Genomic DNA, 141,917 nt, shown 5'->3' on the forward strand with positions numbered 1-141,917 from the left:
ACTTTCGAGAAGTTTGCTATTTAAAATCATCAAAATCTGTCCACAAATGGCTGAGATATGAGGAAAAAACCAGGACAACCTCGATTTTTGACCTATTTTTTACCTATATGGACAATATGGATATCTAATGATAGATATTTCAAGGACCTTTGCAATGACGTATATAAAACCTACAATGGGTCAAAATCAGAAAAAATATTTTTTAATCTGATTTTTTTTTTCACCAAAACTTTATTTTCGCTAAATACTAAAAAAAAAAATTAAATTAAAAAAAAAAAAAAAAACTCGAAAATTTTTTTTCCCAAAAAAATTAAAAAAATGCAAAAAAAAATAAATTTTGTTAACCTAAAAATATTTAAAATTTTTATTTTGAAGTATAAGATTCGGCACAGCTCTCTTACTTCTTTCAATTCAATTCTTTTAATTCAATTTTTTTTTTATTTAATTTGTAATTTGGAAGCTTTATTGGACAATTAATAATTTACAATGTTCCACTCTATTACTAAGTTCCACACAAAAAAGTTTCCATTATATTGTAAATCACTGTATCTAGAAATGACCAGTATTGAACATTTTCCAGAAATTAAACCAAAAAACGGTCAAAGGGCAAAATATTTACAACTTTTACAAAATTTCTCTAAGTGTAAACAAGTTTCAATGAACTTTTAGTTTATTCTCATTATTAAAACAAATCATGTACACATCTATTTTTATTATTATTATTACAAAATTCTACCCGTTAATTACTCAAATACATAATGTATTATGGATGTGTGTAATTAGCGTTTTATGCTAAATGTTATTACATTAAAATAAACTAAAATATGTATATATTTTTTTACATTTTACAGTTAAAAATCAAAAAATATTGAAATCATCATCAACAATCGAACAATCATCCATTCATTCATTGATAACCAAAGACCTCCAAATCGCATACATTACATCTACTATATTTAAATACATACAACCCATCCATCCATACATCCATACATTTAACCGCAATTATTAAATCATTCAGAAAATTTACAAAATGCATCATCATCCACATTCATTCGTACAATCAATTGCTCATATTAATGATTCTGGTACATTTGAATCTAGTTTTGAGGTTAAATACATACAATCGACACCGCAGCGTCAAAAGAATCAACGCCGCCCCAACGAATGCGAACGCGAGAATTTGCGACGTTTTGTTAGAGAGTTTGAGGAGTTGCAGGCCTGCAATAGCACTGCCAAATCCACTCCAAAGAAATTTAAAAGGTTCTACTACAATAACTGTATCAATATTGGTAACACGGATAGCAGGAGTTTGGCCCAAACGCCACAATGTCCCAGCGTTAATTTGGAGCAATATTTTCTGCCACCCACACCCTCAATATCTCCCTCGTCTAGTAGATCCTGTTCGCCAGTATCAGAATTCAACGATATGGGTTGTAAACCCTTGGCATGTTGTAATGACGTAGAACCCTCACATGACGATAGTCAACAACTGGCAAATGATGATGACCATGATGATGATGTTGCTAATAGTTCGACAGAATCTTCTTTTGATTTGCATCCGCCTTTGTTGCCCTCGTTTAATGTGACGCCACCAGCGGCAGCAAAACAACAGCAGCAACGAAATGCTGCCTACGAATTGGCTAGATTTTTACGTGGTTCATTTCATGTCAAACGCGCCAAGATAACACACTTACGTCGATCACTTAGTGATAATGAAAATTTACAAAACGCTGACTTACCCCCAGCACAATTGCGCACGTCAAAACCCAGCGAGATAAAGACAGAGACAAAGGCCAAAAAGAAAGTATTAGAGGATACAACAAATCAGAGAGCTAGAGGAAGTACTTCAAGTATTTGTGTAAGTATTTAATTGATTTTATTTTTTAAATTGAATTATAATTTTAAGTACTTACTAAGGATTAGTCTTCAACATAAATAAACCACGTGTTTGTAGTGCAATCTATTTTAAGTCACTGATAAATAATTATATTTTTATAATCAGCAACACCATTTCCGAAGATCAAACAATTGTATGTTGAAAATGTTATTGGGTGTATGACTTAAGAACGTGGGATTTTTTCGAAAATCCCGCATTTATATTTTCACAAAGTTGGCAGTCCTGCTTTTTTAATAATTATCTTCCAGTAATGCAATATAACCGAATTCACGCTCTCAGGTACGGAAATTTTGTGTATAACAGTATTTTCTATAGACAATTTTGTGTATAACTGAATTTTCTATAGAACATTTTGTGTATAACAATATTTTCAGCACTTTTTTTTAAATTCTCCATTCCTGAAATATTATTTCTTTAAGAATATCTTGAATACCCCTTATTTTCCCATACATTTTAAACAACATATTCATTACAACAGCAAGGTAATTCCCCCGTCCATATATGGTGCCTCAAAAGACCCGCTTTATATGGCCGTGCACAGCGTAGAAAGTGTTAAAGTAAATGTTTTTATATCATAAAATAAACGTACTTTTGGAATTTCTTTTGTCTTATCAATTTACTGAATCATACACATGTGCTGAGTTCCACTGTAGCAGCAATTGATTATTAAACTCTTCGGCATAGTAGCTACTCATTCTCTTTCTCAACTGTAGAGTTAACACAAACATTCCCAGCCATGAATGAATGAAGTTATTATAAAGTCAACAATAACAAAAACACTGATCTCAGCAATATTTTAATGGGACTCGCCCAAATAGGTTGTATCTACTAGAATGTCAAAATAATAATAATAAACAAAAATTTCTCACGTTCTCTTGATAATTTGAAATTGTCTTGCTCATATTTACTATATACACAAACAAACATTAAAGGTAAATCTTTAAAAAAGACAAATAAAAAATGCATCACATCAACAAATTTTGATTAATATTTATTATTTATATATGTATGTATGGATGTATCTACAAACATAGATACATTTGTATATACTTGAGTTTGTAAGTCAATTCTGAGTAAACTGCTCTTCTCTCTTGTAATGTTTTTTAACAGGGATGTTAATGTAAGTTATTAAAATGGTACTAAATGTCAGTTAAGGTACTTTTTTATGCCCTTAACTTTAAGTTTATCATTATGTTTGTAATTTGTATGTGCCACGCCTACTTTCAATTGTTTTCACCATAATTTCAATATTTTTTTTGTTTTTATATTGTAATTCCTTTTTGTAATTATTTTCCCACAATAAATTTTAAAAACGATTTACATACGAACATTTAAAAACCTAAATAATAAACTGTGATAAATATTCAATTAAGGAATCAGAAATTTTAAAGATTATAAAAAAATTTCGTGAGACAGGTACTGTAAATACTTAACAAGACAAGATTAGCTACTTAATAGCAAGAGAGTTTAAGAAATTGCCAAAAATTACTCCCAGGCAGGTTATCAATAATCTAAAATTAGTTCTCGAACTGTTAGTCGCAGGGTAAATGAGGCTGGTCTTGTTTGCTATATTCTTGTTTCCAAAAAACTACTGTTTTTATACAATTTATCAATGAACATTTAAACTGATAGAGACAGTCCAAAGAATACAGTTCTCTTTTCAGATGTACAGATATAACTTCTAACAACGTCTATCATCAACTAAACACCGACTGCAACCGTTGCCACGGTTCATGCACAGCGCCATCTTCCTTCCAGTAGCTTCATTAATGTTCTATTTCTACAATGATCAACTCAAAGCTTTTATTCAATGTTGTTGTTCCACAGATATGTTAACTGCTGTTAATCGGTCGGTAAACAACATTGTTCATAATTAGAAATCTCCAGAAATGGAAATGTTGCGAAACATGATGCAACTTGAAACCAGCCATTAGAAAACTTTGTATTTGAATTCAAATTTCGTAACAATATCATAAAATATGCTATGATTTTAATCGGATACATATCGATTTTAAAGGTTATGGTTATGTATCTATATGCTGTATCTATATGCTGGGCCTATCCAATGAGATACGTGTTTTGAAGTGGGCTGTCCAATCGGAAGATCACCATCCCATAAAACTCATATGGGAAATTGTAGACCGCAAAATGCGGACTCAAAATTATACCACAAACGAAGCTTTATCTGTTGCGGTTATAAAGAAAGGTCAATACTTCAAAGAAGACGATTCAAGAACTTGTCTCTGTGATAAGGGATATTCAACAAAAAATTAAAGAGCCAGACAATTTTTATAAAAATTGAACCTAAGTTTACATTGTATTGTCATTACCTTAAAACAGGCACGGATCATCCAGAGGAGGTGAATAGGAACCAAAACCGAAAAGTTTTCATATAAAAAAGGAATGAAATAAAAAAATGTAGAACGAATTTTAATTTAACCTTCGTGAGAAGGGTATATAGATATAAGTTTGTCATTCCGTTTCTAATTTCCACAATATAATTTTCCGACCCTATAAAGTATATATATTCTGGATCCTTAAAGATAGCGGAGTTGGTTAAGCCATGTCCGTCTGTCTGTACGTCTGTCTCTCTGTTGAAATCAATTTTCTGAAGACCCCAGATATATTCGGGATCCAAAGTTTCCTATTTAAAATCGGTCCAAAAATGGCTGAAATATGAGGAAAAACCAGGACAACCTAGATTTTTGACCTATATGTATCTGGATTACTATGTCATTAATATAGACAATGTGGATATCTAATGATAGATATTTCAAAGACCTTTGCAACGACGTATATAAGACCATAGTAAGTTGGACCTACAACGGGTCAAAATCGGAAAAAATATTTTTAAACCGATTTTTTTTTTCACCCAAAAAAAATTTAAAAAACAAAATAAAAATTTTTAAAATTTAAATTTAAAAAATTTTAAATAAATTGGAAAAAAAATTAAATAATTGGAAACAAAATTTTTGCAAAAAATAAAAAAACAACTTTGGAAAAAAAAATTTCGCTGAATATTAAAAAAAAATTGAAAAAACAAACAAAAATTTTTAAAATTTAAATTTAAAAAAAGAATTCGAAAAAAATTTTTTTTTCCAAAAAATGAAAAACTGCAAAAACAATTAATTTTGTTTACCTAAAAATATTTAAAATTTGTATTTTGAAATATAATTTGGTGAAGGGTATATAATATTCGGCACAGCCGAATATAGCTCTCTTACTTGTTTTTGGTTAATAAAGTATGTAAATAACCCCCTGTCTATACCTGATAATTAGTTATCATGATAAACGTCAAAATGGTTGTTAAGATAAAAAATTACTATTCTTTATTAATATTATTGCTTCGTTATTACAAAATTGTTAGTGCTTTTTCCCAGACAACTTTGTCTTGACAACAAACGTCATTAAATGTTATGATAAATATTTGTCAAGTATAGACAGGGAGTTAAATAAATTTCTTAAGATATTTTTTGGATTTGGAAAAGTGTCAGTGTCAATATAATCATAATTCCCCACAATCAAATATTCTCTCCCTACAACAATAATTTAAAAAAAAGTACTATACTTATAAAAAGTACCAATTCCATCAAAATAAAGGTACATATATGTACATTTTTTTAAAAAAAATGTACCATAATTAAAAATGTTACCTACCATCCCTCTTAAATGTCTCTCCATGTCTCTCTTTCTATGGGAATTTCAATTAATGGGCACTTTCAATTCACTACTAGTGCTCGTACTCTACCAGCCCGCAACGTTTAACTAGGGGAATGAATTTGTATATGAGTAAAAAATTTTACTCGTATATATGATGAATTTATATGTTTGACTTGAGGTTTTCAACATTTTGTTGAATCTATTTTCTTTTTCTTTCATTTGCAAAATTTCAGTTGTATTTTGAGCGTTGAAGTTGAAATTTTACACACAACAAACATGTCGAAATAGTGCGCAACTGATTTAAGAAATAATAATAATAAAAAACAAATTTCACAATAAAAATGTTACTTTGGCTTAATTGAAAGAAATTTAAGAAAATTAAATTAATAAAACTGGCGAGCAACAAACAAGCGGGTATTGGTTTAAACAAAGCAAAAAAAAATAATCGAAATCTAAATAAGTTTTGAATAAATTAAACTTTTAAAAATTTTGCATATACTAAAAAAAAAGTAAGAGCTTATAGAGTTATTGTTAATATGTGTATTAATTAAGTGTATGAAATTAAAAAAAAAAAACAAAACTAATTTGAATTCTTTACTGTCCCCAACACCATAAATAATAGTCACGTTTTCTCTTTTGCAATAAATACAACATGTATTAAGCTAAACTCCCCTTCAGACCCACTCACTCTACTTACTCTCCAGACCCCGCTTTTCTATACATTGTGAATTTGTAAAGTATTTTTATAAATGGTATGACAATAATAATGATTTTCGCTAAATTATATGTAATATATAAAAAGACTATGACTATTTTTTTGTTAATTGTTTATACATATATGTATGTCTGAACAATTATACAAAATTATTTGTTTTTTTAGATTGTAGTTGCAAATTGATTAGATTATATTAAAAATAAAAATTTCAAATATTAAAAACAGTGTTGAAAAATCTTATAAACCTTAACAAAATTTATATGGTATTAATTTCTATTTTAAAATGAAATGAAAAATACGTCTGTCTATTAAACTGAAGAAAGTTTTTTTTTATGTTTGATGAGTTTCACATTAAATTTGATGCCGGGGTGATGGGGGAAATATGGTGGTATTTTTACTTAGAAAAACATTGTAAAATGAAGAAACATTTTTGCACAGTGATCAGGAAAAGTGTGCACCCAGCTAAATAAAAACAAGTAAGAAAGTATGGTCGGTCAAGCCCGACCATATAATACCCTACACCAAGTAAATGAGTAAAAATATTTTTCTTTTAAAATATCAATAATTTATATTCGTGAGTGATTTTCGGAAGTGGGCCTTATATGGGAGCTATGACCAATTATGGACCGATCACCATAAAATTAGGTCGTGTGATTTATGTCTATATGAAAGTTATTTATGTTGAATTTTGTGTATATACCAACATTTTTAAGTGATTTACGCACGTTAAAGTGATTTTCGGAATCGGGTCTATATGGGAGCTATGACTAATTATGGACCGATCGTAACAAAATTTAGTGAGATGAATTTTGTATATATAAAACTTTTTTGGAGCGGAATTTGTAGAGATACATATATAAATTAAACATTTATGACCGATAATTTCCAATCTTCAAAATTGCGACCTGTACTCTGCGCACAAGGTTTACATGGACAACCAGCCAGACGGACGGACGGACATCGTTTAATCGACTCAGAAACTGATTCTAAGTCGATCGGTAAACTTTAAGGTGGGTGTTAGACCAATATTTTTGGGCGTTACACACATCTGCACAAACGCATTATACCCTCCCCATTATGGTGTTAATGAAATGAAAATATTAGGCTTCGTTTAAAAATTTAAATTTTGTAATATCATACCTTTTAAAGAGGTTTTTACATCAGTGATCATGGTTGTTTTTTTTTTTTTTTAAATTCAATTTCTTCTCGCAGATAAAAATCATGGTTGTGCTAAACGTGATCTAAAATAATCTGATAAGATTTATGATTGTAGTCCAAACATATTATGATCATTATTAGTATCACAAAATACCATATTATGATCAAATATTGGGGTGATATTCCATCATTTCTGAAGTATTCATATTAAGATCCAAATCAATCATAATATGATCCAAAGTAATCATATTATGATCCAAATTAATGAAATCATTTTATAATCCAAAATTACTGCATCTAATCTATCTGTGTAGAATAGTGTAGAAAACCTGTTCATAATTTTTTTAAAAAAATAGTAAAAATTTCAAGCATCAAGTTTTACGAACATTTAAAAACCAAAATAATAAACGATTTTAGTGCTGGATTGAAGCAAAAAACTATCTGTGATAAATATTGAATTAATAAATCAGAACTTTAAAAAATTATAAACAAATTTCGTGAGAAAGGTATTGACGAAACTCAACATTTGGGAGGAAAACCTCGTAAAACATAATTTCAATAATCTAAATTAGGAAATTACGGACTCAAAATTATACCTCGAAGTCTTATCAAAATATTACAATGAAGACGATTGACTCTTTAATTCGTTCAATGGATCGTCCTTGTGAAGCAGTAATAAAAAACAAAACATTTTTGAAAAATTAAAAATTAATCCATAGTTTTGTCAATACTTTTTAGGTTTTTGTATTCTATTTTCAGAATTTAATTATGTTCTGATTTTTTTGTTGTTAAAATTTTAGTATTTCCTTAATATATACTATTATTTACAAATTTAAATAAACATTTTTTAAGAATATTTTTGGATTGCGACCTAATAATTGAATATTTGAAAAAGTTTACATTGTTTTGTCAACTATTGTATATGTTCTATAGAAAAAAACTGTTATACAAAAATCTTTCTATAAAAAAATAGTTGATACTAATTTCCTTATAAAAAAACTGTTATACATTAATTTTTCCATAGAAAAAACTGTTATACACAAATTGTTCTATAGAAAAAAACTGTTATACAAAAATGTTTCTATAAAAAAAATAGTTTATACTAATTTCCTTATAAAGAAACTGTTATACATAAATTTTTCCATAGAAAAAACTGTTATACACAAATTGTTCTATAGAAAAAAACTGTTATACAAAAATGTTTCTATAAAAAAATAGTTTATACAAATTTCCTTGTAAAAAGACTGTTATACATAAATTTTTCTATAGAAAAAACTGTTATACACAAATTGTTCTATAGAAAAAAAACGGTTATACAAAAATGTTTCTATAAAAAAAATAGTTTATACTAATTTCCTTATAAAGAAACTGTTATACATAAATTTTTCTATAGAAAAAACTGTTATACACAAATTGTTCTATAGAAAAAAACTGTTATACAAAAATCTTTATATAAAAAAATAGTTGATACTAATTTCCTTATAAAAAAACTGTTATACATTAATTTTTCCATAGAAAAAACTGTTATACACAAATTGTTCTATAGAACAAAACTGTTATACAAAAATTCTTCTATAAAAAAATAGTTTATACTAATTTCCTTATAAAAAACTGTTATACATACATTTTTCTATAGAAAAAAAATGTTATACAAAAATGTTTCTATAAAAAAAATAGTTTATACTAATTTCCTTATAAAGAAACTGTTATACATAAATTTTTCCATAGAAAAAACTGTTATACACAAATTGTTCTATAGAAAAAAACTGTTATACACAAATGTTTCTAAAAAAAAATAGTTTATACTAATTTCCTTATAAAAAACTGTTATACACAAATTTTTCTATAGATAAAACTGTTTCACACAAATTTTTCTATAGAAAAAAACTGTTATACAAAAATGTTTCTATAAAAAAAATAGTTTATACTAATTTCCTTATAAAGAAACTGTTATACGTAAATTTTTCCATAGAAAAAACTGTTATACACAAATTGTTCTATAGAAAAAAACTGTTATACAAAAATGTTTCTATAACAAAAATAGTTTATACAAATTTCCTTGTAAAAAACTGTATTACATACATTTTTCTATAGAAAAAAACTGTTATACACAAATTGTTCTATAGAAAAAAAACTGTTATACAAAAATGTTTCTATAAAAAAAATAGTTGATACTAATTTCCTTATAAAAAAACTGTTATACATTAATTTTTCTATAGAAAAAACTATTATATACAAATTGTTCTATAGAAAAAACTGTTATACAAAAATCTTTCTATAAAAAAATAGTTGATATTAATTTCCTTATAAAAAAACTGTTATACATTAATTTTTCCATAGAAAAAACTGTTATACACAAATTGTTCTATAGAACAAAACTGTTATACAAAAATTTTTCTATAAAAAAATAGTTTATACTAATTTCCTTATAAAAAACTGTTATACATACATTTTTCTATAGAAAAAAATGTTATACAAAAATGTTTCTATAAAAAAAATAGTTTATACTAATTTCCTTATAAAGAAACTGTTATACATAAATTTTTCCATAGAAAAAACTGTTATACACAAATTGTTCTATAGAAAAAAACTGTTATACACAAATGTTTCTATAAAAAAATAGTTTATACTAATTTCCTTATAAAAAACTGTTATACACAAATTTTTCTATAGAAAAAACTGTTTCACACAAATTGTTCTATAGAAAAAACTGTTATACACAAATGTTTCTATAAAAAAATAGTTTATACTAATTTCCTTATAAAAAACTGTTATACATAAATTTTTCTATAGAAAAATCTGTTATACACAAATGTTTCTATAAAAGAATAGTTTATAATAATTTCCTTATAAAAAACTGTTATACATAAATTTTTCTATAGAAAAAACTGTTTCACACAAATTGTTCTATAGAAAAAAACTGTTATACAAAAATGTTTCTATAAAAAAAATAGTTTATACTAATTTGCTTATAAAAAACTGTTATACATAAATTTTTCTATAGAAAAAACTGTTATACACAAATTGTTTTATAGAAAAAAAAAACTGTTATACAAAAATGTTTCTATAAAACAAAATTTCCTTGTAAAATACTGTTATACATAAATTGTTCTATAGAAAAAAAACTGTTATACACACATTTTCTATAAAAAAAACTATTATAACCAAATTTTCCTATAGAAAAAACTGTTATACACAAAAAAAAATTTTAAAAACGCCAATTTCATAAAATTTTCAAAAAATATAAAACTTTGTGGTGCCTCTAAAACTATAAAAAATATTGTAATTTCACACAATAAAACAATTTTTTCTCAAGAAAAATAAAACAAAGTTCAAGAACTAAAAAAATTTGTCTAACCCCCATTAACTAAACTGTTTTAACCGACAATATAACTATTAGTTAACACATAACTAGACTTCGTGTTAATTTATGTATTTTTGTACTTTCATAGGTCAAAGGGTAAATAAAATTCGCTAAAACCGAATAAACTTAGAACTTTTACTTGTTGCTTTCAGATTAAACAATTTGTCAGTTAATTGTATGTCTCGTTATTGAGGCATAATTGAGTCATTTGATTTATTATGTTTTTTTCACTCTCTCTCTACCCGTATGTCTATCAGACTATTAGCCAGTCAGTCCCCGTTCTACATATAGGTTTACTTTTTTTTTTACACAAAAACCGTTTAGTTTGCAGTCATTCGCATCATTCAAAATCACAACGTGCAACACAAAATGCATCTTTCGTTTGTAGCTTGATTTTTAATTAATTTTGATTTAAATCTACTGCATTATTATTACATACTATATTTAAATTGTTCACTTCCTGCAACAACAACAACAAAAACAGAAAGATCTGAAAGTACGTATTCATACGTTTATTTTAAGTTCACAGCCAAAAAAAAAACAATAACAAAAAATGAAGAACGTATAAAGAAAACTGTTCAGATTGTTAACAATTATTTATGCAAATTTGTAAATGTCTGAAATTGAATTGATTTTAAATTGACACTTTATAAGATACGAGAGTATTTAACGATACACATTTAAACAAAACAACAACAGTACATACTGGGTATGTCATTGAAATTTAAATGAATACATAATTAATGACAAAAGTCATTTGTAAACAACACTTATGGATGTCATGCCAATATGTGATTAGTGGCGAGAAGTGAACATTTTTTGCGAGAGGAGTTTGAAAACTGTTAATGAAAAGTTACGATACGATGTTGGCGTTTAAAAAATATGTAGAACATTTTATAACAGTTTTAACAAACCTGTACAAATGTTATTGAATTGAAAAATATGATGAATTTAAAAGAGATTTTCATGCAGTCGTTGTTTATACAATGGAAACTTTTCCAAATATGTTAACCCTATTTTTTTAATAAAAAAAAAAAGTTATTTTCACTAATAAATTTTGACATAATATTTATTTCACTAAAAAATTTGAAATGAAAAGTAATAAAAAAATTATGTTTCAAATATATTTAGAATTTAAGATTCGTCACAGCCGAATATAGCTAGCTCTATTAGGCCTCTAATACACGGTTGTCATATTCTTACAAAGTTGTCAGAAAATATTCAATAAATGGTTAACAAACATATGTTTCAACGCAAGTTCTCATGGTTGTGTTAACCATTTTCTGAGCATGCTTCTGACAATCTGACAACCGTTGACTTTACTTGATTTTATCTTTATTAATAAATAAATATATAAAGTGAGTAAACACCACAAATTATTTTATTTTTTTTTTAAGATAATGAAAGTCCTAAAATCTATCCATCGATTACAATTTAAAAGTTTCGGTTTGTTGGAGATTGAGCTGAATAATAGATTCAAATCGGACTATAATGATTTTTATGATCTTAAAAAAATCACTGGTGTTTACTCACTTTTAAGGGTCTCTGTATATAAGGCCATACATAGTAAGTTGCACCTACAATTGCTCAAATCGGGAAAAATATTTTTAACCCGAATTATTTTTCATCAACAAAATTTTTTTTGTCATCAATGTTTTTCACTAATATTTTTTTTAAATTAAAAAAACAATTTTGAAAATAAAAATTTCAAAATTGTTCTCTCAAAAATAAATTTTTATAACAAAACAAAATTATTTTCACAAAATTTTTGTTTGCATCAAAAATGTTTATTTCAACAAAAATTGTTTTCAATATTTATTGTATTGTCACTCACTGTATATGTATTTTCTAAGTAACAGTAGAACTTACAACACATATTTAATTCATTGTGCAAAATCTTAAGTATCATTGAACTTAAATTACATATAAATATTGTACAAACATATTGAAATTCAAATTGTCTGAGGCTTTATTTGAAATACATCATATGTATGAACATTTACTAGAATAATGACGATATATCATACACGTGTGACCCTAAACCAACAATAATCTACAGAAAAAATCGAACAAATTGTAATATACAAAACTTAAAACAGAACTTAGAATTTATTAATTCAATTTGAGCTTAATTCAGAATTAAAAATGTCAGTAATTCATTCCATAAATCCATTCCCCAAAAAATTAATTCTTTAGCTTCATTCATAGACTTTTATTGTTGAATCAATTCATAATGGAATTACTTCATAATAGAATTCATTCAACATTTAAAGGATTAATTTTTTTTTAATTCAATCTAATCCAATTTTATTTTGCTTTTAATAATTTACAAAATGAATTGAGTCATTTCAATTGAAGACATTTTTAAACTTTAATAATTCAATAAGGAATTAGTTCTATAAAGAATGTATTCTCAAAGAAATGAATTCAAAACATTTGATGTATTAGGAAAACAAATTAATTTGTGCTGATTTCTTTAATGGAAAAGTCTATAATATTCTGTCAAAGCACCCTGTATTACAAAAGCTAATACATATTAGCATTAGTTTGTAGCAGCATTAATTTCCTCTGCGATCTTTTTATACAACAAATGCGTTTGTACTAGATACAAACAAAAAAAAAACAAGAAAATTACATACTATGTCTAGCCAATGAACAAATGATCTACATAAATACATATTTCAATAATTCAAATATATGTAAATGGCCGTTAACCGTATCTCATAAAAAAAAATATGTTTTGTCTACTTTGCAGACTCGTCTATTTCCCGGAAATACCTCACCATTTCGTCGTGTATGGGAACAATCGTCTTTGCGTACACCACGTTCCGATAAGTATGCTCTAAGTGGTGCTAAGCAAAAGAGTCCCGGCCTACGTTGTTCAGCTTCCATGATTGCATCGGAAAGTAATGTCTTTAACAATACAGCGTCGGATCCCAAACTATGTTCCATTATCAAATCAACGAGTGCTAATCAGAAAATGCCTATGCGTACACAATCGGAAAAGTTGATCTCCTCGCAAAGCAATGGCGTCAAGTCATGGGCCAATTCATTTGAACATTTGCTGCAAGAACCGGCGGCCTTGGCAACATTTGCTGAATTTTTAAAGTTGGAATTTTCCGCTGAAAATATCTATTTTTGGACAAGCTGTGAACGTTATCGCAATACGGAAAGTCTTAGCGAACGCCAAGCTCAGGCTAAACAAATATTTCAAAAATATTTAGCCAATGGCTGTCGAGAGCCCGTCAATTTGGATTCGCACACTCGGAATCTTAGTGAGGAAATGTTGAAAAATGCTGAACGCAATCTGTTTGTGGCCGCCCAAAAGCAAATATTTCATTTAATGAAATTTGATAGCTATCAAAGGTTTATACGTTCGGATTTGTATAAGAATTGTGTGCAGGCCGAGGAAAAAGATCAACCCTTACCGTATGGTGCTGAAAATTTGGATGTTTTATTGAAAACAAATTTTTTACAAAGTGCCTCACCAAAGGTAAATTCTTAAAAAACTTTAAGAAATAGTAATAGCTAAGTTTTTAACAAAATTTCTTTTTATTTTTAGTTAAAAAAATCGGCCAGCAACGCCGAAGAACGCCGACGTAAAATAATCTTACCTTGGCATCGTAAAACTAGAAGTAAATCTCGAGATCGTGTTGATCTCTTAAGTGAAGAACACAACACAGCTAATAACGATAATAACTCTTCCGATGGCAGTTCGAACGGTTTGAACACACTCTTAGTACCCTCCTCCAAACTAGCCTTACTCTCCTCTACACTACCTCCTCAAGCTAAACCTCCAAAGGAAAACTCTGATAGTCAAATACAAACTCTAAGATCTTCTCTACCCACTTCTCTAAAAGCTGTCGAAACCGGTTGTTCTCTATGCAGGGTTAAGTTTTGCGATGGTGCCACCACCATTGTACAGATAAAACCCAATGAGACCATACAACAATTGGTAGAACGTGTCTTGGAGAAACGTGGTCTACGCTACAAACTATACGATGTGGTCATTAAAGGCCACTCCCAAGCAATTGATTTACAGGCCTCAACGCAAGAGCTGGCCGGCGAGGAAGTGGAGATCGAACAGCGAGTTACGTTTAAACTCTATTTGCCCGATCCCAAAGTTATTTCAGTCAAAAGTAAACCAAAGAAATATTTACATGAAGTGGTGAGACCCATTTTGCAAAAATACAATTATGAGCTGGAAGCAGTCGATGTTTTGCGTCGTGATAGTCATGCAAAATTAGATTTAAGTCAACTGGTGACTGCAGCCGATGGTCTACGTTTGCAGATTGTTGTCCAGAAGAATGCTGAAGCGGGCAGTTTGGTGGACTATCAAAATGATAATATTTCTATGAAATGGTTAAAGTCCAAAGAATTGGCCAATGAAGTCGTGGCACGCAACGCCATGGGCAATAGTTTTCGCAATAATTTGCGCAGCTCGCAAAATAATTTAGATGCAATCACCAATAGTATTTTCAATGATATTATACAGGATAAAGCAAAGCCAGAATCTAAACTACAGCCGACAGATCAGTATTCCATAAAGGTAAGTTATTTTTTCATAAAGTACAAAGTTACGAATGAATTAATTCTTAAATCAAATTAAAAAAAAAAATTATTAACAATTCTAATAATTTTAAATTTTCAGTCTGATGAATGCGGTTCAGAAGCTTCCTCAATGTTTGGTACATTGAATAGCAAAAAAGATGCCCATCTCATGTCAATGATTCGACTGAAAAACAAACAATATGCGTCCAATAATCAGCAACATTCCACGGAAGCTAATATCTCTTCGAATAGCTCTCAAACTTCAAACGAATTTAATAAACCAATTATAGCCAAACTGAAAGCTGGTGTAAAATTGCAAGTTACCGAAAGAGTTGCAGAAAAACAAGGTTTGTTCAAAATATACAATAAAAAAATCAACATAATAGATAATTAACATAAATTCTTCTTAAATTATAGACGAACTACTCATGAGCTTAAAAACACGCTTGGATAATCAAATGTCGGGAGAGAATAATGATAATATTAATGAAAACGACCAAATGTCCGCCGTAAATCTACGACGAGTAAGAGCAAATTTAAGTCCAGTTAATAAGACAATTCCCACGGACGAACGTCCTCTAAGCCTAGAAAGACCCCAGCCCTTAGCTAGACATTCTTTTGGCAATAAATTGCCAATGAACAGAAATTCTAGCGAATCAACTAATCAGCATGAAACTGATACTACAACAAATGCAGCTAATAAAGGACCACCACCTTTACCACCAAAACCAAAGGTTCTACCAACTAAACCCTCTAATTGGGGTTTTAATATCTCTGACCAAACAACACTCCAATAGCATTACAATTTTTTATACCTTTTTATGTATGTATTGTATGTTTATTTATTTATATTTATAAATAATTTAAACCAAATAATCGTTATTTTGTATATAAAAAATGTTTTTTTTACGTTAAGCAATAAATATATGAAAAGTATTTAATACTATAAAGATTACTAAAGTGATGTTTTTACTATTTAATGTTTTCAAAAATTATAAACAAATATGCGAGGTAGTAGAATTGTCATTGTTTTATTTTTAAAATAAGATTGTTTTTAAAAGTTTTGTTTGTGTTTTAACCGCCATTTATTTTTACACAGCAAGTTGGCAAATCATTTGTTAATATTAGTTGGCAACGCATGCTTATGTTGATAATACTACCAGATGTCTTAACCAAACATATAAAGTAGAACAGATTGTACAGATCTGGCAGCACTTTATTATCTCTATCCATGGGCATCACTGGTTATAAGAAAAACTAAAAGTTCAAAAATAACGAGACGCGCCTCATTTTTTTTAACAAATCAACGCAAAAGTATTATTTTATAGTTAAATAATCGTAAACAATTGGTTATTACTGAAATGGAAACACCAAAACGTGTTATGCGTAATTTACATCTCACTAATGTGCAAGAACCCCAAACACCATTTAAAGTACCAGCTTCGCCACTCATGAAAAGTTTGGGCTATGGCACTGGTGTTAATGTTTACTATTTGGAACGTTCTCCGCGCTCTACTGGACAGTTACGTTCCCCTTGGGCAATTAAAAGAGTTTCAAAGCGCACTATAGCTGCGAACAAAGAGAATTCCAAACTTTTCAATGAGCGAATAGTTAAGGAGGCTGAAATTTTGCGCCAATTAAAACATCCAAATATTGTGGGCTTTCGGGCCATAAAGCAGGATGAGAATGATGGAGTTGAAACGCTAGCATTGGAATGTTGTAGTACATCATTGGGAATGTTATTGGAAAAACGTTTCGAAGATGATTTGGATGCTTTGCCCGCAATCCATATTAAAAAAATGATGAGTGATATTTCCAGTGCTTTGGATTATTTACATACTGAAGCGAAAATGCTGCACGGAGATTTAAAGTCGCATAATGTTTTGGTTAAAGGTGATTTTGAAATATGTAAACTTTGTGATTTTGGTGTAAGTTTGCCACTTAACAAGGGTGTTGTGAATTTCAACGAAAATCCTCAGCTTCACTACGTCGGAACAAATCTATGGTCTGCACCGGAAATCATTAGCGAAGAGGATGTTATTGACCATAAGGCTGAAATATTCAGTTTTGGCTTAATAATATATGAAACTATTTCTTTGGTACCACCGCATACCATCAATTTGGACGATACAAAGAGTGAAGTAGATTCAGATGCTGTAGATGAAGATGAGAAACCGGGAGACTTTACTCTTATGGAAATGGCTTACGGCACTAGACCTCCTTTACCCCAGGCATTTAGTCTAAGTAGTGATTATAACACTATAGTGGAGCTGTTTTATTTGTGTACAAATACTTGTCCTGACCATCGTCCATCGGCAAAGATTATTTATGATTCATTAAAAAAGTTGGGAGAAAATCAATAACTTTTTGTTCTTCAACAACAACATACATATATAAATCTTCTAATTTTTTTATTTTAACTGGTTAAATTCTGTATGTGTACCTAAGATTTTTATAAAATAAATATAATAATGCCGCAAAATATATAGAGTTTCAAACAACCTATTTCAATTACAGTAGTCAACATTTGTTCTCAATAAATAAACAAATATTTTCGCATTGGAACTTATTATTCGCCAGCTAAAAAATGCCATAAACATGACTGTTTTTGTGCTATATTTGCTTTACATTTACCAAAAATTTATTTAATTCAGATTAAATATCAATATACATATTCAAAAAAAATAATAATTTTACTTAAAACATACCCTTACTTTGTTTGAAAGAAGCGCCCGCCTTACGATTGTGATTAGCTCTAGACGACTTATGTGCCTCCTTTTTCTGACGATTACGTAAAACATCTTTTTCCTGGCCCTGACCTTTGCTACGACCCACCACGTCTTGGGGTTGCTGCTGTGGCACAACATTTCCTTTCTTGGACCATTTTGCCTGGCGCCTGGCTTCATAGCGAGCTCTTATATCTTCTGGATTTTCACAGAAATTTGCATTTTTATTGCGCTGATTGTCCGCCTGTTGACTAGCATCCTCCTCTTCACTTTCACTCTCCTCCGATTCATCGGCAACATTGGCCATTACATTTTTAAGATCTTTTGACTTCACCACACGTCTTTCAGTTTCTAGTAAAGCTTCATAACTATCATCATATTCATCGTTGTATTCGTCATCTTCTGGATCTCGTTCACTGACCATTGAATACTCCTGATAACGATGTTTTATGGCAGCCAAATCTCTTTTGTCGTCCAATAGTTGGGTGGCATTTTGAGGGGCATTGGGAAAACCTTTGCCTTGTTTTATAATGCACTGGGGATTATCCTGGGTCATTACATCATACTTATCACCATCATAAATATTAAAGTGTTTGACGCCAGTCTGTTCATAAACTTTATCTTGAAGATCGGGTGGTATATAAACTTCATTGAGATCGGCCTCGGCTAGATCAGGTGGCAAATTGTCTTCCAGTACAGCTGATATTGCTTCTTCGCTGGTGTCATAGCGTGATATAAGTCGTCTCACAAAACCAGTACCCAAATGAGGTAAACAATCTAAAACCATAGCAACTTCCAATTCCAAATCTCGTTCGGTTGATGGTTTGGTTTTATTTGCTGTTGGTTTAACTTCGACCATGGGTTCTGGTTGGCTAACGACATCATTGAAGTTTGCTAACTCTTGATTTGCTATTAAGTTCTGTAAATTGTTTATGGTTTCCTTACTCGAGGTTTCGGCTTCTTTTCGATAACCCTGCACAACAAAATTGGCTTTAAATGTGTCTCTAGAAAGTTAATTAAATAAAGCATTGAGTATTTGTTTAAATTTATAACAAGAGAGCTATATAAGGATGTGCCGAATAAAGCTCACTCATGGAGAAGGCCATAAAAAGTTAGAAATACATACAACTCCTCGCAGGCCTGTTTCAAGATCTCCATGTCCAAAGCCACTGAAAAGTGTCGCTCATAGTCTATAACAAATGTTTGTTCCGACAGGCACTCAGTTAATAAAGCAATAAATTCTTCCGTGGGCATTATACTGACTTTACTGAAATTTAAGTTTTATTAAAATAAAAACAATCAATTTTTTTGAATCTCTTTTAAACAACTTACGGTTTCGCCAACACAGCCTCCACATAGGAGTAAGAAATACTTCGAAATGCTTGCAGGAATTGCAAACGAGCCTGATTTAGCCACATTAAACTTTTGGCTGATTCGTTAATTGAATAAATATTTTTATACAGAAATGGCAAAGTATTGTCATAAAAATTGGCTATACTTTGGCCCAACTTAATTTCACCACACAATGTTCTAACAGAGGGACAAACATCCAGCAGAACACTTAAGGTAAAGGCACAATCCAAAGTGTACAGGGCCACATCATCAAAGGGTGTTTCACAATTATCATCGGGCAAACCACCACCTGCCCCCTCAAAACCTTCATTCTCCGTTTGAGTTTGAATGGAACGAAAAGCAGCCCGAAAGAAGTTTAATGCAGCAATTAAATCTTTTTTATAATTGGGTTCTATGCTCAGCAGAGTGTCAAATATTCTTTGCAATATGGCACCATTATCGGGAGTAGCATTACCCACAGCTACCAAAAGATCAAAGAGCATGGGAACAGAAATAAGAAAATTTTTATAGATTAATTCTCGCATATCATCCTTTTTCAGCCAAGAGTCAGCTGACTCTTTGGGTGTTAATAGCCGGCAAATAATACGCAATACCAAATTGAGTAAAGTCTCATAAAGGTCTTGCACATAGTCGCTTGGCGGCTCGGTGCAGATGTTTATATAAAATGGTGTGGCTTTTTGAAGGAACGAAACTACGCAGCCTAAAGCCGATTTCTGAAACACCATATAGGACCAGAATCTAAAAATAGAGATTTTTGCAATAATTTATGTTTTGTTAAATATTTTTTAACAAATTTCATACTCATAGTGTTTTAAGCTTAACAGAAACTCCAAATCATTTTTGAAATTGTCTGCCTCATGTTGCCATTCCTGTAAAGCGGCACCTGTTTTGTAATATCCTCCAGCTACCACCAAACTGGTGTAGTTAGAAAATATTGAGCGGGGAGCCCAGTGTTTGTCCTTAATATGAAATATGTAGTTATTAATCCCATACACTATTAAACAAATAAAAACTTACCAATGCACAAATATTCCTTTTTACTCCATCTTCGGCCACAACATGAAAATATAAATCCTTCAAAGATTTGTTTTCCAGATTCTGCAAAAAAGTTAAATTTTGTAACTCATACAAAAATTATAAACAAATTATCTTTACCTTAAATTCTTTTACTATATTTGTTGGCATATTGTAAAATTTAATTAGTTTTCCATTAAAATTGCTTAAATTGCAAAAATACAAATATTTTCTTTTATGTTATTTTATATGTTTAGTTGTCAATCGACGGTGTATTTTATTGAATTTCAATTACAACGACCGGCGACAAAATTTTAAAAATCAAACAGCAGCAATCTTATTTTAAATATAAAACAATGATGAAATACAACCATTTTTGGTTCTGTTTATTTTAGAAAATATTTTTATTTTAAATCCATTAATTACCAAGAAACTGTAATAAGTAATAAATTTTGATAGTTACGAACATAAAAATATCGAAACTGATGTTACATGGAGACGGTGATTATCTCAAGCGCCAAGTCGTTTCAGTTGTGTGTGTTTCTTTTGTAATTTTCTGTGGCGATAAAATTCCTTATCGTAAAAAATTATTATGGCAACAACTTCAAATATTCTAGTCATTGCCAGATCAAATTTTTAACAAATTGTTGTGAACAGCTGAAAGTGTTACATCCCGTAGAAGAGAAAAAAATCTAGAAATTGGAAAATTTTATCCAGAAAATATATTGTTCTGTGAAAATTAAATTAATTAACACTTTCCCAAGCTTGTCGACATTGTCAAAATTAAAACTAAACTAATAAAACTGGATAAAAGGAAGATGAGTGGCACACGTTTTGCCCGGACAGGGCGTTGCAGATTTCTGGTGTGTTTAGGTATTCTAGTTCTAATGGTAGGTATGGTGGCTATTTTTCACAGCTCTCAAGTGCAACTGGACGAGACACGAGAGCAACGTTTACACTGTGAGCAGCAACAGGAGGCTTTAAACGAACGTTTGACCAGTAAGCAAATGAAATAAAAGTTAAAAAAAATTAAATTTATATTAATTTAATTTACTGATTCCTTTAAAAGCTTTGGTGGAACAAAAGTACCATTTGGAAAGGAATCTAGAACGTGAACGCAATGAGCTATTGGAAACTAAGCGCAATTTGGAACAAAAAATCAAGGAGTTGGAGGAAAAATATCAAAAAGAAGAGGTCGAACAACAAATGAGTTATGATAAATTGAAACAAACCCACACTCTATTGCAAAGTGACCACAAACATTTAAAGGAGGAAACCCAAAAGGCCAATAAAGAACAATTGGATAATATTAATAGCTTGGAGAAGAAACTGCAGTCTATTAGATCTGAATTGCAAAAAGAAAAGTCCAATAAGTCGGGTGAACTTATTGAATTGAGGGTATGTATTGATTTCCTTAAGATGTTTTTTTACATTGATTTTTTTAGTAAAAATATGAAGTCCGAAATACTTTACAATTGGTTTTTAACTAAAAACTATTTCTCAGCAATAATTAAAATTTTAAACAAAAATAAATGTTTTACAATTTTTTTTAAAAAAACCTAAATTTATTCCGGAAAACACTTTTCACAAAAAACGAGTTTTTATTTTTTTTTAATACGGACGGCATTAAAAAAATAGTTCGCCCTTTAATAATGTGGAAATTACAAACGGAATGACAAACTTATGGAGAGGGGTATACAAATTGATTTTTACCAATAACCGGACTTTCAATAAAAAAAACCGTTAAGGTTTCATTTGCACAATCTAGTAGTATTATAACACATTTTTAATTTCTACAACCTTAAATATTTTTATTTTTCTAGGAAAAATACAATATTGTTGAAGTGGAAAACAAACGTTTGCACACTCGCATCAATGAATTGGAAGACATCGTTAAGGATTATCAGTCGCATTGTGAGTACAAGGCAAGGGACAATTCTCGCAAACCAGTAGCCCCAAAACCGGATATAACATTGGGCAACAACAATCCTAGTACTAGTGAAAAATCCTTTAAACATCAAGATTCTGTGAGTGAAGGCGTTTACCATATATCGTTAAACATTACTAATAATAATAAAGAGACTAAAACGCTTAATGGCCGTGGGGTGACCAGTAGTATTGAGCCATCAAATGCTCATGTAGGTGTTAAGGATAAGCTTATACTGCTACAAGAAACTACTAAAACATCATTACCATTGCAAAATCCATTAGATACTAACAATGATATTAGACCATTAACAGCTAAACATTTTAATGGTAGTCTTATATTAAATTCCGTTGAAAATTTTCAGATTGTACCCAAACCCATTAAACGTATAGCCGATGATGAACAGCAGCAGCAGGAAAAACCCAATCGTCAGTTGAGTCAGGAAAATGATAAAAATCAAGTAGCACCCTTGAGTGCGCCCAAAAACAAGGGCCAATTGGCTTCAACAGCCACATCAAAGTCCGAACAACAAGTGCAGGCAGCTTCACAGGTAAATGCCACCTCAGCAAATGTGAGAACGGCTCGAGGCAGTAGCACCAGTAGCAGCAATTCGCCGCCCTTGGCTTTGCCACCCAATCAACGTAAACTGCCCGAAAATGTTGCACCCATACCGGACAACTTTGAAGATTTATTACAAAAATCCAATAACGAGGCGCTTAAAAGCAATGATGATCCCTCACAGTTGGATGAAAATGGAAATCATGATTTTAATGAGAATAAAAATGGTGGCGGAGCTTTAAAATCAGCCAACAATAACAACAATTACGATTCAGGTGGTCATGAAATGAAGGATGCTTTGGGAGAAGGCGATTCAAATAATCTGCAACATGATGATGACATTAACAATTTCTTCGATACCGATCAAGAGCCCAAGGAGCACAATAAAAACAATAACAACAAGGATCTAAACGATGATAAAGACGACGATGGTGGTAATGATGACGATGATGGAGGTTTAGGCTTAGGAGCCGATAACGATGGTGGCGCTGCTGCGGGCGATATCGCTATCAAACACAATCAACAGCAGCAATTGCTAGATGATAGTCTTAAAAATGAGGTGGCCGATGATCAAGGCAAAGAATTTGGTGATGGTTTACGTTTAGATGAAGGTGCTATGGAAGAGGATGATGATGGTTTGTTAAAACTCTCAGAAAATTAAATCTTATTATGATTTGTATAACTTAATATAATTTATTGTTACAGATGATTATTCAAATCCGTCTCGTAAACAAGCTGGTGGTCAAGCCATACGCAATTAAAATTTTAATGGTTTAACTATATTTGTAAAACATAACTAACTACATTAAGTAAACTCTAGTATTGGGGTTTTGTGTGTGTAATTCAAGATAGATTTGGACAGGCTTAATTAACATTTAGCTATGAATGTTTTTTTTATGATGGAACGAACAAATGTTCCATCTGATTTTGTAGAGTTATTGGTATTACTTTTCTTGTTTTGAGAAATCTGTATTATGTGTTCAATATGAATCCAAATTTATCTTTACACGTGCCTAACTGGTTGGAGTTTTAAGTATTTTTTCTATTAGTTTTAAGATTTTTTTACTTATATATATTTTTTTAATTTCATTTTCTAAGTATGCATTCATGTAATTGTTCTAATCCTTTAGTTTTAAACATCAATTAAAATGATCGCTTTCATGTTGCATTAATTTCATTTATTTTACATCCTTTTTAGTTGATTACTGTGATAAATGTGAATTTTTGGAAAAAATACTTTTTGTGTAAAAAAAATAACAGTATAATTATTAATACAAGTGCATTAGAGCGTCTTTTGACAAAAAATAAATACGAAGGTAACGGAAGCTACTCCCTAATACGATTCGAAAGAAAACGTTCATTTTTATTTTTTAAAATACAATTTTAAAAAGGTACTATTTCATAAAGTACTTTTTTAAAATGTACATTTTCGATCTCTGTAAATGTACATTACCTTCTGTGGAAAGCTCTCTCGAATAAAACATTAAACATATAAATAATTAAGACGTTCTAACGCACATGTTGAAATATTTTTTTTAAAAAAAAAATCATACGAATTTTCACCACCATTTAACAGGAACTTAATGAATTTTTCTCATAAGAGTCTCGCAAAAAATTACGAACAAAATTATTTAATATTAAAGTATTTAAAAAATCATAAAAAAAACACGTACATACTAAAAATTTATAATCATTTGTATTAAAATTTTTGTTTATTTTTTTAAAAATTACAATGAAATTAAATAAAAATTCTATAAATGAAAAGAAGTAATAAAAAAGAATGCTTAAAACGATTTTTGTTTTATAAAAAGCACATATCAAACCATTTGGGATTTTCATTTATCATTTGCTCCCAAAAAAATTCGATAACTTTCATGCAATAAAATTTCTATTTAAAATAATAAACAAGAGCAAAAAACATGAAGCACACATGAAGCATAAGAAATTAATAGAACTAAACACAAAAGCAAGAATAGTTAATAAGTTAAATGAGATAAATATAAAGTAAAAAAAGAACATATAAAACTGCAGCAAAAATATAAGGGTGTGTTTCAAATCAGTGCTTATTGGGTATGAGCTATAATCCAGGGATGCATGAGCACCTGATCCAGGGGTAAACGATGTTGTGGATTTAAAACTAATAATTTTGATATGAAATGTGCCGCAGCCTTTGTAACATGATCCGGCAATTTATAATCCACTTTAATTATTTTCTTATACGTGTCATCATAATCTGTGGCCAAAAATGGAGCCCTTCCCACCAGCAACTCATAGCACAACACACCCAAACTCCAAAGATCCACGTTTTTTGTGTGCGGCTTACCTTGTACCATTTCGGGTGGCAAATAATCCAAAGTACCACACAGTGTTGTGCGCATAGAGTTGGGCTCATGAACCGACCAACCAAAATCGGCAATTTTCAAGTCGCCCTTATGGCCCAACAACAAATTTTCCGGTTTAATATCACGATGTATGACATCACGTTCATGTAGATACAGTAGAGCCGAAGCCAACGATTTTATATAAATCGCTGAATGTCGTTCATCGAAACGTTTCAAAGGCTGAGATTGCAGCTCTTTAAAGAGTGTACCTTTGGGTGCATACTCCAAAATCAAATAAATGCGTGCATCGTCATGAAAATAGCCGTAGAGTCGAAGTATATGAGGATGACGTAAATGTGACTGGATTTCAATTTCACGTCTTACTTGATGTTCTACATTGGATTCATGGATTTGTTGTTTGAATAGTACTTTAAGTGCCACCACAAATTTTGATTCTTTTTCACGGGCCAAATAAACATTTCCAAATTTGCCACGACCCAAAGGTCGTCCAATGTCGAAGTTATTTAGAGACCATATTTTCTTGGCATCTTTTTTAAGTTCTGGAAAAGAAATTAATCAGAAATGTGTTTATTATTGATACTAGGATCGCTATAGGAAGAAATCTAGATTATGGACGACAAGGAAAAAAACACATTGATATGATGGATTTGTTGAGATATGATATGTGTTATCAGATCGAACCATTTTTAATATCGTTTGAAAGCTTTTAGAAATAGCTTTAAAACATCCCAAATTATTAACACATTTGGACCAAATTCGATTTTTTAAATCTATTTTGTTTCAAAAATTACTGTAATAATGGTAAGTTTTATAATAATAATGCGATCACGAAAATCAAATTTTTCTTATTTTACTTCTACTGCGCGATTTATTGGTTACGCAAAACTGCTTACTTTTAATAGTCGCCCTTTTTGTTGGGGGTAATTCTGCCACAAAATCGGCGTCGCATACAAATTTGTGTATAAAATTTGCGCCCTTCAAAATTTTCAGAAAATTGGAGTTTCTTAAGATAATAAGATTTGAAAATTATATATTTATAGGATATATCCATAAATATAATATTTCTCTATGGTTATACCTACTAAAATATGCACTCAATGTGAAAAATACTGCCAACGGTGAACAAATTAGAAAACTCTGTGCTGAGTTCCATTTAAGAAAATAAATCATAGGTATAGCATTACAAAAATAAAATAATTCCAAACTACTTAACACAACATCTTACCAGTCTTATTTTCATTATTATTGTTATTATTACTAGCACCAGAAGTAGTTGCCTCTTTTTCCAGTTTCCTTTCTATATTCGCCGGCGCTTCCTTTATCGGTGGTTTAGCACTAGATTCTTTATTTTGAATTTTAGCCGCATTTGATGTTTGTGCTGGCGCCGACTCCTTTTTTGCTGCAGCACTATCCACAATTCTAGTTGAAGACAATGGCATCATGCTACGTTGAGAGGAGGCGCTAGGTTTAGCAGCAGCCGCTGTATGCAAAGTAGATTTTCCAGTATCTAGGGGCTTTATTTATTTCAAAAGATATTTTCACAATTTTTAAAACAAATACACCACAAAATAAATACCTTTTTCACAGCCATTTGTCCGGGACGCTGACTCCCGCCAACATGACTTTTTGCATTTTGTCCTGTCTGATGTTCGCTAGCTTTTGTATGATTTTCCTTGCCCCTAATAGGTATTGTGGGTTTTTTGTACATTTTTGCAATATAAGTTATTCATAAAATAGGTTCGAAAATATTTTATTATTCGTTCACGTAAAAGAAAAGTATCAAAAATCAGAAATCAAAAAAAGGAATGCTGAAAAAATACTTAAATGAACCGTTTGAATTTTTAAAACTGACGTGCGCGTGTATTAGTGAAATGCAATGGCAATGAAATGATGAACAAATTGGAAATGTCAAAAATGCAGCTCTAGAGAGAGAACAGTGATGATAACTACTTTAAAAACGAATGTGCAGACGTGAAAGCACTAAAAAGTGCAAAATTCATGTTTTACACATAAGAACTCGATTTGCCATAAATCCAGGTTTACGTTCATGTTTTTCCATACCTTACGTTTATCATAAAAACTACTAAAAGTTATAGCTTTGAGTCATTCTGTGGATTCAGTTATAAATTCCTTCTCAAAATGATACATGATGTTTCGATATCTTATTGCAATAAAGCCCTGTCTATACTTGACAAATATTTATCATAACAATTAATGACGTTTGTTTTCAGTACAAAGTTTCCTTGTCCTCACATGAATTTGTCGCGTGAGGATTACTCTTGCCAATGATATATTCTTTGTTAAGCAAAATATAACCCTAGATTCAATGTTTAATGTTTGGAGTTTTTTAGAAAAAAGTAAGTAAGTTAATAAAAAGTGAGTAGAGTGTATATTGTTTTATTCCATGGAGTTTTATGGAAACTTTTAGAAAAGTGTATGATAGAAAACATGCCAAATTAGTAATATTATTAATACATTTCATTTTTGTTGCTAAACATTATAAAAGGCGCATTAATGAATGTAGAAACCATGTATTTTTCACAATATATGGTAAAAAGTTGGAAAAAGTCTAAAATAGTCGAAAAAGTAAATTTAAAAAAGGTCTATAGTGCGAAATGTCGAATTTTCTTATATTACCAATAGTCGAAAGTTCGAAAAGTAGACCATATAAAAATCAAAAAAAGGCGAAAAGTCGACTTTTTGTTTCAACTATAGAAACCTAGGACACTGAAGACTGAAAAAATGCTGACAACACTGGTTTCAGTTGACGGCCAAGGTATATTTAATTAGGTGTACTTATTAGCCCAGTTGTTTACAACCCAACTGTCAAAATTTTGTTTATGTTTGATAAGATTGGAAAATGACAAAATTAAAAAAATTGTAAAAGAGATTAAAAAGTAAAAAATAATTTAAACTTTTTAACACGCATGTAAAAGTTTGACGAAATACAAATTTTTTAACAGTTGGGATTTTTAACAAAAACAAAATGCCTGTTGTTTTTGTATAGTTGTATTTCTTGTAGGGACGACGAGTACACCTCATGAATATACCTTCTTGACGGCTGATTGAAAAAAATCAGTTTCAGTTGACGGCTGATTTTTTTGCCAGCGGGTTTTCTGCACGGTTTTTTTTTGCTCGAAAAATATTGATTAAATTATAAAAACTAAAAACAAATGTGTTAAGGAAAGTAAATTGTGTTAAAATTATTAGAATTAAAGAAAGTCAATTAAGTGCAAAAAATAAAGAATTGCGAAAATTATAACCTATAAAACATACAATAACAACAACAATAATCAAGTAAGTTGACCGTCAAAAAACACAAAAAAAAAGTATAGGCACCTTTTTTGTCTTTTTGTTATATTCTTTTTTGTTTTTGTTTCATTGCAATTCTTTAAATTAATATAAATTATGATGCTTGGTTGATTCGGTTTATTTTTTAGGGAAAATAAGAGGCTTTTTTGTGTTGAAAAATGAAAACAAATTACGTAAATTGAAAAGAATAATAAGTAAGATAAGGCAGGGGAACACAGGAATATCATAGAACGATAAAAATGCTTGTTGCTTTTTTCATACTACTGCTCCATTGGGTTTAAAGTTAAATTACGATTAGTTCTTTTATATAAAACGATTTATTGATTTTTATATTAGGTACATGTGTTCGATTAAGGTTATTATTGTGGGTAATATCTACATTTTCCAGCAACTAGCATTAATTTAGGTGAACATTATCAGTTGCTGATTTAGATTACATATTTAGAAATTTGAAAAACTTCAAACTGGCATCTAGCTGTCTGTTTCAACAATAATTTGTTACCAGGAGTTCAATTGCTTATAGGTAGCTTTAAAATTTTATTTTGTTAAATATTTTCAATACTATTTATTCATTTAAGATAAAAATGCTAATACTGATTCTGTATATTGCGTAAACTTTTTTATTCAATTTCAAAAAGCTTGTTTTTTATCTAATTTTTTGTTTATTATGCATTAATTTAAATTTAGCAATAATTTACATTATGCATAGGTAGATATTTTTTTTATAATAGGTATAATTGTTAAAAATTCTGTTAAATAAAAATACAAATATTTCTTTTTTAATTTAATACCATGTAGGTATCTAATACACAAGAAACATTTTGCATTTATGGAATCTAATCGATTCTAAACAATTAATTTACTTGCATAATTTGTTAAATCGATGCATGGTCCGTTTTTCGGTTTTCAGCTTTTCTGTCAATTACAATTCGATTTACGTATAAAATCGATTTTTGGAAACAATCTGAAATCCAATTATATTTTTTGATAAAACGAATGTTACAGAAGTTTTAAATAAATTAAAGTCCATATTTAATCTTAAAATAGTTGGTGCATAATAAGATAAACACACAAAATAACTATTTAATAAAATTGACACATTTCTTCAAAAGGGTGTTAATTGAAAAACATTAATTTTCATGTTATTGAACGATTTTAAGTTTGTTTGTTTATCGCGAAAACTAATAAATAGTTTAGTTAATATTTATTTTCAAGCCTAAGCAACAATATGAAAATTGTAAATGTATTTTAGAACTTAGGTAACTTATTTCTTACAATTTTTAAAAAGTTTTCCAGAAAAATAAGAGTAGATATAACAGAGCTGTAATTTTTTGGCATTACAATAACTCATTAAAAATTAATCATTGTAAATACCCAGCAGTTCTGCATTTACTACTAATAAAGTTAATGTATACCTTTTAGAAAGTAATGTTTACTAATGTATGTATAATTACTTGGCTGACTCTTTGTAGTGCAGACTGTATTGATTACCTTATACATCCCTGATAATCTAGCATAAAGTCAATCGTCTCTATGTAATATAGGATGTAGTCACTAATTTTTTTTTTTTTTTTGAACTTTAGAAAGTATTTTAACCTCCAAAATTATTTTATTAGAGAGTCATATTGTTTCGTTTTTACCTTTTAAAAACGGTGGTTTATTTACTTTATTGTTGAATTGACCGATAATTATTTTATTATTTGCCTTAAAGAATTTCGAAAGCTTTGTATAATTCTCCAGACAAATAATAAAGTTCTTCAAGGACAAATAATAAAATTATTTTCAGTAAATTTAACAGTTTTTACGAAAAAGTCAATAGTACACAGCTATGTAAGGATTTTATAAAAAAAAACAAAGCTTTGCCACAGCTTTTGAATTTTCACTTCAGAACTGCACGTATATTATTCGCGTTGAGATTATCATCTTATTGATATCTATGTCTATCTACCATTAGATTTCTCTCCAGGGAATAAATTTAGACAACAATTACTTAATTCATATACAACTTCTAGTTTTGCTTTTAAATTTGAGCTTATATTATTGTGTTAAAATCATAAACTAACGCAAATGCAAGAAAATTGTCACATCAATTGAAAGTATAAATAATTTTTATATTAAAATGTGTAAATTAGCATTGAATAGTAAATAAACTATTTACACTTTAAATATAACTTGAATGAAATCATGTTGTTGAATATGCATACGATTTTTGTTGTTTATTGACTAATTAACAATAATATTTGTCAAAAAAGAAAGTAAATAATAATAAAACTGTTGCAAAATATTACTTTAGAAATTGAAGAATATGTTATACGTTAAATTCAAATTGATAATGTAATTTCGTAACAATTTAATACTAAAATTTTAATTTTGTACTAAAACTGTAATTTTGTACTAAAATTTTAATTTTGTACTAAAATTTCAAATTTTGTTTCAATTTGGTACTAAAATTACAATTTTGTGGAAAGAATGTTGTTTTTATCGATTTTAAAGACAAAAATCATCATATCAGAAAACAGTTTTTAACTCTTATAAAAATTATAACAATAAAAAAATTTATTATCTTAATTATAAATACAATGTTCATATGTATGTTTTAATTTCACTAATTAATTATCAGCAAACACCTATGATTACCAAAATTGTATATCAAGAAAGCACATCAAATCATATCCCATACCTGACATTTTCGAAAACCACTTAAGTTATGAAAATGTACATTATTGACATATTTATTTATTATGTATTTGATTTTACTTTTATTTTTATACACACTACAAACAAAAACAATAAAAATACAACTTTTCAATTGTAGATTAATTATTATAGTGTTTAAATTGTTCTTATCACATTTATTTTTGGTTCATATTTACATAGCTTATCACTGGCTCAATTAAACAATAATAATACAATAAAAGAAAATATCATTAAATTGAAATATTTAACATTTTTACAAATTAGTAACAAGTTTTGTTATTAAAAATATATTTAAAAATCATTACTATATTGGCTAATCTAATATGTGAAGATAATTATGGCACAAAAGATAAAAACTATTTCTAAATGAGATTTTTCAACTAATATTGGAATATAATTAATTTAAATTTAAACATTTTTATTTTAATTTATGTACGTTAATAAGAAAACTAGTTTGAACTAATTATTATGCTTATTAATAAAAAGTTTTATTTTCATAATTTTAATTAAACCTGTCTTTGTATATTTATTTGTCTTTCAGAAATGTCAACTCCACAACAAGCCCCAGCACAATTTTCGTAAGTATCAAATTTTACTTACGTATGTATATACGTATTATACACTTTGGATACACTTTTTTATATTGAGATTATTTTTTTTTATTTAAACACACGTGAGTGATTAAAACAATATAGGCTAATTTTTGTCATTGATTATTTGATATTTTTACTCGTCATTCCTTTCTTCAATTCTTTCTAATATTTACCTATACATATTTATACAAAAAAGTGTATGTACATTCAAAAAAATGTCTCCTAATTACGCAAGGTCAATGAATGTTGCTTATTATTTATCTGTATATTTATGCCCATAAATTTATTTAGATTTTCCTCAAGACTGATGCAGAAAATTATTATTAGTAAATAATGAAAATGGTAGGCAGTCATTTCAAATTGTAAATTTTGATTTCCAAATTATGATATCTTTATATCAACTTTGTACTAACATTTCAAGTTAGAACTAAAATTTAAATTTTAGACTTAAATTTTAATTTTATACTAAAACTGAAAATTTTATACTAAAAAATCATTTTTGTACTAAAATATCAATTTTATACAAAAATATCAATTTTATACAAAAATATCAATTTTATACAAAAATATCAATTTTATACAAAAATATCAATTTTATACTAAAATTTAAATTTTATACTAAAATAACAATTTTATACTATAATTTCAATGTTAAAGAAAAATTTAAATTTTATAGAAAAATTTAAATTTTGTAGAAAAATTTAAATTTTACTACAAAATTTAAATTTTTTATACTAAATTTTAAATTTTATACTAAAATTTCAATTTTGTTCTAAAATTTAAATTTTTTACAAAAATTTTGTTCTAAAATTTCAAATTTTTACTAAAATTTCAATTTTATAGCAAAATTTCAATTTTATTACTAAAATTTAAATTTTATAGAAAAATTTAAATTTTGTATAAAAATTTAAATTTTCTAATAATATTTCAATTTTGATCCAAAATTTAAATTTTATACTTAAATTTAAATTTTATACTAATATTACAATTTTAGAACAAAATTGAAATTTTACTACGAAATTTTAATTTTTTAAAAAATTTTTTTACTAAAATTTCAATATTATACTACAATTTAAATTATATACAAAAATTTAAATTATATACAAAAATTTAAATTTTATACAAAAATATCAATTTTATACTAAAATTTCAATTCTATACTAAAATTTCAATTTATACAAAAATTTTAATTTTATACTAAAATTTTAATTTTATACTAAAATTTTAATTTTATACTAAAATTTAAATTTTATAATAAAATGTCAATTTTATACACAAATTTTAATTATACTAAAATTTCAATTTTGTTAATATATTTAATTTTTGTACTAAAGTTTCAATTTTATACTAAAGTTTCAATTTTATACTAAAGTTTCAATTTTATACTAAGGTTTCAATTTTATACTAAAATTTCAATTTTATACTAAAATTTCAATTTTATACTAAAATTTCAATTTTATACTAAAATTTCAATTTTATACTAAAATTTCAATTTTATACTAAAATTTCAATTTTATACTAAAATTTTAATTTTATACAAAAATTTTAATTTTATACTAAAATTTTAATTTTATACAAAAATTTTAATTTTATACAAAAATTTTAATTTTATACTAAAATTTTATACTAAAATTTTAATTTTATACTAAAATTTCAATTTTATAATAAAATGTCAATTTTATACAAAAATTTTAATTATACTAAAATTTCAATTTTATATTAAAATTTCAATTTTGTTAATATATTTAATTTTTGTACTAAGTTTAAATTTTTTACTAAAATTTAAATATTTTTCTATTAAAAATTAAAATTTTTTACCAAAATAAGAATTATGTAACAAAATACCAATTTTGTACTAAAATTTTAGTTTTGTTTCAAAATTAAATTGATTTATAAAATTATTATTAGTTTTTATACAATACCATATTTATTATAAACTAAATAAAATAAGTTATTATTTTTAGCTAAAATTAATTTTATTTTACATTTAACCACAATCAAATCTATTATTTATTTGTGCTTAAATATTTGATTGATTGTGATTATATGCTTTTCCAACACATTATTAAATTAGTGAAATTATTTTTTATTTATATCTTTGTTAATTGAAACTAAAATAAATAAATGTCGAGCAATTGATCATGATGATGATCAAGTTCAAATACATACACAAAAATGTGCAATTAGAGGAAAATTAGTTGCTGTAGTTGAAATTCTTGAAAACTTGCCACCACCACCAATCACACAACAAGTAAAACAAAATTTTTTCGTTGACAAGTTCATTTAGGCGCTAAACTATTATTGAAAGAAATCGAAAATAAATTATTTAATTTTAAAACCGATTAAGGCACGCGTCTAATTGTTGATATATGTTGTCAACAGATGATTTCTATTATTTACATACAAATTTTAACAATGAACTATACTAAATATTTTTTTTTAATTTTTGTTTTAGTTTGCTTCCTAAGATCGTAAACGGTGGTATTGCCGGTATTATAGGCGTATCATGTGTATTTCCTTTGGATTTAGTTAAAACCCGTTTGCAAAATCAACAAGTCGGTCCAAATGGAGAAAAAATGTACAAAAATATGTAAGTGTTTAAATAAAATTTATTTTATTTAATTTTCTAAATTAAAAATTTTACGAATAATTTATAAATAAAGGTTCGATTGCTTCCGCAAAACATACCGTGCCGAAGGTTACTTTGGCATGTATCGCGGTTCTGGTGTCAATATCCTTTTGATCACACCCGAAAAAGCCATAAAATTGACCGCCAATGATTACTTCCGCCATAAACTCACTACTAAGGACGGTAAGCTGCCCGTTAGCAGTCAAATGGTTGCTGGTGGTTTGGCTGGTGCATTCCAAATTGTTGTTACCACACCTATGGAATTGTTGAAAATTCAAATGCAAGACGCGGGTCGTGTTGCAGCTCAAGCTAAATTGGCGGGTAAAACTGTCGAAAAGATTTCGGCCACCAAATTAGCTTCACAGTTGATAAAGGAAAAGGGAATATTTGGCTTGTACAAGGGTATTGGCGCTACCGGCTTAAGAGATGTTACCTTCTCCGTTGTATACTTCCCGCTATTTGCTACACTTAATGCATTGGGCCCCAGACGTAACGATGGCTCCGGTGAAGCTGTATTTTGGTAAGACTTTTTTAAAAACTGAAAACATGTTTGTAATTTCTTTTTTTAATATTTTTTTTCTTGTTTTATTTTGTTTTAAATTATAGGTGCTCTTTCCTCTCTGGTTTGGCAGCTGGTTCATTTGCTGCATTGTTTGTTAATCCATTCGATGTGGTTAAGACACGTTTACAGGCTATTAAAAAGGCTGATGGTGAAAAGGAATTCAAGGGTATTATGGATTGTATAACGTAAGTGTTTAAATTCTTATCATAAAATATAATTTGACATTTTCTCTGACTTTCCTCAAACAAGAGATTTTCGGAATTTCTAAATGAAAAAATTTTCAGCAAAAAAATATTTTTTTTCATTAAAAAAGATTCATGAAACATTTTCACAAAAAAACGAACTTGTTTATATAATTGTCTTTTAATTTAATTCTAGTAAAACCATGAAATACGAAGGACCCACTGCTTTCTTCAAAGGTGGCTTGTGTCGTATGATTGTTATCGCTCCTCTATTCGGTATCGCTCAAATGGTTTACTTTTTGGGAGTAGCTGAGGGTTTACTGGGTATGAACACACCCAAAAAGGAATAAACAAGAAGCAATTTATATTCTAATTTAAGAACCAATTTAACTGGAAACGAATGCATTTCCATTATGTGTCGTCCTAAATGTACATCGGAAATATAATAATGCTAATAAACTAATTAAATAGACGAATTGTTTTTAAAATGCCTAAAAATTTGCTCTCTTTTTATGTGAATGTATGTTGTTTGTATTTTGTTTATCATTATTTAAGTTATCTGTTTGGCTCAAAGTCAAAAGTATTGTGAAAATTAAACATTTCAATAAATTATAACATACTCTTATTTAAAAAATAAAATTATATCAGAAAAATGTTACAAACAATATAATTAATACGTGTATGTGTTATTTGAAACCAAAAACAAAATATCAGTTTCGTCGAAACTCATTTAAAAAAAAAGAAAACAAAAATCTTATACAAGACAATAAACCATTTTGATTAAACAAAAAAATCCTGAAAAACAACATGAATTTATTACAATTGAAACCATATAGAATTAAAATAAATATTTAAACCTAATTATCAAAGCTTGTATTTACTCCAATGAGTTGTTTGTTTTGTTTATTGATCGCAATTATATGGCACAATGTTCTTTTATATTATTATAAATTCTATATTATAGCCAAACAACAAAATGTATTTGAATTACATATACTAATTATGTTAAAAACAAAACAAACTGAAAAATATGTATTTATGTGGTGTATCATAGTTGTCAATTCATAGATTAAAGTAATAAACGTAATAAATAAACAACCTCAGATATTAACATGCTACCTAAAACAGTTTTAATATTTTTTTTTGCATTTTTTTCTTTTGTTAATTTATGTTTAAAATACATAGTTAAAATACTGTTAATTTCTTTCTATGTTCATATTCTTTAGGCCAATTTAATATGTTTATATTTTTCAATAATTTTATGGTATTTTTAAAGTAAAATCTCTAAGATATTTTCTTGTTTATAGTAAGTTTTAATTTTAAAATATTTTGCAAACTATTTAAAGATGCCAATGTTAAAAGAAATAAAAAACAAATATACACACATAAGTAAAACAAGGAATTTAAAATTAAATTGTGTTGATTTATTTAAAATTTTGTGTAGAAGAGATGTAACAAATGTAAGTTTTGGAAATGCGAACAGTAGATAAATTAAATACAAGTAATATTGAAAGACAATAACTGATGATAACGAATCGTATATACCCTTCACCAAAGTATACTTTAAGATTAATATTGAAAAAAAAAAATCACAAAGTCTGCTTTTACACACAGCAAGTTTACTTGAAGCAAGGCACTTCGATTCCCTTTTAAACATGCTCGTCTGTTTACACACAGCAAATCTGTGTTCAATTTTGTATGTCAAAACCTAATAGACGCCATAGTGAAAATGAGAAAAGTGAATTGAAGAGACTTGCCAGTACAAGCAAGTGTGTACCCCTCTTCTTTCTTCTTGCTCACTCTCTCCTATAAACTCAGACTTGCGGCAAGAAAACTTGCCCTGTGTAAAAGCAGACAAAGAAGATTTCAACATACAGACTGAATATATTTATACTTTACGGGGTCGCAAATGAAAAACACAGTTGGTGTTAAATCTAACAGCGCCTACGATTTACTGACTACACTGCAACTCGCTGCTACTATTTATATACACAGTTCCATCTTCTAGTAGTTTCATGAATTATCAAATGGAAAAGTGGTCAAAATAACCATACGGTTCGATAATACTTTTTTGAGAACTGTCATTTGCTTCATATCTGTGGTTATAAGGTTATACTTTGGTTATAAGTATGGAGCGATATATAAAAATAAAAAAAATATACAACAACTTTTGATTTGTAAATATTTTTACTTTATTAATAATTAAATCTCTAATTTAAATTCATACATTACAAGTCTTTTTCAAATTTATTGAGAACTATTCTTTAAAAAAGAAAAATAAAACAAACTCTCACATTATACACACAATTAATTTTCTTTTTAAAAGTTAAACAGTATTCTCGATTTCTTTTTTTTTGTTTTGAAATAATTTTTAAGTTGATATTATACTCTTATCACAACTAAAAGTTTTAAAATGTCAAAGGCCAACAAAAATATATATGTAGCTTAAATAATATCAGCCGGGCGACTAGTTGGCACATCACCAGTTGTACCACCTCCTAAGCCAGCTGTAGGATCGCCAGACATGTCAGCATAACGATTACGGGATAAACGCAACAATACAGAACGATACCATTCTAATAATATAGCTTTACGATAAGTAATTAAACCAATTTGTAAGATTAAGAAACCAATAATCGAAATAAAATTCAGATATTCCCATTCGAGCAGCAAGGCTGCTAACCAAACTAAATAAGATCTTACGCTTTCGGCCAACACAAGATTGGCTGACGAAGAGAAACGTATAATGCACAACGAAGTATAGCCGTACAGCAAAGTAGTCACTATAAACAAGCTCAAAGCCACTATAAGCCAAGGATTACTGCGCAATTGACTATAAACATCCATAAGATCATCAAAAACACCACGCGAACTATCATTAAAAGGTATTATGGGTGTTGGCAAGAAATTCATGCATATGCCCAGGAACATGGTGATTAGTATGCCAAATAATCCTTGCCAGCCAATGGCCTGCAAAATGGGTACACTACAAGCCTTTAAGTACTTCTCTTCGTACACCATGCGGCCAGCTTGAAATATGGAGGCACATATTATCATTAAATCACCAGACAGTACAGCATTTGCATTTATATGCGCCAAAGAATTCTGGTCATATACAACACGCTGCATATCGGTTGATATAATTATCGTAAGTCCACATATAATCGTAACAATGGCCGACCAATGACGTCCTATTAAAGTTTGATTCATGTGTATGGAACCAAGTAGTCCCACAAAAATGATAGAAGAACCTAAAACAAAATTAAAAAAGAAGAACTGTTAAACATTTATACTACCTATATAGATTATGGGTTAATAGTAAGTGATGTATGTATGTAAGTGTAATTGAACTCTTAAGTGATAAGGGAATCGTTGGTTATGAAGGCTAGTGTTTACATACAGTGGGATATATTATGAATTTTACACACAAAAAAAACAAAGATAATTGATGCCTTCGAATCGTACTATAATATATATAGTCGAATATTATTATACAAGCGAACACTTTTCTACGGTTCCATAAATTATACTAAAATTGTTCCTAAAAACTACTACGCTTTAGAGTTCGCCCGAAACCGGTTTTTTTAAGCCGAAATCCGAAAACCTTATATTCGGACAAAAAATCATTATTTGACCTAATCTGAAGCAAATCTTAACTTTTCAAAGGTACTATTAAGTTCTAGACACCGAAAATAACTCGTCCAAATAATCAAAATACCCAAATTGTGATTTATATTTTGTTATAATTTTTTTTACAATAAAATACAAGTTTTTGTATTCCATTAAAAACTTAACCTATTTTTTCTTTAAAATTACATAATATATTTTTTTCCTTTATAAAAGTTTCGTTCTCGTTATTATCCCAAGTTTAAACGAATATTAAATACTTGTATTAGGACGACATTTTGCCTAATTCTAAACCGAGTATTTGGCCCGACTCTAACTAATAGCAAAGCTTAGTTTATCATCAATATATAAAAATAATGCTAATATTGTTGAATGAATCTCACAGAAGAGGGAAAAAGTTTGAATAAATTATTATTTACAGTTTGTTGAATTTTATAATACGAATAAAAGAAGTACGTTTATAACTTTTTTGCCGCCTTCGAGTTCGTTATAAACATGTTAAACTACGTTATATACTTCGAAAATCGGTGTAAAAACTGATTATTTTTTACAGACAACCGAAAATAAACATGAATTTAGTCGAATTATAATTTACTAGTACACTAAAATTGAATAGTCTATCATGACCTGGATTCTTATCTGTTGCAAAATCAAGGCCGTAGAAAAATAACAATATTATACATAAAGACTTCTTCTAGACTGATTAATTTGGTAAGTATTCTAAGAATGATGTTCTAAATATATAACTTCTGTTAGCCCACTGTAATGTGAATAAATGTTTTCGCGAGATAAAAACAACTAAATAAACAATACTTACTTCTTATCATTTGAAAACTGGAGACATAGGTTAAATATAGACCCGTCAATAATAGTATAGTCGATATAGCATCCAAAAAAGCCGGCAATAGCATGTTTAAAGGTTTAAATTCACGATCACCTCTAGTCAATAGATTTGTATCCTCAGAACCATCCTGCAAGAAGAAATTTCAATATTAATAGACAAAATTCGTATTTTACATAATTCCAACAAACTTACATTACGTCGTCGTAGAATAAAGAAAATGGTTTTATAAAACAAATAACAAAGAAATTCTCCAGCAAACATTAAAAATGTTAAAACTACCTGTGGATGAAAATTAACAAAACAAAATGTAAAAATCTAGTCCTTTCTAGCTACAGGATCATACACACCGGATGTTGAAAATAACGCCAAATGCCATCGCTGCATTCTCCCGTCAATGTATTAGCCCATCTAAAACAATTATTAACACAAAATTGATTTTTTTATTATATATACTTTTTAGAAATTTTCCACCGATGGAAGGGGAGGAGATGAAGGAATACTAACTTGATTAAGAGTGTATTACACGAACCGGCAATTATAAAGATTAAAACGATTATATGATGCATTTTGTCGTTAGAAAGGAAGTTCTGTTTTGCTTTTGTTCAACTGTTTTTATTAAATTAATATTCTTCTTTTGTCTGTTTTCTGATTTTAATTCTACTGGTAAAATGCACTAAGAAAATAATTGCAAATAAAAAAACAATAAAGCAATTGATGAAATTGCACCAGTGTTGGAATGTATGGTACAATTGTGCCAATTTTGGTACTATTTCTTTTTGATACTATTTTGTTACTTTCAGAATATTAGGAACAAGGCGAATTTAAACAAGGTGGAGTCAGTCAAACAGCTGATAACTTTTTTTTTCGCTTTTCGGTTCTAACAATTGTCAAAGCTTGTTTTTATATATAAATATCTACATATTCTAAGCTTATTAACAAAATATTTATATTTTCCGTAAATAAGTAAAGCCCTCACTATTCAATTATCTACACTAAATTAAGTTTTAATACTTATTTGTTTAATTTTTGTTTTTTGACATTTTTTAAGAATTGTTGTTTTTGTAGAACTGCCACCACCTTGTATGAATTCGCCTTGATTACGAAGGTTTGCCAGATACCAAATATAACAACTCTGCCTGTCAGAAAGTGTTTACAAGTTCTAATCTCTAAAATGACATTTCTAAAATAAAACTTCTACAAAAAATTTCTTGGACGTTGCTCATAAAAAAATGTAATTATTTTACATTTACATATAAATTTAACATATTAAATAACAAATAAATAGTTTAGATATTACTGCGACTAATAATTAGGCTATACATTAATAACTTTTGGATAAAATCTCTAAAACTATTTAATATTAAAGAAATTTGTTATCACAACAACAACTTACCAGGTAAGAAGATTCTGAACAACCAAGAAAATTTGTTGAACTATAGCAAAAATAATTAAGTAAATCGCTATAAATTACTACAAAACAAATGGGGTTTTTGCAACAAATACTATGGACACAGAACCAAAGAAAATCGACGGCTTTATTGCAAACTGTAACGGTCATAATAACAAGGAGCATTAAAAAACATTCACAGCAAGCTAGGTGAGTAGTAAGTAGGTCTAACGATTTTTTTCTTTTGGAAAGATTGTGATGAAATTTATAAAGAAGTATTTTCTAGAAATTTGGCGCAATTGTTGAAAAACACTTGAGATCACTTGTCTGAACTGTGTAAACAATTGACAACAAAATAAAGTTGCGTAACTAACATTTCTCCCTTGCCTCTTGTTGTTTTGTTTCACTTTATAGATTGGCAGAGGTAGGACGTTTAGAGCCGGCAAAATCCGATGGTAAATATGAAACTGGACAACTATTTCTGCATCGCATCTTCGGTTATAGAGGAGTAGTTTTGTTTCCTTGGACGGCAAGAGTATACGATCGTGATCTGCATAATCCTAATAAACAGAAGCCTGCTACAGCTTCCACTAATAGTTCTGGCAATAATACTTCAGCGAAAAATGCGATTAAAGGAAAATCGACTGAAACGTCTACAAAAACTAGCGATAAAACCATCAATAAGCCAAATGGTGTAGCGGCCTCTTTAAAGTCTCATTTAAACGATGTAGTTAATACACTTAACGGCGCTGCTGGCTCTCCGGACACTGCTGCTACTACAAGTGACACCTCCAAAAGCAGTGAAAATACTAGCAAACCAAATTCGGCTGATAGTACAAACGATAAAAGCTCAAATACGGCGACTCAAGCTAGTTCAACGGCAGCCCAGGAGTCAAATAATAAGGAAGTTAAAGGCAAAGTTCACACTTTCTATCAGGTCTTAATAGATTCACGCGATTGTCCTTATATTGTAAGTATCCAGTTTAAAGTCATACACAATTTTCAATTGAAAAATAACAACAAATTTTCAGCGTGCCCAAACTGAGGCTGTTACATTTTTGGGCAATCAAGACTCAAATCGTAGTTTGTATGCCATACCCGGCTTGGATTATGTTTCTCATGATGATATTATGCCCTATTCGTCTGCGGATAAGAATCCTTTGCATCATGAACTATTTGACAAATTCTTAACGCATGTACCCGACAAGCAGCCTTCATTTGAGGCCAAAGATACTTTGAAAACATGGCAGGAAAAGAATCATCCTTGGCTGGAATTGAGTGATGTGCATAAAGAGACAACGGAAAATATACGTGTAACTGTGATACCATTCTATATGGGTTGCCGTGAGACACCAGCCTCTTCGGTGTATTGGGTTTGTGCTTTTTGATAATTTTAACTTGGCATTTTATCCATTAAATATATTTTAATTGCAGTGGCGTTATTCTATACGTTTGGAAAATCTTGGCATGACAAGTGTCCAATTGCGTGAGAGACATTGGCGTATATTTTCCCTGTCAGGTACTTTGGAGACTGTAAGGGGACGTGGTGTCGTAGGTCAAGAGCCTATTTTGAGTCCACGATTGCCCGCTTTTCAATACAGCAGTCATGTGAGTCTTCAGGCACCCAGTGGCCATATGTGGGGTACTTTTCGCTTAGAACGAGAGGATGGACATATGTTTGATTGTAAAATTCCGCCTTTTTCATTGGAAAGTAAACCTGAAGAACCGCCTGCCGGCCAAACGAAAAAGACGGATTAAGTAACCAAACGTTACTGTTTGATATTTTGTCCAAAAAAAATAGTAGTGGATAATGCAAACTACAAATAGAAATTTATTGCTTTAGTTAGTTATGATTTTTTTGCTGAATAATAAGTCTATGTATGTGTGTTTTACGAAGCAAAAAAACCCCCATCTCTACAAATATTTAAGTAGACAATTTAAATTGTATAAATTTAATAATAAATGAAAATGAAATTTTGAAAATTTCAAGTGTTACCTAAAAAATTAACTAAAATTAAAGAGTTTATTATATTGTTAACAACAACTTATACAACAGATTTATTTATTATTGATTTATTTTTTGTGTTTGACTTTCAACTTGTAGTTTGTAATTAAAAGGTTTCATGTGATCGTGTATGCCAAATAACGTTTGCAAAGCATCCAATGAAGCGGTCTTAACTGCTGTATCTATGTCTTCACCAAATCCTGTAATAAAAAATACATATATTTCAAATTTCATATATTATTTATGCCTACATACCTTTTCCTATTAATTTCTTATCACTATAAAGACCAACATGGTAGGCGGCCAGAACAGTGTTCTTGCCACAGTCTCCCAAAAGACGTGGCTCAGGTGCAGCCAACTTGTTTTCTTTACAAACTTTCTTCAACAATTCATTAGGATTTTCTATGGCCCACAAATCTAATATATCTTTTTGATTGAGTTGTGTGCATATGAAGTCGCGAACAAATAGAAAAGCTCTTTCCACACCGGTGCTCTGTTCAAGTGCCCCAATTACCGCCAATAGGGACTGGGCCATTGACTCATTAGATGGAGGATATTCTGCGTCCAGCAATAAATCCTTCATGCCTAAATTAAATGCCACATTGGACAGCATTTCAGTGTTTAACAGAAAGGAAGCAATAGATTTTTGTCCCTCAAGGGGTACTTTAGGTAGGGAATACTTTAGGAAAGCTTCTACATATTCATTGGCAATATCTGCTCCCCTTTTAGACAAGTCCAAATTATGGGGCATTTGTATATCCGCTTCCTCTATGCCCAATTCACGTTGTTTTGCCTCTTCTTTGGCTATGTAAGACTGTTGTGTAAAAGCTGTGTTCAACAAAGACATATCGAACTCTTCTTGCAAGCGTTTGCCAAAGGCAAATAGTTCTGCTCTGTAATTCCATTCAACAAATTGCGATCGAGGAGAGGGTTCTTGGGGTCCCAACTTCTTAGCCCGGCGATTCAGTTCACGCAAAGTAGGAGCAACCCATCTCTTAAACGTGCGGTGAGGAACTTTACATTAAGATTTTATAAATTAATCAATGAAAACATATTCTCAAAATTGTACTCACTTAAAGTATTGACGTGAGTAAATGATTTACTTAATTGGAAAATTTTATTTGATGACCTTAATAGCGACATTTTAATTTTATGTTTTAAAAAAAATTATAAAATTTTTAAGAAAACCCCTACCGCATTAATTTACACTACACATTAAATAACGAACAGCTGTTTAGTACTTAAAAGTGAAGCCAAGTTAAGTGTAGCGTTTTTTTAATATTGGGCGCATTTTGTTTTACACTAATTGACAACATTAGTCAACGATGGCACTGCTACACACCAAAAATATATGATTTTTTTTAAGATAATGAAAATCCTAAAATATATCCATTTAAAAGTTTCAGTTTGTTGGATAATGAAAATCCTAAAATATATCCATTTAAAAGTTTCAGTTTGTTGGAGATTGAGTTGAATAATAGATTCGGTTCTCAAAAAAAAAAAGATTTAAGTCGGAATATAATGATTTTTATGATCTTAAAAAAATCAATAGTGTATACTCAATTCTGAGGCTGTGTGTATTAACTTTTATTGCGAAATAAATGTTCAAACACTAAAGCATGCCGACTACATGTAAAATTTTTATGTAAGCAATAGAATTTGACAGTTGCGAACATAAAAATGTCTAAACTTAAGTTACGTGGAGATGGGTGAAGGGTACTTTGCCTCATTGGTGTGTAAATCGCTAGGCTTGATGAGAGAATCGCTAAATTACCATCACTGTAGTCGGACGCCATTGATTGTGTATATTATAATAATAAGCGGAAGAATTGTATTTATTGTCTAAAATTAAAATAAACAAAAATTTGGAATGTCTTTGCAAACCTATGGAGATAAGCCGGTGGCTTTTCAACTGGAGGAGGGAGGAGAATATTATTATGTGGGTTCAGAAGTTGGTAATTATATGCGACTCTTTCGTGGTATATTGTATAAAAAATACCCCGGCATGACGAGAATTGTGTTGTCAAATGAAGAACGCAAACGCTTAGCAGATTCCGGCTTAAGTCCACATATTTTAGCCAGTTCCGTGTCACTGCTCAGGGCTTGTGAGGTGGATGATATAATACAAGGCAATGATGAAAAGTAATATAGCAATTAATTCCAAATAAAAAATATTTTATTTAATTGTTACAATTTTGTATTTTAGATATCGAGCCATTTCGGTAAATACCACAGATGCTCCATTGCCACGTGAAAGTAAGTCGAAGAAACAACCCCAATATGTGCCCACAATGCCAAACTCGAGTCATTTGGATGCGGTACCACAGGCCACTCCCATAAATCGTAATAGAGTACATACCAAGAAAGTTCGTACATTTCCAATGTGCTTTGATGATACAGATCCCACAGCTAATTTGGAAAATGCATCACAAAAGGAATGTCTGGTTCCCATACGTTTGGACATGGAGTTGGAGGGCCAGAAGCTACGAGACACTTTCACTTGGAACAAAAACGAAAGCATGATTACACCCGAACAATTTGCCGAAGTTCTATGTGATGATTTGGACTTGAATCCAATTCCATTTGTTCCAGCTATTGCCCAGGCAATTCGTCAGCAAATCGAGGCATTTCCCAGTGAGCCGCCGATAATAGAGGACAGTTGTGATCAGCGGGTTATTGTAAAGCTAAACATACACGTTGGAAATACTTCTTTAGTGGATCAAATTGAATGGGATATGTCAGAAAAGAATAATAATCCCGAGGAGTTTGCTATCAAACTTTGTGCTGAATTGGGTCTTGGTGGTGAATTTGTAACCGCCATAGCATACAGTATTCGTGGTCAATTGTCATGGCATTGTCGTACTTATGCATTTAGTGAAGCACCACTTTCCACAGTTGATGTACCATTTCGTAATCCAAGTGATGCCGATGCTTGGGCACCATTTTTGGAGACTTTAACAGATGCCGAAATGGAAAAGAAAATACGTGATCAGGATCGTAACACTAGGCGTATGCGACGTTTGGCTAATACAACTACGGGTTGGTAAAAAGGGAAAAATAACTATAGTTTTTTAATTTAAAATATAAAGAGTAATTTACAATACTGAATACCATAAGCAAATGGTTTCTATGGATAACTGGTAAAGATAAATAAAAAGAAAAAAAATACGTTTTTATACTACTATATATTAATTTTTAATTGTATTATTAATTACTCTTATCAATTACATTACAAATAACATAAAATAAAAACAGTTCAACTGTCTATCATAATAAACATCTACACACACATTTATACGAGTATCTTCGCAACTTAACTATCTGTTGTACTGTCACCTTTATCCTGATCTTGTTCACCATCATAGAATTCATTTTTCGGTTCAACTATTTTATCCTCTTCGGCTTGTGAATTTCTTACGTCCAGATCTTCCTTTTCCTCTTTAATATTACGCAATTCTTCCATATCCACAACATCGGGAGGAACTTGTACCATCTGTACACTTGGAGAATGTTGACACATTTTAAGATTTTCATAAACATGTTTGACTATTGCTTCCAAATATTGTTTCGAGTTGGCATTTTCCTGCCTAGAATTAACGTCAGGGTGTAAAGTGAAGTCGGGAGCAAAGAATTCTAAATATTCCGTCATCGGCAATTCATTGGTAATGTGTTCGTCTACTAAGAGAGAAGTTTCATGAGTCCAACATCTGGCAACGTTACGGAGTGTATAACCACCTCCGCCCACAACCAACGTGGGCACATTGAAGCCTTTAACGAATTCTACACAAGCTCCATGGCCCCGTGTACTAAGCGAAAAGCAACCTAGACGATCACCAGCTAAGGAATCTGCTCCACATTGTAGCACTATTGCTGTAGGACGATAAAAATCCATTACTGCTGATATTATAGGCTTGAAAACTTGGAAATAACTTTGATCGTCAATTCCCTCCTTTAGCGGCACGTTAACACTGTAATAACGACCCGATTCAGCACCAATTTCATACATATCTCCAGTGCCCGGAAAGAAATAGTTGCCATATTTGTGAAAAGACGCCGTCATAACACGGTCGGTGAGATAGAAAGCCTCCTGCACCCCATCGCCATGATGAACATCAATATCTATGTATAAGACACGAGGATTGTACTTTAGCAATTCCAATATGCCTATAACAATATCATTGACATAGCAAAATCCAGAAGCTTCGAATTTTTTAGCGTGATGCAAACCGCCCGACCAGTTTATGCAAATATCACTGTGATTGTGATTTAGTTTCTGGGCTCCCTCCAACGAGGCCCCGGTATACATGGAACAGAACTCAAAAAGTCCATCAAATACAGGACAATCCTCGCCCACACTAAAGTGAGATAGATATTTCGTATAACCCACAGCTATAACAAAACGGAGAGAAAATTTAATAATTAGTAGTATGAATTCGTGAACCACAACCACCACTTACAATTACAGTGAATGTTTTGAGGTGTCACTTGCTGCAAAAACTCTATGTATTCCTCACTATGGAATCGTAACATATCCTGGGCACTAGCTCTGCAAAGATGAGGTAAAAAATAAGCTTTTATTTTAAATTTTTTTTACGTTTACTCACTTGTATGGTCTATAAATTTTCATTTTTCTATGCAAGCCATAATTCATGACCAAACTATGGGTCACAGACAAACGATGTGGCTTCATGGGATGTCCGGGTCCATAGTGGAAATTACCCACATCCGGATTGTAAAAATAGGAAACACGTCGTTTACTCATTCTATTATTCTTAGAGTTGGGATGATACTAATCCTTAATTGTAGTTGAAAGATGCTTCCGGAGAAAATAGTTGTTTTATAAACAGTATGATTAACAAAACAACAACCACAACTAATAGACGCCGCGTGAGTGAAAAATCTAAATCACGCAAACTCATTACTGAGGTAGAGCCATGCAAAGATGCTTAGTTTTTTTTTAGTGATTTTACCACTTTTTATTTAATGTAGTTTAATAAGCTACTATTTAGCCAGCATTTATTACAAATTAAAAGCAAAATATTAATTTTAACACGACTGTTCTGATTATTGTTGCATTTGCTTTATTCTGTTTTTCTTTACTACTGACAAAGAAGTTGCTGTAAAACAAGTGTCAAAATATGTTTTACTTAGTGCTGCCACATCAACGAAAATTAGGGATCGAATATAAAAGTTTGGTCGGTATTAAAATAATATTTTTATTGCCCCATGCAAGTTCGAAAAACTCAATTTTTCAAGAAAAATTCTATTATACACAAGATTTTCTACATAAATTACACAAAAATTTCCATAGAAAATACAGTTATACAAAGGATTTTCTATCGAACATACAGTTACACACCAAATTTTTAAAATAAAACTACATAAAATACTGAAAAGTATTGGAAAGTCTCTAAAGAGTCGCATAGTACTTCGGTACTTTTCAATATGAAATAGTATCAAAAAAAGTACGATATCAACTTTTTCATGCCCGTTGACAATGTATTTTAAGGGCTGCCAGATTTTAATTATAAAATTAGAGAAAAGTTCAACTGAAACGTAAATTTTAAAAATTTTATAAAATATTTAATTAAAGACAAGGCGTATTTGTCGTGATTAATTTCTTCTTGTCGTATGACTATTAAATTAATATATATTGATTGCAAAATAAGGTATGTTACAAAGTGATTTTTTGTGTTTTTTGTTGAGATTGAAAATTAAAATTTATATATTTTATACATTGCTTTCATTGAAGTGAAAATTCATACCAGAGATACATATTATATTTGTTAGCTATATATGTACATTACAAACATGTTTGTTTATTACAATTTTGTTAATAACTTTATCCAGAAACGTATTGGTGCATAGGCTAAACGTGTGTAAACTCCCGGGTAATATGGATCGGCGCAACCAACGCCCCATGAAACCACTCCCACGAGTATGCCATTCATTTGTATGGGTCCACCGCTATCGCCTTGACAGGCATCTGTATTACGGGCAGCAGCACAAAACATTCTAAAAATATTAAGTGATTATTAAAGTTTATAAAATATAAAACAAGTATGTATGTGTGTTATGGATCTTAAATAGAGGTAAGAACATTTTTAATTTAGAGTACGGCCATTAAAGGACGTAAGTTTTTTTTTTAAGACTTAGCAAAACAAAAATAATTAAAATGTTTGTAATTACAAATCCGACTATGTAGTAATAAAAGAAATTACGTACGCATTTGTAATACCACCATGAGAACGCAAACTGTCGTGACATTTCTGTTGATTAACCGTATATACATTGGTATATTTAAGTTCTGTTGTTAGTAAGTGATCTCCTGAACTTTGATAGCCCCAACCAGAGACAGTCGCTACTGCATTATCTTCAATTCTTGTCGACAACTGTGTTAGTTTAATCGATCTCACTGGTAAATCATATCGTTCAAATGCATTCTCTCGCACCCTCAACAAAGACACATCGAAATTCATATTGTCTGGATTGTAACTGGGATGGGAATGTATTTGTTTGACGCTTAAAATTACACCCTCTCGGGAACGCCACCGACTGCCCATGCGCAATGTTATATAGCTGGGTATATGCTCAATGCCATGAACACAATGAGCCGCTGTTATTGCCCAATTTCCATTAAGTATGGCGGCTCCACATATGTGAATAGTCTGGCGTCGTAATGAAAGCTTAAATTAAAAAAAGTTTTAAAAAATTACTTTCCTCTCAACTACCTCAATTTGTTTAACCTATTTTTATACCCTTCACTTTCGTGAGAAGGGTATATATAAGTTTGTCATTCCGTTTGTAATTTCTACATTTTTCATTTCCGACCCTATAAAGTATATATATTCTGGATCCTTATAGATAGCGGAGTCGATTAAGCCATGTCCGTCTGTCTGTCCGTCTGTCTGTCTGTCTGTTGAAATCAGTTTTCTGAAGACCCCAGATATCTTCGGGATCCAAATCTTCAATAATTCTGTCAGACATGCTTTCGAGAATTTTGCTATTTAAAATCAGCAAAATCGGTCCACAAATGGCTGAGATATGAGGAAAAAACCAAGACAACCTCGATTTTTGACCTATTTTTTACCTATATCTGGATTACTAAGACATTAATATAGACAATATGGATATCTAATGATAGATATTTCAAAGACATTTGCAACGACGTATATAAGACCATAGTAAGTTGGACCTACAATGGGTCAAAATCGGGAAAAAATTTTGAACCCGATTTTTTTTTTTTAAAAAAAATTGAAAAAACAAAAAAAAAATTTTTAAAATTTAAAAAAAATAAAAATTTTAAATTTAAAAAAAAAAATTTTTAAATTTAAAAAACAATCGAAAAATTTTTTTTTTCAAAAAATTCAAAAAACAACTGGAAAAAAAATTAAATTTTGTTTACCTAAAAATATTAAAAATTTTTAAGTATAATTTGGTGAAGGGTATATAAGATTCGGCACAGCCGAATATAGCACTCTTACTTGTTTTATTACACTTTGGTCAAGTGTATATAAGATTTGGCACATCCGAATATGGCCCTATTACTTGTTTTAAATTATGCTGTAATTTAAGATTCGTTTTTAAATGGATATATACCTATATGTATGTAAATCAAACGAGAACGATGATTATAATATAAAATTAGTCGTGAAGGTAAAAACAGTATATTAAGCAAAAATGTATTCGTTTTTTGAACAAAAATATCAATGTTGTCCGTGAGCAATGCTTGAGGGTCGCTAGGGTTAAAAATCGTTCCATAAACTGAATTGTTTTCAAAAATAATACCGTTAATTAAATACTGAAGTGGAGGTAGGTTTTTTAAATTCGGCATAATTAAATATAACTCTCACTTGTAACTTACTTGAAATGGAAAATCCTCTATATTGGCATTTTTCCCATTAACAATACGATACTGAGCCGCCTCAGTATAACTTAAATGAATTACTAATAGTATAAAGAAGATACAGTAAATTGACATCTGCATGATTCAAATACCGTTTTCAAACTACGACAATGACACCGAATTATTTCACTGCCTTTGGCACAAAATTTAGCTTAATAAGAACAAACAAATTTTCTTTTTGTTCTCTTCGCATGTACTTTTTTCTTATCTAAAGATATTTAAAATAAAACATAAGCAATTAATAAATAATAAGATATTGAAAATCATAATTAACAAATTTGGCTTCCGACGATGAGACAAGCAAGATGTCAGTCATTCATATTTACAATTGATAATAGCACAACTAATACATATTTGTAAGCAAGAAAAAACCTTTAGATAATTTAGCTTTTTTCAATCTTTTTACCTTGAATTTTAGTTTAAAGTCATTTAAAAGAAATGTAAAGAACATAGTTAAAACAAAAATACTTTATTAAAAATTTGTTTACATTAATGATGTCTGTAGGTACATATAAATATAAAAAAGCTCTTTGGCTACGAAAATAATTTAATGTTTTTGTGCTTTTTGGTAAATAAAAATCCAAAATAATAAAGTGATGAAGTAAGAATTTTACTATGAAATGTTCTTATAACTCTATTATTTAAACATTTTTTTAAGTATTTAAAAATATAATTGTTGATGTTATTTAAAATTACAATAAGTTAAATGGAATTATAATTTAAACTATCTGTTTAGGCTTGACTGTTTTTAAAGTCATTATTCAGTTTTTTCCTTGGCACAATTTTTAATAATACGCTCAAAGTGTAGATGTAATAAACAGCCAATTATACGCAGAGGGCCCAAGAACAGAGCATGGAATATATTTTGAAAAAATCCACCCCAACGGAAAAGTCCACCGCCGAGGAGAGTGAGTAACCATGATTCAGCACCCAATATGGATATAAAATTGCCTTTCTGTAAAGAAAACAAATGAAGTAAAATTAAAATAATTTTTTTTTTTAGTTTTTAAAACGTTCTAAAAACTATAATCGGAAGTATCGGAACTAGCATATCCGTTCCAACAATACATTACATTTTTTAAATAATTTTATTTATATTGTAAATTCCAAAAGTAAGTCGATGTAGCCATGTCAGTCTACCAGTTGAAATCAACATTCCAAAGTCCCTTAATAACTTACAAATTATTATATTAATACATCAATATGTCGGGTATAGTACTGGTTCGGTTGCTATTTAATATTGAGAAAATCTGCCCACAAATGGCTGAGATATAAACAAAAAACCAGGAATACCTCAATTTATATCCTTCACCATGAATGGTACACAGAAAAAAGAAATTCATAATTGGAATGAATTTTGTAATAAATATTATTAATCGAACTTGACTTTTTTTTCCCAAACTTATTTCATTCAAAATAAGAACATGTTCATAAATATTATAAAATTTTACATGACTGAAATTTTTGCTTTTTTTACTTAATTTTTTTAATAAATTGCATTATAATTGTATTATATAATGAATTAGTGCAAGAATATTTGCATAATAGCCATATATTGGCCAATATTTTAAGATAAAAAGGAGAATATCTGAAACTTAAAAATTATCATTAAACATAATAAAACATTCATAAATATAAAAGCATTTCATCCTCTTAAATCAATTTAATCATTTTCCCGCTTTTTATATCATTTTGTAGCTGAAAATCATAAAAAAACTAAAAATTTTCCATGAAAAATTTCAAACATTTTTGAACAACATAAAAATAAAAATGAAATTGAAATTATATTTTTCAAGCCTTCTAGATTTTATTTCAAAACATAAAATATTAAAAAAATCATACTATTTACGAAATTATTTATAAATGTTATGAATTGAAATCAATGAATTCGAATCATAATATTTATGTTGAAACTTTTTTCTGTGTAAGGGAATTTATATATAAGATTGTAATTCGCTTTGTAATTTCCACATTTTTCATTTGGATCGCTATAGATTGCGGAGTCGATATAGCTATCTGTTGAAATAAACTTTCCGAAGCGCCCAAAAAATCGAGAAAATCGTATCAAAAAAATATACATATATGAGCGAAAAACCGCGACTACTTCGATTTTATCACATATATAATTGTTTCTACAAAATATACTTTGGGATAGGATATATTAAGATACGTCACAGTCGGACAAGTTCGAAAATTCCAATATAATTTGTCACAATTTACTTACCAAAGCATCATTAAGTATCTGTTTTGCAACATGATCTGGCTGCGCTAAGCCACCGCTACCCGAGATAATTTTTGTTTCTTTCGGCTTGGTCTTTTCCTCATTCTCAAAGCCCGGCGTATTGGTATCAGCTGGCAGTGCCAAAGTGACAGTAACGCCTAAATGTTTTGACTCCATGGCAATTGTTTCGGCCATACCACGCAAAGCATATTTGGAAGCAGCATATGGCCCATAGCCATAAATACCAAATAAGGCCGCCTGTGATGCAGTCACCACAATAATACCCTCACCACTTTTTTTCATTTTTTGTAAAACATAACGTGTACAATTGTATGTACCCCAATAGTTAACATCCATTAGTTTGCGTGCATCCGCCACGGATACTTCTTCGAAAACACCACATATTGCTAAGCCGGCACAATTTATTAACATATAAATATTATCAAATTCCTCTTCGATATCTGCAAAACACCTAGCAACGTTGTCATAACTAGATGACAAGTCCAAGCAACGATATTGGAATTTTTGATCTGGTCTTTGGCGTATAACTTCCATAAGAGCCACAGCTCCCTCTAAACATTTGAATAAATATAAATTAAAAACATAACAAACAATTAGCCTAGGATAAATAATTTCATAACTAAATTTTAAAGCATGTCTGAGTTTTTTAAGAAAGTTTCTAACAATTTAGTTTGTTTTCATTCTTTAAAACACTGGGGTGGGTGGGGTTCATTAAAAAACAAACCACGTAAATTTACAGTTAATTAAAAATGTATGTACAACGTTTACTTACTTAACATTTTTTCATCGCGTGCTATCACTGTAACATTAGCTCCCTTTAGGGCGCATTCCACGGCTAAACATAAACCGATTCCTCTGCTGCCTCCTGTTATGACAACATGTTTACCCACTATACTCTTGGCACGTTTACGAGTAACAAACAAATACACTAAAATATGAGCTATAACAGCAATTCCAATATATACACCTATTTCCAAAGTTATCGCAACAGTCATAATGATGTTAATTTATAGTTCGAAGTGTGAATCTGCAAGGAGCAAAAAAGAAAATGAAAATTTTTTGCTATTAGAAAGTTTTTCTCTGGTTATTTTCATTTACTTTATGTTTTTCTTTTCGATTTTTGGGGTCACTAACTTACCACCAGGAAAAACTTGTATTATTTTTCAGTTACCATAAACTGTTTGCATTTAATGCTTTGATACTTATTTTTGATAAGATAAATGATTCATGTGTGCAATGTTGCTGAAGAAACATAGATATTTACCTGTAATAATCAAGGCGAATTCATACAAGGTGGTGGCAGTTCTACAAAAACAACAATTGGTCTTAACAAATGTCAAAAAAACAATAATGAAAAATTAAACAAATAAGTATTTAAACTTAATATAGTGTAGATAATTCGATAGTGAGGGCTCGTAATTTTGTTTAATACCAAGGCGAATTTATACAAGGTGGAGTCAGTGAAACAGCTGATAATTTTTTTTTTCGCTTTTTGGTTCTAACAACTGTCAAAGCTTGTTTTTATATTTAAATATCTACATATTCTAAGCTTATTAACAAAATATTTATTGTTTACATAAATAAGTAAAGCCCGCACTATTCAATTATCTACACTATATTAAGTTTAAATATTTATTTGTTAAATTTTTCATTTTGTTTTTTTGACATTTATTAAGACCAATCGTTGTTTTTGTAGAACTGACACCACCTTGTATAAATTCGCCTTGGTTTAATACTTTACACCCCGTCTACAACAGACACGAAATGCTCTTAAAACACATGGTTTAACAACCATGTTAAAACATTTCTAAAACGCTAAAATGATGAGTCTATACCTAACACTAACATCATGTTAGTTTAATGTTAAACATTTCATGCCAGTTGTAGACCTAGTGCTATCAATTAGAAATTTCAGAAATTGTCAACAACAGTTACAATAAAGTAGTAGTAGAAACACTCCGGCTCATCTGTCTGGCGCACGTCAAACAAATGTTGGGTGTTAGTCCCACCCTAATATTGTGGTGTAGGGTATAAAAAGGAAAACTCCATCGTTTTTGGAATTTTTTTTTTAAATATTTTTAAAACAGATAAGTTAAAAAATAATTTGAAAAGATTTATAAAATAAATGACCCGTAATAATTATTGTATAAATCTCCAAATTAAAATTATGGTTTACATTTGCATTTTCAAAATGTGATAATTAAAAACTTTAATATTTATTAAATTTTAATATCAATCACTTTTGAGACAAAATCTTATAAACTTATTGCTCGCATAAAAACAAAAATTTGAATGATAATAAAATTGATTCTTCTTCTCTCGGAATTTGAAAAATTCTGTGTATTTTATGTGGATAAATAGTAATACGAATTATTAAAAATAGTTCTTAATTTGTTACAGTTACATAAAATAATGTAAATTGCCGTTAACGTTTCCATTTAAACCGTTTCGACTCGTTACACAGCCTTGTTTTCATATAGCCAAAAAATCGCTAGAATTCCTACCAATAGCTAAAACGCTTCCCCGCTAAACAAACATGACTGCTTGTCAAAAAAGTGTTTTTGTTTTTATCAGGAAAATTGTTTTTCCTACTATTAAATTATTTAAAGAAATAACTAAACAAAATAGAAAAAATATAAATTAGATTACGATTTAAAAGTAAAACGAAATGCAAATGAACTCGAATATATCAATTGAACGTAAAAAAGTAGACTGCAATGCCCTGCCCAAAGGATGGCAAAGGGAAGAAGTTTTACGAAAGTCTGGAATCTCAGCGGGAAAAGTTGATGTCTACTATTACAGGTAATACATTACTACAACAAACAATTACTAGCTCGACTAAGTAAATAACTAAAAACGCACGAATTAAACACAAGAAAACCCAACAATTTTAACACTTTCATTATTAAAAAAATTTACAAAAACCACAACAATATTACCCGTTCCTTTTATTTCTTCATAAACTATCTTTTATACACATCATTTTTTAACCCTTACCCCCACCACTTTTCTATACACATTCTTATTATTGTTATAATGACGTATGTACGTTGAACGATGTGCCGAAATTAAATTAATGTTGCTGATGACAATTGCCAATGATGATGATGTTGTGTAGTCCTACTGGAAAACGCATTGATAGTAAACCACAATTGGCTCGACATTTAGGAGATGCCATAGATATAAGCAGTTTTGATTTTCAAAAAGGAAAATTTATACAGCATCTGCCATCACCCTCTATATCACTATACCGCTGTATACCTGGTACTACATCTGTAGTAAGCAGTAGTGGCAGTGGTGTGGGAGGCGGCGGCGGTGGTGGTGCAAGTAGTGCTGGTATTGCTGTTGCTGGCTCTACTTCATTACCAACATTGGGTGGTGGTATTACTATAATACCATCACATCATCCATCTGTGGGACACAATTTAAAGCGTAAACATAGAATGGGATCTCAAACATCAGTCTTAAATTTACCCTCATCGTCCTCGTCGTCTTCCACTTCGATATCCGGTCATCATAATCTTTTAAATTCTTGCACAACGATGACAACGACGACGACATCAACAAATTTGCCACTTAAGCAACAACAATTAGAATTCAGGTAGAGCCTACAAAAAAACATAATAAATAAAAGGCAAATCTGTGTTGCATGCCATTGTCAAGTGATATCCAAACTATTTGATATATTTTTATGTACTACTACTACTACTATTTAGTGTAATCAAAAATAGAATTGGCAATTTTAGGAATTTCAATTAATAGGAAATTTATTTAAACCAAATTCATGTCCTTTATTACCGAATTGGCAGATTGTAATTTTTATATCAATCGGTTTGTCTTTTAATTTTGTTTGAAGAATAAGGAAAATTTATTTGTATGTATGTATGTCTTGCACTTTATTTTTGTTTTATTTATTTAACATTATTATGCATGCCGTTTAAACATTCATTCATTAATTTATAAAGCTACAAAGAACTTTTTGTGAATATATTTTTTTCCAAATTTTTTTTGCTAAGAAAATTTCTTGTAACTTTATAAATTTAGGTTTATACTATATATTCAATCTAGTTATGTAACAAGAAGTCTGATATAAATATCTTGAAATTCTAACAATTATTACTCGTATTAACAGTCGTGCTCTGCGAACAGATGTCTCACTGGTGCCACCCATACGTCAGACTGCGTCCATATTTAAGCAACCTGTGACAGTGATACGTAATCATGAAAATAGTAAGACAAAAAATGACACAAAACTAGGAGTACAAGATAAACCGAAACAATTATTTTGGGAGAAACGCTTGGAGTCAATGCGAGCCTGTCATGCAACCGGTGAACAATTTGACGATATTGTGCTGCCAAAGAGCCTGAAACCGTTGGGGCCCAATGTTCATGAACAGACTGTAATGCAATCACTAGCCACCGCTTTGCATGTACTCAATACACCCGTAACTGGGCAAACTGCATCCAAGACTGAATTTCAAAAAAACGCCACGGCTTTCATCAATCCTGACCAACCCCTAATGCAGGGTATTCTCATATCAGAAGATGACATACGACGGCAAGAAGATCGTGTTAGTGTGGCACGAAGAAAACTACAAGAAGCTTTAAAAGCTTAAACAAATATAACATGAAGTATAATTAGCTATAAGTATAAATTACAAAATATACATAACGAGAAAAAAGTACTAATAAATATGTTTTCAATTCAAATGATTTAATTTATAGTTAAAAATATAGAAAATTAGGATGCCGTATTCAGCTTTGGCGAAAATTTTATTTTTTAGTTAAAAATCAGTAATTTTCATAAAGTATATACATTTTGTATCGTTATAGATAGCGCAGTCGATATAGACATGTCCATGTCAGTTAACAGATGGAAATGACTGTCCATTTTTTTATATCAGTTTTTACTGAAATAATCTGTATTTGGATGTAACAAATAGGACAAAAAGTTATCTTAGTAACTCAGGAAGATTATTTTAACAAACGCCACTTTCACATAAGATCCGAATTAAAAAGACATACATTTATAAATAAAACAATTAGATCGTTTTTATTTCGAAAAATAAATGTGAATAACAAACCAACTGTTAAATCAAATAAGGAAAAACAAATACTATAATAAAATTCAAAGATAGTAATGCTATTTAAAATAGCAGCTAAAAACTTGTTTAACAACATTACTAACATGCATTACCAAAAGCATTTAAAACAAAGGAAATCTTACTATTTTTTGGTATTATCTTTAAAAAACATTTACACACAATTATTCTTGGAAATCATATAATAAAAACGATTTCATTGGAAGAATTGAATATATAAATGATATTAATGCATAATTAAGGCAAAACTTATAACCAAAAACTAACAATAAAAGGCAGTTCTGTTTTTTTTAAACTATCACCTCAATCCATATCATCTTCTTCAAACTCATCATCGTCATCGTAATTTAAACCATCATAATATTCCTGAGTGTTGGAGAACTAAAAAAAGCAAATCAATTATTGATAAATGTGTATGATTAGGATGTATATTAAACTTACCTTCTTTTTAAAGAAAATTTTCATAGCGGCAAATGAAGACATAGCTACTACGGCTGCTATACCAGCCAGTATTTTAGTTTTCTTTTCAGATTCTAGGAACTTACGTTCTGTTGCCGTTAGCAGAGGATTATTGGGTGAGGCATCATCTTTACTAGTGTTTATGGAATTGAATATTTCCTTCTTAAAGACATCTCGTGATATCCGATTAATGAAATATACTAAATTTTGACAACCTTTAATGTGATTTTGTATGGGATTGTTCGGCAGCGTAATTTTCGATAAAATGGACAAGTAGGAAAACACAATGGCATCTAATTCACTAAACTGATCACCGAAAAACCACACATTGCGTCCCAAACGTTTTGACAAAACATTAATGCATTTTTTTGCATTATTTGTCAGCTAATTAAATAAAACAAAAACAGGAATAAGGTTTTTATTATGTTTCAGCATTAATTTCTTAATTTATATTCAACTTACATAGTCTCCTTCATGCAGCTCCAATTTATCATCTATATCGAAACCACCCATGGTATAAACAATATCATAAGCCTCCTTTTGATACGAGGACGGATAATAAAAGTTGAATGGAAACGGTGTTCTTTTGGCATAAAATGACCTGGTTATTTCAAAGTTATTTGGCTCGCCAAATACAAAATAATGATAATAGGCATGCAGATTTGTAAACACCCAATTGGAAAATGATTCCGATAAATGTTTTTCCTTCTGTTTTAATTTGGCATCTATGGGATAACCCTTAAAATAGAAAAAAACAACGCATTTAAACATCACATACCTGTCAAAGTTTATTCATCCCGAAAATCTCTTGTTTTTAATTAGCATATTTATTCTATGTACTTAGTTTCTATTTGAACATCTCTTACTCACTTCTTTGTCTAATAATTTCTTTATCTGTCTATAACCCACAAATTTTTCATTGCCAATTTGAAGATAGGGTAATTTACCGGCACCGGAACGTAGGGGATTGGAATTTGTTTCTATTGTCACGGGACATCGAGTAAATTTGACTAAACACTGAAATTACAATATAATTAAAATCAACTCAAATTACATTTAATTATTAAAAAGTTAAAACAATTCGCTTACCAGTACGCGCAAACACTCAAAATCTATGGATGGTAGACCCCATTCCCCTTTATACACATATAAAACAGCACATAAACGCATTTTTATCTTTACTTTTTTCTACTAATATTTATTTACAAAACATTTGCTCTGTTCTGCTATATTTTTTTTGTTTCTTCCTTTAATTCAAGACAATTTTAATCCAAAATAAATATTTACACAATTTTATAATTTTTTATGAAATTACTGCACAGGGACTTCAATTTTTTTATATTAGATTGAGGTTATGTTTAATATTTATAAATGTCAAAATAAAAAGCTTCTTGCTTTTGTGTGATATTCACTACGAAATGATAACGTAAAAGCTAACATCTGTTTGCCAAAAACTAGTGGTTGTTGTTTAAAAAGCGGCAAAAATACAAAATATATGTAAAAAATAGTGCAAAAATAATGTTTTTAGTGAATTATAGTAGTTCTTCTGAATCTGAAGATGAAAAATCCAAAGAGGTCGATAATTCAACGATAATAAACGAATTACCAAAAACTCAAACAAACAGGTAATACGTCAGGGTTTGAAGTATTTATGTAAGAAAAATGCAGGTGTTGGATTTCTAATTTAATTACAGTAAATCAGGTTTCGGATTATAAATAACTAGTAAACAACAGTTTATGCAAATATAATTTCTAAAACATATTTTTCTGTTAAAATCGAACACGAAACTAGTTACAATTAAAAAAAAATATATATATATATATCATATATATTAATGTAAAAGCAAGAAAAATACTTAAATTAAATTCTTCACCTAATTACAGATCTTTCGATTTTTTAAAACATTTCCTATAAATAAACCGGATACTTTTGATTGAAAATAAAAGAAGTTGGGTAGTTTAAAATTGTAACAACTCAACAATTGTCAAACAACAGTTTAAATAATCACTATGAGTTTTTATACAAATACACGTTTATAATTCACAACTTATACACAACACGCCAGACAGTTAATTAAATAAACTTAATTTATATTTAATTAACGATGCTTCAAATTAGACAGTCTATTTGATGTTCTCACGCCCACCATATATACACTGCATTACCATCCAGATGTTTCCAGCACCATCTATCATTGCTTCTTGAAAGTTCTATTTCTACAATGAACAACTCAGAACTTTTATTCAATGTTATAATGTTTCACAGTTATGTTAATAATATCCACAGATAGGTTAATAATGTCCATAGTTATGTTAACTGCTGTTAATCGGCCGGTAAACAACATTGTCCACAATTAGAAGTGTCAAGAAATAGAAGTGTTGAGAAACAGGATGCGACTTGAAACCAGCCGTTAGAAACCGTTATGTTTGAATTCAAATATAATTTCGTAACAATATGGGTATCTAATAGGGTATTCAATTAATCGGGTTTCTGGTTTAATCGGTTAATCGAGCAAATAATTAATCGGGGTTTAGATTTATTCGGTTAATAATCGGTTAATTTAAAATTATTCGATTAACCGAATAATTTATATTTTAATTTTAAATTGAAAATACAACAACGAATTTTATGTACAAATACATAAAAAAACAAAGCATAACAATTCAACCAAAAAATAATAGCAAATATGATATTTGAGATCCTTTTTGTATAACATGTGAGTTTTTTAGGGTTTTATTGAAAACTTCTGAAATAATTTTTAAAAAAAACAATATAATTTAAATGTTTTCCTTTAAAACTATTTTTTTCTTTAGATTTAATAAAACTTGGCTTGGAAAAAACTCTCTCGCTGATGTGTTGTTGGAGAAATCGAAATCATGATAAAGAATATCCAAAATATCACTTCTTTTTTTAGTTATACCATTGGAGTCTTTTTTGTATTGTATTAGTTATTGAATACTTTTAACAGTTTCGTTAAGTTCTGATAAAAAACTCTTTTCCAAAAAAATTTCGTCTATAAATGTAAATTGGGCTGTACCAGCCCAATTATAAATAAAAATTCCGCGGGAGTTTTTTTCCCTTTTCTCATTTTTCCTATTCAATTTCAATGAGAAAAAACTCCCGGGGAACAAACTCCCGCGGAATTTTTTATTCATAATTGGGCTGGTAAATTAAATATGTCAGTTTTTATACTCTTGAATGTTCGAAAAAATATGTAATTTTAATTGGAAATTTTTTAATTGAAACGGAAAAATAATTACAAAAAAATATGTGCAACAGTGCAAAATAAAGGGAATTTCGGTTAATCGGTTAATCGACACAAATTAATCGGTTTATTTGTTATTCGAAAATCGGCAATTTTAAATTATTCGAACAGTTAACCGTCAAAAATTAATCGGTTAACCGATTAACGGTTAATCGATTGAATACCCTAGTATCTAATAATAGACATTACAAAAACCTTTGCAACGATGTACATATATAAACAATTTGTCTAACTTTTTATTATCTACATTCAGAATATTATTACCACAAGCCAGTTCATTATTGGGAAAACATAAACTGAAATCGAACGATGACGACGTCACCGATGATCCTTCAAAACATGATGGACGCATAAGAAGTTTTAAACATGAGCGTGGTAACTGGGCGACGTATGTCTGTATACCGGTAGAAACCAATATACTTGAAGACATACAAGACATTTGTCTTTCACATTTAGAAGAAAACTTTAATTTTAAGACTTCTTCTGAAATGCATATCAGCTTAACAAAAACCATTGTTTTGCAATATCATTTCATAGAATCATTTGTTGAAACTCTGAAAACAGCCTTACAAAGTGTGGAAAGGTATAAATAGAAAAATAAATTGAATACTTTGCTGAAATTGAAAACGTAATCTTTAGCTTTACAGCGTCTTTAAACAATATAAAAGTCTACACAAATGCCGAACGTACGCGCACTTTCTTAGCTTTAAAAGTAGACGACTTGTACTATGAGAAAATGTTAAATATTTTACATAAAGTGGACAAAGTAATGAAAGATTTCAAACTCGCTACATTTTATGAGGTAATTAAAAAACTTAACAAACCCTTACTTTTCTTTTAACACAAATTATTTATTTTAGGACCCCTCTTTTCACATTAGTATTTTGTGGTGCACTGGTGATAATGTTAGTTTAGTGGAAGCTTTAGTGCCAACTATAATGGAATCTCTAATGGAACGTTTACCGCTGCATTTGAAATTTGATAAAATATATTGCAAAAGTGGTTTCAAAGAATATAATTTTAAACTTAAATAATATCAATACAATAGTAAAATAAAAATATTCAAGCTTTTTTCTTCCCATTAGTTTGTTTTGCAGCCTGCACCTGTTCCTCTAATCGGGCTTCTTCCTCAATTTCTAGTAGACGTTGGCGTCTGCGTCCCAGAGGTGTCTTTGTCCACCAGGATTCATAGGCCTCCTCTTCTTCACGGTAGACAGGATCTCTGGTACTGTAAAAATAATTATGTAGTTTAATTCTTACATCTGTTTTTAATTTTACAATTTTTACCATAATGCATTAATAAGTTCAACATGGGTCAAGGGTTGCGAGCGTAATTGTAATTTGCGTTTACAGGTTAATACTTCTTTTAAACAAGCATTTACTGAACCTATAGTATAACCATCTGAAATTTTTGCCATAACACTGCAATCCAAATTGGATAAACCTCCAGAATATTCACTGGAAACGAGTAAAAATAAATTAAAAGAAAAAAACTCCTTAACAATTCTGGATACACCTGAATAAAACTTACTGTAATAGTGATTTCCAAGCGTGTGACAAAGCACCATAGTCTGGTCGCGGTATGTATATAAAACGATTATAAGTTTGTTGCAAAAGTTTCTGATCAGCTTCCCAGGGTAAATTGGAAGTTCCTATAAATAAAACACGATCCTCGGGTGCAATATTCTTAATTAACTTGGGCAAATCCTTCTTTAAACGTTTGGGGTCGGTACGATCGGTTTTGGGCACCTTTTTCATAAATGGCCTTTCCGCATCACCCATATAAATGACAGACGGCTGCAGTAAACGTGATACTTTCAAAACCAAATGTATTAACATGATTAAACCCGATTTACCCGGATATTTGCCAACAATATTGGCAGGGGTTAAATCGAATAAAACCGCTCCCACCTCCGTACAAATGGCATGTAATAAAGCCTTTTTACCCGAACCCCTAGGGCCAGCTAACAATATAGAACGTATTAAGGGGCACGAATTGTGTATTTGTTCAGAACCCAAAGGCAATACACAATATTCGGTTAGAATTTGTCTTATATCTCCGGGTGAAGGACTTGTGCCAGATCTAGCTGTAATAGCTTTATCTCCCAAATATTGGCTCATTCTTACTTCGGGATATTTTCTTATAATGCCATTGGTTACTAATTCTTCGTATAGTGACTCAGTGGTGCGATCTGGTGTTAAATCTTTTTCCTTCTTCTTCTTGCCTTTTTTACCCGAACGTCTGGCTTTTTTATTACTTTTCTTGGCTTTTTTCCCAGTGGCATTCTAAGTACATACAAATTTGGATAATAAAACTAATATTTTGATACTTCTTTGTAAATAAATTACCTGTAACAATTCTAATTCTTGCCTCATAACATCATCTACAATTTTACGAAATTCTCTTTCAACCTCATTGTACTTTTCATTGTAAATCATGTCTTCATATGCCGATTGACGAAAATTTCCAGATTCATCTTTATCACGCCAAATTTCATTAAATCTTTAATATAATGAATTAAAAAACACTTTCTTTAAATGTTATTTTAATTAACGTGATTATTACCTTTCAATTTCCACTCTTATATCTGGCAAACAATTAGACTGACCCGGTTGCAAACCTCCATCTTCATCAAGTTGATTTTCATTAACATTTAAATCTCCGCTTCTTGCTGGTGATTTAGATTTATCTTTGGTCTTACGAGACTCTTTGGATGACCGTGCCGAGGAACGACTTATTTCACTTTCAGTACCGGGACGACTGAAAATATGCAAAGAACCGCCCTGATCCTCGGAGGGAAAATCTGGTAATTTCCCAGTTTTCTCATAACAATCTTTTATCCAAGAGCGCAGTTCATCGGCAATATCTTCGGTCATATTGGCACCATGTTTACACTTTATTTCTTCGCGTACCAGTTCGACAGTAGATTCAAATTTTTCTTTAAAGGCTTCTTGAGTAGCATAACGTCTTTCGAAAATCTTAAATATAGTAATAGATGAACAATATTTTCATTAAACAAGGGAGCCGAATCTTATATACACTTCACCAAATTATGCTTTAAAATAAAAAAAAATTTTAAATTTTTGACCCAAATCGCAAAAAAGATATGAAACGCTTAATGAAAGACCCTGGTGATGGGTATAAAAATATAAATTTCACAAAAGACTTTATTTTACAAAATATGTATGTAATAATTAAAGTTCATAGAATTATTCAGATTTTAAAAAGTTTTAAATAAATATTTTTGTCACTCTTACCTCATTCAATTTATCGACTTTCTCTGCTCTTGTTTTTAAAACTTGTGATGGCGGTGGCACCATTCCTATTAGTATCATTTCATCGAGTTTACGCCTACGTGTCTTTCGTCTAGCCGTATGGCCACGCCACATTTTCTGTATTTTCATAGCGGCCATCAGACCACTATCTGTGCGGTCTTTATCTTTCTCCTCGGTTTTACCTTTTTCCTTTAGCATACGTATTTCCTTCATAAAGTGAGCCCGCAGTCGGCCCTGCCTAGCCCTTTCGTGCATTTGTATCAAACGTATAGCCTCAATTTCGCTAATTTGCTCTACAATCGGATTCTCCTCCACCCAACCCAATTTCACCAATATATCATGCATAGTTTTATTACGTTGTTCGATTTCTTTACGCCTTTCCCTTAGGAAATATCTAGGTATTCTTAGTTCGGTATCTATGGGCGTTAATTTCAAACGTTCTACTATAGCATCATTATAGCTAAACTCCATAACATCAATATTAACCAAGTCATGTTTCAGCTCTATGATCCTACCCAAAGTGGCATCCAGAAGGTTGCGTATTAATTGACGTTTCTGTGGTTGTATCATTTTGTCGTATACCTCTTCCAGCCTATTGGCCAAACAAATGTACTTGAGATAGAATTCATAAGTACTGGCCTGCATTAAGGCCTTAGTATCACCATAAGCAAGATCGCTATCGGCATTAGCTGCAGCAAATGCTGCCGCTGTGGTGTCTATATCTTGATTTTGTCGCTCATAATCACATAGGGCCAATAATTCAAGTTCATTTTGGGCCAAATGCCAAACATCATTGTAATGGCTGTTGGACATTTTTTCGGGAGATTTAATGTAATAATCACTTTGATGTTTTAAAAACAACTGCAAGTTTGTTGGGATAGTTTGTTTATTTTTGTCCAAGGTGTTTGTAAAATATTTGTCAGGTTGCCTAGATGATAGATTTTTATAATCTTCACCATGGTGATATGAGTAGAAGTTTGTTATTCCGTATTTCACAATATTAAAAGTGGATGCTTAGGGATAAGAAATTTGATTTATCTATGTTCTCTTGTCTGCCTTAAAATCAAAGGTTCGAAAGAATTAAGTCTTAAATTAAATACATCCTTTTAACAATTCCATTTAACCATTCAACACGAATTAATTAGTTTTTAATCGAATTGAATTCATTCTTTTTACAACTAATTTCTTATTAATTCATTCAAGTTCTCTTTAATACAAATATGTATATTTTAATTAATTTCATCTATTTATTCCTTTATTTAATATCAAACCTTTTTCAATTCAATTTGCATTAGATTTTAATTAACAAAAATTTAATCATTCAAAGGTATTAATGAATTGCCGTATGAATTAATTCAACGATCAATTAATTCTATTGAAATAAAAACACCACAACATTTTATTTTTATTTGGTGAAGAGTATTTAAGATTCGACAGTAGTATTTAAGATTCGTGATACAAGTGTTTTGTAACAGTAAATAGATGAGAGATTGGGGGGTAATAATATCTGGGGCGTTACTCCATAATTCGACATTTGACGTAAAGCAGTGATGCTTTATCGAATATCAAATATCGCCCAGGCCAGACAAAAAAGTTTGAAGACCAAGAACGCCTCCATGAAGATTGTTACCAAGCTCAACAAGAGCCTGCAAAATCATTGGGACCAGCAGCAATTTCAAAACTTTTGTGAGCTGCAGGATTCACCCAAAAGCAGGAAAATTGGGACCGTACGAATTGAAGCTGTGAGACCTTAAAATACGATTTTGAATGTCCGAAATGATGCTTGAACGCTATTAAAGAAAATAATTTTTACACCGAATAATTACTTGCGATGAAAAATGGATCCAATACGACAACCCGAAGCGTAAGAGGCCAATCAGCCGAATCGACACCAAAGCCAAATATCCATGGCGCTAAGGTGGGAGAAAAAGGGTCCTATTCCATCATGACACCGCTAGGCCACATGTTGCAATACCTGTTAAAAAGCATTTAGAATCAAGTGGTTGGGAAATTTTGCCTCACCCGCTTTATAGTCCAAACCTTACGGCAGTTTACAAATTATACCAACTTTTTAATTATTAAAATTAACACAATTTAAATAGTCGCTCTTTTTTAATATACACACTAAGGGCAATTATTACAACTTGCCTCATTCCCACGACAGCCGGTTCTACGCACCGGAATGACCCGAGTTCACTCGGCCAAGGGCTGTCAACTCAGCAATCATTGCAGCTACAACAACAACATTACAACTTGACGTTATAGTTAAAGTTACATTTAAGGGTACCTTTTTCTATTGCTTAAAGTTACCTTTAACTATAACGGCAATTTGTAATAATGGCCCGCCCTTATATTACAAACTTTAAATAACCCACTGGTAATACAGTTGATGTTACGTCTAACAGTATCTATCTACGATGTATTGACTCTCTCGTCTCTCTGTCTTGCAACTCGCTGTTACTATTACACAGTGCCAGTAGTAGTTTCATGAGTCATTTAACTAAAAAGGCTAGAATTTTCTACATTCACAATGATCACATAGAACTTTTAAAAAACGTTCTTAAAATATTGAATTGTTCAACTTTGTAGTGATATCTTCAAATTAGTAATATACCTACATCACTTTAACATGTTGACTATATTTTTTCTTTAAAAAATACAACAAATAAAACACAAATTTTGTTTATAATTATGTTTACACTAATATTTCTTTTTTATATTTCAAATAATTTATTTAAAAAGTTATTGGATTTATTATGTATTATTTTATTTGTTTTAATTTAAATATGTTTATACACTGAAATTGTATTTATAATGTGTTTGTTTGTTTGTATGTGTAGATGTGTGTGTGTGTTGGTATTTATGTATTTTGTTACAATTCTTACATATTTCAGTATTTTAGTTAAATTTCGTTATTATTAAACACATATAACTTTGAAATAGTTTTTGTTTTTTATTCAGTTAAATTTTGTTTAGCTTTCGTTTAATAATTGTATTTTGCCCAAAAGTTTAAATATTTTCATGCCAACTTTTTAATTTTGTTAATTTTCATTTCTTTAATTTTATTAAATACAATATGATTTTTTCGAAAAAGTTTAAAACAAAATTCATTAATATAATTTTTATAAGTTAAACAAGTTTTTATTTTATGATTTTAGGAGACATTAGTAAAAATGATTGAACATAGAGTAAGAGTAGTTTGTGTAAGTAGGTAGGATGGGTAGGAAGAAGTACATAATAAGTAGTTAGGATAGCTAGAGATATGAAAATTTAAAGAAATGATTTACATACATATTTTTTTATTTTAAAATTAAAAACAAACTTATTACAATAAAACAATTAATGATGATGAATGATATTTATTTTTTTTTCCATTTATTTTATTTTGGTTTTTATAATTAATTAATGATGATGTTTAGGGGGGTAGGAAAAATATTAAGATTTTCAAAATGAAATGTATGTTTAAGTCATTTTATGATAAAAACTTAATTTAATTTTCGTTTTTAAATTACCTCTAAACGAAAACATAATATTTTTTTAATATTTTTTTATGTTAACAACAAATAAATATAAAATCAACATTTAAAAGTAAAAGCTGCTTAAAAGAAACACTGTTTAAAACGTATATTTAAAAAAAAGCTTTAAGCAAGTAAATGAGAGATTCTTAAATTAAATTAAATAAAAAATATATATTTTTTGTAAGTATTAGCAAATTTAAAACAACATTAATTTACAATTTTAATTTCTTAAGGAAGTTCTTTCTTTATTTTAAATAAATTTTATTATTGATTTTTTCTTTAATTATTTGAAGCTATGTTTCTTTTTTTTTCGTTTTAGTTTAACTGAAAATAATTTTTGTCTAAAAAAAATTATACAAATTTGATTTGTCGTTTCTTGAATTTAAAATTTAATTTTTTAGTACAATAAAAATCATGTCTCAAACAGTAATTTGAAATTAAAAAAAAATAAATATTTAAATGATTTTGGAAATGTAAAATTTTCACTTTAATTTATTTCTAAGATTTTTATATTTAGGATTTGAGCCAAAAAAAAAGATTTTTAGTACTAAATTTATATAGTTGCAGATCAAACGCACTGACGCTTTTTGTCCTTTGATTCCACCATTTATCTATCCAGCATTCACACTATTCAATAGAGTGTAGCGACTTTAAAACTATACCTATCAATTCAATTTCTATCAAAAGTGGAATAAATTCCGGAATTTATTCTTCAGAAAAAGTATAACGAAAAGTTGTTTCGGAAAGAAACCACCTTCCGGAATTAATTTTTCAGAAAAAGTATAACGAAAAGTTGTTTCGGAAAGAAACCACCTTCAGTTTTCAAAGTGGAATTGATATTTCTTTGTAATTATTTGTTTTCTAACATTTTTAATCAGTTTCTGTAGCAAAAACTTTGCTGTTTAATATAAAAAAACGCTGTACAAATTAAAATCTGAAATACAGAATTATTAAATATTTTTGGAATTAACAAATAACACGGAATCTGAAGAACCAAAAATTAAATCGATCGGAATTGTAACTACGGAATTGAAATAATTCTGAACAAAATGTGTGACATAAAAAAATTTAAGGATAAATATAGCTTCATATTTTATAATAATTGTCAAGAAAAATGTATAATTTTGTTTCAAACACACATCCCTAGACAATTAGCACAAAATCGTTTCGATATTATTTTGCACCTAATTTTGCATATTTCGTCATTGCAGCGCCCAATTCCACCTTTCATTTATTCAGTTATATCTGGAAACCGGAAAACAATTTAAAAAAGTATTAAAGCCTGATAATTCTGCCTTACTCCCATAATTTTTAAACATTTAGCAAGAAAACTATTCAAAACAATGATTTTCCTGTTTCGGAATCAGCCCCTAATTCAATTTATATTAAATTTGAAATAACAAAAAAGTTCGTGGTACAAAACTTAGATTATTGTTTGAATACCACTCAAGAGCCTTTTTTCCATAGTGGCATGATGCCAAATCGGGCCAGAAATATGAAGACACTCTGTGCTGTTTTAAGAAAGGAAAAATCCATTTTTCTAGACACTCCGTAATATATATTTCTGTGTTAATCGTGTCTCATGTCACAAACGATTGGCTTCTTTTGCTACAACTGCAATTGGCTTGCCACACAAGAAACTTCTTGGGGAATTTTGTTTGTTTTTTTTTGTCCGGTATTGTTGTTGAAGATTACCACATACAAATCTTGTCTCAGAAGTTATGAAAATTATGCCAGTACATATGTTTCATTCATCATCGATCACAAAACAGTTTTTCTATAAAAATTTAGGCCCCTATTATCGTTTACAACAGTTGTATTTTAGTGTTGTATTTTTTAAAATGCGATCATGATTTATATTTGCATTTTAAAAAATACAATACTAAAATACAACTGTTGTAAACGGTAATCGGGGCCTTGACCTCAATTTTTTCGCTAATTCTTTTGCTTCTAACTTCTTTACGGCATTGCGATCTGGAACTTAATACAACTTCAACCCAGCATTAGCTTTGGCTCTGCGCTAAAAAGAATCAGAGCATTTAACTTTTCGAGCTGCTTTACTAATAGAAATGTTGGGGTACTCTTCGAAAGAGTTGTTCGACTTCTTTTGCCTTAACAATATCTGTTTCAGATTTCCTTTCAATGTTCAAGTCTTCTTTATACTGTTTAATGGCTTTGGAAACAGTGTGACGATGAACCTTCACATCTTTTGCTATTTTTTTGAATGTTCATATTGTACTTTTCGGTAATCATTTTTACCGAAAACATCTGACATAGTTTTGAAAGCTAACGTGAATCAAAAAACAATAATTTGTTGGACCAAGGATAAGTTGTGGCTAGAATAGTGTGTATGTATAAGTTTTTTTGACTCACTCTTTAAGCTCAAATTGAATTAATTCGAAGCTCTGGTTTAAAAGTATTGTAGAGTTTTGTATCGTCTGTCTTTATTTGCAATTGTTTCTTAAAACAATGCCAAATATTTTATGAAACATGAATTTAAACTTTGTGTTCCAAATAGAGTTCTTTTTAAAACGATGCCAATTACAGAATAGGGCAAATTTTCTTTATAGATTTGGATTTATAACATAATGCCAGACAATTTTCCCTTTCAACTCCTCAGAAAAAATCATAAAAATGTGAAATCAATACAAAAAGAAACTGCATACAAAATATTATTAATTTGATGAATTTGAGGTTTTCTTTTAATATTTTGTTTCGCTTACTATTTTGACATAAAAAAAGAAAATGTTTGAATATAATATATATATAAATAACATACATATAATATTATACGATTTTTATGCTTTGAATATATTATAATAATATTTAGCTTAACAACTAGAGGTATTGTTTTTTGTTTATCAGTTTATGTTAAATAAATTTAGCTTATGTTTTTAATTATTTTACTTTACGTTACTTTATAAAAATGATTTTCAAAAATAAAAAAAAAACAAAGATTGTTATTGTTGCGTTAAGTAGTTGTTAAATTTTGTGTTTTTTTGTTGTTGTTTAATGTTGCCTTTTTATTATTACTTTAAATGTTTTTCGCTTTTTTTTCATAAAAAATACCTATTAAATCATTACAAAATGTTTACTTTTTGTTTAAAGGGTGGTGGTGGTAGTAGTAGAGTTTTGTTTTGTTTTTGTTTGTTTAATTATAATTTTGTTTATGCTTTTTACATTATTTTTGTTGTAGGTTTTTGTTTTTGTGTATTTAACTTAATATATAATTAAATATTTATGTATGTTGTTGTTTTATTTATGTTTATAGTATGTATTGTAGTTATATATATATAAAGAATTATAATTATTATTTGATAATGTGTAGTATGTATATTTGTTGTTGTTGTGTGTTTTTTTATATTAAATTTTGTTGTAAAAACATTCACTTTTTACTGGGGATTGCATACTTTTTAATTTATTTATATTAAATTGTTATTGATAAATGGTGTTTTGCTTCAGTTGGTTTAGAATTATGTTTATTTCTTTATATTCTTTATATATTTATAGGTTAATAGTTTAAAATGTTCAAGATGTTTAACAGCTGCTGTATGTATTGTTGCTAAGATGCAGGGTTTAGTGTATAGGTATGGGGAAGGGTTTTTCTTGAGGGACAGGGGGGGCGGTTTAGGATAAACACTTTAATGTAGCATAATTGTTTTTTTTTTTGTTATTATGTTGTTGCTGTTATTTTATTTTGCACATGTTTTCACGCGGTATTGTTTTTTAAATGTAATAATTTAACCTTTAGTTCGGCAAATGTTGGTCTTTTGGCAGGATTTAGATCCCAAGCTTGTCTCATCATTTCATAGATTTCGGGAGGACAACCTTCGGGTGCCTCCATTTTATAGCCCACTTCCACATGTTTGACAACATCAGCCAAAGGCTTGAAAAAGAGGATAAAAAAATGGTTCATTTAAAAAAAATATTTAAATATTGCTAACACAAAATAACAACTCTAAAATTTCTTTAAAATAAGCTACAGTCTTATTTAAATAACAACAAATAAGCCCTTTCTTCATTTATCAAGCTACTTACAATTCTAGGATAAGGAACACGACCAAACGAGTAAATTTCCCACAATAATATGCCAAAACTCCACATATCCGATTTGTTGGAAAAACGCTGAAAACAAATATAAATATTATTAAAATAAATTCAAATTTTGTATGGAAATTTATAAAAAACATTGTTTATATTTAATATTTTTTTATGAATATATGACAAAATGTTTATATTTCTGCCTTACCCCATTTTTCAAAGCTTCAGGTGCTGTCCATTTAATGGGCAATTTGCCGACATCTAAATTGTAACATTCTTCGCGTGCCAAACCGAAATCGGAAACTTTGGCCACACAATCCTCGGATATAAGAACATTACGGGCAGCTAAATCGCGATGAACAACTTTTTTCGCTTCCAAATATTCCATGCCCGAGGCAGTGTCGCTGTTTTTTAAAGAAAAAAAAAATAAATTAAGTATAAAAATTTGTTCAGAGAGTAAATTATGTCATACAAATTAAAATTTTCAGCATTATATCGAACTTCTACATTTTCGATTTTGATAACGAAATTTTTCGAACATTTAAAATTGCAAAAAAATTCAGAGTTTTTCCATAAATTAATTTTTTTTTGGGCATTTTAAAGAAATTAAAATTTTTCTAATATCTTATTGAATTTTTCAAAATATACAAAATGTTAAAAATGTTTGAATTGTCGAAATTGTGTTTCAATTTATTTATTTTTAAGACAATTATCAAACATGCAAAAAATGCATAATTTGTTCATCTTTTTGGGTAATAAATATGAATATTATTTTATTTAACATTAGAAATATATTTCTGTTACAAAATCCGATATCCATCATTTTAAAAAATTTCGAACTTAATTTCGAAATTTTCGAACATGCTAAAAGCAATTACTGTTACAAAATCTAATTTCCAGCATTTCGAACATGCTTAAAATTTCACAAAATTATTTTATTTAACATAGATATAGATTTCTGTTACAAAATCTAATTTTCAGCATTTTATAGAATATCGAATTTTTCGACCTTATTTTTGAACATGCCCAAAATTCCACAACTTTATTTATTTAAAATAGATATAGATTTCTGTTTCATAATTTAATTTCCAGCATTTTACAGAATTTTGAAATTTTCGAACATGCTTTAAATTTCACCAAAAAAAGATTTAATATAGAAACAGATTTCTGTTACAAAATCCAGTTCCGTCATTTTATAGAATTTCGAATTTTTCGGACTTAATTTCGAAATTTTCGAACATGCTTAAAATTGCACAAAATTTATGTTAGTCAATATAAAAAAATATAATTTATTTAACATAGAACTAGATTTTTGTTGCAAAATATAATTTCCAGCATTTAATAGAATTTAGAAATTTTCCAACATGCTTAAAATTCCACAAAAATAATTTATTTAACATAGAAATAGAGTCCTGTCACAAAATCGAATTTCCAGCATTTTATAGAATTTCTAATTTTTAAACTTAATTTCGAAATTTTCGAACATGCTTAAAAATCCACAAAAATAATTTATTTAACATAGATATAGATTTCTGTTACAAAATCAAGTTGCAGCATTTTATAGAATTTCGAATATTTCGGACTTAATTTCGAAATTTTCGAACATGATTAAAATTTCACAAAATTAATTTATTTAACATAGAAATAGATTTCTGTTACAAATTATATATTTTTAAGAAAATTTACAACCATTTTCCAAAACATTTTCTAACAAAATATAAATAATTTAAAATTTTTAGAACTTTTCAAAGTGCATTAAACTTTGTAACAATTATGCTTTAAAATTAAATTGTCTGAAAATACTCTGTAAACATATAAATAGATTTCTAAAAAATCTCATTTTATAGAATTTCGAATTTTTCAAAATTATCGAAAAACAGATTTTTGTACAATATACAATCTTAAGCAAAATTTACCACCATCTTTCAAAATATTTTGTCAAAAAAAAAGAAATTATAATTTTTTGACATTTTCGAAATTGCAAAATTATATAAAAATTTCACTGTTTAATAAATTTTTAGTGAAATTATATTTTAAAACCATAAACTTAAATAACAAACTTACTATGCAAAATTAATTTGATCCTTTTTCGTAATATGTTGTCGTCCCCGCGATCTTAGATAATCAACCAGTGATCCTTTGCTCATATATTCAGTTACCAAATAAATATGTTTACTAGTGAAAACTAAACCAACAAATTTCACCAGATTTTCATGCTCCAAGGTACTTTTTAATATAAATAAATACGAAAACACATTAAATTAATATTAATTTATAACAACAATTACTCTTAAAAACTCACGTCATAACAGATGCTTCGGCTAAGAATTTTTGTACCGCTCCCTCGTCTTTAAGCATTTTAACAGCCACTTTCTCATTGCGCAATATACCCAGCATAACATCACCAAACTCACCCTTGCCTATGCTCTCGCGTAATTGTAAATCGGATTCGGGTATGACCCAACCTTTATCAATGAAATCTTTCGAATTAATGCAATACTCCTGTTTGCCCTGTTTGGGTAAACATTTGATGAGTTGAGTGCACAAGCCATCAGCATCAGCTTCATAGTGCTAGAGAGTAAAAAAAACAAAAAATACAAATTAAAAACTATGATTTACACTTGTTGTGATTGTCTAAATTACCGCTACTAATTGTCCCAAATTTTCAAAGTATTCCTCATCGTCAATTGTTAATTTATTTTCTAAATATTTTACGCGATAATGTTCAACTTTGCCCTGAAAACACACACACAATGTGTAGTCGCCAGGAAAGTTGGTCGATTCTCGCACTAAGAATAGGCCATCTTCACGGGGTTGCAATAAATGTTCAGCTTCATCACGTGTAATGCTGCCATGGAACCAGCTGGAGAATAATTTCAAATAAAATTAATTTTAATTCAACCAAATTTTCAATGAGGGCAAAATAATTTCACACTTACGGCATTGCATTTAGTTTAACTTCACATTTCTTTTGTTGCTGCTGAGCATGCAACACACCATGGTTGGGAGGCAGGCCAGTAGTTGGCGACAATGATGGCGTTGTCCAGGACTGTGTGGTCACGGGTACATTGGCAGCGCCATTGATATCAAAACTATGCAATGATGTTGTCATTGCGGCGGCATTTGTCGTCTGATTGACCACCATGGCCGGTTGGGATTGATGGTGTTGTTGGGCAGGATGTTGTGTATGAAGTAACATATTACTACCACCACCTGCATTCGATTGTAGCGCCATACTTTTGGGTGGTAAACCACGATCGTGCAAGGAGAGCGCACTGTGAGCAGCATTTAGGGAAGATGTCATTAGATTGTTGTTGCAATTGTTGGCAGCCGAAATCAATTGTAAATGTTGTTGCTGTTGTTGTTGGGTTACACTGGCAACAGCAGCAGCCGTGGCAGAGGCGGCTGTTGAGCCGATTGGAGCAAATGTCGACATAATGTGTTGCTGTTGTTGCTGCTGTTGTTGTTGTATCTGTTGTATTTGGGGTTGCTGATGTTGATTTGGCGATTTGGGCGAATGATTGGATGGAGCAACTACAACAGCACCAGTGGCATTTGTTATTAAATTATGACTATTAAGTGCATGCGAGGACAAATGAATCGCATTATGATGATGGGGATTCTGTAATTGAAATTGAAACTGATATTTACATTGAGTCAAATTAAATTAACTAATTATTATAATTATAATTAATGTTACATTGTTTTCTTCTTCCTATTTTGAATTGAATTGTTTAAATAGACTGTATGGTTTAAATACTGAGTGTTTTGTTTTTTTTTTGTGTGCCAAAGTCACGTTTAAAATATTTTATTAATATGGTCTAACACGTAATGTTACAAACTAATTTATATAACATAAAGTTACTATCATAGAGAAATACACATAGAGCGGAAAATAGAAAAAAATCAAACTTAAAAATTACTCAAAATATTGACACCTACGAGCGTTGTATTGTTCACATAGTTTTTTTACTAATACATTTTCACCGCGTAGGTTTTTGACAAATGAGTTAGGTCTATTACAGCAGAGTTTCCGATCTATTTGTATGTATCTATGTTATTTATTATCCCCAAAAAAATACATTATTTTTATACCATTCGCCATGAGTGGCAAGGGTATATATGTATAATAAGTTTGTCATTCCGTTTGTAATTCCTACATTTTTCATTTCATTATATATGTATATTCTGGATCGTTATAGACATGCGAAGTCGATATATCAATGTAAGTCTGTATGTTGAAATCAACCTTCCGAAGCCCCCAAATAACTTACATATGTACATGATTCATACATCAATATATCGGAAATTCTTCCGGCTCGGTTTCTATTTAAAATCGACAAAATCGGCCCTTAAATGGCTGATATATTAGGAAAAACCTCGATTTGGCTTATTTTTATACCCTTCACCTTCGTGAGAAGGGTATATATAAGTTTTTCATTCCGTTTGTAATTTCTACATTTTTCATTTCCGACCCTATAAAGTATATATATTCTGGATCCTTTTAGATAGCGGAGTCGATTAAGCCATGTCCGTCTGTCTGTCTGTTGAAATCAATTTTCTGAAGACCCCAGATATCTTCGGGATCCAAACTTCAATAATTCTGTCAGACATGCTTTCGAGAATTTTGCTATTTAAAATCAGCAAAATCGGTCCACAAATGGCTGAGATATGAGGAAAAAACCAAGACAACCTCGATTTTTGACCTATATCTGGATTACAAAGACATTAATATAGACAATATGGATATCTAATGATAGATATTTCAAAGACATTTGCAACGATTAATATAAGACCATAGTAAGATGAACCTACAATGGGTCAAAATCGGAAAAAAAAAATTTTAACCCGAATTTTTTTTTCACAAAAAAAAAAATTTTTAAAATTTAAAAAAAAAATTTTAAAATTTAAAAAAAATTTTAAAATTAAAAAAAAATAAAAAATTGAAAATAACAATCGAAAAAATTTTTTTCCAAAAAATGAAAAAACCAGAAAAAAAATTAAATTTTATTTTAAATTTTGAAGTATAATTTGGTGAGGGGTATATAAGATTCGGCACAGCCGAATATAGGACTCTTACTTGTTTATCTATATCTGGATAACTAAGTCATTAATATAGACAATATGGATATTTAATGATAGATATTTCAAAGTTCAATGCAACAATGTATATAAGGCTATAGTAAGTTGGACCTACAATGGGTCAAAAATCGATAAAAATATTTTTGAACCCGAATTTTTTTTCATCAAAAAAATTTTTTTTGTCTAAATTATTTTTTTTAAAAAATTAAAAAAATTTAAAAATTAAAAAAAAAAATTAGTTTAAATAAAAATATTTAAAAAAATTAGTTTAAATAAAAATATTTAAAAAAATTAGTTTAAATAAAAATATTTTTAAGTATAATTTGGTGAAGGCTATATAAGATTCGGCACAGCCGAATTTAGCTCTCTTACTTGTTTTTTTCCAAAACAAATTTTTAGATGAACATTTTTTCAGAGGAAAAACTACCCGGGAAATTTCTAGAATTTATTTACAAGTTTTCTCCTTAAATTTACAGTAATATTTCTGCACACATAAAACAGATTCGTTGTGCCATCTTTTCAATCAAATGATTTGATTATATCCATAGATTTAGTTCAATACTAGCAGCAGCTGAATTAGCTGAAATTTTTTTCAGTCACAATAGAAAAATTAGGTCAATTAGACTAAATCATTTAATGAACAAAAAATTCGGTTAGCACAACCAAAACTATCACCCCTATCGCGAATCCATATTTCACATGAAATGAATTCCCTTTTCCTCTTTTCGTTCATCAACTTTGTTCACGTGAAAAAATTGCCCTTGTTGTGAAATTTTTAGATGGAATTTTGTAAACAATAAACAGCTGTTACGAACAAAATCAACTATTGTGAATGTAAAGTTCATCGTGATATTCCCGATAGCAATTTTCCCTTCGAGGGAAATGAATATTTCATGGGAACAAAATTTCACATGTTATTGCCGATAGGGGTGAATATTCTCTGTGTGATAAAAAGAGAAAAATATTTGTTTAAAACAGGAAAATTAACTTTTCAAGTAGGTCGACTTAACAAAATTTTAAATTTTATTTTCATCGCAAGTAATGATTCTGTGCAAAACTTTTGACGCTTTTTGGTACAAAATTCTACATTTTCGAAACAAGAAAAAACATTGTTTTTTACACAATAATGTTCAATAACTATGTGAGAATAAATGACAGATGACAAAAATCGCGTATAAAAGATACGCCATATATTGCAAATCTCATATTTTTAAGTCATACACTCAAAATATAAAAACTTTTATCAATTTCAATAAAATTATATAAAAAATTGTTTAATTTTATAATAGAATTTGCTATTTACCACGTTATTATGATGCGTTGACAGTTGCGTAGTTTGTGCTACAATATGTGGTTGGGATTGGCTAAATTGTTGCTGGAGTGTTATATTACCGACACCCACACCGCCGCTACTATTCACTAGTAAATTATTGGGATGTGTAGCTGATGAAATGCCGCCGCCAGTTGTTGTTGGCTGGGGCGCTGGTCGTTTATTGTGACGTAAAGGCGCTGTTGGTGGCATTTGATGCCCAGTTGATTGTAAAAACCATGGATCGCCACCGGTATTGGAGGCAGCCACTGTTACTGTCGGTTGCGAGAAACCCCGATGATGGCCCACCACAGTTGTTTGTCCGTTTTGTGCTGCCGTAACGTGACTATTCATAACTGTATTGTTGGGACGTACAAACGCCGCAGTACTCGATGACTGCGTTACGTTGTTGTTCAATGTATCGTTTGTAGCCGTTATGTCGTGATTTGTCGTTTGCTCGGTTGTGGGTGTTACTACTGTATTAAAATTTATAGAATTTGTAGTCGTTTTTAATGCACTAACAACTTCTGTTGTGAGTTTTGGGTGGGCAGGAGTAGCTGAAGTTTTAGGTGAATTAGTTAGATTTTCCACATCCGTTGTGCTGAATTTGGCAGAATTTGTTTGAAATTTCGGTTTATCCGAATTGGTTCCTTTACATTGGAGGGAATTATTATTGCTATTACAAGTTTGAGCTTTAATATGTTTAGGTTTCTTTTGGATATCTTGTTTTAGCTGTTGCTGTGGTTTGTCAACAACATCAGCTTTTAAATGATAATGGGAAGAATTTTTATTTTCCTTACTATCTGTACAGGCGTTTGCTTCTTCATCTGCAAGTAAACGATTGAAAAAAAAGGGAAATTATTATTTAATAATAGTATTATTTAAATTTTTATGCAAAATGTGCTTTATTGCATTATTTTTGAGCAAAAAATTATGTGTGTCTATAATGCAACTGATTTCTGTCAACAAAATTCATTTAAACTGACAGTAATTGGTCGTTTTGTCAACGTTAGCATAAAATATATATTTTAGCTTTTATTTATGGACTTAAATAATGAATTTTCAAGTTCAATGTTAATAAAATTATTTCATAAATTTAGCATATAGACACTGATATGTATTGTGTGCATGAATGAAATATTGTGAAATGTTTAGCATGATAATTTAAAATTCAAACAAAGCCATTGATTTAACATTGTTCACGTTAAGTCCGTTCTAGGGTTCCTAATTTCCCGAAATTTTCCATACCCGGGAAATAATAAAAACAGAATTCATTCCCAGGAATTTTTTAAATCCTAAATTAATACAAAAACCAGTAAGGATTTCCGATAACAAAAGAAGTATATGGATTTTTAAGAGTTTATTATTAATATAATAGTGGTATTTGACCAGATTTGTCACACTCGTTGTTTTAATCGTTCAAAATTCTATAATGTCAACACTTTTATTAAAAGATTTAAGAGTTCCGACTAAGTTAAATTTGGAACAAACGTAATTCATTTCGAAAAAGAATTTTTCAAATCAGAATGTATTTAGACAATAAAAAATCCTTAGAAGTTAAGCACTTTAATAATTTTTTCAAGAACTCAAAATTTCAATTTGTTGACCTACTGGAAAAGTATTTATTTTTATTCTTTGTCACACAGAGAAAAGTTTTTAGGTTGTGATAACCATATTAATCGCTAATCATATGATTGAGTTTTACAGTCTTACCTAAATAAAACATAGAGCGTTGAGTTTTCTGCCGGCCAGTGTTAGTTCAAAATTAAGAATAACAAGTAAGAGAGCTATATTCGGCTGTGGCAAATCTTATATAGCCTTCACAAAATTATACTTCAAAATAAAAATTTTAAATATTTTTAGGTAAACAAAATTTATTTTTTAATTTTTTGAAAATTTTTTTTTTCGAATTTTTATTTTAAATTTTTTAAAAAAAAATTTTGGTTTCTAATTTTTTTTTTGATGAAAAAAAAATAGGGTGAGAAAATATTTTTTTAAAATTTAAAATAATCCTAAAAAAAATTTTTAACAAAAAATTATCTTATATACCATTATACTTAAAAATACAAATTTTAAATATTTTTAAACAAAATTTATTATTTCCAAATGTTTTCGAATTGTTATTTCAATTCTTTTTTTTAAATTTAAAAAAAAAAAATTTTCGGGTTAAAAAATATTTTTTCCGATTTTGAAGCATTGTAGGTCCAACTTACTATTGTCTATATTAATGACTTAGTAATCCAGATATAGGTCAAAAATCGAGGTTGTCCTGGTTTTTTCCTCATATCTCAGCCATTTTTCGGGCCGATTTTGCAGATTTTAAATAGGAAACTTCTCGAAAGCATGCATGACAGAATTATTGAAGATTAGGATCCCGAAGATATCTGCGGTCTTAAGAAAATTGATTTCAACAGACAGACATGGCTTAATTGACTCCGCTATCTATAAGGATCCAGAATATATATACTTTATAGGGTCGGAAAATTATATTGTGGAAATTACAAACGGAATGACTAACTTATATATACCCTTCTCACGAAGGTGAAGGGTATAAAAAGGTCTCCTTAAATTTATTTATATTTGTGGACGCTAATAGGAAATGTTTTAAGAAAATTGTATATTAAATTTTACATTTTTGTATTCTTAAGGCTCTATCTTTATGCAATTATTTTATATCTTTTAGGAAATGTTATCAAATGCTATAATTTTCTATAAAATAAATCAATATTTTTAAAAATGGTATCAAAGTTTTTCATAAATATGTTTGAATAAGCTATATAATATATATTTCATTAAAATCGGTTGACCGTCTTACAAAAACCGATTTGTCAAAAAACCGAAAAGTTGAAAAAACCGAAAACGGTGAACAAGGACTTTACATCCCAGCGGGAGAAATATGTAGTAAATAGCCCTTCCTAAATGCCCACGCATTTCAATTGTCTACTGTTCGATTCCTCCTAGAAGCGTTTTTTTAAGAAAATCAAAATTGTTTTTTAAAAATTTTTTTTTTTTTTCTAAATTTTGACAATTTTTATGCCAATTAACTCAAGTTTGTTTTGTTATTGATTCCAATTTAACTTTCTCGTTTTTTTTTTAATTTCAATTACAATTACACAATAAACAATTTTGGCTTTTGTTCTCAGGCATATTTTTCCTTTATTGTGAATTTTTTAGTTTTTGTTAGTGTTGTGCTGTAAATGTACAATTATTTTTTTTATGCCACGGGAAATAATAAACAATCTAAACTTAATTCCGGTCATAACAAAAGGAATATATTCGTATATGGGCAGAAACAACAATAAAAGCACACACAAACTACAAGAAGAGTTTCCCATATGAGAGAATTTTGTTAATAGGGATTTGAGAATAGGGTATTTCGGGAAAAATCATTAGAATGACAAAAAAAATCCTTCATAATTGAAATTTTTATAAAGTTATTATTAGACCTTAGTACATTTGTCTTAAAAAAATAGCAATTTCAAACTCTTATTTTCAATTACTGTCTTCAGTCAACTTAATTTATTACCATTTATGACATTTTTATTACAATGTATTATATATTATGCCATATTTCTACACTTTATAAAAACTTTTGTTAACAAAATTAGCATATTATTATTTAATTTACAAACATACACCTGTTGTAGTGCTTACCCCCCAAAATAAAACATATTTTTATTACTTAATAACAAGTATGTGGCAACACTTTAAAATTTATAGACAGACATTTATTCGTATATAGTGTATTATTGTTGTTTTTATATTGTATGAGATTAAACATGTACCTACAATATATTAGTACTATTATTACTATACAGTAGTACAACTATATACATTTTTTTAATTTCCGTTTGAGCGGTTTTTACCTAATGAGTATTGTTTTGAAAATCAAAACAAAACCAAATAGGTATTGATGTTGTCTGTAAAGTGTATGAACAGTTTTTAGGTTTTATATCTATAGAAGATCATTCGTTATAGTAATGGGAGCAACGTTATGGGAATTTAAATTTTTAATTATTTTCTCACAATGTGTTTATTCTTTTTTTTTTTAGAAAAAATGTTAAATTCAACTAAAAAGTATTACTTATTGTTAAAAAATTCTTAAGCAAACATTTCGAAATAGTTGGAATAGGTTTCGGAAGTTTACTGCGGTATAACAAGAGTTTAGTATTCGAAAATATATCTGTGTTTGGCATCACTGTTTATTGTTTAGTTTCTTCTTTTTATAAATTGGCACTCAGTATAAATTGATGTACCGTTCAGGAATGGAATATTTGTTCAGTATCAAAAACCAATATTAAATATATCCTGAAGGAACCCTGGAGACAAGTGTCTTCAAATCAAAATTTTTTTCTTCGAAAATGTCAAATTTTGTGTCAAGAAAGCGTCACATGTGGGAAGTTTTGCTTTATTTCTTTAATTTGAATAAGTATGAGAGTTATATTCGGCTGTGCCGAATCTTATATACTCTTCCCCAAATTATACTTTAAAATAAAATGTTTGAATATTTTTATGTTAACAAAATTTAGAGGCAAATACATTTTTTTTTAATTTTTTGTTGAAACATTTTTTTTTTATAAATTTTTTTGTTGAAAACAATTTTGGGGTAAAAAATATATTTTACGATTTTAACCAATTGTAGGTCCGACTTCCTTTGGTCCTATATACGCCGATGCAAAGGTCTTTGAAATATATATTATTGGATATCCATTTTGTCTATATTAATAACTTAGTAATCGAGATATAGATCAAAAATAGGTCCGATTGACTCGATTTTAAATAGTAACTGAACCGGGAGAATTAATGTATGTAAGTTATTTGGGGTCTACGGAAATTTCAACAAACAGACTGACATGGATATATCGACTTCGCTATCTATAACGATCCAGAATATATATACTTTGTGGGTCGCAAATGAAAAATGTAGTAATTACAAACGGAATGACAAATTTGTCACTCATGGTGAAGGGTATAAAAAAGATCCGCTGAAGCACACTGATTGCTAACCGAAGCTTATGGTAAATGTGTTTCATCGGTTTCATATGTTGTCCGGTTCAGAAGTGGTGATTTTGACATGGAAGACAAGATTTGGAGGCATTACTTCATGAAGATAGTTGTCAAACTCAAAAAGAGCTTGCAAAATGATAGGGTGCTACTGAATCACAATTTTCAAAAAGAAAATCATTTTTGTAACGAATCATTACTTGTGATGAAGAATGGATCCATTACGATAACCCGAAGCGTAAGAGATTTTAATGCTCTGTATTTGGTGGTACCAAAAGGGTTCTATCTATTATGAGCAGCTGAAATCTGGCCAGACAAGAAACCGTGATATTCCACCATTTTACAATACCTGTTAAAAAGTATTTAGAATGAAGTAGTTGGGAAGGTTTGCCTTACTATTTGTTGCGATGCTGCTTCACTTTGGAACAGAGTATCCGAAATTGTCCCCAAAAGATGAGCAGTTCTTTTGGCTCGGAATCCATATATTTGTCAGAAAGATGAAAAAAGGTCATAGCTAACAATGGCTGTTAATGCCAAAAAGCCTTATCTGGCTCTGGCATTAATACTTGTGATGGTCAACGTTTTACCTGTCATTACTTTATATACAGAAGCTGAATGTTGTTAATAATAGGCTATCTCTTTCTCACATAATGCCTAAAATAATCTGTCAACTTGGTCAAAATGTCCCAAATGTTGTTTCCGTTGGTTTCCTAATGAATTCTGATCTTTCTTGTCTTTTCTGCATCCAAACCAAAAGTTCCTATTGGGATTTTTCTGAGAAAAACGCAAAATACATAAATATTTTGGTTTTTCAAAAGTCTCAGAGATTGATTTTTTTCCAAATTCATCCAGAGTTCCATCACCCATTTCTCACCCCAACATTTGGTCCCATTCGAACCGGATTGGAAGTAAACAAAAAATTTCTCTGAGTTTTGCATTGGATTACCATTGGATTGCCAACAGATCTACATACACACACTAACTACATTTCTCTACAAAACAAAAAAGGTACGTTTTGTTATTTTGCTTGTTATGTAGATTTAGTCATAAAAGTGCATTGATAGTGTCCACAAGAATATTGTTGTTGTTTTCTTTCTCATACCGCGTGTCCACCTAAATTGAAAGAAAAACATACCAATAAGAATACAAATTTAAAGAATATACAAATTTAAAGATAAAGCCTAACCTAGTAGTGACAAAAAAAAACATAAGAAAAACGTGAGGAGTATAAACAAACAAAATTGAGGAAGCAAAATCTACGGAAAAGTGAGCCATAATTAGTTCATCAAAAAGGAAAAATTATCTACACCGTGAATGACTTCAAGTTATCCGTAGTGGAAGGTTTCATCGATCTTTAAGTAAGTGCATTATTTCCTTGAAAGATTTTTCGATATTTATGTGAGTGCAAAATAACAACATATTTTCAATAGTTCGGGTATTCCTTGATGTAGGGTATTCTCCTTTCTCCTTTTACACTCTTCGAAACCGTTCGCGCCTTTTCCTTTTTTTCAGATTCCCCTGAATTATATATACAGTCAGCGTCAAAAGAAAGTGTACAACTTGTTTTTACATTTAAAACGTTTTATTTACATATTAAAAAACAATTTTTTCTCCAGTTCTAGTATATTTAACAAAACACTTAATTGTTCTCTTGCAATATATAAACAAAAAACTAAACTATTTCAACTGCAACAAAAACAGTAACAACAAAACCAAAAATACTCCATTTTTAACGCGTCAGAAAAAAGTGTACACATTTAGAATTGCAATAAGATTTTTCTAGCTACATAAAAAAATATATTGTTATTCTTTATTTTTGCCTAGATTATAATTTTTTGTGGATCTTGCTGCTAGTCTCATGAGATTTTAAGATAGTAGCTTTTCTTGTTTGATCGCGAGAACTTTAAAACCAAAATGGGAAAACAAACTGCAATTGAAACAAGAAAGTAAGTCATAAAATTTAAAAATGAAGGCAAATCGTCACGTGAAATCTCCTCTATAATAGGAAGAAGCCATAATACTGTAAAAAAATTATAGACAAACAAAAAAATTTAGAATTTTAGAAGATCAGCAACGTGCCGGAACACCAAAACGCCTTAACAACCTTGAAATACGATCGATTGTGAAAGCAGTGAATAAAGTATTCACAGTAAGTGCAGTAAAATTATGCGAAGAATTAACAGATTCGTCTGGAGTGAGAGTTAGTAACAGTACGGTTCGCCGAGCGCTACACCCAAATGCTCTATATGGTGGAGTTCCGAGAGAATAACCCCACATTTCCAAACGAAATAAAGAGCGACTTCGAGAATTCGCAAACAGGTATAAAAACCAAGAAAAATGTTTTGGAATAATGTGCTGTTTACGGACGAAAGCAAGTTTGAGATTTTCGGAAGTAAAAAAAGGAGTAAAATTTGGAGAAGCAAAAATCAAGAGTTCGACCAAAAAATGTACTATCCACCGTAAAGCATGGTGGTGGTTAGGTGATGGTGTGGGGGTGTATGGCGGCAAGTGGCATGGGAAAACTCATATTTATTGATAGTTTGATGAGCAAAACCGATTACCTAAACATTCTTATAGAAAATATGGAACCCATCATTAGAAAATTAAATCTAGACCGAACCTGGATCTTCCAACAGGACAATTATCCGAAGCATACTTCTTAACTTGTTAAAGAATGGTTGTTGTATCATACACCGAAACAACTGGAACAACACCCACAGTCACCGAACATTAATCCCATTGAACATCTGTGGTAGCATTTGGACAGACAGATCAGAAAATGAAATATTACCAGCAATGACTCTCTACACGAAATCCTGCAGGAAGAGTGGTTCAACATCCCAACATCGGTGACATCAAAATTGGTAGAAACAATGCCAAGGAGGCTTGAAACTGTTTTAAAGCCCAAAAGATGTCAAATAAAATACTAAACACGTTTTTTCTTCTAATTTCCCTAAACTGTACACTTTCTTTTGACGCGTTAAAAATGGAGTATTTTTGGTTTTGTTGTTACTGTTTTTGTTGCAGTTGAACTAGTTTAGATTTTTGTTTATATATTGCAAGAGAACAATTAAATGTTTTGTTAAATATACTAGAACTGGAGAACAAATAGTTTTTTAATATGTAAATAAAATGTTTTAAATGTAAAAACAAGTTGTACACTTTCTTTAGACGCTGACTGTATATGCATGTATGTTATTTTTTCCCCTTTTTACAGCTTTTGATCAGTTCGTTTTTTTTCCAACAAAACACTCATACTCTTACTTTACCAAATCCCAATCTCCTTTAATTAGTTTATTCTCTTCCGTACTTACTAATTAACTTCCCTAAATTATTTTATATTTCTTAATATCTCTTACACAACAAACTGTAATCACTCTTAATTAAGAAATAACAACTATTTGTGTGATCTCTTATATCATTTCTCTTTGTATTACATCTCTTTTACAACTTTCCCGTCTCGTAATACATTTGTATGCGTAGGCTCTTACTTAAAGCTCGAATTCCAATTGTGTTGCTCTCTTCTTATTTAATTCGGAAGAGTTTTTTCCCTTTTCCATATTATTCTTTGGAAATAAGAGAGACACACTTTATCACTGGCCAATATTGCCGCAGTTGTAAAACGATTTGTATTACCGATATTAGAAAATTAATCAAAATTTAAGAAATCACACAAGGATTTAATAAGAATTGAAACTTTTCGAAAATTTAAAAATAGTTGTGTTTTTAATTAATTGTTGAATAATTTTCTGATTTCTAACTACAAAAATTATTAACTACTATTTGGGCAAAATAAAATTAATTCATCTAGTTGTATAGAAGGAAACAAAAATCCTTTTGTAGTAATACATTTTTTTATAAAACTGAAAAATTAGACACAATATCCCAATCCAAATTCATATTACAAATTTAAATTGTTAATCCGTATGGTACAATTAAACGGAACTCGGCAACACTTATACATTCCATTATAACAATAGGTCATTTCGTGTACCAATTATTCGTATTATTTTAACAATAGAACTATTGTTATTTTATTTGTTCACAACACTCATTCCAACTTTTCTAACATCGTTAACTTTTTAAATCCTGTGTAGTTTTTCCCAATCTCACCGATTTAACGATTTTCCCCCCCTTAAAGTACAATAATTTTCCAAATATAAAATTTTCAGCTAGTAATATTTATTTTAGAATCATTTCCTCTCTACAATTTCAATTATTTTTCGACTGTATACATATTCTGTGTGGTATTGGTGCAAGAACAGACCTTATAATCTGGAAAATTTCTGGAAAGTTATTGTTTATTTCCCATAAGTAAAAGGTGAACGACCTTTTGCTATTTTAATTTTGTCAACAGCTGATTTGGTTTCCAGCATATTAAATGAATGCAATAGTATCATAATACAGTGGTTTGAATATGTACATTGATTTTTTTTAAATTTTCAGATAATTTATAGAAGATAATATTAATATTATTGAAGTTAAGGTTTTATATCGTGATTTTATTGCGATTTATTACTCCCTGCGATTATTTCTTTGATATTCCTTTCAAGTTTAAAAACAAAATCAAATTTTGTGGTTAATAATTATTATAATTATAAAAATTATTATTCAATTGGCTGTTTTTATACACTTATTTCAAATTGCAAATTCGGTGTTAAATTTCTTCAGATTTTTCGGTGCTTTTCATCACAGTTCCTATTATTCCTATTAGTCTGATTTTAGTTTTTCTTAAGATTCTTATTCCATATCCCTATATAAATTGTGTAGTTGATTCGAGTTTCAATAGAAAGTTTCAATATGTCTTTGGATCAGTTCATACGTTTAGCCGATAGTATCGTAGAGTTCGAGGCCGACCTCAAAGGGAATCAGTATCCGGTGGCATCGCTCCATACGCTTGAGGTGCATCGGTATGAACTGAAATCTATATGGAGCCGACTAAAGATTGCTTATGAGCAATTCTTGAACGAGGCTGAAAAGGAGGCTACCGATGAGAATCCACTGGACATAGAATCTTTCAAGGTGAAATACAAGAATACGTATACGACGTATTGTAATTGTTTGACAGAACTGTCCGAAAGGTCCGATAATCTTCGAGGTCAATCCATTAACAATTCTGAAGAAGCGCAACATCAAGGCTATATCTCTGTACATCCCACGCCTTCTCGAGATCGTGGGACCTTTACTTCTGAGTCACGTAGTCTTCATCTACCTCCTATTGAGATTGAAACCTTTCAGGGTGATTATGCTTCTTGGCCTACATTCCGCGACATGTTCAGCGCTGTCGTATCCAATTCTAGAGCTAGTAACGTTGAGAAATTGTTCTTTTTAACACAAAAAACACAAGGTGAGGCCAAGGAAATTGTCCAAAAATGTCCACTTACGAATCAGGGTTTTGATTTGGCATGGACGAATTTATGCTTACGTTTTGAAAACCGTAGGATTCTAGTAAACGGTCAGCTTAAAATTCTGTTCAATCTCCAAACCATTCATTCCGAAACCGGTAAGTCTCTCAAGCAGTTGCAAAGAGACATTAATTCATGCATTTCCATATTGAAACTTTACAACATAGATGTGGCAAGTTGGGACCCAATTTTTGTATTTATTTGCACCAATAGGCTCCCAGAAAATACTTTAACATTGTGGGAACAAGAGTTAAAAGATAAGACCGCTATTCCAAAGTGGTCCGAGTTAGATGAATTCCTCACTAACCGTTATAGAACTCTGGAGTCTGTGTCTGAAATTCGTGGTTCCAACAATTCTAAAATTAATGACCAAAAATCCAAAAATTCTTCAAATTCGAACACTAATAAAAGAGTTCATAGCTTCCAAGCTAATGTTACAAACCCAAAATGTAAATTGTGTCCCACAGAAACCCACGCAATTCGGAAATATCCCAAATTTTTAGAAATGAATTACCAAAGAAGACTCAATGAGATAAAAAAAGAGGGTTTATGTCTAAACTGTTTTTCCAAAACTCACAGTGTTAGGAATTGTAGTAGTAAACATAACTGTTTTAAATGTCAGAAAAGACACAATACTCTCCTCCATAAAGATGTTGATAATAATCCTTCGTCTTCTCAAGGATCAAATACTGCAAGCAGTTCTGCTCTCAATCCAAACACCGTTCCATTTTCTTTCCCCAATTCTAATAATATACAGTCCACTAGTAGTAGTTCAGTTTCCGGTCGAGTGCAGTCCTGTTTTGCTTCCAATTCCAAAGGTATTCTCTTGGGGACAGCATGGGTGAATATTTGCCATTTGGGAATGAAATACCAGGTACGTGCTCTGATTGATTCAGGATCAGAGGGGACTTTCATTTCAGAACGCATCTTTAATAGTCTTAAACTTCCATCTCAGCCCACCAATGCGCAGATTTCGGGATTAAATAACACCGTTTCTGCTAAAGTCCAACGTCAGTGCTCTCTTGTATTAGGTTCACAGTTAAATGACAAGATCTCAATTCCAGTTTCGGCTCTAGTAGTTCCTCAATTGTCGAATAATCTTCCATCCCAAAGCTTTTCTAATACTAAATTTTCGAATCTTCCTGAAATTCAGTTGGCAGATCCAAAATTTTATTCTAGTGCGAAGATCGATATGTTGATTGGAGGAGACATTTTTCCTTTAGTTGTTCGTTCAGGGATTATGCATAATGTGTGTGAATCTCTTATAGCCCAAGAAACCATTTTTGGATGGATTCTAACTGGTCCTGTTTCCCATCAATCCAATCCAAGTCCTATAATAATTTCGAATTTCTGTGAAATTTCCTTAGACAAGGAAATTTCACGCTTTTGGGAGGTGGAAAATCTCCCAAAGAAGAATTATATGTCTCCTTCCGATCAAGCCTGTGAAGAATTGTATCTTCAAAGTACCAAGAAAAATGCCGATGGAAGATATATAGTCTCACTTCCATTTAGGGAAGAATTTCCAAAATCATTAAATATAGGTCATTCTAGATTCAGTGCAATGGCACAGTTTTTCCGAAACGAGGCAAGATTGATTCGAAATCCAAACTTTAAGTTTGAATATGACAATGTCGTCCAAGAATATGAAAAACTTGGTCATATGTCTAAGGTAGAATCATCTAACCTCTCCGATAGTTCCAATGTGTATTACCTACCACACCACGCGGTCATCAAACCTGATAGTGTCACTACGAAAGTTCGAGTAGTGTTTAATGCCTCTGCTCCGTCTTCCAATGGGAAAAGTTTAAATTCATTGCTGCACATTGGACCTATTCTTCAAAATGATCTTACTATTCTGATCTTAAAGTGGCGATTTTTCCGATTGGTTTTCAACGCTGATATTCAAAAAATGTATAGGCAGATTTTGGTCAATCCAGATCATACTGCCTTTCAAAGAATTTTATTCCGAGCAAACCCAAGTGATCCGATTTGCGATTATGAGTTGAAAACCGTGACTTTTGGGGTCAATTGTGCGCCGTATCTGGCAATTCGAACATTACTCCAGTTAGCAGATGATGTCCAATTCAGTTTTCCAATTGCTAGCAAAATTTTAAGAAATTTCATGTACGTTGATGATGTCCTTGCGGGATCTCATACTATACAAGATTCTATAAAAGCAAAAGATGAGTTAATCCAAGCTCTAGAATCCGCTGGGTTTTCATTGAGAAAGTGGACATCAAATTCCAAAGAGATTCTAGCAAATATTCCACCAGACCATCTACTTCGGGAAGACTTTTTGAAGTTTGAAGATAGTAGTTCTGCAAAAACATTAGGAATCCGATGGAATGCCTGTTCTGATGATTTTTATTTCGTTGCCCAACCATTTCCAGAGTCTTTAAACTATTCGAAAAGAGAGGTCTTGTCACAAATAGCCAAACTTTTTGATCCTGCCGGTTGGTTAGCACCTTGTATTGTCCAGGCCAAAATGATAATGCAGAAGATATGGATAGACGGTACTGGTTGGGATGATGTTCTTGCTTCAGACACACTTAGTCAATGGAAAATCTTTGAATCTAACTATTCCGTCATCAATACCATTCGTATTCCTCGATGGATTGATTATTGTCCAAATTCCAATATCCAATTCCATGGATTCTGCGATGCGTCTGAAAAAGCGTATGCAGCGGCTTTATATATTCGCATATCCCAAGGCAGTTCTATTTCAACCCATTTACTCTTATCGAAAACCAAAGTGGCCCCCATTAAGACTCTATCCATTCCGAGATTAGAACTTTGTGGTGCGGTTCTCCTAGCTGAAATGGTAGACAATCTTTTACCGCGACTAGATGTTGACAAATACTCCATGTTCTGCTGGACAGACTCCACTATTGTCCTTTCATGGCTGGCAAAGCCACCTTGTTGTTGGTTAACCTTCGTGGCCAATAGAGTCTCAAAAATTTCTCAAGTTGTAAATTATTCACAGTGGAAACATGTGAACTCTGAAGATAATCCAGCAGATCTGGCTAGTCGTGGTCTACGTCCGCAAGAACTTTCAAGAAATAACTTATGGTGGTTTGGACCCCAATGGCTTAAGAAAACAGAGTCTCAATGGCCTAGTTCTGATCCATCCAACTTCGTAAGTACTGATCTTGAAGTTAAACCAGTCAAGGTACATTTCTCCTATTTTACGGAATTTGAAGATATCCTAGAACGATTCTCTTCTTTCAGCAGGGCAATGCGAGTCATGGCATATATCTATCGCTTCTTTTATAGAACACATCGGCGATATCGTTTCAGTTTCTTTAAAGATTCCCTTACACTTTCTAGCTCTGAAATTAGTTCCGTTAGAAATCAACTCATTTCCGTGATTCAAAAAGCTAGCTATCCGAATGAATACAAAGCTCTTTCTTCTAGGCAAAGTATTTCCAAAACTAGTAGAATACTGAATTTAAATCCCTTTATAGACCCGGAGGGTATTATTCGTTCATGTGGTCGGCTAGAATCATCTCCAGGGTTAACGTATAACGAGAAACATCCCATTATAATCCCATACAATTCCCAATATTCAAGACTTTTGGTGAAATTTGTCCACGACATAAGTCTTCACGGCGGAAATCAACTAGTTCTGCGTCTCCTAAGAACTCAATATTGGATTCCTAAAGCAAAAAATCTAATCAAAGCTACCATCAATAAATGCAAAATATGCGTTATTTACAAAAAAAGGTGTCAAAAACAAATCATGGCAGCTTTACCACCTGAAAGGTCGGAGATTACACGTCCATTTACTCACACCGGTTTGGATTTTGCTGGACCTTTCGACATTAAAAACTACTCAGGACGAGGTTGTCGTGTTTCCAAAGGTTACGTATGCGTATTCGTCTGTTTTTCCACCAAAGCCATTCATTTAGAGGCCACGTTAGACTTATCCACTCAGGCGTTTCTAGCCGCATTTAGTCGATTCGTCTCTCGTCGCGGATGTCCTCTTCACCTATATTCCGATAATGGTACAACATTTGTAGGAGCTTCAAAAATCCTAGCCAAAGAGTTCATTCAAACCTCCCAGCAATGTTTATTATCAAATTATGCGCATCAAAATATTTCGTGGCACTTTATTCCTGCAGGTGCTCCACATATGGGTGGATTGTGGGAAGCTGGCGTTAAGAGCTTCAAGGCTCATTTCCGAAAAGTTGTCGGATGTTACAAATACACATTCGAAGAACTGTCAACTCTATTATCTAGAATTGAATCCTGTCTCAATTCCCGACCGATTTCTCCTATTTCTACTGATTCAGCCGATTTGTGCGCATTAACCCCAGGTCACTTTCTTATAGGAACTCCGATACTAGCACCTGTTGATCCCCAGGTGAATGATTCCTCCTTGTCCATGATAAATCGGTGGCAAAGATTAAAGATAATATATCTAAATTTTTGTTCCCGTTGGAAAAATGAATATCTAAAAGAAATGAACAAGAGAACTAAATGGCAGAGACCTGAAGTCAATCTTAACGTAGGAGCGCTAGTAGTGATCAAAGATGAAAACCTTCCACCGAACTCTTGGAGACTTGGTAGAGTCATAAAAATATATACCGGTTCGGATAACCGTGTGCGAGTCGCCGACATAATGACACAACGTGGCTTAATAAAAAGACCAATAGTAAAACTAATAAAGCTTCCCGACGAATCATAATTTTGCACCTAGAACGTTTTCTTTATAGCTTTGTTTTTCTTTCCTTTTTTTTTCTAGCTCAACATGCCTAAAACTTCATCTAAATCTACCTCTAGTGGATCCATTGGAAGATACAACGCATATCCGTGTCGTATATGTAAACGTCCCCACCCATTACGCACATGTAGAAAATTTCTTGCTATGAATATGTCCGATCGTATTCGTGCAGTCCGCAACAATAATTATTGCATTAATTGCTTGGCACATGACCATTCACAAGGCAGATGTTTCTCTAAACATTAATGCAAACACTGTCATAAGTTTCACCACACTCTGTTACATGTCAATCCTAGATTGGTAAAGGATTTGCTACCTTCTCGATCTAGTTCGCGTTCACGTTCACGTTCACAGTCACCAAGGCCATCCACATCATCAAAGAAACGTGATTCGTTGACCCTTGATTCTAAAAACGATCAGTCAACCCCATCCACTTCTAAGTCCACTTCTTTGACGGCAATCATTCGCCAAAATACCCTTATTTTGCTTCCAACCGTTTTAGTCAAAATAGGGTCAACAACTTCTCACGCACGTTGTTTATTGGATTCTGGCTCGCAAGTCAGCCGTGTGTCAAAGAAGTTAGTAGACAAACTTGACTTAACCGCGTATACTCTCAATGAGGAGACCATTTGTCCACTTGTCTTGAAATCCAGATTCGATTCTTCTTCTCAGATCGAAGGTACATTTAGGGTTGATAACCGAATAACTCTCCGCACTCCAGCTCAATCACTTCCAGATGCCTACAAGAAAAACTTTCGAGATTTATTCCTCGCAGACTCGAAATTTTATGAATCCTCCTCCATAGACATCATAATAGGAGTGGATCAATATCCAAAGGTTATGTGCCAAGGAGTTTTTTCTAGGGTAGGCTTTCCAACTGCCCAAAGCACAGTCTTTGGATGGACAATATACGGTCCCTGCTCTTTGTAAACTATTAAAATGCACTTTTAGGCAAAGCTCAAGCAAATTTCAAAACGTATTTTAATTTTCAATGTATGCCTAACAAAAAACTAATATATTCATTTATATATCATATATCATATCCCTTCATCATATACTTCATTGAATTGTCTAAATATTTTATGAAAATCAAAACATGAATTGTATTAAAAAAAAAAAAAAAAAATTTGCTCTGTATCTATGCTATAAGAACTATTAAAATGAATTTCAAAATACTAACATAAATTATTTTAACTAAAATTACTTACTTTTACTCTTTCAGAAGCAACATCTGTGACATGACCAGGTTGATCAACTCCATTGTTCATTGCATATTCCTGCAAGGCGGGCGGCAATGTTAATGCCAAAAAGCCTTATCTGGCTCTGGCATTAATACTTGTGATGGTCAACGTTTTACCTGTCATTACTTTATATACAGAAGCTGAATGTTGTTAATAATAGGCTATATCTTTCTCACATAATGCCTAAAATAATCTGTCAACTTGGTCAAAATGTCCCAAATGTTGTTTCCGTTGGTTTCCTAATGAATTCTGATCTTTCTTGTCATTTCTGCATCCAAACCAAAAGTTCCTATTGGGATTTTTCTGAGAAAAACGCAAAATACATAAATATTTTGGTTTTTCAAAAGTCTCAGAGATTGATTTTTTTCCAAATTCATCCAGAGTTCCATCACCCATTTCTCACCCCAACAATGGCCAATACTTTTAATAAATTTATATTGTGCAAATGTTTCAAAATAAAATCTAAAAATTTTAAAAATACCGAATTTTTAAGTCACACGTGTCATAATATATGACGTTTGTTGTCAAGACAAAGTTGTCTGAGCAAAAGCACTAACAATTTTGTCATAACGAAGCAATATCACTAATAAATGGAGGCTACACCAGATAATTATTTTATCTAGACAAACATTTTGACGTTTATCATGACAAACATTTATCAAGTATTGACCCCTGATAAATTTTTACCATATATCAATGGTTGTCAAGATAAAAAATTATCAGGTATAGTCTCCATTTATTAATATTATTGCATCGTTATGAAAAATTTTTTAGTGCTTTTACTCAGACAACTTTGTCTTGACAACAGACTTCATTAAATGTTGTGATAAATATTTGTCAAGTATAGAAAGGGGGATGACATAGGGTAATTTACTTTGCTTCTTTTAATAAATAGGCATTCAGTACAAATTAATATCCCATTCAGGGATGGAAATAGGAATTTTTGTTATGTATTTATATATGTTTTAAAATATTCCTTAATTTACAATCAGACTACAAAAAATTTTCATTTTGACTCTATTGTATTTATAACTATACATATTTATAATTTTAAAGGCATATTATCTCACTATTAACATATTCAAAGAATAGAACCATCGTATATATATTTAACCATCATATAAATTATAATAATGTCTTTCTTCCTGAAAATAACAGTCTGCGTATACTCCATTAAACTATTTTAATTTATAAAAAAAAACATTCACTTTTCATTCTCATTAAAATTCCATTTAATTTCTATTGAGCCACACAATGTAAAAACACAATAGAAGCTATTGTTGCTAAAACCAACTCTACCACTAAATATTCACCTAATATAGAAATGATGTTGAATTTTATCTGTTAGTATCAGAGACATAAAAGTGTATTTCTATTCTAATTTAGTTATTGCGTTTCAAAATTTCAATATGAAAAAATAGAGTCGGACACAGTGGGTTATAAAATATGATTCATGATTGAATACTATGTTTTGTGTTTTGTTTATACAATTTCGTCGCTTCAACTTGTCATTTATTGTTGTTGAACTTTTTAATTTGCATTTTATTTAAAATAACATTGCTACTGTTTGCTGTTATGTCTTATATATTTTTATTATGATGAGTTTCGATGAGAATTTCAATGAGTCTTCTTATATTTGAATATATTGAGTTTTTTTTTATTTTATACGGGGGCAATTCCTTCTTATTTGAGTTCTTTGCTTTGTTTTCCAAAATTCAAGCACGTTTTTAAAGATGAGTCTTTGAATGCATCTTTTTTTCTTTGCAAAATAATGTTTTATTTGTACTTAAAATTTTTTGCATGATTTGAAATTTGTATACATATTTTTTAACTTTAAATAAATTACGTAATTAAAGTAAACAAAAAATGACTAGTTCAAATGTGTCTGGGTTATAAAGTGCAAAATAATTTTAAAATTGAAATGCAAAAAAATATTCGTTCAATTCATAATTAGTTAAACACATGTCGTATGCTTTTAAAATAATTGTGCAAATGTTAAAATAAATTTTTGTATGCCTTTTGTTAATAAAATTAATTGTAAATATTAACCCCCGTATTCATAAAACAATTTTAAATTTAAAACAATGTTTTAAAGCAAATTTTCCATACAAAATTTTATTTTAAAATGTTGTTTAAATTAAAAAAATTGTTTATGAATACGGCCATAAGTATTATTTAAAAAACTTTTTCATACCGAATAAAGATTCCATTTACCATACCTGAATGACATATCATTCAATACTGAGTGCCAATTAATAAAAAGAAGAAACTTAAATTTCATATTAGATCACAAATAATATCCCCTGTCTATAACTGATAAATTTTTATCATGATAAACGTCAAAATGGTTGTCAAGATAAAAAATTATCAGGTATAGTCTCCATTTATTAGTATTATTGCTTCGTTATGACAAAATTGTTAGTGTTTTTGCTCAGACAACTTTGTGTTGACAACAAACGTCATTAATTATTATGATAAATATTTGTCAATTATCTCTTACCACCTGTCTATACTTGACATATATTTATCATAACAATTAATTTCGTTTGTTGTCAAGACAAAGTTGACAACCATTTTGAAGTCTATCATGATAAAAATTTATCAGGTATAGACAGGGGGTTATATGGTCGAAAATTAATATTGCAGAAATTACAGAAGGAATGACAAACTTATTTATACCTTTAATACATGTGAAGAATAAAAGGTATGATATGTTTTCCAGTGAATGAATTCCTTTACATCATCGCCAATTTCTTTACAAATATGATTGTTTTCACAGAATGATCTGCCGCGTTTCTAAACATAAATGAATGAGTGTATGTACTTTATTATTAGTACTTAAACGAGTAGTTGGTTGATTTTGTTTAAGTTGAATCATTCCTGATGAAGTCATACCAAGTTTCTCATATACAAATGCATCGAGCGTAAAGCGTTTTTTATATATATTTTCCAACTTCATTCAGAACACAGTATACAAAGTATAATATATAAATATATTGTAATAAAAATAACAAAAAAAAAGAGAAATACTAAATAAATAAAAATAATAAATTTGCCCTTTGTTTTATATTTTTTGTAAATAAATTTTAGTTTTTGTGGTTGCTTTTCGCTGATGAAATATGAATCATTTGGAGTTCTCGTCAGTTGCAGAGCATATTATTGTTTTGTTTGCAAAAAATTATTTGAAATTTAAGATGATGGATGTGTGCCATATAGTTATTTATAGAATATAATGTAGAATTAAAATACATTGTTCAAATATGTATTACAAAAGTTCTATTCAAGGTAAATGTTGACGTTTATAGTGGTCTTATTTAGGAAAATGTTTTTAATTTAAAGAATAATTAACCAGCCTAATCGACACCAAAGTCAAATATCCATGGCGCTAAGGTAATTATCCGTATTTAGTGGAAGCAAAAGGGTAGGACCTTTGAGCTGCTGAAATCTGGCCAGACCATAACAGGGAACCTTTTACATTGGACGAAAACGCCCAGAACATGAAACCGTAATATTCAATCATGACAACGCTCGGCCACATGTTACAATACCTGATAAAAAGTATTTATAATGAAGTGGTTAAGAAGATGTGCCTCCCCCGTGCCCCCTCCGACTTTAGATACTCTTAGATACGCTTCACTTTGGAACAGATTATCCCATATTGACTTGATTAGTTTTTGGCCTCAAAAGCTGGGCAGTTCATTTGGCTCGGAATCCATATGTTGCCAGAAAGATAGGAAAATGTCATAACTAGCAATGGCCAATACTTTGAATAAATTTATATTGAACAAATGTTTGAAAATAAAAGCTAAACATTTGAAAAAATACCGCATTCTTAAGTCATACACCCGATAGATAGGGGTGTCGATATAACAATGTCCGTCTGTCTGTTGAATTCAACTTTCCGAATAACCCAAGTAACTTACAAACATGAATTATACATCAATAAAATTGGTATGGTCCTTGGTTGGTTGCAATTTAAAATCAAGAAACATAGCTCTCATATAAGGCCGGCTTCCGAAAATCATTTACGAAAATTAATTATTGAAATTTTAAAAGAAAAATGTTTTTGTCCATTTAATCAGTGTAGGGTATTATATGGTAGGGCTTGACCGACAATACTTTCTTAGTTCTTTTTTTTATTGAATTTCTTTTTATTTTCAGCCTTATCAGAAATAAATTTGCAAATTACCATCCATGGTTTGAGTGATGCGAAGGTTATGTCAACAAACTGTCAGTAAATTTATTAGAGATGCCAACATTTGAAAACATGTAAGAGTTACCCACCTATATACATATTTCTTATTCTTTATTCATTTTCTCACAACAAATTAACTTTTGACACAATAAACCATATCATACAGTTTTAGAACATAGAAGCTTAATTTTAAAACAAAAGACTAGACTGACTAGTCTATATAAATTTCTCATAATATAACTGCCTTAATGGCAAAAGTAAGCAATATATACTGGCGTATAAATAAATTAAAAAAAAGGTAATTTTTCAAATGAATAAATATGGTATGATAATGAAGCAGCAAGCAGCCTCTATAGTCTACAAGTACTGGCATAAAAATACAATAATAATAAGGAAGCAAATGTCAAAAAATGGTTCACATGTACTGGTTTTATTGTCTATAAAAGCTAAATCATTTTTCCAACTACGAGGGTGGTATAAACAATTTCCTATAAAGTTAAACATAAAAAAACAGGTAACTTACATTTGTCTGCTAAAGGGACTACTTGCCTTTAAACAACTGAGATGAGTTATAATCACAAACATATGTATGCAAGAAAGCTAACTTCCGGTTATTATCAACTCCGGATATTATTAATGTGTATTACTACTGCATTATATATGTATTTGCAAATCTATTCCTACATATCACATGTTTATGTTAATTTTAAATTTATTTGCTTTTCTTTTTGTATTTTTCTAATACCTAAAAAAATTAGTTTGTTAACAAATTTTACACCTTTTACTTGTAAATGAAATGAAGTACATACGTATTTTAAAAAAAAAAAAAAAATTCAAACAAAATTTATTTGAAGTTTCTCTCTAACTCATTGCTGTTTTGTTATTTGTTCGCAAAACATTCCATTAAATTGTTGAGCAACTTGTATCCATTTGCAACAAATAGATAAACAATTTTCGTAGCTTTTCCTTCCAAATACTTTATAGTTTATTGTATAAATATTAGCAGTATTTTACAGTCAATAAACATTACTTATTTTATGTGCTAATCGAATTTGTTAAACGAATACTAACTATTGTAGACAATACACGTTTAGTTTAACTTACTTGCCAATACTACAATTAACTACGCAAACACTAAACTCGAAATTGTATTTTATTTAACTGCAACAAAAAACTAATTGTTTAGCAGCGCTTTTACAAATTTATTTATATTTTAATTTTTATTTAAAATATAGTGATTTCAATTTCAATGGCAAACATTTTTTGATACTAAAAAAATGTCCATCTCTGTGTGGATATCAATTTAAGCTGAATGTCAAAATTTATAAAAAGAAGTAAGGTCTCTAATACACGGTTGTCGTATTCTTACAAACTTGATAGAAAATGTTCAATAAATGGTTAACACCCATATGTTTCAACATAAGTTTTCATGGTTGTGTTAACCATTTTCTGAGCATTTTTCTGACAATCGTGTATACGTAGCTTAATGTATATTTCAAATAATGGACAACCAATTTTGGCAAAATGTAAGAATCCAGAATAAAAATGGTTCTCCAAATTATAATTCAAATGATTTCACTAATTACTTCAATTAAAACACTGACGTGACTAAAAAGTCTTGTCACTCAAGCTAAAGAAATTTCTATAAATATTATTGATAAATTATAAAAAACAAAATGTGCATTTCTTTAAATTTTACATTGAGTTACATAACTCAAAGTATGAATGATGATTAAATATTTAAGCAAACTACACGTATTGCGAATATATAAAACGAAAACTTAAAATAGAAATAACTGTTATACAATCTACAGTTTTTAAAGATGCTTAAACGCTAGTTTCTAAAACTAAAATTTAAGGGCAAATTAATTAGTTTAGTTTTTAAACTCTATTGTTAATCATAAGTTTATTAATTAATAATCAATTTTTTATTATTTTACCAAACTGTCTAATTAGTTTTAGCTTTTTAAAAAATTAAAATAAAACAAAAAACGAATAATTAATTTTTATTACATCTAAAATGCAATAAAAGCAAAGAAAATGTTTATAAATTGTTTGTAACAAAAAAGAAACATTTAAAAAATTTGGATGAGTGATTTTAATAGTGATAGTAAATGTTTGCACACCATAAATAAAGACTTTCTTTTTTTTGTTTGTTTGTTTTAATAAATATGTTTTTAATATTTTTATTTTTATTTGTTTTAAGTTTAATTTATTTGAAAAATTTAATAAATTTATTTGCAAACTTTGCAATTTGTTTAACAACATAATGGATGGTGTGGATTTTCCTCATTTCTTACGCATAAAGCGTGAGATTTTTAAAAATATTTAAAGGTTATATTAACATGAGAGTCAGCAAAATATATTTGTTTGCAATATGAATTTGTTTAATATACAACGTACGGTGGTAGAAATGTACGTTTTATGAAATTTACTTTGCTTCTTTGTTTTAAATTGGCATTCAGTGTAAATTGATAAGCCATTCGGGAATGGCAAGTGCAATGTTAGCTGGCTATCAAGAAAAAGTGTGTACATTTTTCAAAAAAATACATATTTTTTTGCTTTTAATATAGGTATATAAATAAATAAAAATATTAACCAAAAATAAAATACTAACCAAACCATTCCTCACTTAATGTGGCGGCATTATTGCTATTATTTTCAATATTTTTAGCATTATTACTTTTATTTTTATTATTAAAATAGTTATTATTGTTATTATTATTACTATTATTATTTGTAGAAAAACTTTTCACACCAAATATATAGGTTTGTTTAATTTTATCAGCTATTGAAGAATTATTGCTATTCAACTTTGTTTCCGATGCATTTTCAATTAAACGATTTTTAGTTTTATTTAAATTTAAATTACAATTATCATACGATGCTTTGGTATTTTCAGCTGATGAGGTGTTGCCATTATTATTATTATTAATAATAATATTATTACTGTTATTGTAAATCTTTTCTTGTTGATTGTTATTTACACGTACACTATTACGATACAATTTACGAGCCGAACGTAAAAAACTCAAGAGACGAGTATCGCTGGCACAACACTTATTATTGTTGTAGGCCGAAGAATTAACACTAAAACCGTTAACCAGAAATATAGAAGTAGCGCCCGATATTGTTTTAGGCGTTGTCGTGGGTTTTAAAGCTGCTGACTTGCATTTATTTAGATTATAGAAAGTATTGAGATAATTTGCATGAGATTTTTGATTATGATTGTGATGATGTTGATGTGTGTTATTTGGTACCGAGGATAGACTACTAGTAGCTGTAAGGGCCTTATGTTTAGAGCGTCCCGTATAGCTGTGACTTTTATGTTGCTGTAATTCTTTGTGTGTTACAGAACTGGCACTACGTTGTAAACTCGAGCAGGAGTGACGTCCAAAACCCAACTCACTTTTATAACAACATCCCAGATTCGAGGGCCTTTCCGAGGATTGTTTACACCAGTAGATTTTATTACTGCCAAAGTAATACCTTCTACGATTATCACATTTAGGAGTACGCGGTCTTTTGGCTCGATTACTTGTACCGCTGGAGTAGGTTTTTTGACCGCCGCTGCTGCGTATAGTAGAGTTTGATTTATTCGAGGAGTTGGAAGAAGAATTTAGCTGCTGATGTTTGTCATAATCCAAAATAGTGGTTAACGATTTATCTTTGTCACTATTAAAAGTGTGGGCAGGCGAAGATGAAGAAGAGTTTGATGATGCTGAGGATGTAGAATCTGTTGTTGTGGCCGTATCTAGGGGATGTATAGAGTCGACCGTTGTTGTTGTGGATGTTGGAGGGGTCGTTGATGAGGTCAAAAACGAATTGGTTTGTATGAATACACCATCACAGGTAATTTTGATTGTTGTCACCATGGTTTTTGTTACAAAACATTGTTTAATTGTTTTTGTTTTAGAGTTTCGTCATTGTTTTCAGAGACAATATAAATTTGGTTTAAACTTCATGGTTAATGGCTAAATTTGAAAATGGTTTTACAATTTGTTTGCCTAGTTTTTTTTTATTATACAACGAGAGATTTATATTAAATCAAAAATAGAGATTTAAATTTGTTCCTTTATCATGATATATTTATTTTATTTAACGTCTATCTGTAATTCAAATTTCTTGTGCTGACATTTGTTTCTTTTGCTTATTTCACAAAACCCCTTGTATCCTTGTATCGAGTTTATTATTGTTTTAAAATACAATAGTGTAAGCTTGTTGTTGGAAATTTTCATACAAAAATTAAACAAACTTACTCAGTTGTATTTTATATGTTTTTAAACAGTTATATTGGTTTTCCAGCTATCAATGTAATGTGAATGCCAGTTATTGAGAAGAAGAATAAAAATACAAACAATTTTCCTTAACCCCCTGTCTTTACCAGATACATTTTTATCATGATAAACTTAAAAATGGTTGCCAAGATAAAAAATTATCAGGTATAGTCTCCATTTATTTGTATTATTGCTTTGTTATGACAAAATTGTTAGTGCTTTCGCTCAGATAAATGTCTTGACAACAAACGTCATTAATTATTTTTATAAATATTTGTCAAGTATAGACAGGGGGTAATGTCAGAAGCAAAAAAATAATTTATTTATTTTTTCAGTTCTATTTTCATTTTATGTATTTCTAAAAAACCTTCCAACACTCATTGCAAAGAAGCTGAACCCATTAGATTTGCAAACAAGTAAGAGATATATGTAATATTCGACTGTACAGAATCTTATAATGAGTGAGTCAGAAAAAACTTATCCTTGGTCCAACAAATTATTATTTTTTTTAATCACGTTAGCTTTTACAAATATGTCAGATATTATCTTTCCTAAATCATTAACAATCAACCATTATTTCGGTAAAAATGGTCACCGAAAAAAAGTTCGTGAAAAAAATATTTAAAACTTTTCAGAAAAATCCAATATGGACTTCCAAAAAATAGCAAAATATTTGAAAATTCATCGTCACACTGTTTTAAAAGCCATTAAACAGTATAAGGAAGACTTGAACATTGAAAGAAAACCTGGTTCAGGAAGAAATAAAGGTCTAACAGATATCGGTAAGGCAAAAGAAGTCGAACAACTCTTTCAAAGAGCACCGAACACTTCTATCAGAAAAGTAGCTAGTAAAGTTAAATGCTCTGATTCTTTTGTGAGCACAGCCAAAGCTAAAGATGGATTGGAGTCGTGTAAAGTTCAGAAAGTTCTAGATCGCAATGCGTTAAAGAACTTTGAAGCAAAATAACGAGCGAAAAAATTGAGGTCAACTTTTTATTAAAATTTTATAAATTGTGATGCAGTTTTTGTTTCCATCCGAGGTATGCTTAGTCTCTCCAGGTTTTTCAAAGGTCTGCTTCTTTTGAAATCTTCATTACCACAGAGCTGTCTTGTATCTTTGGAATATATTTGTTAATGGACGAAACTTCTAATAGAGGATTCGACGAGATAAACGCTTCGGCTCTCAGTCGGCTAATTACTTATTACTATAAAGTAAATGCAACGGATGCAATCCGTTATGAATTCGTTGGCTATATAAGTTTGGACTAGTTACTGAGTATAAACATTTTACTTGTATTAAGTTAAATAAAACTTAAACCGTTCAATAAAAAAATTCTCAAAAATACGTAAATTTATTCAAATATTTCACAAATTCATTAAACATATATTTGCTGATAATTAAATTAATAATAATTAATTAAATTAAATAAATTTAAGTTTAGTACTCAGAGGATGAAAAAGTACTACCCAACAATAAAATAATTGTCCAACCCTGCTTCACAGTAGTATTTGGCATCACTGCTATATGTCAAACGGTTTTTTAATGCAAATGGTTGGCAATGATGTCACAACTTTTTGCCACGGCCGCATGAGTGTAGAAACACAAGCTTGCAGATTTGGATGCGGATTCCGCTTAACAGAGAAAATGCAAACTGAATGAAGGACGGTAACTGCACGTTACAAAATAATAAATTAATGATCACATCATCAATTAATTAGGAATGAAATCAACACTTATGCAGCGATTTTAATGATTATGTAGAAAAAGAATCACATTCTTTGTAGTTTTTAAAATTGAGTGTAATTGGAATTACATTTTTGTTATTTTTTTAACTTAATTTTTTGCAGTTATGTGTCTCCATAACTTTCTATATAACGGTTTATTCCGATAAGCTTTCCGATAGGCTATAAACGCCATTAACATATTGTCAAAATCAAAATTTACTAATAAATTTCATGCTTCTAAATCAGTTTTGCCCTAAGTATTTCATAAAATTTTGAATTAAATTAACTCTTTTATTTTTGCATTAGTTAACTTTTGGACTGATTTTATTTGTTTTTTAATTTTTTTTTTTGGAAATTTCTGTTTATTAATTTATTTCAAATGGGTGTGCTAATTTAGTGACTCAATATACATATTTTGATTTTAGAAATTAAAAAATAAACAAATAAAAAATTTAATATAATTTAAATGGAGGAGAGGTGGGTGAGCTAAACAAATGACTAAATTGAAACAAATTTTTACACAAACTTTCGCAATAATTATTTAAATGGGTTGTACTGTAGTAATAATAATAATAAAAAAAAATGGGATTTCATTTTATTTTCGCTCTGAATGGTGTTTAAAACATTAATTTTCTTTTATTATTTTATTGTATTTAATTCACTTTGAACTACTTTAAGGTTAATAAACTTTTAAACTTGAACGATTTTTGTGTTAACACAAAAGGTACTTGCTGCTTTTATTTTGGGTGTCTTAAGATCTTCTCATTCATTATGTTTTGGTTTGTCAAACATCAGCGGAAAACAAGTACAAAAAAAAAGTAACTTGATAAACCAATTGCCAAACAAAGCAATGGCTCTAAGTACAATTCATATAAAAAAGTGTAAACAATAACTCAGCCATTTTGCTACATTGTGGTAGTGTGAGTGTGTGTGTATGTAATAGAGAGTAAGTGCTAGAGTTAAAACAACAGTTTGTTTTTAATTCTTCTTCTATTTCTTTAAAATGTGTCACTAGAAGTGACACCCCACAAGCAAAGAAAGAAGAAGATATTACCATTTCTAATGCAATGATGACAACTATAGCTACTACATACTACTAATTACTGTTCGTAGTCAGTCAAATATAAAGTTGCTTTTTGTATTAAACAATGTTAACTTGAAATTAAATAAAAATCGAGTTAACAAACAAAAATATGTACAAACATACACTATGAAGGCGACAATGAGTGTAAAAAATATAAAAATAAAATCAATTTGTATGAAATTCAAGTCAAGTATTTTATACGGTAAAAAAGAAAAACTAAAACGACATACTACTGCCATTGTTATAGTTGTTGTTGGTATTTCTAAACTAGGTGTTGTACCAACAAAAAACATATAACAACATCAAACAGCCATAGTGTGTGTGCTCTAGTTTTTTTTGGTTGGTTTACACTTAAACAAAAATGTAGTTTGTAGATATTTTATGTATAAATAATAAAAAACTAATTTATATACAATAGTTATGATTGAGCACAATTAAACATGGCCTAAATATAATATGGCCATCTATCTTTTAAACATTTAAGTCATGTAAATAAAATTTAAACTAATATTCTTTCTAAGAATTTTTACATGTAAATGAAAACTATAGTTTTACACTAAAAAAAATATTTTTTTAATTTTTCAATATTTTATTTAAAAATTCTTATTGACACTATGCAAATAATTAAACAAATTTAAGTTTAGTACTTGCTACCGAAAAATAAAATAATTGTCCAACCCTGCTTCACAGTAGTATTTGGCATCACTGCTTTATGTCAAACGGTTTTTTAGTGCAAATGGTTGGCAATGATTTCACAACTTTTTGCCACGGCCGCATAAGTGTAGAAACACAAGCTTGCAGATTTGGATGCGGATTCCGCTTTACAAAGAAAATGCAAATTGAATGAAGGACGGTTTGTTTTGAGGTTATTATTGTCATTTTTATATTGTTCATACATATTTTCCTTCAAAAAGGTGAGAGCTTTAGAGAAATCTACCTTTAAGTGGGAGTAACTTTAAATTTACTGATATATTTTTAAAACTTTAACCTATTTTTCAATTCATCATATTTTGTTGGCAAACTTGAACTCAATCTTGAATTCACAAATTCCATTAAACTCAGGTTTCGTTCCCACCATAACAAAATATGTGTGTAATAACAAATTGTAGGAAAAAACTATAAAATGATTGAGAAATATAGGGGGAACTGCTACTATTTGTAAACGCCACAGACTGACTACTAAGTAAATATCGTATGTACAAAACTGGGTAAATTTTAATATGTATACAAGGAAATTATTGCCACAGTTTCCGTGGCAAACAGGGTTTTGAAAACTAAAACAAAAAATAATTAAGACAAAAATAACAGCAACAAAAAAAATTAAACTAAGTTACATGAATATTTTTTTTAGTCAATAAAATTTTCTAGCTAAACGAGACTTTAGAGACTAACAACAACTTGAATTAATTGTTTTAAAACATTTTAAAGCTCGTTTAAGGTTTTCAAAAATATTTCTGTGTGTGAAACATAAACAAACATTAACATTTCTATGTTTAAAACAAACTATTAATTTTCCAAAAAAAACAGACAAATAAAAAGAGACATAAACCCAACATTAATTAAAGCATAATAAATGTTAGATACTCATTTAAGAGTTAAGTAAAAAGTGAGAATTAATTAGTAACAAAACAACAACTACTGTTTGTTTGTTTTATACTTTTAATTTTAAACACTTTTAATTGGAAAAATGTTAGACTCTCATTTTAGTTTTAGAAGGTGAGAAAAAGAGAGAGCGAGACAAAAAAAAAAACGTCAAAACAATCAAAAGTGTATTAATATGTAAATATAAACAAGCTGGTGGCAATAAAACAAATGCTAATTTTAATGAAATAAAAGACTTTAAACAATTTTGTTTACGAATATCATGTTAAAGAAATATGCATAAAATGGCTAATTTGTTTATTGGTGTAAGCAAAAAGTGTTTTCTTTTAGAAAATATAAATGAAAGTAAAAGTTTAGCGAGAATTATGTGAAAAAGAGGCCTAATGTAGTAATTTTGGCATCACTGCTGTATAAAATAATTCAATTTGGCATCACTGCTTTACGTCAAAAACACACATGGTAGGCAGTGTTGCCAAAAATTTTTTCATTAAACTCTTCATTTTACTCTGGTTCTCGGGATATACCGTTATATAGATGATAAAGAACTCAAGAACTAAAATAACAACAATTGATAATTCAAATTAACTCCAATTTAAAACTAACATTTTTTTAATGTGCCCAATAGTTTCGGAATTAATCAGAAAGATTTGGCAACAAATTTTCATACCGAATTAAAACAATTTTATTCCCACAAACAGGACCAATTCAAACTTCAATAGTATACGTTTTTTTTTGCCTTGAAAATGTCAAATTTTGTCCCAACAAAGCGGAAGTTTTGCTTTACTTCTTTAATTTGAAAAAAAGTGCCGCTGAAACACACCAATTACTCACCAAAGCTTATGGTGAATGTGTCGCTTTCAACGTACCAGAGATGGTTTGTTCGGTTCAGAAGTGGTGATTTTTACACGGGAGACAAATATCGCCCAGGGGCTACCATACGAATTGAAGCCGAGAGACCTTGAAAGATGATTTTGCATGCCCAAAATGATGCTTGAACGCTGTAAACGAAAATCATTTTTGCACCGAATCATTACTTACGATGAAAAATGGATCCATTACGATAACCCTAAGCGTAAGAGATCGTTTGTGAAGTCCGGCCAACCAGCCGAATCAACAAAAAAACCAAATATCCATGGCACTAAGGCAATGCTCTGTATTTGGTGGGAGCAAATACAGGGAACCTGCAACTGATTCGTTTGAAGCGAGCATTGGCCGAAAAACGCCCAGAATATGCGGCCAGATATGAAACCGTAATATTCCATCATGACAACGCTCGGCCACATGTTACAATAGCTGTTAAAAAGTATTTAGAATGAAGTGGTTGGCAAGTTTTGCCTCACCCGCTTTGTAGTCCAGACCTTGCCCCATCCTACTACTATTTGTTTCGATCGATGCAGAACGCTCTCCCTGGGATACTCTGCACTATAGCATAAACCCATAGAACGGAAGAGTTACCTATCTAGTTGTCATCTATGCTCTGTACTTTGGAACAGAGTATCCGAAATTGTTTTGATTCTTTATTGGCCTCAAAAGATAATCAGTTCTTTTGGTTCGGAATCCACATGTTGTCAGAAAGATGGGAAAAGATCATAGCTAACAATGGCCAATACTTTGAATAAATTCATATTGTGCAAATGCTTCAAAATAAAAGCTAAAAATTTATGTTAGCCGCAGAAAAAATAAAACTGGTCTTGGTTGCAATTGCTCCGCAATTTCTTATTTCTAAAAAAATCCGTACTGCTTGTATATAATTTACCAAAGAAGAAATATTAAACCGCTCGCTTTTCGAATGAATTCACATTTAATTAAGAGAGTGTTGGCAGAACATTTGTAAGGCGACCGAAGAGAAAGAGGCTAGTCAAGTTTGCTGAAGCCATATTTTAGTGTGGGGCTGCTTTTTAGGGCAAGTTATAGATTCAATTCATATCATATAATATCTATGACTGGAATCGGAAACAGATCCATACGCTGAGGAAAATATCTAGGGTTTTAAACTGGTGTCCTGTCAAATCACCAGATCTAAATGCCATAGAAATCGTAAAGGATTCATAGTTATTGTAATAATTAAATTTAAGTTTCCATTGTTTTTCTAAGAGTGAAACCTAGGTTTTCATCGATTTTGTAATAATTTAAAACTAAGTTTGCATTGTTTTTGTTAAAATAAAACTTAAGTTTCCATCGTTTTTGTAAAAATTAAACCTAAGTTTCCATTGTTTTTCTAAAAGAGAAAACTAAGTTTCCATAGTTATTGTAAAAATTAAACTTAAGTTTCCAACATTTTTCTAAAAGTGAAATCTAAGTTTCCATAGTTTTTTTTTTTAAATTTAAAATTAAGGTTCCATAGTTTTTGTAAAAATTAAACTTAAGTTTCCATTGTTGTTCTAAGAGTGAAACCTAAGTTTCCATCGTTTTTGTAAAAAATTAAAACCAAGTTTTCATCGTTTTTGTTAAAACTAAGTTTCCATTGTTTTTCTAAAAGGGAAACCTAAGTTTCCATCGTTTTTGTAATAATTAAAACTAAGTTTCCATAGTTTTTGTAAAAATTAAACTTAAGTTTCCATAGTTTTTGTAAAAATTTAAAACTTAGTTTCCATTGTTTTTGTTAAAGTGAAACCTAGGTTTCCATAGTTTTTGTTAAAATTAAACTTAAGATTACAATGTTTTTCTAAAAGTGAAACCTAAGTTTCCATAGTTTTTAAAAATTCAAAATTAAGTTTCCATAGTTTTTGTAAAAATTAAACTTAAGTTTCCATTGTTTTTCTAAGAGTGAAACGTAATTTTCCATCGTTTTTGTAAAAATTTAAAACTAAGTTTCCATCGTTTTTGTAAAAATTAAATCTAAGTTTCCATTGTTTTTCTAAAAGCGAAAACTAAGTTTCCATAGTTTTTGTAAAAATTTAAAACTAAGTTTCAATCGTTTTTGTAAAAGTTTCCATTGTTTTTGTTAAAGTAAAGCCTAAGTTACCATTGTTTTTGTTAAAATATAACTTAAGTATCCATAGTTTTGTAAAAATTAAACTTAAGTTTCCATTGTTTTTATAAAAGTGAAACCCAAGTTTCCATAGTTTTTGTTAAAATTAAATTTAAGTTTCCATTGTTTTTCTAAGAGTGAAACATAAGTTTCCATCGTTATTGTAAAAATTAAAACTAAGTTTTCATTGGTTTTTAAAATAAACCTAAGTTTCAATTGTTTTTTGGATTAAATTAAATATTTTAAAAAGTTTCCATTGTTTTTAACAACATTTTGAGAATATTATATTTAATATTTTCTTATTTTACTACTTTTACTAAAAATGTTTTCGAACAAAGCTAAAAAACAATTAATTACCTTTTCCCCTAACCATTAATAATGTGAATGTATTCAAGGGATTTACCACCACCTTGCATATTAAATGCCTATTTCTGTTAATGTTTTTTTAAGTTTTTAATACTTTTTTTTTTGTAACATAATGATTGACCTGTTGTTGTACGGTGATGGATGATGCGCTGGCGATGTGGTAATAAACCTAACAAACCAACCACAACAAAGTTAATAGTGAAAGTTAAATAAAAACAAAAAATTTTAGCGAATAATGAAGAAGCGTCAATGCATAAATATTTTTTTGGATTTTTAATTTTTCAAAAAAAAAAAAAAAAAAATTTTACTCAAAACTAGCCAACAAAAAAAAACATGTTTGTAAAACAAACATTAAAAAAAATCAATGTATAAATAAATGGTGTATACGTTGTTAAGTATTTTTTTGGCAGCCCTGAAATAATGATTATTTGAGTTTAAAAAAAAGTTGCGCATGCGCACAAAATCAAAATAAAAACATGAAATATTGTAATATTACGTGTACATGATGCGTAAACACTAAAAAAATCTGGATTTTTAACATTATTTTTACATTAAATATTTATAGTAAATAAACAAAAAACTATTAAACATTTCTATAACAAAATAAAGAGTAAAAAAATTGAGAATAAAAAACTAAATTTAATGTACATAATTTTTTTATTCAGCCTCACACAGTAACTAATTCATGAAACGTCCACTTTCACTTAACGAACACAAAAAAAAATTAAAATAAAACGTTTTTCTTTTGAATGGAAATATAATAAACAGAGAAAAAGTAACAAAATTTTCGTAGACAACAAACAACTGGCATTAAAATGGAAAAAAGAAAATTGTGGTAAATAAAAAAATAGGTTTTTCTTTCTAATTTCCAGTGTTTCTTTTATGTTTCTATGCTGATCATAATGTTTGGCGGTGAATTGTTGGATTTTTTTCGGTCTGTATAACGTGTCCCGTCTTCTGTCTACCACTCCACTGAGTTGAAGATGTTGTTGATATGGATGATGATGGCGCTGTTTATTGTTTTATAGTGTAGCTGGCATTATTACAAAGACAATTGTGTAAAACAAAAAAATAAGAAGTAAAAGAAAAATTGTGAAAACTTGTTTTGTGGTTTTTGCGTAGACAAGTTTTCATTTCAAAATAATATTAATATTGTATTACATTGTTGGATTTTGTCACTAATAAAACAGCAAACAAATTTGATATACTATGCAAGTAAGTATGTAAGTAAATAAGTATGTGTGTCGTGTCGGTTAACGATGACTAATCGTTAGAGTTAACGTGGGTTGTTTTACAATTAGGTTTTTGTAATAATGAAATTTACTAATCTAAAACTGCAACATTTATCTTATTAAAAACAAACACAAACTGCGAAACTTTTTACTTGTCTATAGAGTCTCTGGCGGGAATCGAACCCTTAATCTTTAGGTTGATAGTTCAGCTTACTATCGTCTAGTTTATCGGGACTCCCAATGCATTATAAAACTGATTTCATATTTCTGGATGTGACAATTGTTTGGTTTCTTTCAGTTCTTCAAATAAATATTTCTAAATTCCTCCGAATAAGAAATGTTACAGCCTTACCTAAATAAATGCATTGAGCGTTGCATTTTTTGCCGCCCAGTGGTAACACTTCCATAAATTGCAAGAGTGTCAACGTGTTGACAATACCCATCAGTTAAGCATATCAATGTATTCCTTAGTTAGTAATTTTGTGAAGAGAAACCTGGTAAATTGCACAAAAACCATTAAATCTCAATTGAAGAAATTCTGATGGAGGACCACATAAAACGTATATAAGTCGAGATTGGCTAACTATCTTTAATACAGCTCTAATAGCTTGCCAATTACTCTTACCAAAATATTAAATAACGTCAGTTTTCCCACCTAACCCTCTGTCAGAATTTTATTTTCCTATAGTTATGCGTTAAAACCGCGTTATTTCGGTGTGATTCATACAATTTATATGGGCATTACAATTATAAACAACACTCAACGCTCTTATTTAGGTATGGCTGTAAGATACCATTTTTTCATTTTTTTTGGGGACTTTATAATACAAAACTATGCAAACTTTCGTATATGCAGTAATATTGCAACACTGCAGAATAGCAAAAGTTTGGCATCACTGCTTAACGTCAAACGGTTTTTATTGCCAACCATTTCGCTGAGATGCCATATTTTTGCAAAAATCACTTCATTTTATTTTCTGTGATGCACAAATTTGAATTATTTTTAATTTTTTAAATTCCTAGATGACCATATATTTACTTTTTTCTAACTAGGATACTGTTGCAAAAGGAAATTTGCAATAAATTCTGTATTTATGGACAATTTTGCGATTTATAGAAAAATTTTCTATAAATTCTTATTAATAGAACAATTTTGATAAATGTGTTCCATCGATTTCAACTTACGATAGATGGTTTGTGCGGGTCAGAATTAATGATTTTTTAAACAGAAGATTAAGATCTCCCAGGCCAGCTAAAAAAAAGTTTGAAGACCAAGAATTGTAGGCATTACTCCATAAAAATTGTTGTCAAACTCAACAAGAGTTTAAAAAATCATTGAAAGCTACTCAAGCAGCAATTTCAAAATGTTTTAGAGTAGCAAGATTCATCTAAAAACAGAGAAATTGGGTGCCATACGAATTGAAGCCGAAGGACCATGAAAGACGATTCTTCATGTACGAAATGTTGCTTGAATGCTATAAAAGAAAATCATTTTTCACCGAATCATTACTTCCGATGAAAAATAGATACATTACAATAACCCGAAGCGTAAGAGATCGTATGTGAGGACCAACCAGACGACAGCCAAAATCAAATATCCATGGCGCTAAGCTCTAGTATTTGGTGGGAGCAAAAGGGTCCTATCTATTATGAATTGCGGAAATCTGACCAGAACATCACAGGGAACCTGTACCGAACGCAACTGATTCGTTTGAATCGAGCATTGGCAGAAAAACGCCCAGAATATGCGGCTAGGCTTGAAATCTTAATATTTCATCATGACAACGCTGGGCCACATGTTTCAATACCTGTTAAAAACTATTTGGAATAAAGTGGTTGGGAAGTTTTCCTCACCGGCCTTATAGTGCAGACCTTGCCTCGTCCGACTACTATTTGTTTTGATCGATGTAGATCGCTCCATCTGGGAAACGCTGCATCTTAGAAGAGAGTATCCTATTAGCAGACAATTTTTTATTTTAATATTTTCCATAAATTTACTATTTAGAGACAATTTTTTAAAATTTTTTATCCCACCGTTATCGATAAATCTACTGTTTTGAAATTGTTTTCTATAAAATCACTATTTTAAAACAGATTATCTATAAATTTATAGAAAGTAATCCCTAAATAGTATCATTTTCGATAAATTCTTTATTCAGAACAGAGCTGTAAATGAATCATTAATTTTTGAATTAATTCGCGAATCATTCACACGAAAAAATTAATTGAATGAAATTTGAGTCAATTCAAATGAATTTGTTAAAAATGAATTGCAATTTGTTTCCTATTCAATTGAATTTGTCAAAGTGAATTGCAATTCATTTCCAATTCAATTGAATTAATTTTGAATTAATTCAAATGAATTAGAAAAAAGTATTAGCAATTAATTTCCAAATCATTTGAATTGATTGAAATTTTAATTGATTTTGTAAGTTAAACCTACAGTTAAGCATCACTGTCGTTTTGTTATTCGACTAATTTTTTATGTAAAAGACAGCGTTTTGTATCAAGGCAAAACAAAAAATTCTGAGATTTGAAATTCCCATGATATACTGGAATTGTTAGGTAGCAGCAGAATAGGAATTGAATTATTTGATATCGGCAAAAATCTTATCAAGATGGGAAAATTTTGTTTATTTGCTAAAAGAAACTTAAATTTTTATTTTTCATTCCCCCTAGATGTGCTTTTGAATTTTATTGATTGCAACTTATTTTTGATTTCATTCATTTGAATCATTCATTGCTGTAATTCATTTAAATGAATTCAAAATCAATTCTTTTCAAACCAATAGGAAATTAATTGCAATTCACTTTAACAAATTAATTTGAATTGGAAATGAATTGAAATTCATTACTACCTAATTCGTTTGAATTGATTCAAATTTCTTTGAATTATTTTTTGTTGTGAAAAGAATTAATTCAAAATTTAGCTAATTCATAATGAATTAAAATCAAACAAGTAAGAGAGCTATATTCGGCTATGACAAATCTTATATAACCTTCACCAAAATTTTAAATATTTTTAGGCAAACAAAATTTATTTTTATTTTCCAAAGTTGTTTTTTTTTAATTTTTTGGAAAATTTTTATTTTTATACCCTTCACCTTCGTGAGAAGGGTATATATAAGTTTGTCATTCCGTTTGTAATTTCTACATTTTTCATTTCCGACCCTATAAAGTATATATATTCTGGATCCTTATAGATAGCGGAGTCGATTAAGCCATGTCCGTCTGTCTGTCTGTCTGTCTGTCTGTCTGTCCGTCTGTCTGTCTGTTGAAATCAGTTTTCTGAAGACCCCAGACATCTTCGGGATCCAAATCTTCAATAATTCTGTCAGACATGCTTTCGAGAATTTTGCTATTTAAAATCAGCAAAATCGGTCCACAAATGGCTGAGATATGAGGAAAAAACCAAGACATCCTCGATTTTTGACCTATTTTTTACCTATATCTGGATTACTAAGACATTAATATAGACAATATGGATATCTAATGATAGATATTTCAAAGACATTTGCAACGACGTATATAAGACCATAGTAAGTTGGACCTACAATGGGTCAAAATCGGGAAAAAAATTTTGAACCCGAATTTTTTTTTCAACAAAAAAAAAATTGAAAAAACAAAAAAAAAAAATTTAAAATTTAAAAAAAAAATTTAAAATTTAAAAAAAAAAATTATAAAATTTAAAAAAAAAAAAATTTTAAAATTTAAAAAAAAAAAATTTTAAATTTAAAAAAAAAAAATTTTTAAATTTAAAAAAAAAAAAATTTTTAAATTTAAAAAAAAAAAATATTAAATTTAAAATAACAATCGAAAAAAATTTTTTTTCAAAAAATTCAAAAAACAACTGGAAAAAAAATTAAATTTTGTTTACCTAAAAATATTTAAAATTTTGAAGTATAATTTGGTGAAGGGTATATAAGATTCGGCACAGCCGAATATAGCACTCTTACTTGTTTTTTTTAAATTTTTATTTATTTTTTTTTAATATTTAGGAAAAAAAATGTTGGTGAAAACAAAAATTCGGCTTAAAAAATATTTTTTCCGATTTTGACCCATTGTAGGTCTAACTTAATATGTTATGATTTTCTCGATTTAAAATAGCAAACCGACAAGGAAGAACTCCGGAGATATTGATGTATGAATCGTGTATGTAAGTTATTTGGGGCCTTCGGAAAGTTGATTTCATCAGACAGACAGACGGACATGGCTTAATCGACTCCGCTATCTATAAGGATCCAGAATATATACACTTCATAGGGTCGGAAAGTTATATTGTGGAAATTACAAACGGAATGACAAACTTTATATACCCATCTCACGAAGAAGGGTATAAAAAAAATTATTCATTTACAAGCTTTGATTCAGACTGTTTGTTTTGATAAATTTACTATACAGAGAACATTATATTTGAAGTTAATTTCTTATACATTTGCTAGTTAGAGAACATTCTCTATAAATTTACTATTTAGAGAATATTATCGATAAATAAATCAGTTGTTTTGATATTTCGTGTACACTTTCAATTAAAATGTTCAATTAATTAAACAATTTCATTAATTCCATAGCTTCTAATTTTAAATCCTTAAAAAACCAAAACAATAACCATAGGGTAACATAGAGACGAGACGGAATTGTCAAAAACCTAAGTCTGTTGTCAAAAACCTATATCTTGCAACAACAAAATACATGGTAGACAATGTATTTTGTTGTTGTATCAGAAATATTATTTGTTGTATTTTTGTTTGACAATTGGGAGTGTCTCGTCTCTATGTATAATTCTCTATGACAATAACTTTAAATCATATTTAAACCCAAAACTTTTCAAAACAGCCTGCGTTAAAGTATTAAAAAATAAACTTAAAATAGAAAATAAAGAAAAACTAGGCAAACAAATTATTGTACTTGTATTACAAATAAATATAAACCATTTGAATTTTGTATCACTAAAAACCAGTTTAATACAGATTTTAAGAATGTTTTTTTTTTTAAATTTAAAGATTGTTGCTTAATTAAAACTTTAAAAAATTTCAATGACAATTATATTTTTCTTTTTCTTTAAAAAATACGCATATTTCAATTTTCAACATTTTTATATTTAAAAACGTTTTAATTTCCATTTATGCGTTAAATTGTAAATATGTCATTTCTTTCAATAACGTGGGTAAATTATATTTCACACTTGTTTTTGTTTAAGAAATAGTTTAAATACTTTATATTGTATTGTATTTTATTTTATTATTATTATAATTTCTTTTATTTGGTTGAACTTCAAAATTTGTTTTTATTAATCTAGTTATTGTGTAGACATTTTGGTTTTATTATTGTAAAATGTGGTAATATTTGTTGTGTTCCAATTTTTATTTTTTTTTTAAACAAATCTATGTCATTTATTTGTTTTCTTAAAAGAAATATTTATTTATTATGTCACGTTTTTAATAATTTATTTATTATTATTATTATTTTACGTTTTTAAACATTGGCCGCCCGTTTCATGGTTTTTTTTTGTGTTTTATTTTTATTTGTTGTTTTAGTTTTACATTCGAATGACGTTTTGAAAATGTTGCCCCGCAATTAAGTTGTTGTTACAACCAAGTTTAAAAATCAACTAAACTTGTTGGCTGATTTTGAAACTGTTGCCCATATTTAACAAAAGCTTACAAAAAGCATAGAGTAAGAAATATAATCTCTCACAATTCAGTGTGGTTTTCTTTAGAGATCGTCATATGAGAGTTGATGAGAAATGGTTTATTTAATATAACTGTGTTATATTTGGGAGAGTGAGTAAAATATTTGTTATGATTTTCAATTAAAATACAAACTTTATTGATTCATTTATTGCAAATGTGAAAAATAAAATCGATAATTCAGACAGAGTAAATTTTTGATAAATTTATTACTTATAGAAAAATTTTGATAAAATTGCTATTTAGAAAACATTTTTAATAAATTTTCTATTTAGAAAAATTTTCGATAAATTATTTATTTAGAGAACATTTTCGATAAATTTACTATTTGGAGTAAATTTTCGATAAATTTGCTGTTTACAGTGAATTTTCAATAATTTACTGTTCAGAGTAGATTTTCGATAAATTGACTATTTACAGTAAATTTCCAATTTAGAGTAAATTTTCAATAAATTAATCAATTATAGAAAAATTTTGGATAAATTTAGAAAAAAATTTCCATAAATTTACTATTTGGAGAAAAGTTTTGATAAATTAATTATTAGAGTAAATTTTCGATAAATTTACTATTTAGGGTGAATTTTCGATAAACTGACTATTTAGAGTAAATTTTCGATAAATTTTATATTTAGAAAACATTTTCAATAAATTTACTATTTGGAGTAAATTTTCGATAAATTGAATATTTAGAGTTAATTTTCGATAAATTTGTTATTTAGGGTGAATTTTCGATAAAAATGATATTTAGGGTGAATTTTGGAAAAAATTTACTATTTGGAAGAGATTTTGGATAAATTAACTATTTAGATTAAATTTTCGATAAAATTATTGATTGCAGTAAATTTTCGATCAATTTACTATTTGGATTTTTTCGATAAATTGACTGTTTAGAGTAAATTTTCGATAAAATGACTATTTAAGTAAATTTTTGATAAATTAACTATTTAGAGTAAATTTTCAATAAATTTACAGTTTGGAGTAAATTTTCGATAAATTTACTATTAGGGCATGTTTTCGATAAATTAACTTTTAGAAAAAAAATCGATAAATTTATTATATGGAGAAGATTTTCGATAAATTAACTATTTAGATTAAATTTTCGATAAATATATTATTTTGGATAAATTTTCAATAAAGTTACTGATTGGAGTAAATTTTCGATAAATTTACTATTTGGAGATTTTCGATAAATTTACTATTTATAGCAAATTGTCGATAAATTTACTATTTATAGTAAATTGTCGACAAATTAACTATTTATAGTAAATTGTCGATAAATTTACTATTTAAGAGTAATTTTTCGATAAATTCACAGTTTGGAGTAAATTTTCCATAAAATTTACTTTTAGATAAAAACCTATAAATTTACTATTTGAAGAACATATTTTCGATCAAATTTATCTGTACAAAAAATTTTCGATAAATTTTTGTTTAAGGAAATGTCGATAAATTTATATTAAATGTTTGATAATTTTATGATATATAGAAAATGTTTGATAAAGTAGTTATTGAGAAACACTTTTCTATAAATTTAAGATTTAAAGATATTCTTGAAACATTTTATTTAGAGAAGATATTCAATAAATTAGCAATTTAAGATCATTTTTCGATAAATTTACTATTTAGAGTAAATTTTCCATAAATTTGTTATTTAGAGAACATTTTGGATAAATTTAATAGTTAGACGACAACTTTTTCAATAAATTTACTATTCAGAGAAAATTTCCGATAAATTGACTATTTAGAAAATATGTTCGATAAATATAATATTTTAAACATTTTTGATCAATTCACTATTTGGAGTAAATTTACCGTTTAGAGTAAACTAGCATAACCCGGTGCACTTCGCTATCCCTACCCTAGTATAAATTAAAAAAAATATGAATGGATTTCTGATAAAACCTAACTACATTAAATGGTACGAAAATAACACATACAAAATATTGAGAATCTCTCAATTACAGTTCACTTGATATTCGAAAATAACTAACTAATTTGGTATGGGAGATACCACTCCACTGCTCTGATCCCACCCATTTTTAAACCTTTTATGTAAATTATGTAAATATCAGCTTTACTTTAACTTTCTTTTATAATGAATTATTAAGCCGATCATGCTTAGCAAAACTTCAAACATGAATCGGGAATAAATTCGATTTTAGCTAACCTCCGTAGAATGGTAATAAATTGATTGATACACAGTTTAAATACTTTTAGAATTATAGTTCTCCAGATATTCAAAATTTATTATTTACTTTGTGCCACGACCACTAATGTTATCCCGACCATTTTCAGCCAATATATGTAAAATGATAAGAGAGCTATGAGGACAAAGTTTGAAGAACCTTGCAATTATAACTTTGTATGGGAGGTGACTCACCTCCATTTCCACCCCTCCTATTTTGGTTCCCCAGATATTCGAAATCAATATTTACTTTGTATGGGAGGTTCTGTTTTATAAACATTTGATAAATTTAAAAATTGTTTAGCAAAATATATTTATTAAAGCGAATTTAAATTACTAAAGTCTTCTTCTTTGTTTTCTATAACAACTCTCACTTAAAACAGAGCGAAAAAAACACAGTTTAATTGGTTCTCTTATTTATTTACAACAACAAATGGGACAATCACACATTGCTTTGTTTACTTTTTAGCTTAAGGTTCACATGTACACATTTTTGCATATGTGTTAGTAACATCTTTAAACGCTTAACTCCTAAAATTTCAATCAAATATATATTCTGCACTTCTGTGAATAAATCCCTTTAAAATGGTATATTTCTTGTCCAAATTGAATGTATAATGTGAGCGTAAAAGGGGTCTAAAGAAATCGACTTGCCTATTAATATTATGATTTTCGATAAATTAATAATTTAGGGTAAATTTTTGTTAAGTTTATTATTGGGTATTTTAAAATTTTTATAACTTTATTCAAATTATTGGCCAGTGTTAGCTATGTATGACCTTTTGTCATCTTTCTGGCAACATAAGGATTCCGAGCCAAAAGAACTGTTCATCTTTTGAGGCCAAGAACGAATCAAGCCAATTTCGTATACTATGTTCCAAAGTGAAGCGTATCCCAGATCGAAACAAATAGTAGTCGGACGGGGCAAGGTCTGGACAATAAAGCGGGTGAGGCAAAACTTCCCAAGCACTACTTTCTAAATAGTTTTTAACAGGTACTGCAACATGTAGCCGATCGTTGTAATGATGCAATATTACAGTTTTATGTCTGGCTTCGTATTCTGGTAGTTTATCGGCCCAAGCTTGCTTCAAACGAATCAGCAGCTCATAATAGATATGACCCTTTTGCATCCACCAAATACAGAGCATTTCCTTAGCGCCATAGATATTTGGCTTTGGTGTCGATTCGGCTGGTTGGCCGGGCTTCACATACGATCTCTTACGCTTTGGGTTATCGTAATGGTTGCATTTTTCATCGCAAGTAATGATTCGGTACAAAAGTGATTTTCTTTCATTGCGTTCAAGCATCATTTCGGATATGCAAAGTCGTTTTTCAAGGTCTCTCGGCTTCAATTCGTGATTCCCTGCTTTTGAATGAATCCTGCTGCTCGCAAGCATTTTGAAATTGCTGCTTGAGTAGCTCCCAATAATTTTGCAAGCTTTTGTTGAATTTGAATCGAATTTCATAGAGTAATGCCTCCAATTCTTGGTCTTCAAACTTTTTTTGGCTGGCCTGGGCGCTTTTTGTTTTCCGTGTCAAAAATCACCAATTCTGAACCGCACAAACCATCTCTCGTACGTTGAAACCGATGAAACACATTCACCATAATCTATGGTGAGCCATTGGTGATTAAAGAAGTAAAGTAAAACTTCGCTTATATGACGCTTTCGACATTTCAAAGCAAAACAAAACTTTGCTATTGACACTATAGTGTCAAGTGAGAATAAATGACAAATTTGTACCCTTCAAAATGTCATATACATTATTAAAAACAAAAATCCGTTTTAAAAGATACGACATCTATTGTAAATCCTGCATTTTTAAGTCATTCCCACTATTTCTTAAATATTTCCTATTAACAAATATGAATTTATCCACAATCTATATATATAAAAATGAAATGGTCCATGTATGTAATGTCATCACGTGAGAACGGCTGGAGCGATTTGGCTGATTTTTTATTCGATTCGAAATTTTCAGGAGATGGTTTGTAAAGAAAAAAATTCCGGGTAAAACTCGGCAATTCGTTTTTGAGTCCAGTCAACTGTAATAAAAAAGCTCCCTAAAGTATGCAATACAAATTTATATATTTTATTTGCAAATAAAACCCACGCTGGTGTGCGTGGGTTGGAGAAACTTGAAGAACTAATATTAGTAAATGCTACCGAGCGAAGCCTGGGCGATCAACTAGTTTTCAATAAATAACATTTTTTTTTCCGAAAATTTACTTTAAATGTGTGGGAAATTCGTCTATAATATTCTTTAATTAGCAAATTTCGAAATAGATAATTTATAGAAAATGTTCTCTAAATACGAAATTAATAAAAAATGATCTCCCAAAGGAATTTATTGAATATTTTTGAAAGTTACACAAACTTAAGATTAACGGACAGGTGTACAAAATAAACTGTGAAATTTTATTTATAAACATCTGATTTATAACGTCATTAAAAGTTTCTTGAATTGTTATCAGTATTCGAGGTATAATACTTATTTGATTTGTTCTAAGTATGAATAAATATACCTACTTTGTATTACGTTGTTTGATAATTTTAAATTAAATTCTTTATATAAGTTCATAAAAAAACAATTATAAAAATCACAACCTTAACTGTAAATATTTATGCCAATACTTCAGCTTTAAGATTATTGTTAATATTGCTTACAAAATGTAATAAAAAAATTATTATTATTATTTGTTAGAAACATAAATAGTACTTATACTAACATATGGGTAATTCCATATCATCGTATGTGACATTTGTACGCCTATAGAGTGAAATAGATTTTGCAAAAATAAGAGTATCTGAAAAATAATTTGGTCTTTATGTTCCATTCAGAGGGTACTATATTTTAAAATAATAAAAAGTTCTTTCGAAATATTGTTGTCCAAAATATTGAGCGAAATAAGGGTATATCGTACGTGACATTTAACGGAACTCATTATGAGGTACATGTAGAAATATGCAAAAATATTCGAATCATGAGAGGCGTTATGTTTTCTTTTAATTTCTTATACTAAATGAAATATTTTTCCTTTACAATCCATAAGTCATATTTAAATAAAAACAATCTTTGGATGATTTTATAATAAATAAAATTTAATATCGTACGTGACATACCGTACGTGACAGATTTTTCTCTTATAATAAAACAATATATATTCTGTAAATATATGTACACAAAAACTAAAAAAATTAATAGAAAATACACATTCGGTTTCAATAAACAATTTGACAATAGCAAAAAAAAACAATCAGAGTCAAATTCATTTTATACTACAAGCTAATTGGGAGCCTAGTTTTCGCCGCAATTTTAGCCTAAAACATTAAAAAATTAAATACAATCAGTTTAAACTATTATTTTTGTCTTTAAACATTTTTTTATTTTCTTCTATTCAAATCATCTTGAAAAAAAGTTTTAAGGGTTTTTGTTTTTTCAGTCGTGGTAGCGATTCTCGTGGAATTGCCCATATGTCTAATACTTACAACAACTTTAATAATAATTTCCAACGAAAGCTCACGTCTTACAATCGCATGATTATTATTAAGAAGATGATGATGATGAATAAGATGCGGGAAAAAAGCAATATATAAAAAATGACTAATGTACTGTTATATTTTTGATACACTTGCAAAAGAACAAGTACGAATACATCATATGGGGAGACATACATGGACGTCGGACTGAGCAAATGGAAAAACATGATGTTTAGAAAGACTTTTTTTTTTGTTTTTTGTATATTGTAGTCTAGATTCCATTATAAAAAAAGAAAAATGAAAATATTGTTTGTATAAATATGGAAATATGAAAAATAATGGATATAAAAATAACCTAACATACAATATTCTTGGTATGTAAGAGAGTACGAGTATAAAAACGAATTGTATATAGATTACTTTGAAGAAAAAAAATATAAATAACTTCAGTTCAAAGAAGTTGCAAGCTAAACTCTTAAACAGTCACGTCCATTTAACAGAGATTAGTATTATATCAGAGTGTAGTATTAGCAATATTTGTTTAAAGAAAATTGTTTTTTTTTTTTCATTTTTTTTGTTGTAGTAACTGTATAATACAAATTATATGCAAGAAAAATTAAAAATTGTTTTTGCTATTACAATTTGATTAAAATGACATCATTTTGTATGCTGAAAGGAAAAGCTCATTGAATGTACAAACATACGATAGACTTGTAAATAGCTAAAGATTCACTCACTATCATCTAAATGTATCTGAATTATTGCACACCCTCAACAGTGATGTCAATAGCTGGATAAAAAGAAAAAAAACGCTTAAACAAAATAATAAATTTCTTAAAATAGATAAATTATTGAAAATTAAATTATTGGGTGGCATGACTTAAAAATGCGGGTTTCACAATAGATGGCGTATATTTTTAAAGCAGGATGTTTTGCTTTACTTCTTTAAATTGAAACAAGTAAGAGAGCTATATCCAGCTGTGCCGAAACTTATATACCCTTCACAAAATTATACTTCAAAATAAAAATTTTAAATATTTTTAGGTAAACAAAATTATTTTTTTTTTCCAAAATTGTTTTTTCATTTTTTGGAAAATAAATTTTTTCGAATTGTTATTTTAAAATTATTTTTTTTTTAAATTTAAAATTTTTTTTTTAAAATTTTAAATTTTTTTTTGTTTTTAAATTTTAAAAAATTTTTTTTTGTTTTTTCAATATTTTTTATGGTGAAAAAAGCTCGCATTGAATGAATCAATTGCGTTCGTATCGTAATGGTTGCATTTTTCATCGCAAGTAATGATTCGGTGCAAAAATAATTTTATTTTATAGCGTTTAAGCATCATTTTAAGGTTTCTGGGCTTCAATTCGTATGGTACCCAATTTCCTTGCTTTTGAATGAATCCTGCTTCTTCTTCTTCTTTTCTTCTAAAATATTCTTTAATTAGCAAATTTATCAAAAAAGTTTCCGAAATAGATAATTTATAGAAAATGTTCTCTAAATAGAAAATTCATAAAATAAGATCTAAGAATAGTGTCTATACATAAGGAATTTATTAAATATTTTCTAAGAATTTTGAAAGAAAAAACTTAAGATTAGCAGACAGGTGTACAAGATTAGGTTAGGTTATGAAGGCAGCTGGTATTAACCAGCTCACTTGGGTCCATAAATTGATCCCTTTTTGATACCCTAAGGATCATGCTCAGGTCCTCAATAGGTCCTTCACGTGTCGGAATTGGGTTCAGTGCCGAACCAAAATGTGTCCGAATAAACTGTGAAATTTTATTTATAAACATCTAATTTATAACGTCAAGAAGAGTTTCTTGAATATTATTTAAAATTCGGGTTAAAAAATATTTTTTCCGATTTTGACCCATTGTAGGCCCAACGGTCTTTGAAATATCTATCTTAGATATCCATATTAATGACTTAGTAATCTAAATATAGGTCAAAAATAGGTAAAAACTAGTAAGAGAGCTATATTCGGCTGTGCTGAATCTTATATACCCTTCACCAAATTATGCTTTAAAATAAATTTTTTTAAATATTTTTAGGTAAACAAAATTTAATTTTTTTTTAAATTGGTTTTCAAATTTTTTTTGAAATTGTTTTTTAATTTTTTTTAAAAAAGTTTTTCCCAAATTTTAAAAAAAAAAAAATTTTTTAAATTTTTTTTATTAGTTTTTAAATTTTATTTTTTGGAAAAAAAAATTTATGACAAAAAAAATTTTTTGATGAAAAAAAAATTCGGGTCAAAAAATATTTTTTCCGATTTTGACCGATTGTAGGTCCAACTTACTATAGCCTTATCTATATCGTTGCAATGGACTTTGAAATATCTATCATTAGATATCCATATTGTCTATATTAATGACTTAGTAATCCAGATATAGATCAAAAATAGTTCAAAAATCGAGGTTGTCCCGGTTTTTTGCTCATATCTCCGTTATATATGGACGGATTTTGCTGATTTTAAATAGCAAACTTCTCGAAAGCATGTCTGACAGAATTATTGAAGATTTGGATCCCGAAGATATCTGGGGTCTTCAGAAAATTGATTTCAACTAACAGACGGACAGACAGACAGACGGACATGGCTTAATCGACTCCGCTATCTATAAGGATCCAGAATATATATACTTTATAGGGCCGGAAATGAAAAATGTAGAAATTACAAACGGAATGACAAACTTATATAATATACCCTTGTCACGAAGGTGAAGGGTATAAAAATCGAGGTTGACCTGGTTTTTTTCCCTTATATTTCAGCCATTTGTGGAACGATTTTCTCGATTTTAAATAGCAACCGAGCCGTAAGAATTCAGGAGATATTGATATATGAATCGTGTATGTACATTATCATACACGATTGCTCACCTAAGCTTAAGATGAATGTGTTCCATCGGTTTCAACGTGCGAGAAATGGTTTGTGCGATTCAGAAGTGGTGATTTTTGACACACAAGGGAAATATCGCCCAGGCCAGCCAACAAAGTTTGAAGACCAAGAATTGGAGGCATTACTCCATGAAGATTGTCGTAAAACAGAGCTTGCAAAATTATTGGGAGCTACTCAATGAGCAGCAGGATTCATCCAAAGGGAAAGAAAGTTTGGTACCATACGAATTGAAGCCGAGAGACTTTGATAGACAATTTTAGTGTCCGAAATGCTATAAAAGAAAATAATTTGTACACCTAATCCTTACTTGCGATGAAAAATGGATAAATTACGATAACCCTGAAGCATAAGAGATCGTATTTGAAGCCCGACCAATCAGCCGAATCGACACCAAAGTGAAATATCCATGGCTCTTATGTAATTCTCTATATTTGGTGGGAGCAAAAGGCTTCTATCTATTATGGGCTGCTGAAACCATTCACAGGAAACCTGTAAAGAATGCATCTGAATATGCGGCCAGACATGAGACCGTGATATTCTGTCATGACAACGCTCGGCTACATACAATAGCTGTTAAAAAGTATTTAGAATGAAGTGGTTGGGAGGTTTTGCCTCACCCGCTTTATAGTGTCCCATCCGACTGCTATTTGTTTCGATCGATGCAGAACGCTGGGATTCGCTTCACTTTGGAACAGAGTATCCGATCTATTCCGACTATTCATTTTGATAATCAGCAACCTTCTGTTAAAAATATCTCTTATTTAACGCATTTTTAGAGACATTTTTTAAAATCTATTTATTTTTTAACCCGTTTTCGTTAAATTCAATTTTTTTGAGATATATTACGATAGATTTTCTTCTTAATAGGAAATTTTCCATTAATTTCTTTATAAATATTCTAAAATTCTAGCCACCGAAATTCCAAAATATCATTAATATTATTAAAGAACAAATTTACTCCCCTCTGGCAACATCAAATCTAGACTAAACAACAACAAAATTGTGTAAAGGAATTTCGCCGCATAGAAATTCCAAAACTATTCGGAAAATACAACAAAAAAATAAAATAAAAACAAACTATTCCAGCATAAAAATCAAACAAATACACGCAGAGAAATAATTGTCATATAAAGGAGAACACTTTTTACAACACATTAAATATTAAAATAAATGTAACACAGAACAAAAAAAAAAATAAATAAAAATTAAACAAAAACAAACAATTCCCAAGCAACAAACGGTTTGTAAGAGACGTGTATTAGCGGCGTCGTCGGCGACGGCATTAGTACAATTCAGTTAGTTGTGTGGATATTTTTTTCTGTTCTGTGTTGCATTATACATATTTCTATACAAATGTTTGTATGTTTGTGTATTGTATGTAATATTTATGGTACAAATGTGACGCATTCCCTCATGAATCTCGTTCGTAATGTGAGTATTACATGGCCATGGTGGCGGCGCACAGTGGGGTCAATCGAAAAAAAAGTGTTAATAAATTTGAATCTTCTAAACTACCCCAGCAGTTCTAGGAGACTATCCCGAACTGGTGATTTTACCCATCATCTAGGGTGGGAACTAGTTTCTTCAATAGCTACGTGACTAGCGAGGTTGAGAAAAAACGTGACAGGCGTATCCACACAAAATTCTAAGAAAATTACCAATAGAAAGTATGGGTATAAAATTAAAACCTAGCTCCCGCCGAAAGATTTATGATTTGTCAGCGGGAGCTAGGTTTTGATTTTAGACCCATAGTTTCTTGGGGAAATTTTCTGGGAATTTTCGTATGAATTATGAATAAAAATTCCCCGGAGTTTTCTCCCTTTTCCCATTTTTCCTATGTAAATTCAATGGGAAAAAACTCCCGGGGAATTTTTTATTCATAATTGGGCTGTATATTTTTGCTATACGCCTGTTGTCCAACAAAATTTACCCACCCTAACGTGCATATCCTCCTTACAATGAGACTGTCCGATAGCTGGTCCAAAGTAGTCAACGCATTGGATTCACATACTGGTTACATAGCGTCAGTTACATTACTAGCTACCTAACTGGTTACTTGATCAGCTTGACAACTAGTTATTTTAAAATATACGGGTGCTACAAATAGTGATCTAACAAGTAAGAGTGCTATATTCGGCTGTGCCGAATCTTATATACCCTTCACCAAATTATACTTCAAAATTTTAAATATTTTTAGGTAAAAAAATTTTATTTTTTTCCAGTCGCTCATTTTTTTAAAAAAAAAAATTTTTCGATTGTTATTTTAAATTTTTTTTAAATTTAAATTTCTTTTTTTTTAAATTTAAATATTTTTTTTTTTAATTTTAATTTTTTTTTTGTTTTTTAAATTTTTTTTTGTGAAAAAAAAATTCGGGTTAACATTTTTTTTTCCGATTTTGACCCATTGTAGGTCCAACTTATTATGGTCTTATATACGTCGTTGCAAATGTCTTTGAAATATCTATCATTAGATATCCATATTGTCTATATTAATGTCTTAGTAATCCAGATATACACTGATGGACAAAAGTCACCGCCATTTCCCTTTAGAATGTTTAAAGGACTACCACGTTATAAATATAATTGAATCACAAAATTTTATTTTTTCAACAAAAACAATAATTCAGTTAAAACAAGTCTTTTTAAATTAACCTAATTTACAAATACGTAGCGTGGCGGTCCTTTACACATCCTAAAGGGGAAATGGCGGTGAATTTTGTCCATCAGTGTAGGTCAAAAATAGGTCAAAAATAGAGGTTGTCTTGGTTTTTTCCTCATATCTCAGCCGATTTTGCTGATTTTAAAATTCTCGGAAGCATGCCTGACAAAATTATTGAAGATTTGGATCCCGAAGATATCTGGGGTATTCAGAAAATTGATTTCAACAGACAGACAGACGGACATGGCTTAATCGACTACGCTATCTATAAGGATCCAGAATATATATACTTTATAGGGTCGGAAATGAAAAATGTAAAAATTACAAACGGAATGACAAACTTATATATACCCTTCTCACGAAGGTGAAGGGTATAAAGACATAACTCAGACAGTCCAAATAACTTAAAAACATGATTGATACATCAATAGCCGAATATAGCTCTCTTAGAGTTGGTTTCTTACTTGTCAGTTAAACTCAGCTTAACACGCTGTTATATTAAACCTGAAACATATTTAGCCGGGATTTAATCAACGATTGTGATTCTCACTAATGGATTAATTTTGTTAGCATTGCCATACTTCTTTTCAGTCAAATCACATGTTTATTCCTCAAAATTTTTCATATAAATATGGCAATACTTTAAACTTTTTAAAAGAAAAAGTGACATTAAAGTATATAAAATGTATATTAAAAATTATATTTACGTTAATAAAGCAAATCAAAACATAAACCTGCTGTGCTGAATAGTTTATTTTATTTTTCATCTGTTTGTGCTTTGGCATTTTATACTCAGGTTTAACTCACCAATGATGCTCAGTTAAACCGAGATTATATAGTAAATAAACAATCACCCTTATCGTGGTTGGCGTAACCGTCTTACGCCTACGACTGTTTCGTACTAGATTAAAGATAAAATGCAAACTGTTTCTTTAATCTAGTACGAAACTGTCGTAGGCGTATGACGTTTACTCCAACCACGATAAGGGTGAATAAGTGAGAAACACAATTTTTAGTTTAACTTAGGTTTAAACGAAGAATTAAGATTATCTTTATCCCAGAAACTAGCTCTTACCTGTTTTTAAATGTTTTTGTCATACATTTTTTTCCTAAATTTAAAAAATAATTTTTTTGAAAAACAAATTTGAAAAAAAAAATTTACCTAAAAATATTTAAAATTTGAATTTTTGGTGAAGGATATATAAGATTCGGCAAAGCAGAATATAGATCTCTTACTTGTTTAACTTGACTTTATTAGGGTTTTCTAAATGGTTGTCCACCTACATATTTTCCTAAAAAACTTCCTCTTATATCTACCCCACTGTGCCGCGCGACGGTGGTGGTGGATGCAGGCAAGCATGCATGCAGCAAGCACAATTATTATTATGCTGCAATAAGTTCAATTCATTCTTTAGTTGCCAGCAATGCAATTTTGCAATGTTGCTGATGTTGTGTTACTGTGCTCGTACATTACTTGCAGCAACTTTTAGCATGATAATAATAATGATGGTGTTGTTTTAGTTGTTTTTTTTTCGAGCTTATACGTACAATCGTTTGTACTAAAAATAGAATGAAAGACTAAAAAACAAAAATAAACAACAAAAATACCAAAAGTGTGTGTGTTTGTATGTTCAAAACAACATAACAACAAATTTAAGGAATTTATGTATGTGAGTAAGGGGGAGGGAGGTGATAGAGGCTCTCAGGCAAAAAGCAAAATAGAGTAAAACCTTGTGGCAACACACTCAATCGTAGAAAATATTCTAACATGGCGTTTAAGTAAAGAAAACACCAACAATAAATGTATCAAACAAACAAAAAACACATCCACACAATAACAACAACATCATTATTATAAAATGACAAAACTGTTTTTTTTTTGTTTGTAGGATTTTCTCTGTTCTCATTATGGGGAGGGCGGGTTTTGTTATGATGGCAATGATGTTGTTGCCTAATCTGATGTTTTGTTGCTGTTATTAATTTAACAGCAACAAATACACAAACGCACTCTATATATTTTTCATATTATGAAATTAAAAGTAAAAAAATAAATAATAAAAAAACAAAACAAACATTTATCACCTGTCATTGCAAATGTGTTTTGCGTTGTGCAGTGTTGAATAAAAATAAACAGGTGTGTGTATGTGTGTATTATTTGTATGCTTTTATGGTAAAAATTAAAAATTAAATAAAAATAAAAACAAACGAAGGTGACTTTACTTCAAAGTTGTCACACACTCTCATATACAAACGGGTAAATATTTATTATCACAGTACAAAAGGCAATACGAAATGATAAGCAAATATTTGCGAAAATCCAAGAAAAACAAAATGATAATAATAAAATAAAGGAAAATTTACTTTGGACTGGAAACAAAGTGAAATTTAATTATAGCAGATTTTTAAAAGATTTTATTTGTTTTTAAACACAAAAACAAGATAGTATGTACCTACTTATATGCATATTACGTCTTTACTAAAATTTTGTTTAATTTAAATTTATTTATTAAATTTCTTGCTCATTATAAAATAGAATAGATGTTCCATAAAATTATTTTTTTATAGACAACTTTCGATTTTTCATAAATTCACTTTTATAGAAAAGTTTTGTAAAATTCAATATTAAAACAAAATTCGTGAAATTCAAAATTTTTTTAAAAAATTTGAGAATTTATTTTTTTGCAATTTAAATTTTCTTGTAATCGATAGTTTTATTAATTACTAATTCATAGAAAATTTTCTATAAATATAAAAAATATAAAGCTATTATTTTATAAAATTTTCCACAAAATTATAAATTTTTATAGAAAATTTCCAGTAAATTTTGAGTTTTTATTTTATAAAAAAATTTTATTAGAAAATTTTAGTTGAATCTATATGTACATACATACATTTTAAAATTTTATAGAAAATGTTGTTTAAATTTAAAATTTTTATAGACAACTTTAAACAATTTTCGATAATTTGTGATAAATTTAAAAAAAAATCGATAAATTATTTTTTTATAATTTGTTGACTTACTTAAATTTGATTTTTGAAATGTTCGATACAAAATATTTTTAATAAAATTGTAATTTTACAGAAAATGTTCAATATCTTTAGTAAATTTTGAAATAAATTTTAAATTTTTATAGAAAAAATCGATAAATTTTTTAATTTTTATAGAAAATGTTTATTAAGTTTAAAATTTTTATAGAAAATGTTTGTTAATTTTATTTATAATTTTCGTTAATTTTAAAATTTGTATTGAAAATTTCAATCAATTTAAAATTTTCAATCAATTTAAAATTTAAATTTTTACAGAAATTTATTTTTTAATTTCAAATTTTTACAGAAAATTTAAGAAAAAATAAAAATTTATATACAATATTGAATTTCGTCAAATTAAAATTTTTTTTAAGTAATAATTTCAATATTTTTATAGAAACTTTTCTAAAAAAAAAATTAAATAAATAAAAAAAATTGAATTGACTATTCATTTTACAGTATTGGCCATGACTAAAGCTCCCCAATACTGGATACAATGGATTTTTTCAAATCATAATTTTTTTGATAAAAACTGCTTTTTTGGGATTTATTTTGTATATACATATTTTATTAACTAATATTGTTACTGTTCATTTAATATTCATTTAGTTAAAGATAATTTTATTAAAAATTAATTTAAAATGATAAATCATATAAAAACTCAAAACGCAACGGACAAAACAAAAGCAGACTCTTATAAGATATTTTAAAATTTGACTCGGTACTGCATATTTGCAATGTGAATTATCGGGAATCACAATGTATGGACTTAAAAATTCCAAAAAAATAAAAATATAGGAAGGCGTAATGTGTAAAATTTAAGTTTTATACAGTTTATTGTAAAAAAAAAACAATGATACGGAACAAGTAATCCAGTGAATTTAAAATTAAAGTTATTGAAGACTGGAAGACGGGCTTATCACTACATGAATTGAGTAAAAATATTCAATTAACAGATCAGTTATTTCCAGGTTCGTTTCAAAATTTTTTAAGACTAGTCGAAAATCTCCGGTGCATTCTGGAGGTCGTTCGCGAAAAAAAATACGATATTATGATTCCTTGATCAAAAGAGCAATACAAAAAGATCTTACAGCATCAGCTATTCAAGTACGAACAAGTTTAAGATTATGCGTTAGCGAAATAACAATCCGTAGAAGAGTAGCAGAAGTCCGATTATTAAGCTGACGACCAGCAAAAAAACATTTCTATCAGCTAAGAACAAGAAAGCTAGACTGAAATTTGGCAAAGCCCACATCGACTGCTGGAGTGTTCAAAAATGAAAGACAGTACTGTTCCCTGACGAATCCAAATACAACTTAAAAAGTTCTGCTGGAATAAGGCGTGTACGCAGACCAAAAGGAGGAAGACTGAATCCTAAGTATTGCAAAGGAACAATTAAGCATGGAGGAGGCAATGTAATAGTCTGTCCAAATCATAAAATTTATGGGATTATGGATCGGTTCATTTACCTTGATGTATTGAAAGCTGTAATGTTGTCTTATGCCAGTGAATAGATGTCAATTATAGGGAGCTTCCAACAGGATAACGATCCTAAGTACCCCTCCAAAGTTTGTAAGACTTGGCTACACATCAATAAGATTCAAGTTCTTCATTGGCCTGGTCAATCTCCCGATCTCAATCCTATTGAGAACTTGTGGCACATTGTTAATATGAAAATAAATCGTGAAAATTGCTGAAATGAGGATCGGCAATTTCACGATTTATTTCATGCCGTTAAAATATCGAAAAACGCCATAAAAACATATTATCTTCTATGCCAAGAGATGTTCTTGTGCCATCCAAAACAAAGGATTTGCAACAAAAAATTAACTAAAATTTTTTTTATATTATATCCTTGAAGGGGTGCTTTAGTTTTGTCCGTTTCATTTTCTACCTTAAAATATTTTTTGATTTTAAGTTACCTCTTATAGAAAGGTTAACTTTGAAAGTATTTGTTTATCAATACTAAACATATTGACAAATGAAAATAATACATAATAGATATTTAAAACTATGATTTTATACAAAAAAATACCATATGAAAAAAAATCATTGAGGGGGTGCTTTAGTTATGGCCAATATTGTACATTTTCAAACATTTAAAAATTGTATAGAAAATTTTCTATAATTTTAAAGTTTTTATAGAAAATTTTTTATATATTTATAATTTCTATAGATAAATTTAAAATTTCTAGACAGAAAATTTCTTTGAATATTAACTGTTTTGAAATATTTATAAAAAATTCAAATATTAATTAAAATTATTTTAAAAAAAAGTTTTGAAAAATTTAAAATTTTTACAGAAAATTGAAATTCGAAAAAAAAAATAAAAAATTTTTAGTAATACAATTTTTAGAGTCCGACTAAATGTTTGGAATGGGAACAAAATTCGATTCGATCAAAATTTTACCGAAAATGAGCCACTTTAAAAATAAAATATTTTTGCTCTAAAATTAATGGTTTTTGGTTTAGAAACAATATTTGGTTGAGTCCTAAAAAAGCAGGTTCGGTTGACTGTAAAAATTTGTATAGATATTTTGGAAAGATTTAAAATTTTTTTGGAAAAATTCAAAATTTGTATAGAAAATTTAATGCTGAAAATATCAGTAGTATATTAATAAAAATATAAAAAATTTAATTACGATGGATTCAAATTTTTTTTATAAAAATTTTAATTTCGATAAAATATTTTTTTTAATTAAAATTTTGTAAATTTTAATAAATTAAACATAAATTTTTTTTTCGAAAATTAAATTTTTTTTTAAAAAATATAAAAATTTTTAAAGAAAACCCATTTCTATAATTTGATAAGTTAATTAATTTAATTACTCTGTAGTAATATAAAGAATACCACTAAAAATTATTTTTAGACAATTTGACAAAATGGAATGCTTTTACTACCCTGCCAAGGGCGTCATCAACAATCTTTATTGTTGATAGAATTTAATCTTAAAAATTTTAAAAATTTCTTACTAATTCTCTATTCTATATTGAAAAACTTCAAAATGTAATTTTTATAAATAAATATTTAAAAAAACAGCTATTCATTACCTTAAACCACTAACAATATTCATTAACCAGAAATATAAAAACCATTTGTTTTGCATCCTAATTAGGCCAAAGTTAATTTAGTTAATTACCCACTTCTAAATATAATCAAGTAGATACTACTAGGTACGAATATAATTATCAAGTAATAACTAACCAAAATTCAAGGTCAGTTAAATAAAGTTCACTTTTTAAGAGTTTAAATAAAATTTAAAATAACTTTAAGGTATCACTGAATTAATTTAAAAACATTTGAATTCTTTTATTCATGAAAACCATAACATTCTAACTAGAAAACCAAAAAAAAAAATACAATTCTTTTCAATAATGGGCGCGTCCCTAAAAAATCGTTAAAGAAAATTCAAGATAAATATAAATGCTAAAAGAGTTTGCTGTAAAATAAACAAGGAAAAATCAAAGAAAAACTCCTACAAACATTTGAAAAAAAAATGTCCTTCAAATTGTATTAAACGAATGAGTGAAAGATGCAGAGAGAAAGATGTAGGAGTCTTTTATTGTGGAGATGAAGATGTAAAAAGAGGCCAAAATAAAATAAAGAATTGATAATAATAACAAAAACAAAAACTATAAAAACAACATTTCACCAACTACCATAGAAAGTTAACAACAAAAATATAACGACAACAGCAACAACCACAACAATAATAATGAAAGCTGCTTCAGCAGCAGTAGACATTTGTCTGGGGCCAAGAATAAATACAACAAAAACACTAAACAACCCCCAATGTTTGCTTGTTTATTGCTGCTGTTGTTGTTGATAAATGTAAATTTTTTTTTAAAAAAAAGATGTTCCATTCATTTCATATTCATAAGTTTTTTAAAGGTTTATTAAAGTTTTGCAGGTGTGTGGTGACATTTTATTAAGAAAATTATTTATAAATACAAAAATATTACGAAAATGAAAATAAACTGTGAAAAGAGAGGAAAACAAAAAAAAGATAATTCTCGATCTTTGTCATTTGAATGTGTTTGCTAACACAGGTGTTGTCTACTTAATTATGTGTTAAAATCGCTTAAATAAGATTTTTAATGTAAACCAAATAGACCAATTTATTTAATAGGATAAAATGAGAGGGAATATTATAAAATTAAGACTTTTTAGCGAAATTTTGTTAGTAATTAATGTGTTAGTAATATTTTGTAAGTTCTTAATAAATAAAATCAAAAAATTTTAATGTAAAAATTTTATTTTTTTCATTATTTAGCAAATTTCAAGAATCGTTTCCAGTTAGTACCAGCAAGTACTGTGTGTGCGAAGATATATATGACGAGTTAAATATATTCGATGTAATATTAAGTTAATACATATTTGATTCCAACGTTAAATATGCTATGACACTTTTGGACACCTTTGGACAACAAGAGCTCAACATCTCTCCACTGGCCTTAGCTCCAGACAGATTGGAGAATTTGTATCTCTTCGTTCAAATAACACATTATTGTTCTTGTACCATTCAAGACCTTGCTTACGATAGTGACAGGATTCCAAATTAGGCCAAAAATAAGTGGACAAACACATTAAGAAGTCTTATGAATGGAAGCATCCTCTTTTGAAAACATTTGGCTTATTTTGCCGCAACTGCATATTGCTTGGACCCCTTTCACACTAGGCAATTTAGTTGCGCAAGTCTCTTGCCCAACAACAAAACAGCATGCTAAATTTTCTTCTCCTTAACCCGACATTACCTCTGACATCTACAAACACAAGAGACTTGCGCAACAAAATTGCCTAGTGTGAAAGGGGTCTTGCCATACCAAGAACTTTTTGAGAACATTATCAGCTTTTGGGTCCTAAACTTTTCTACATTTCCTCGAGCATCGGCTACATAAAAATATTGACCCGGAAGCTGCCACAAAATTTTCCAGAACATACGTTTCGTCATCCATTATGCAGAAGGTATATTTTTTTTTTTTTTATAAAACTTGACTTCAATTTCCGTGCTCTGTTATTCAAAAAATATCTCAAATGTAATAGTATTCCATAGAAGTAATGACGGCGCTCAATATCTCAATCGAATTACGAATTATTCCCAATTTTCAAAACTAGAAAATGTTAGGGGTTGTTTTCGACAGCCTTCTTCACTTCTCAAAGCACGCAATTTACATCAATCAAAAGGTTAGAAACAGGAACAAGGTCCTTAAAGCTATAGCTGGCGCCTTTTGGTGCATAGACAAGGAGAAGATTGTAGCGAAGTACAAGGCAATTGATCGCATTCTCCTTAAGTTAGGGGTTGTTTTCGACAGCCTCCTTCACTTCTCAAAGCACGCAATTTACATCAATCAAAAGGTTAGAAACAGGAACAAGGTCCTTAAAGATAAAGCTGGCGCCTTTTGGGGCATGGACAAGGAGACGATTGTAGCAAAGTACAAGGCAATTGATCGCTCTCTTCTTAATTATGCTGCCCCAGTATGGACCTCACACCTTAGTGACACGCAATGGCAAGGTTTAAAAACGGCCCTGAATAATGCACTCCAGATGGCAACTGGTTGTGTCAAGATGAGGAATGTGGATCATCTACATGAAAAGACCAGGTCACTGTCGGTCACACAACATTATGTGTTGTTGACTATACAGTTCCTGTTGGCATGCCATCTGTCGACTCACCCCAACTATCAGATTCTGATTCAGAAACCTCTTCCCCGACACAACCGCATGGACTTTCAAGACTTTCACAGCGACATCCAAGAAGTCATACCATCAGACGTCGACCGAATGTCAATTGCAATTGCTCGGAAAACGTTGCATCAAACGGCGGTCTCTGAAGATTTAGAGGCTACACATACAACAGACTCCTAAATGAACAATCCCCTGCGATCTTGGACGGTGACAGACAAGATCCACATAAGCACAATTAAGAGCCCTTTGGTGCAGTCTCCTCAACTGCTACCGAGAACTGTTCTTGGCACTTTAAACTGTTGCCCCGCCAGTCACGACTTTTTATATTTATTCAATTGACCAACCAATTCTATAAATTTGCGCCCCATAGCGACCTATGATTAAGACCGACTGAGGTGGCGCAGTTTCTACCACCTCCAGGCACCAACACAAATGATTAAAAACAAAAAAATATTTTTATATTTTCAGGAAAAAACTTTCAACTTTCGAACGAACTATTACAACAACAACAAATAAATAAATATAATTTTCGATAAATTTGAAATTTTATAAAGAAAATCTTTGATAAATTCAAGATATTGCAGAAATTCTTCAATAAATTCAAGATATTATAAAAATTCTTGGATAAATTTAATTTTTTTTTTAGAAAATTCTCCATATTTTCAAAATTTCGTAGTCATTTTTTTGATGCATTAAATATTGTATAGAATATTGTTAAATGTTATAGAAAATTTTCGAAAAAAAATCAAAATTTTGTAGGTTTTTTTGGGAAAATTCTAAATTTTATAAAAAATTTATAGAAAACATTTAAAAAATTTAAAATTTTTATAGAAAATTTTCAAAATTTTAAAATTATTCAAAATTTCTTAGAAAAATAATGACAAATTCAAAATTTTCAATAAAAAATCAAAATTTTATAAAAAAATTTTTGATAAATTCTAAATTTTATAGATTTTCTTTTTTTGTAATTTAAATTTTATTGGCGGAGTCACAAGACTCTCAAATTGCCAGGTTGTCCCACGTCGATTTAAGTTGGCTTAAACCTTGTTGTAAAATTAAAAGACACGCGGTTGGTGCAAACGACGTAGAACAGGAACCGTTATACGAAGCCTTACATTACACACGTGCCAGAGTGAGACCCAAAATTGTCGAAGGCAAAAAAACCAAAACGGGCCTGATTGCACTTAAAAAATAATTACAATGACGCATGAGTTGTTAATCAACCCAGACCTATTTTGCGACTGTAGAATTTTTTTTGATGAATCAAAATTACATAGAAAAGTTTTGATAAATTATTTTTTTTTATTCATTCATTTACCTAGCATCCTAGCCAATAGGCCTTAATCGGTTCAAATTATACAACTCACAATTATATTTTAAATTTTATAGAAACATTTATCGATAAATTATAAATTTTATAGATATTTTTTTGATGACTCAAAATTTCATAGAAAAGTTTTGATATTCCAACTGAATTCGGAAAGTATTCAAGACAAACAAATTTAAAATTTTCCTATTCTTCTGTGTTAAAATATTTTTGCGGGGTGAAAAACATTTAATATTTTCACACAAAATAAATTGTTGTTATTCCTATGACAGAACACTGTATCGGCATTTTTCTAGCCAATTGGAAAAAATGCCATAACAGAGCAAGCTCAGAGGAAAACTATTAGATATATAAATGACAGCTCGAAAATAGAAACTTTTCCAATCAGAATTCTTGTTGGTACAAATATTTTAATCCAACTAGAAAATTCAATAACTGATTCGAAATTACACAAACAATATTTTAAAACTATGGATTTAACATATAGAATAATTCACTTAAGCCAATAATTATTAAGTGAAATAATATTTTTCAATTTAAACTTGAAATACACTCCTTTAAAAATCACCAAACTTATTTCAAAAACAGCTAAATTAACCTGACTTTTTGGTTGACTGATTTGAGATGAAAAAAAAAACAATAAAATTACACCTGATGTTTTGAAAGCAGCACACACACCCTATTTTAAATATTTAAAAAAAATTGTGTATTTTTATCACTTACTTTTAATTAACAGCTCACATAAGCATTTGTTGCTCGTTCCTTTTAATTCTTACACGTTTTTGTGTTAAATTTCAATGAATTCACTAAACAAATTTGTATTTCACTTAAAATTTACTTAATTTTTTTCAACACTTTACTTTTGCTTAATATGTATTTTTTTTATATAATTTTTGTTGTATTTTGTTTATTTTATTTATATTTTGTTTGCTTTATTTATTTATTCTTTTTTTAATTTTAATTGCTTTAAGTATGTGTGTGCGTTTTTTGTTTTTGCGTTTTGCAATGTTTTTGTTATTCTCACATAGTAATTTGTTTTGCGTTATTTTTCACTCTACACTGCTTTCGTAATTTTTGTATTTTTTTTTTGGTTTTATGGAATTTCTTACAAAAATATATCTTTTTTGCGTTTTTTTTTGTATTATATTTTTCCAATATGTATTTTGTCGTTTCTTTTTCCACTATTTCTTTACTTTACACTTCACACAGCACTAACACCATCTCACACATATTTTTTAGTGGTAAAACATGCCTATTGGTATGAAGAAAAAAAAATAAAAGAAAATACAAAAATTCCTGCTTTTTCTTATGCATTTGCCTTTTTCATATGGTGACTTTTAAACGCACTTTATTCATTTTAACTGGCACTTAACACTTAAACATGGCAATAAATATTTTAAAACAATTGTATTTGAGTAAATAAAATAAATTATATAAATTTTCTAAAGGTTTAAATAGGATATTTTTAAAAAATTTTACTACAGTCGTCACACAAAAATATATTCACAACTTCGAGACTAAACTTTTTTAGCATTGCCAACCTTGGGTTGTTTAAAAAGGAAGTGTTCGTTTTAATTGGATTTTGTTAGTCATATCAAAATAAAGTTGGCAGCTCTTTTTTGCAACAGCCAGCTCCGGCTCATGTTGAGCAAAACCATTTTTTTTAATTAAAGTTTAACAATATGGCAGCATTTTATTATCTCTATTGCAAAATCTACATAATTTGCAATTATTTGAAATGTATATTATTCGTATAAGAGTCCTTTTTGCAAAAATGTAAATAACTTATACAGCTTAATTCATAATTAGTTATAGCTATGATATTTAGTATTTATTAT

At 29.5% G+C, this 141,917-nt stretch overlaps 18 protein-coding genes across 23 annotated transcripts; 8 read left to right on the forward strand and 10 right to left on the reverse strand.

Moving 5' to 3' along the window:
• Window positions 1-1,295: 1,295 nt before the first annotated feature.
• On the forward strand, window positions 1,296-16,308 carry LOC135949372 (regulator of G-protein signaling loco-like). Its single transcript, XM_065498916.1, has 5 exons — window positions 1,296-1,861; window positions 13,553-14,290; window positions 14,360-15,346; window positions 15,449-15,695; window positions 15,766-16,308. The coding sequence occupies exons 1-5, from the start codon at window positions 1,430-1,432 to the stop codon at window positions 16,143-16,145; spliced, it is 2,784 nt and encodes a 927-aa protein (XP_065354988.1). The 5' UTR covers window positions 1,296-1,429; the 3' UTR covers window positions 16,146-16,308.
• A 360-nt stretch (window positions 16,309-16,668) lies between these two features.
• On the forward strand, window positions 16,669-17,830 carry LOC135963831 (lymphokine-activated killer T-cell-originated protein kinase). Its single transcript, XM_065515820.1, has one exon. It carries the CDS (start codon window positions 16,710-16,712, stop codon window positions 17,709-17,711), a length of 1,002 nt encoding a protein of 333 aa, XP_065371892.1. The 5' UTR covers window positions 16,669-16,709; the 3' UTR covers window positions 17,712-17,830.
• A 123-nt stretch (window positions 17,831-17,953) lies between these two features.
• On the reverse strand, window positions 17,954-20,723 carry LOC135949374 (activating signal cointegrator 1 complex subunit 2). The gene is made up of 6 exons (XM_065498917.1): window positions 20,583-20,723; window positions 20,445-20,525; window positions 20,229-20,386; window positions 19,407-20,165; window positions 19,201-19,341; window positions 17,954-19,078 (listed from the first exon to the last, which is right to left on the reverse strand). Exons 1-6 carry the CDS (start codon window positions 20,610-20,612, stop codon window positions 18,046-18,048), a joined length of 2,202 nt encoding a protein of 733 aa, XP_065354989.1. The 5' UTR covers window positions 20,613-20,723; the 3' UTR covers window positions 17,954-18,045.
• Window positions 20,724-21,081: 358 nt separating this feature from the next.
• On the forward strand, window positions 21,082-24,707 carry LOC135949375 (putative uncharacterized protein DDB_G0287457). 3 transcript variants are annotated; one of them, XM_065498919.1, is made up of 5 exons: window positions 21,082-21,440; window positions 21,511-21,839; window positions 22,265-22,579; window positions 22,733-23,561; window positions 23,632-24,707. In XM_065498919.1, exons 1-5 carry the CDS (start codon window positions 21,260-21,262, stop codon window positions 23,685-23,687), a joined length of 1,710 nt encoding a protein of 569 aa, XP_065354991.1. In that variant the 5' UTR covers window positions 21,082-21,259; the 3' UTR covers window positions 23,688-24,707. The 3 variants fall into 3 exon arrangements, with proteins under 3 accessions (XP_065354991.1, XP_065354990.1, XP_065354993.1); XM_065498921.1 differs by having other exon boundaries at window positions 21,083-21,440; window positions 22,265-22,468; XM_065498918.1 differs by having other exon boundaries at window positions 22,265-23,561.
• aurA (aurora A) lies at window positions 24,604-27,067 on the reverse strand. The gene is made up of 3 exons (XM_065498922.1): window positions 26,845-27,067; window positions 26,494-26,782; window positions 24,604-25,807 (listed from the first exon to the last, which is right to left on the reverse strand). The coding sequence occupies exons 1-3, from the start codon at window positions 26,974-26,976 to the stop codon at window positions 24,990-24,992; spliced, it is 1,239 nt and encodes a 412-aa protein (XP_065354994.1). The 5' UTR covers window positions 26,977-27,067; the 3' UTR covers window positions 24,604-24,989.
• A 1,285-nt stretch (window positions 27,068-28,352) lies between these two features.
• On the forward strand, window positions 28,353-36,657 carry LOC135949377 (mitochondrial glutamate carrier 1-like). The gene is made up of 6 exons (XM_065498923.1): window positions 28,353-28,565; window positions 31,819-31,855; window positions 34,326-34,460; window positions 34,534-35,019; window positions 35,106-35,246; window positions 35,440-36,657. Exons 2-6 carry the CDS (start codon window positions 31,821-31,823, stop codon window positions 35,591-35,593), a joined length of 951 nt encoding a protein of 316 aa, XP_065354995.1. The 5' UTR covers window positions 28,353-28,565; window positions 31,819-31,820; the 3' UTR covers window positions 35,594-36,657.
• A 754-nt stretch (window positions 36,658-37,411) lies between these two features.
• On the reverse strand, window positions 37,412-40,425 carry Tango9 (transport and golgi organization 9). The gene is made up of 5 exons (XM_065498924.1): window positions 40,219-40,425; window positions 40,062-40,122; window positions 39,907-39,993; window positions 39,688-39,841; window positions 37,412-38,494 (listed from the first exon to the last, which is right to left on the reverse strand). The coding sequence occupies exons 1-5, from the start codon at window positions 40,278-40,280 to the stop codon at window positions 37,689-37,691; spliced, it is 1,170 nt and encodes a 389-aa protein (XP_065354996.1). The 5' UTR covers window positions 40,281-40,425; the 3' UTR covers window positions 37,412-37,688.
• A 480-nt stretch (window positions 40,426-40,905) lies between these two features.
• POLDIP2 (DNA polymerase delta interacting protein 2) lies at window positions 40,906-43,120 on the forward strand. The gene is made up of 4 exons (XM_065498925.1): window positions 40,906-41,311; window positions 41,516-42,071; window positions 42,133-42,474; window positions 42,536-43,120. The coding sequence occupies exons 1-4, from the start codon at window positions 41,196-41,198 to the stop codon at window positions 42,857-42,859; spliced, it is 1,338 nt and encodes a 445-aa protein (XP_065354997.1). The 5' UTR covers window positions 40,906-41,195; the 3' UTR covers window positions 42,860-43,120.
• On the reverse strand, window positions 43,106-44,328 carry mRpL44 (mitochondrial ribosomal protein L44). Its single transcript, XM_065498926.1, has 3 exons — window positions 44,180-44,328; window positions 43,362-44,120; window positions 43,106-43,306 (listed from the first exon to the last, which is right to left on the reverse strand). The coding sequence occupies exons 1-3, from the start codon at window positions 44,247-44,249 to the stop codon at window positions 43,167-43,169; spliced, it is 969 nt and encodes a 322-aa protein (XP_065354998.1). The 5' UTR covers window positions 44,250-44,328; the 3' UTR covers window positions 43,106-43,166.
• A 546-nt stretch (window positions 44,329-44,874) lies between these two features.
• Window positions 44,875-46,227, forward strand: Snr1 (SWI/SNF related, matrix associated, actin dependent regulator of chromatin, subfamily b, member 1). Its single transcript, XM_065498928.1, has 2 exons — window positions 44,875-45,248; window positions 45,313-46,227. Exons 1-2 carry the CDS (start codon window positions 44,977-44,979, stop codon window positions 46,151-46,153), a joined length of 1,113 nt encoding a protein of 370 aa, XP_065355000.1. The 5' UTR covers window positions 44,875-44,976; the 3' UTR covers window positions 46,154-46,227.
• A 45-nt stretch (window positions 46,228-46,272) lies between these two features.
• HDAC3 (histone deacetylase 3) lies at window positions 46,273-48,103 on the reverse strand. Its single transcript, XM_065498927.1, has 3 exons — window positions 47,711-48,103; window positions 47,564-47,652; window positions 46,273-47,495 (listed from the first exon to the last, which is right to left on the reverse strand). Exons 1-3 carry the CDS (start codon window positions 47,866-47,868, stop codon window positions 46,420-46,422), a joined length of 1,323 nt encoding a protein of 440 aa, XP_065354999.1. The 5' UTR covers window positions 47,869-48,103; the 3' UTR covers window positions 46,273-46,419.
• A 791-nt stretch (window positions 48,104-48,894) lies between these two features.
• LOC135963832 (trypsin beta) lies at window positions 48,895-51,109 on the reverse strand. The gene is made up of 3 exons (XM_065515822.1): window positions 50,971-51,109; window positions 49,332-49,792; window positions 48,895-49,121 (listed from the first exon to the last, which is right to left on the reverse strand). The coding sequence occupies exons 1-3, from the start codon at window positions 51,091-51,093 to the stop codon at window positions 48,929-48,931; spliced, it is 777 nt and encodes a 258-aa protein (XP_065371894.1). The 5' UTR covers window positions 51,094-51,109; the 3' UTR covers window positions 48,895-48,928.
• A 356-nt stretch (window positions 51,110-51,465) lies between these two features.
• Window positions 51,466-54,268, reverse strand: Kdsr (3-ketodihydrosphingosine reductase). The gene is made up of 3 exons (XM_065498929.1): window positions 54,027-54,268; window positions 53,237-53,805; window positions 51,466-51,967 (listed from the first exon to the last, which is right to left on the reverse strand). Exons 1-3 carry the CDS (start codon window positions 54,247-54,249, stop codon window positions 51,770-51,772), a joined length of 990 nt encoding a protein of 329 aa, XP_065355001.1. The 5' UTR covers window positions 54,250-54,268; the 3' UTR covers window positions 51,466-51,769.
• A 1,536-nt stretch (window positions 54,269-55,804) lies between these two features.
• On the forward strand, window positions 55,805-57,964 carry MBD-like (methyl-CpG-binding domain protein 2). Of its 2 annotated transcripts, XM_065515823.1 has the most exons (3): window positions 55,805-56,056; window positions 56,373-56,855; window positions 57,387-57,964. In XM_065515823.1, exons 1-3 carry the CDS (start codon window positions 55,923-55,925, stop codon window positions 57,868-57,870), a joined length of 1,101 nt encoding a protein of 366 aa, XP_065371895.1. In that variant the 5' UTR covers window positions 55,805-55,922; the 3' UTR covers window positions 57,871-57,964. The 2 variants fall into 2 exon arrangements, with proteins under 2 accessions (XP_065371895.1, XP_065371896.1); XM_065515824.1 differs by lacking the exon at window positions 56,373-56,855.
• A 316-nt stretch (window positions 57,965-58,280) lies between these two features.
• On the reverse strand, window positions 58,281-60,080 carry LOC135963834 (metaxin-1 homolog). Its single transcript, XM_065515825.1, has 5 exons — window positions 59,905-60,080; window positions 59,686-59,832; window positions 59,278-59,553; window positions 58,798-59,199; window positions 58,281-58,737 (listed from the first exon to the last, which is right to left on the reverse strand). The coding sequence occupies exons 1-5, from the start codon at window positions 59,983-59,985 to the stop codon at window positions 58,660-58,662; spliced, it is 984 nt and encodes a 327-aa protein (XP_065371897.1). The 5' UTR covers window positions 59,986-60,080; the 3' UTR covers window positions 58,281-58,659.
• A 193-nt stretch (window positions 60,081-60,273) lies between these two features.
• On the forward strand, window positions 60,274-63,140 carry LOC135963836 (U6 snRNA phosphodiesterase 1). Its single transcript, XM_065515827.1, has 4 exons — window positions 60,274-60,440; window positions 62,335-62,664; window positions 62,721-62,883; window positions 62,942-63,140. The coding sequence occupies exons 1-4, from the start codon at window positions 60,334-60,336 to the stop codon at window positions 63,113-63,115; spliced, it is 774 nt and encodes a 257-aa protein (XP_065371899.1). The 5' UTR covers window positions 60,274-60,333; the 3' UTR covers window positions 63,116-63,140.
• A 3-nt stretch (window positions 63,141-63,143) lies between these two features.
• Window positions 63,144-66,182, reverse strand: LOC135963835 (dynein regulatory complex protein 11). Its single transcript, XM_065515826.1, has 6 exons — window positions 65,340-66,182; window positions 64,648-65,060; window positions 64,431-64,584; window positions 63,613-64,367; window positions 63,369-63,539; window positions 63,144-63,309 (listed from the first exon to the last, which is right to left on the reverse strand). Exons 1-6 carry the CDS (start codon window positions 66,168-66,170, stop codon window positions 63,144-63,146), a joined length of 2,490 nt encoding a protein of 829 aa, XP_065371898.1. The 5' UTR covers window positions 66,171-66,182.
• A 2,634-nt stretch (window positions 66,183-68,816) lies between these two features.
• Window positions 68,817-118,817, reverse strand: Csk (C-terminal Src kinase). 3 transcript variants are annotated; one of them, XM_065498933.1, is made up of 10 exons: window positions 118,604-118,817; window positions 102,493-103,849; window positions 79,302-80,134; window positions 75,856-76,538; window positions 75,560-75,779; window positions 75,219-75,487; window positions 74,981-75,142; window positions 73,125-73,320; window positions 72,914-73,000; window positions 68,817-72,761 (listed from the first exon to the last, which is right to left on the reverse strand). In XM_065498933.1, exons 2-10 carry the CDS (start codon window positions 103,748-103,750, stop codon window positions 72,585-72,587), a joined length of 3,885 nt encoding a protein of 1,294 aa, XP_065355005.1. In that variant the 5' UTR covers window positions 103,751-103,849; window positions 118,604-118,817; the 3' UTR covers window positions 68,817-72,584. The 3 variants fall into 3 exon arrangements, with proteins under 3 accessions (XP_065355005.1, XP_065355002.1, XP_065355003.1); XM_065498930.1 differs by having other exon boundaries at window positions 75,856-76,556; XM_065498931.1 differs by having other exon boundaries at window positions 75,856-76,556; window positions 118,348-118,817.
• Between the last annotated feature and the right edge of the window lie 23,100 nt (window positions 118,818-141,917).

The sequence above is a fragment of the Calliphora vicina genome, chromosome 1 (genome assembly GCF_958450345.1).
Source record: "Calliphora vicina chromosome 1, idCalVici1.1, whole genome shotgun sequence".
Taxonomy (NCBI): Eukaryota; Metazoa; Arthropoda; class Insecta; order Diptera; family Calliphoridae; genus Calliphora; species Calliphora vicina.

Excerpts from the sequence above, each read along its gene's own strand:
- Tango9 (XM_065498924.1), bottom strand. The coding sequence starts at position 40,280 with ATGCATCATATAATCGTTTTAATCTTTATAATTGCCGGTTCGTGTAAT. Across the intron at positions 40,123-40,218 it reads TGTAATACACTCTTAATCAA|ATGGGCTAATACATTGACGG; the intron begins GTTAGTATTCCT and ends TAATTGTTTTAG. Across the intron at positions 39,842-39,906 it reads TTATTCTACGACGACGTAAT|GATGGTTCTGAGGATACAAA; the intron begins GTAAGTTTGTTG and ends TTCTTCTTGCAG.
- LOC135963831 (XM_065515820.1), top strand. The coding sequence starts at position 16,710 with ATGGAAACACCAAAACGTGTTATGCGTAATTTACATCTCACTAATGTG.
- LOC135963834 (XM_065515825.1), bottom strand. The coding sequence starts at position 59,985 with ATGCGTTTATGTGCTGTTTTATATGTGTATAAAGGGGAATGGGGTCTA. Across the intron at positions 59,200-59,277 it reads AGCTGCATGAAGGAGACTAT|CTGACAAATAATGCAAAAAA; the intron begins GTAAGTTGAATA and ends TTATTTAATTAG. Across the intron at positions 58,738-58,797 it reads AAATTTTCTTTAAAAAGAAG|TTCTCCAACACTCAGGAATA; the intron begins GTAAGTTTAATA and ends TGCTTTTTTTAG.
- LOC135963832 (XM_065515822.1), bottom strand. The coding sequence starts at position 51,093 with ATGCAGATGTCAATTTACTGTATCTTCTTTATACTATTAGTAATTCAT. Across the intron at positions 49,793-50,970 it reads TAGAGGATTTTCCATTTCAA|CTTTCATTACGACGCCAGAC; the intron begins GTAAGTTACAAG and ends TTTTAATTTAAG. Across the intron at positions 49,122-49,331 it reads CATGGTGGTATTACAAATGC|AATGTTTTGTGCTGCTGCCC; the intron begins GTACGTAATTTC and ends TAATATTTTTAG.
- POLDIP2 (XM_065498925.1), top strand. The coding sequence starts at position 41,196 with ATGGGGTTTTTGCAACAAATACTATGGACACAGAACCAAAGAAAATCG. Across the intron at positions 42,072-42,132 it reads CACGCGATTGTCCTTATATT|CGTGCCCAAACTGAGGCTGT; the intron begins GTAAGTATCCAG and ends ACAAATTTTCAG. Across the intron at positions 42,475-42,535 it reads CAGCCTCTTCGGTGTATTGG|TGGCGTTATTCTATACGTTT; the intron begins GTTTGTGCTTTT and ends TTTTAATTGCAG.
- LOC135963836 (XM_065515827.1), top strand. The coding sequence starts at position 60,334 with ATGTTTTTAGTGAATTATAGTAGTTCTTCTGAATCTGAAGATGAAAAA. Across the intron at positions 60,441-62,334 it reads CCAAAAACTCAAACAAACAG|AATATTATTACCACAAGCCA; the intron begins GTAATACGTCAG and ends ATCTACATTCAG. Across the intron at positions 62,884-62,941 it reads AACTCGCTACATTTTATGAG|GACCCCTCTTTTCACATTAG; the intron begins GTAATTAAAAAA and ends TATTTATTTTAG.
- Snr1 (XM_065498928.1), top strand. The coding sequence starts at position 44,977 with ATGTCTTTGCAAACCTATGGAGATAAGCCGGTGGCTTTTCAACTGGAG. Across the intron at positions 45,249-45,312 it reads ATACAAGGCAATGATGAAAA|ATATCGAGCCATTTCGGTAA; the intron begins GTAATATAGCAA and ends TTTGTATTTTAG.
- LOC135949372 (XM_065498916.1), top strand. The coding sequence starts at position 1,430 with ATGGGTTGTAAACCCTTGGCATGTTGTAATGACGTAGAACCCTCACAT. Across the intron at positions 15,347-15,448 it reads CAGATCAGTATTCCATAAAG|TCTGATGAATGCGGTTCAGA; the intron begins GTAAGTTATTTT and ends TTAAATTTTCAG. Across the intron at positions 15,696-15,765 it reads AAGAGTTGCAGAAAAACAAG|ACGAACTACTCATGAGCTTA; the intron begins GTTTGTTCAAAA and ends CTTAAATTATAG.
- LOC135963835 (XM_065515826.1), bottom strand. The coding sequence starts at position 66,170 with ATGTCCAACAGCCATTACAATGATGTTTGGCATTTGGCCCAAAATGAA. Across the intron at positions 64,368-64,430 it reads AAGAATTAGAATTGTTACAG|AATGCCACTGGGAAAAAAGC; the intron begins GTAATTTATTTA and ends GTATGTACTTAG. Across the intron at positions 63,540-63,612 it reads GCTTGGAAATCACTATTACA|TGAATATTCTGGAGGTTTAT; the intron begins GTAAGTTTTATT and ends ACTCGTTTCCAG.
- LOC135949377 (XM_065498923.1), top strand. The coding sequence starts at position 31,821 with ATGTCAACTCCACAACAAGCCCCAGCACAATTTTC. Across the intron at positions 34,461-34,533 it reads GAAAAAATGTACAAAAATAT|GTTCGATTGCTTCCGCAAAA; the intron begins GTAAGTGTTTAA and ends TTATAAATAAAG. Across the intron at positions 35,020-35,105 it reads TCCGGTGAAGCTGTATTTTG|GTGCTCTTTCCTCTCTGGTT; the intron begins GTAAGACTTTTT and ends TTTAAATTATAG.
- HDAC3 (XM_065498927.1), bottom strand. The coding sequence starts at position 47,868 with ATGAGTAAACGACGTGTTTCCTATTTTTACAATCCGGATGTGGGTAAT. Across the intron at positions 47,653-47,710 it reads AAAATTTATAGACCATACAA|AGCTAGTGCCCAGGATATGT; the intron begins GTGAGTAAACGT and ends TCATCTTTGCAG. Across the intron at positions 47,496-47,563 it reads TCAAAACATTCACTGTAATT|CTGTGGGTTATACGAAATAT; the intron begins GTAAGTGGTGGT and ends GTTTTGTTATAG.
- MBD-like (XM_065515823.1), top strand. The coding sequence starts at position 55,923 with ATGCAAATGAACTCGAATATATCAATTGAACGTAAAAAAGTAGACTGC. Across the intron at positions 56,057-56,372 it reads GTTGATGTCTACTATTACAG|TCCTACTGGAAAACGCATTG; the intron begins GTAATACATTAC and ends GATGTTGTGTAG. Across the intron at positions 56,856-57,386 it reads CAACAACAATTAGAATTCAG|TCGTGCTCTGCGAACAGATG; the intron begins GTAGAGCCTACA and ends TCGTATTAACAG.
- LOC135949374 (XM_065498917.1), bottom strand. The coding sequence starts at position 20,612 with ATGCCAACAAATATAGTAAAAGAATTTAAG. Across the intron at positions 20,387-20,444 it reads AAAGGAATATTTGTGCATTG|GACAAACACTGGGCTCCCCG; the intron begins GTAAGTTTTTAT and ends TTTCATATTAAG. Across the intron at positions 19,342-19,406 it reads GAGGCTGTGTTGGCGAAACC|TAAAGTCAGTATAATGCCCA; the intron begins GTAAGTTGTTTA and ends CTTAAATTTCAG.
- mRpL44 (XM_065498926.1), bottom strand. The coding sequence starts at position 44,249 with ATGTCGCTATTAAGGTCATCAAATAAAATTTTCCAATTAAGTAAATCA. Across the intron at positions 44,121-44,179 it reads TACTCACGTCAATACTTTAA|TTCCTCACCGCACGTTTAAG; the intron begins GTGAGTACAATT and ends CTTAATGTAAAG. Across the intron at positions 43,307-43,361 it reads TAAGAAATTAATAGGAAAAG|GATTTGGTGAAGACATAGAT; the intron begins GTATGTAGGCAT and ends TTTTTATTACAG.
- Csk (XM_065498930.1), bottom strand. The coding sequence starts at position 103,750 with ATGGTGACAACAATCAAAATTACCTGTGATGGTGTATTCATACAAACC. Across the intron at positions 76,557-79,301 it reads CAACGCATCATAATAACGTG|TTTCAATTTCAATTACAGAA; the intron begins GTAAATAGCAAA and ends TGTAAATATCAG. Across the intron at positions 75,143-75,218 it reads GCCGAAGCATCTGTTATGAC|TACCTTGGAGCATGAAAATC; the intron begins GTGAGTTTTTAA and ends TATATTAAAAAG.
- LOC135949375 (XM_065498918.1), top strand. The coding sequence starts at position 21,260 with ATGAGTGGCACACGTTTTGCCCGGACAGGGCGTTGCAGATTTCTGGTG. Across the intron at positions 21,441-21,510 it reads TTTAAACGAACGTTTGACCA|CTTTGGTGGAACAAAAGTAC; the intron begins GTAAGCAAATGA and ends TTCCTTTAAAAG. Across the intron at positions 23,562-23,631 it reads TATGGAAGAGGATGATGATG|ATGATTATTCAAATCCGTCT; the intron begins GTTTGTTAAAAC and ends TTATTGTTACAG.
- Kdsr (XM_065498929.1), bottom strand. The coding sequence starts at position 54,249 with ATGACTGTTGCGATAACTTTGGAAATAGGTGTATATATTGGAATTGCT. Across the intron at positions 53,806-54,026 it reads ACGCGATGAAAAAATGTTAA|AGGGAGCTGTGGCTCTTATG; the intron begins GTAAGTAAACGT and ends TCAAATGTTTAG. Across the intron at positions 51,968-53,236 it reads AGATACTTAATGATGCTTTG|AAAGGCAATTTTATATCCAT; the intron begins GTAAGTAAATTG and ends TTTTCTTTACAG.
- aurA (XM_065498922.1), bottom strand. The coding sequence starts at position 26,976 with ATGTACAAAAAACCCACAATACCTATTAGGGGCAAGGAAAATCATACA. Across the intron at positions 26,783-26,844 it reads GACAAATGGCTGTGAAAAAG|CCCCTAGATACTGGAAAATC; the intron begins GTATTTATTTTG and ends AAATAAATAAAG. Across the intron at positions 25,808-26,493 it reads TAATAATGAAAATAAGACTG|AACTTAAAAAAGATGCCAAG; the intron begins GTAAGATGTTGT and ends TTTCTTTTCCAG.